General features: G+C 44.2%; 2 protein-coding genes and 1 non-coding gene across 16 annotated transcripts; 2 read left to right on the forward strand and 1 right to left on the reverse strand.

Annotated features, from left to right (window-relative positions):
- The first annotated feature begins 4,611 nt into the window (after positions 1-4,611).
- CCDC15 (coiled-coil domain containing 15) lies at positions 4,612-53,658 on the forward strand. 10 transcript variants are annotated; one of them, XM_019955060.2, is made up of 17 exons: positions 4,612-4,708; positions 5,257-5,445; positions 7,839-7,988; positions 8,823-9,014; positions 14,284-14,397; positions 17,034-17,156; positions 19,180-19,296; positions 19,551-19,964; positions 20,899-21,018; positions 23,604-23,678; positions 23,980-24,102; positions 24,572-24,694; positions 31,256-31,348; positions 31,647-31,750; positions 51,028-51,204; positions 51,691-51,839; positions 53,098-53,658. In XM_019955060.2, exons 2-17 carry the CDS (start codon positions 5,266-5,268, stop codon positions 53,217-53,219), a joined length of 2,376 nt encoding a protein of 791 aa, XP_019810619.2. In that variant the 5' UTR covers positions 4,612-4,708; positions 5,257-5,265; the 3' UTR covers positions 53,220-53,658. The 10 variants fall into 10 exon arrangements, 9 of the variants coding, with proteins under 9 accessions (XP_019810619.2, XP_019810618.2, XP_019810625.2 ...); XM_019955059.2 differs by having other exon boundaries at positions 4,637-4,895; XM_019955061.2 differs by lacking the exon at positions 4,612-4,708 and adding an exon at positions 4,892-5,002.
- A 582-nt stretch (positions 53,659-54,240) lies between these two features.
- SLC37A2 (solute carrier family 37 member 2) lies at positions 54,241-108,315 on the forward strand. Of its 5 annotated transcripts, none has more exons than XM_070782548.1 (19): positions 54,241-55,821; positions 96,212-96,293; positions 96,762-96,855; positions 96,971-97,049; positions 99,208-99,343; positions 99,723-99,799; positions 100,721-100,887; positions 101,413-101,450; positions 101,686-101,838; positions 102,165-102,255; positions 103,747-103,809; positions 104,082-104,167; positions 104,633-104,681; positions 104,852-104,925; positions 105,189-105,267; positions 105,388-105,485; positions 105,720-105,784; positions 105,997-106,053; positions 108,032-108,315. In XM_070782548.1, exons 2-18 carry the CDS (start codon positions 96,264-96,266, stop codon positions 106,022-106,024), a joined length of 1,407 nt encoding a protein of 468 aa, XP_070638649.1. In that variant the 5' UTR covers positions 54,241-55,821; positions 96,212-96,263; the 3' UTR covers positions 106,025-106,053; positions 108,032-108,315. The 5 variants fall into 5 exon arrangements, with proteins under 5 accessions (XP_070638649.1, XP_070638648.1, XP_019810836.1 ...); XM_070782547.1 differs by lacking the exon at positions 54,241-55,821 and adding an exon at positions 81,177-81,432; XM_019955277.2 differs by lacking the exon at positions 54,241-55,821 and adding an exon at positions 81,477-81,644.
- On the reverse strand, positions 87,879-87,951 carry TRNAE-CUC (transfer RNA glutamic acid (anticodon CUC)). The gene has a single exon. It is a non-coding gene; the product is annotated as a tRNA-Glu (tRNA).
- Positions 108,316-113,186: the final 4,871 nt, after the last annotated feature.

Consider the following 113,186-nt stretch of genomic DNA (forward strand, 5'->3'; position numbering starts at 1 on the left):
CTGGGCCCCCTACATTGGGAGCTGGGAATCTTAGCCACTGGACCACCAGGGAAGTCCCTCAACCACCTCTTATTTTTTCGGTGCATTTTGTTCTAACAAACCTTAGACCCACCACTGGACCCTACAAGGTCTTGATCCTGACAACTTTACCAGTTCCCTTATCTACTTAGTAGCTTCCCTCGTGGCTCCTTTGGTAAAGAATTTGCATGCAATGCAAGAGACCCGAGTTTGAACCCTGGATTGGGAAATTCCCCTGAAGAAGGGAATGGCAATCCACTCCAGTATTCCTGCCTGGAGAATTCTATGGACAGAGGAGCCTGACGGGCTACAGCCAATGGGATCGCAGAGTCAGACATGAGTGAGCGACTAAGCACACAAAACAAATATGGGAAAGGGTGACAAGTAGGTAAGATGATTTTTAATCACGCAGTCATGTCTGACTCTTTGCAATCCCATGGACTGTAGCCTTCTAGGCTCCTCTGTCCATCGGGATTCTCAGGCAAGAATACTGGAGCAGTTTGCCCTGCCCTCCTTCAGGGGATCTTCCCTACCCAGGGATTGAACCCAGGTCTCCCGCATTGCAAGCGGATTCTTTACCATCTGAGCCACCAGGGAAGTTTCAATTCCATGGTCAGTCATTTAATTACTCCTTTGCACTCATCTTTAACTCTCTTGCACCTTTCTTGCTTGTGAGTAATAGTTTAGTAAAACCTCAACCTTGGTTAAAATTAAAACCCCCACCTATGATTATGCCTGTAACCATGCAACTGAAGGAAAAGCCTCAAACATGCTGACTAGTCTCACTTTAAATTCATAATCATGAACCTCACATGGGTCCTTAATGCCGTCTGGCAACTGTACATGTTTCTAGTTCATACTTTTACTCTTCTGGACAACTATTTTATACCTTTTCAAATGTCCAGCATCTCTTTTTTTTCTATTTTATTCATTGATGAACTTGCTTTCTATTTGTAATAGTTATTACAAATAGTTTGTAACCAGTTACCTCAGTATCTAGCATCTTGAAACAACAAATATTATCTCAGTTTCTGGCTGGATACTCTAGCTCAGGGTCTCTTATGAGATTGCAGTCAAGTTGTTGGTCAAGACTACAGTCTATGAAGACTTGACTGGGGCTGGAGGATCCACTTCTGAGATCATTCACCAGGTTACTGGCAAGAGCCTTCAGTTCACTGCCACGTGGTCCTTTCTATATGACTTCTCATGACATAAATGGCTTCCCCCAGAGCAAACGTTGGGAACGAGTGAGAATCACAGCAAGAGTGAGAGATGGAGAGAATAAGAGTACATGGTGGAGAGAAACACAGCATTTTTTTATAACCTAATTTCTAGTGACATGTCATATACTGTTGGTCACATAGAACAATTCGACACAGTGTGTACAGTGTGAAAGGGGACTACACACGGTGTGAATACCAGGAGGTGAGGCTTATAAGAGTCAGCTAACAAAAATACTACTTTACAGAGGAAACAGAGCAATCAGAAAAGAACTTCCACAAGCTCCCACTGCCACATTAGCCAGTTACCAGTATATATTTTATTTCACTGCTAGTGTTACAATGAACTCTCTCTCCTGCTATCTAAGGCCAATCCCTCCAACTGTTCACTAGATCCATTCCCTCTTGTTCATTACATCCTGTTCCCTCTTACCCACTTAAGGACACAGATACAAAAATTCCCCCATCTCTCTCCTGCATTGTCAGTTTTCTTTTGTTTACTGGATAGTTAGCATCAACAGTACACATGGACTGCAATATTAAAGAAAAGAATCCTATGATCCTATCTTTCAGATACACATTTTCTCTGTGTCACTTTACAATTCAACTCATTGTAAGAGTTGTCTAAAATGGCTGTCTCCAATTTTTCCTCCCTCTCTAGGTCTACCCAACAGAGCCTTTTGATCTCAAGCTACCCCCAAAACACTGCTCTCATAAAAGTTATCTATGACCTCCATGTTGTTCAATCCAACAGTTAAATTTCAGTCATCATCTTATTTGACCTATCAGAATTTAACACAGGTCAAATTCCTCTTCAATAAAACATTTTCTTCAAGGTATTACACACTCCTGGTTTTCTTCCTAGGCTGACTGGCTGATCCCTCCAATCTCTTTGCATTCCCCTCTTCTTCCCAGCCTGTTTAATGTGAGGAAGCCCCAGGGCTCTGGTTCTCAGCCAGGCAGGGAGGCACTCACTCTGGAGCAATTGTACTTGTTGTTCTCTTTGCCTGGAACTTTTAGAAAGCTCTCCAGTGAAAATCGGCTTGTTCCACTAGTCCATGGAAATTTGTATTGGAGTCTTTGCTCAAAATTATTTCAGTGAAGCCTTCTCTGGTCATCCTATCTAAAATTCCATCTCCTCTACCCTCTGACACACTTTTTATCCTCGTCCTCAGCTTTATTGACTATGCCAAAGCCTTTGACTGTGTGGATCACAATAAACTGTGGAAAATTCTTCAAGAGATGGGAATACCAGACCACCTGATCTGCCTCTTGAGAAATTTGTATGCAGGTCAGGAAGCAACAGTTAGAACTGGACATGCAACAACAGACTGGTTCCAAATAGGAAAAGGAGTTCGTCAAGGCTGTATATTGTCACCCTGTTTATTTAACTTATATGCAGAGTACACCATGAGAAACGCTGGACTGCAAGAAACACAAACTGGAATCAAGATTGTCGGAAGAAATATCAATCACCTCAGATATGCAGATGACACCACCCTTATGGCAGAAAGTGAAGAGGAACTCAAAAGCCTCTTGATGAAAGTGAAAGTGGAGAGTGAAAAAGTTGGCTTAAAGCTCAACATTCAGAAAATGAAGATTATGGCATCCGGTCCCACCACTTCTTGGGAAATAGATGGGGAAACAGTGGAAACAGTGTCAGACTTTATTTTTCTGGGCTCCAAAATCACTGCAGATGGTGACTGCAGCCATGAAATTAAAAGACGCTTACTCCTTGGAAGGAAAGTTATGACCAATCTAGATAGCATATTCAAGAGCGGAGACATTACTTTGCCAACAAAGGTCCATCTAGTCAAGGCTATGGTTTTTCCTGTGGTCATGTATGGATGTGAGAGTTGGACTGTGAAGAAGGCTGAGCGCCAAAGAATTGATGCTTTTGAACTGTGGTGTTGGAGAAGACTCTGGAGAGTCCCTTGGACTGCAAGGAGATCCAACCAGTCCATTCTGAAGGAGATCAGCCCTGGGATTTCTTTGGAAGGAATGATGCTAAAGCTGAAACTCCAGTAATTTGGCCACCTGATGCGAAGAGTTGACTCATTGGAAAAGACTCTGATGCTGGGAGGGATTGGGGGCAGGAGGAGAAGGAGACAGCAGAGGATGAGATGGCTGGATGGCATCACTGACTCGATGGACCTGAGTCTGAGTGAACACCGGGAGTTGGTGATCGACAGGGAGGCCTGGCGTGCTGCGATTCATAGGGCTGCAAAGAGTCGGACACAACTGAGCGACTGATCTGATCTGATCTGATCTGATCTCAGCTTTTAATCTACAATGCTCATCACTCAGACACATTTGTTTACTTATTCATGAGTCTGTTTTGTTATTTCTCGTCACTTCCATGAACAAGGGATATTTATCTGTTTTGTTCACTACTATACATCTCCAGTGCCTAAAACAGTAGGTATATAAAAATCTCTCAATTATAAGTTACACGAAAGAATGAATGGGTGTCTCACAGGGATAATGAAGTGTCCCTGGGTTATACTAAAGCTTGGAGCAGACAGGGAGACCACTCAGGAGGCTACCATACTTATGCATAAGAACATGTATGAAATAGCACTACTAATGTAAGGAGGTGTACAAAGGATCAGCATGATTTACAAGTGGCTTGAAAGTGTTAGTTGCTGAGTCGTGTCCAACTCTTTGGGACCCCATAGGCCGCCAGGTTCCTCTGTCCATGGGACTTTCCAGGCAAGAATACTGGGGTGGGTGCCATTTCCTTCTCCAAGGGATCTTCCTGAAGGGATCGAAGCTTGGTCTCTTGCACTACAGGCAGATTCTTTATGGTCTGAGCTGCTGGCTTAGTTCATTCCTCAAGGAAGCCCTGCGAGGTCCGCCTTCGCCCATCCTTTTCCTGTGCTTCCTTCAATTAGGCCCCTGGCCAGCTCAGTTATGGGCTTCTCTGATGGCTCAATGGTAAAGAAGCCGCCTGCCAAGGAGGACACCCGGTCCGATCCCCCCTGTCGGGAAGATCCCCTGGAGAAGGAAATGTCAACCCACTCCAGTACTCTTGCCTAGGGAATCCCACGGACAGAGGAGCCTAGCGGGCTACAGTCCATGAGATCGCAAAAGAGTCAGACACGACTTAGCAACAACACGCTCAGTCAACCAGCTTTTCAGCCCGACGTACTCCTTTTCCGGAAGATGCCGGACGTTCCCGGCGCTGGGATATTCGAAGCACTGCCGGCAGACCTACATTTCTGATGGCCGGTTTCCCAGCCGCCGGGTGGACCCACCCAGGCCGCACCCATTCCACCAGCATTCACAAGTCCCGCCCCCTCAGCGAGACGAAGCGGAGGTGACGCACATCTGGAGCGCTAAACTCCGCCCCTCACGCTTTCCCAGTCCCTGGGAGATGACGCAAGCCCGGTAGAGGCGGCTACGAGGCCGCCGAGGGGTGGGGCGGGGCAGCGCGGCGCGGCCTTCTCCAAAGCGGCGGTTTACTGGCGGTAGTTACCTTAGTATCCACGTTAGCTTGAGTTGTGGCCAGCTGCGATCGATACTACTAGGCCGGTGCAGTCTCAGCCAGAGTGTGACCCCGAGGCCTGAGAAACAGGATTTTCTCTGGTCCGGGACTCCCCGGCGTTCAGCGCTGTCCCCATAACCGGATACCAATTATTTGAACTTCAGACCCAGGTTCCCACCCCGCACCCTCCCAGTCCCGTCGCCCTCCCGCTGCTACGCTCTTTTCTTCCTTTCCCATGTCGCTGCGCCACCAATGGCACAGTTTCCTTCTCAGTCAGGTTATTTGTCCCCCGCTCTCCTCCGTGTTGCTTTTCGAGGGCGATCTTGAAACATTTCCTGCCTTTATAACACTTCTTTTGTATCTTCCCTTTCCCCTTCTTTTCCCCCTTCCTTCCTTCGCCAGAATCTTTGTCAGACTAGGGTCTCCTGCAAGGCTTCACTCATTTTCAGAAGTCTGTGGCACAGCTGTTAGGGAATTGAGTTTTTAAGGCGGTCATTTGAAGATTTTGAGCTTTTCCTCTCTCCTAACCAGGAGTCATAGATGCCAAGAAGTATGGCCCCCCTCAAGAAGCCTCGAAATACCTCAAAGTTGCCCCTGGCTTTAAACCCCTTGAAGAGCAAGAATGTGTTGGCAGTGCTGGCTGAGAGGAACCAGACTATAGTACCCGTCGGGGCCTGGGTGGAGCCTGCCCCGCCAGATAGTTCAGAAGTCCCGGCAGCTGTGAGTGTCAGTTTGATGCCTATGTGGTGCGGTTTCTTCTCCCATCTTTCTTTTTGTTAGCCTTCCCTAATTCCTTGTGCTCGGATAAGCAGTCTGGGGTTGCCGTTTGTATTCCGTCATAAATAGTTATGTTTTTGCTTTACGGTTATTGAACGAATATGTAGTTGTTAATTAAATTATCATACAAAGATGTTTAGTTGTTTCTAAAATGTGGTACACTCTTAATCTTTGGTTTACGCTTGAAAGCCACAATTTGGAACCAGTCATGCACTTCAGGAAAATGTTTGGTAATCTCAAGGTGAGGGCAAAAGAAGGCAGACACACAATGGGAGTTAAGGAAAGAGGCGCCGGTGGCTTCAGTTTGTCTGGTCTTAAGTTAACTTGAGTCACTTGTCCAGACTTGATATATATATATATATATCTCCTTTGGAATTGTGTTACCTAATTGTTCATTGATACTTGTACATTCTACTCTCTGGTACATATGTTCTAGAATAGTTTATGGGACAGATTTCTTGGAACTCATATAATTTTAATTGGAATTTAAATTCACTTGATTTTGAGAATTTAGAGACTGTGAAATAATTTGAGGCACCCCTCAAAATTAGAATTTGGTATCACTGTGTTAGAAGTAGGGATAGACAGGAGGTATGATGGGTTTATTTAATTTGGAGATTCCTTATGACTTCACTTTCACTTTTTACTTTCATGCATTGGAGAAGGAAATGGTAACCCACTCCAGTGTTCTTGCCTGGAGAATCCCAGGGACGGGGGAGCCTGGTGGGCTGCCGTCTTTGGGGCCGCACAGGGTCGGACACGACTGAAGCGACTTAGCAGTATGGAAGAGAAACATAGTCTAGAAAAGAGCAATACAGTATAGGACATAAGTGTTGGAGTCAGAGAACGTTCTAGCTTTGCTACTTGCCAGCTGTAGGATCTTTGGCTGCTACTAAAGATGAATGTTTCCTCATCTTTCATGTAAGAGATAAGAATACCTAGTATTGGAGCTAGTTTTGAGGATTCAGTGATATGAGTTAAAGTGTTTATGCTAATAGATCCTTAATCATGGTGACTACTGTTATTTTCATTCTTTGCTATTCAGAGCACTTAAAGGAAGTAAACAATGATCAAGGACTCATGTAATAAAATGTTCCAGATTGTTTTGTAATTAAGCATTATATAAATATTGAGTATCTTTGTATTATAGGCTCCATTACAGTAGGGGAAACAAAGAAGAATGAAATTCATTTCCTATCCTCAAAGGATTCATAATCTAATAGGGAGTTAAGAATTATTGTACTCAATGTTAGTAAGAATGAGAGGTGGTGGGTGGTGGCGGTGGTGTAGTCGCTAAGTCATGTCTGACTCTTGGGACCCCATGGACTGTAGCCTGCCAGGCTCCTCTGTCCATGGAATTTTCCAGGCAAGAATACTGGAGTGGGTTGCCATTTGCTTCTCCAAGAATGAGAGGTACCAGATAGGTATTGGATGTTCTTGAAGACTGAGTAGGCCTTTTCTAGGTAGAGATGACAGGAAGGGCATGCTTGGTTAAAAATGCAGCATAATTCTCATTTTATAATAGCACATAGTGGGTGAGTGGTGAGCCACCTGGTATGTTAGTGTTAGTTTCTCAGTCATGCCAGACTCTTTGCGGCCCCATGGACTGTTAGCCCACCAAGCTCCTCTGTCCATGGAATTCTCCAGGCAAGAATGTTGGAGTGGGTAGCCACTCCCTTCTTCAGGGAATCTTCGAGATCCAGGGATTGAACCCAGGTCTGCATTGTAGGTGGATTCTCTACCATCTGAGCCACCAGGGAAGTTGAGCAGTCTGGTATATGTGGACTGTTTTACTCACTTTAGAAACTGAAACATAAGATAGGTTTGAATTGGTTCATTGAGAATTAGTGAAGAAACTTTTAGTTCTCAGTACATGAAAAATTAAGATTTGATTTTTGTGTTCACAGATTCTAAGTTTTAGTTTGTGATTTGGTTTAAGTTCTTGGTACTCACTTGAGCTTCCCTGGTGACTCAGATGGTAAAGAATCCACCTGCAATGCAGGAGACCTGGGTTCAGTCCCTGGTTTGGGAAGATCCTCTGGAGGAGGGCATGACAGCCTACTCCAGTGTTCTTGCCTGGATAATCCCCATGGACAAAGGACCCTGGTGGGCTATAGTCCATGGGGTTGCAAAGACTCAGACATGACATAGCGACTGAGCACAGCACAGCTATGTCTAGATTATCAGCTCTGAACTACTGTGACTTCTTTATTGTACAGGGAATTTTGGATTATAGAATGAATTATTTTTTCGGGATTGTATCCTGACCACTTTGTGTTTACAGTAGGCAAAACTAGTGGGACAGTACATTTATTTTCTATCTTTCATCTTTAAAGACTTCAGCATATATAATTGAAGAAGAACTGAAGGAGCAGCTAAGAAAGAAGCAAGAAGCTCTGAAGCGTTTTCAGAGACAAGTCAAAAGCCGAGTAAATCAGCAAATTAGGCTGAGGAAAAAGCAACAACTTCAGCGGTCTTATGAAGCTGTAAGTTCAAAAGTGAGCCTGAGTAAAGATTGGATGGAACATGTGTTTGTTATGGGAAATGCTATTAGGCAATAACAGAATCACCTTTTTTGAGCCCAGGCTTTGTATAATCTGATTAACTAGTGAGGGCAGTCGATTTGTAGGCAGAGAACCTGTTGTTTGTGTTTTCCTGTGTTGTTCTGACTACCTCTTTTGCTTTCACCAAATAGTAATAAATAATGTCAGAGTTTGGGCTGGGGTTTGAATTCTGGCTTTGCTCCCTACTAGCTATGTGACCTTTGGAGAAGGCAATGGCAACCCACTCCGGTACTCTTGCCTGGAAAATCCCATGGATGGAGGAGCCTGGTGGGCTGCAGTCCATGAGGTTGCTGGGACTGAGCGACTTCACTTTCACTTTTCACTTTCATGCACTGGAGAAGGAAATGGCAACCCACCCCAGTGTTCTTGCCTGGAGAATCGCAGGGACGGGGGATCCTGGTGGGCTGCCGTCTATGGGGTCGCACAGAGTCGGACACGACTGAAGCGACTTAGCAGCCACAGCAGCTATGTGACCTTGGGCCAAGTGCTTAAATTCTCTCAGCATGGTTTCTTTTTCTGTGAAGTGGGGATATAATACTTGTCCCACAGTGTTGTTTTGAGAATTAGATAATGTAGATTATTAGCACCCAGTAGGTACCTGGTAAATGTTAGTTTCTTTGCCAACTAAAATTTCCCATCCCTCTCACCAACCCTGGTTTTAAGACTTTTGGGCTGCTTGTAGATATTAGTTGATTATACTGGGCTGGGGGGAATCACTCTCAACTAGAGAATCTCATTCTTTCTTCTTTCGTCTAGGCAGAGAAAGAAGGCTCTATAGCCATGTACTCTTCAGATCCAGCACACTTAACTCCTAAAAGAACCAGCGTTTTTCCAAGCAATTTGAATGCTGCTATTGGAAGAGCCAGATTGCCTCCTCCCCAGATGCTTGAGGGTGGAATAGAAGACCGAGAGAATCAGAGTGAACTGTTCCAACAACAAGCCCAGGCTGTAAGTACATTTTCATTTTATTTATGTCTCTGGTTTCTTTCTTTTTTTAGATATATGACATACCTGGCCTATGATGTAGAGATTAGGTGTCAACATCAACTTGGATTTTTATCACGTCCCCCCCTTTTTTTACCTTTGTAAAGTGAAGATTAATGGGATGATGTTTATTTTTAATATATATTTAAAGTTATATAAGAGTCCTTTGGACAGCAAGAGGATCAAATCAGACAATCCTAAACGAAATCAACCCTGAATATTCAGTGGAAGGACTGATGCTGAAGCTCCACTACTTTGGCCACCTGATGTGAAGAGCCAACTCATTGGAAAAGACCCTGATGGTTGGGAAAGGTTGAGGGCAGGAAGAGAAGGGGGAGACAGAGGATGAGATGGTTGGATAGCATCACCGAGTCAATGGACATGAGTTTCAGCAAACTCCAGGAGATTGTGAAGGACAGGGAAGCCTGCATGCTATAGTCCGTGGGGTTGCAAAGAGTTGGACATGACTTAGTGACTGAACAACAGCAACAAAAATTTATATTTATTGATAGGACACTTATGATACCAAAGTATTCGAGTTCAAAACTTATGAAAAAAAGCTTTAAGTCAAAGAATGTAGATTTTCCAATTATACTTAAGTTGTTATGGGTAAGTGACTCTCAGTTTATAGCATATGGACAAAAGTGATTCCTAACCTCTATTCCACAAAGGTTCAGTACATATATGGGAATTTCACTGTTTTTGTTTCTTTTTTCTGTCCCTCAGTCTGATTATCACAATAAATTGATCTATAAGTCAAGTAATAATAAGTAAACTCTAAATTGACATACTCACAAATTTTTAATATAATTTTTCGCTGATTGACTTTGTATACCTAATATTTAAAAATTAATCGCCATGAGTAGCTCCATCCACTCAAGTCACTTGATGCCATCTAATCAGCACCCCCACCCTGCTGACTGTACCTTGGCTTTTGTTCACTTGGTCACATTCTTCACCTTCGTTGTGGGAATAATCTTTCATCTTATCATTTTATTTTATTTCATTTTATTTAGTTCTACAAGTTTATTGCTACCAACTCATCTCCCTCCACCCTCCTCATGCGTATGTGCTCAGTCATGTAACCCCATAGGCTGCAGCCCGCCAGACTCCTCTGTCCATGGACTTTTCCATGCAAGAATACTGGAGTGGGTTGGCATTTCCTTCTCCTATCTTATCCTTTTAAAATGTAATCCAAAGGGTTAGTAAGAGGAGAAAAAAAATGTAGAAAGTTATGATTATGTGAAAATAAAAGTTGTGTGATACTAACATGCTTGGTCATAAATATAAAGCTAATCTTTTTGTGCTGTTAGGATAAATAGAGAAAGCTTTATAAGTACATGTGTTTGAAATACTTTTTAAAAAGATTTTTTTCTCTTTCCCAGACTGTGACTTTTTGTTGTTATTGTTTGGCTTGTAGTGATCATTTTTTATTTTCTTTTAAATATTATGAACAATTTATCAAGCCAGTATTTATTGAGCCAGACACTGCATAAAGTACAAAGGATAAAACATTGACCAAGACAGACACAGCCCTTGCTTTCATGGTGCTGGTAGCTATAAATCTCATTGTAGTGAGGCTTGTACTTCATCTGTATAATACTTAAATAGGACACATCAGTCCACAGATATTTGAATATACTGTGTGTGTTAAGCATTGTGGGGATACTAATGATATGTGAAATAGGACCTTTCATGGGTTTACATTTCCAAGTAGAGATACAAAGCTGCTGTTGCTAAGTCGCTTCAGTCGTGTCTGACTCTGTGCGACCCCATAGATAGCAGCCCACCAGGCTCCCCGTCCCTGGGATTCTCCAGGCAGTAACACTGGAGTGGGTTGCCATTTCCTTCTCCAATGCGTGAAAGTGAAGTCGCTCAGTCGTGTCTCACTCTTAGCGAACCCATGGACTGCAGCCCACCAGACTCCTCCGTCCATTCGATTTTCCAGGCAAGAGTACTGGAGTGGGGTGCCATTGCCTTCTCTGAGATTCAAAGCTAACAGACTCCGAATCTGTTGGTTAATAATATGGAAATATTTGCTGCATTTGGTGATAAATCTGTGCAGTGGAAGTTCAAAAATGTTTTAATTCTAAAGAAATAGTTAGGGAAGAATTCTTGGAGGAGGTGGAATTGAGCTGTATATTTTGAACTGGTAAACTGAGTTGAATTGGTAAATTAAAAAGAATTTTAAGATAGGAACAGTAAAAAGTCTAGAATATAAAAGTTTTTATACCCTGTTTGTTTTTTTTTTTTCTTTTTGGGCTGGGCCTTGGGGCTTGTGGGATCTTCTTGTTCCCTGACCAGGGATCAAATCCATGCTGTTTGCTGTAGAAGCAAGGAGTCCTAACCATTAGACCACCAGGGAAGTCCCGACCCTGTTTTTTTCTTTAAAGAAGATGAGCTACTGAGGAATATTCAGTGACTTAAACTACTCTAAGCCTATAAACTTTTGCTTATGCAATCTGTGACAATAGAAGCTCAATTTTTTTTTTTAATCTTACTGTTTCTGTTGCACTTTCTATCCACTAGATGTCACTGAGAACTAGACAGTGAGACAGTGTCCAAAGCTAACCCCTTTGGGACAGCTTCAGGCGAACTGGGACAGCTGGTCACCCTGTCTCTACGTATGTTCACTCTTCTTTACTTACTTTTCTACTACTAACTGGTATTCTCATCATCACAGCTCCAAAACTTTGGCATACTTAAAACTCCTTTAGCCTCTTTGTATGCATGTTCATTTTACATAAATTATGTAAAATGAACATTTAACAAATAGGGGGATTTGTAAGCCCACAAACTTAGTAGCTTAAAATGACAACAACTTTTTCTCTCACAGTTGTGGAGACCAGAAGTCCAAAATCAGTTTCACTGAGCCAAAATCAAGGTGTCTGCAGGGATATGCTCCTTCCACAGATTCTAGGGAAAATTTGTTCTTTGACTCTTCAAGCTTTTGGTGTCTGCTGGCATTCCTTTGCTTGCGGCCACATCAAACCAATCTTTGGCTCCATCTTCATATCATCTTTTCTGTATGTCTAGTTTTCCTCTATCTGTTTTATAAAAACCACTTGTGATGGCTTTTAGTGTTGGTCTAGATAATCCAAGATTATCTCATCTCAGGATCCTCAACTTAATCACATGTGCAAAGGCCCTTTCTCCTTATAAAGTAACAATTACAAGTCTAAGGAATTAAGACCTGATACCTTTGTGTGCGTGCTAAGTCGCTTCAGTTGTGTCCAACTCTTTGGGACACCATGGACTATAGCCTGCCGGGCTCCTCTGTCTGTCGTATTCTCCAGGCAGAAATACTGGGTGGGTTGCCACACTCTTCTCCAGGGGGTCTTCCTGATCGAGGAATCAAACCCACATCTTTTGTACATCCTGCATTAGCAGATGGGTTCTTTTACCATTGATGCCACTTGGGAAGCCCCTTGATATCTTTGGGTGACTGTTACTCAGCATACTACATCCTAATAGCAGGTCATTGAAAGGGCTTTTGGGTTGATTTAATGACAGAGAAACTGAATGTTAGATATAGTCCAATTGCTGGACCAGCTGAAATATCCTGCTTAAGGGACTAAAGTCAGTCTGCGATTCTAATAGAGGTTGGACTTGATGGAAAATGAAGATTACATAACTCTTATTTTAAATCTGTCACACCAAGTATTTTGCATCCTTGGTCCCATTATACAGGGCAGTGATGTCTGCCATACCTGACAGTGAGTTAAAGCAGGCATGTTCTTGGCTCTATTTTTTCATAACTTCAACTGCAAATATACTGTGTCTTTTTGCATTGTAATTAACTCTATCTTGGGGAGTTGGTGATGGACAGGGAGGCCTGGCGTGCTGCAATTCACGGGGTCGCAAAGAGTTGGACACGACTGAGCGACTGAACTGGACTGACCCCTTTAGCTACTCTACTAACTAAATTTAGCTACTCTATGGTGAAGTCGCTCAGTTGTGTCCGACTCTTTGCGACCCCATGGACTGTAGCCCACCAGGCTTCTTAGTCCATGGAATTTTCCAGGCAAGAGTACTGGAGTGGGTTGCCATTTCCTTCTCCAGGGGATCCTCCCAACCCAGGGATTGAACCCGGGTCTCCCACACTGCAGGCAGATGCTTTATCATCTGAGCCACCAGGGAAGCCCAGCTACTCTACTCTACTCTAACTAAATTTAAAAGTCCTCCTTTTAATAGAATAGAGTATAATGTTTCAAGCTGGTTTCTCTGGCTAGAGGTATAGACTTTCTTAGAAGCAAGGTCAAAACAGAGGTAATATGCTGTAAGGAAACTGGACTGGTAACAAGAGAGAATTTTCATCTCTAGTCACTATTAGTAAATACCATAAAATATTTGTTATTTATATCTGTAAACCATAATCATTATTTCCCTTTAAGGAAGAAATGATGTCATTAAACTTTCACTGGATGGGTTGAAATTGGTCCTGGCTTTGCCATAATTTCACTGAATTGTATAAGGATACACTTTCCTGGATTTTCCTTAAAGGAACATTCTGTGCAAATATGTGAAATATAAAATAGGCAGTGCTTCTCTGAAAAAGAAATCAAAGTAGGTGCTTACTGAAACTGCTAGGTAGAAATACGGAATAAACACAAAATTAACATATTTGATATTAATATTTATTACTAATTGTTGTCTAGAGTACTTGAAACAAATTGGTTCTGTTGAGATGTTTGAGTTTGTGTTCTAAATTAATGTAGGAAGGCTTCCTGGAAGAAGAGACATTTAAGAAAAGACAAGTAAGTACAGTCTTCAAATGTTACAGGTGAAAAAGGAGCCCGTGTAAATAAGAAAAAACAATTTTAGGGAAGTAGGAATGATAAAAGTGATCAGGCATGCAAGGACCAGTTGAAGAAATAACTCTTTATTAAGAAGATAGATAAAAGGTAAAGAATATCTGCTGAAGCATTTCCAAATTCAGATCTTTAGGTTCTAATATTTTTGTGTACTTACTTAATATAAAGCATACATTATTAAAAAATGATTTGAGTAACAGCACTTAAATCAAGTTATGAAATGCAGTCTCTTAGAATAATAAAACAGTGTTGTAAAAGCTTATCAGCACATCAGAAAGTCTTCTTTGCAGGTAATCCTCTGGTCTCAGGTCTGGCATTTTTTAATAATAGGGGCCTGTTTTCCTGTTGGAACACTTAGTGAATCTGGTATTAAGACTGTAGCCTGTTTTTGTTTTCTTTTTTTCCCTTTTCCTTGGCAGCTTAGTCAAAGCATGAAACAAGCACGTCACCGGCTGGCATCATTTAAAACTGTGAATCAGAAAGATGCACCAGAGTTTCCAGATGATAGAAAGAAAAGCTTTCCCACCCAGGAGGTAACCTAAGTTCTCATTAGTTGTTTCTAAAAATACAGGTAAAAAATAGGATAAAGATTAATTTATACCTCAGCATTATTTAGAACTGAAAAATAATTGGAAATGACCTTAATTTTCCGATAGTAGGGAGTGGTCTACAAACATGATATATCCATATATAGCTGTTATCAAAAATATCATGCTTTCAAAGGATATTTGAAGCCTTGGGAAAGTGTTTGTGATATAAAGGTAAGTGGAAAAAGTAGGATATAAATTAGATATAGTATAAGCTCAATTTAAAAAATTCATCCGATAAATATTTATGGACTATCTGTAGTTTCCAGGCATTGTTCTAGAAGCAGAACTTAACAGCAATGAAAAGATCCCTCAAGGAGCTCCTGTGCTAGTAGGGAAGCATATTCTTAAACAAGCACATAAATACAGAATATTATTTCCAATGATAAGTGTAAGGCAAAATATCGAGATGGGGAGAGAATGCTATATGCATAGACAAAGACCTGAAAAGAAATGAACCAAGAGGTTCATGCTGATGATTTCTGGGTAGTGTTATTACAAGTGATTTTTTTTCTTTTTTTAATCATAGAAATTTTCTGTAATGTATATATTTTAAATTTTAATCAGGAAGGAAGAGGTCAATGGCATTTTTTTTAAAAAAGGAAATTCTCTTGGTTTTTTGGATTTTTTTTTTTCACCATACCAAACAGCATGAGGAACTTCCCTGACCAGGAATTGAACCTGTGCCTTCTGCAGGAGAAGCATGGAGTGTTAACCACTAGACCACCAGGGAAGTCCAGAAAGAAATTCTTTTGTTTCAAAATATAGAATAACTTTCTGGACGTCCTGGTATATATTTTTCCTGGTATATATTTTACCATAGTGAAAATAAAGACTGTGATTGCAGTGAGAAAAGCTATAGAATAAAGTTAGATCGAATTGGAACCTAAATATTAAGTTAGAGTTAAAAGAATATTTAAAGCCATGCTTATAAAATCACATTGTTTTGGTGTCTCCTTATTTCCATATTCACAAATTTGGATCCTAAACCAGTATATTTCCCTGTGTTTACTTAATTTTGGAAGTTTTGATAGGCAGCATCGATAAAATGGATTATTAATCAGTCTTTTTTTTACTCTTTTTTGGTACCTTTACCAGCTGTCTCTTGTTTAGTTCTCTCTCAGTTTTCCTACCTAATTGGTATTTTTTTTTTTTTACACTTTCCTAGATTACATATATGTTTATATTTTATTTTTGTAATTTTTTCCTTGAGTATCTCAGTGCAACCAGCAACCATCAAAGACATGCCTCTATGTTTGTAGTTAGTAGAATACTTCCTCTATAGTGATAATTAAGAAACTTATAGTTAAATATGGACTTCCCTGTAGCTCAGATGGTAAAGAATGTGCCTGTAATGCAAGAGACCTGGGTTTGATCACTGGGTCAGGAAGATCCCTGGAGAAGGAAAGTGGCAATCCACTGCAGTATTCTTGCCTGGAGAATCTCGTGGACAGAGGAGCCTGGCGGGCTACCGTCCATGTGGTCACAGACAGCTGGACACGGCCAAGTGACTGGCACACGTGGTGAAATGTGAAAAGCAAGTAGGCATGGGTGTGCCGAGTATTGCGTTCCACCTTGGATGCATTAAGTGTGCTTACCTCTAGGATTGCATTGTTGTGACTCAAGACACAGTTTCGTTTGTAACTAAATTCTTGCCTTGGTTTCTTGACAATTTTCATACCTCTTCCGCAGATTTGGCAGTACTGTAGTTTTGGTCCATAAGACCGACTTCCTGGTACTGCGAAAAGGAGATGGTTGGACCCAGTTTATTTAAACCAGAAAAAGAAGGATGACCAGATCCCAGAGACTGATACTTTATAACCTTTCAATTGGTGTTTTTCCAAAAAGAGTACTGTTCCTAGGTCTGACTGAAATAATTATCCAACAGAAGGGAGGAGGTTAAGTCTTTTATAACATCCTTGTATAAACCAGTTTTATACGTCAAAGGTGCCATTTAAGTGTAGTTCATTATGATAATGATGAACTCTGGTCTAGCTGCTTGCTTTCAAATAATGCATGTGCTATTTCAGATAAAGTACCACAAACAAATCTATGCCGTATAATTGACAGCGAAATTTTTCTTATCGAGTATGTAGTCTTTGCTTTAAATCTGAATAGTTCTACCCACTCAGTTGTGAGCAGGAGGAATCTGCTGGTCAGAAAGGAGAACAGCCTATAACCCAGTTGAGCTCTGGTTTCATTTGCTTGTTAGACTTATTTTTACTGACATTAGAATCTGGTTGGTTGTTATCGTTGTTCTAGATTTAGAGATACACGTGGAAGATAGGTTTGTTTGCCCACTGTTAGATCACCAAGACAAAATTATAAGCATTCTGAAGTTGTTACTGGCTAGGATAGGGCAAATTGCAAAGAAAGTTAAAGTATTCTACTATCTTATTTCACTCCTTACGTTTGTTATGTAAATGGTTTGTTTGTATACTTGAACTAGAACTCTATTCTGTATTAGATTACCATAAACTGGTAAGATTGTATCAGATATTTCACAAAAACTCAACTTAGTGTTATGAGCATATTGCTTTCTCTAGACCATTTGTATTTGTATTAGTTTTTCTTTTTTGCAGAAAGCACTTTGTAGGAAGCCATCATTTACCAGGATAAATATAGGCGTAAGAGGAGAACTGCCCTTGGAGGTCCATCAAGGTCTTTTAACTCCTGCAGATTACCAGAAATTTATGGATGATCAGGTAGGTAAATATAAAGAGTAGAGGGGAAAAAAGATGCCCTGTTATAACTAACCATACAAGATGGAATTAAGTACTGAGATTATAATATCCAATAATTTTTTTCTAATGGTTTTATTGAGCTATAATTCCCATACCACACAGTCTACCTACTTTAAAGTGTACTCTTCAGTGGTTTTTGGTATATTCACAGGATTGTGCAACCATCATGTGAAATCGCTTAGTCATGTCTGACTCTTTGCCATCCCATGGACTGTAACCTAACAGGCTTCTCTGTCCATGGGATTTTACAGGCAAGAGTACTGGAGTGGGTTGCCATGTGCAACCATCACCACAATCTAATTTAGAAGATTCTCATTATCCCTAAAAGAAACACTGTACCCATTAACTGTCACTCTCTAGTCCCTTCCTGTTTCTGTCCCCAGTACTAAACAACCACTAAGCTACTTTCTGTCTCTGTAGATTTGCTTATTCTGGGCATTTCATGTAAATGTATGTGTCATATAAATGGAATAGTATAAAATGGGGCTTTTGTGACTGACTTCTTTTACTTTGCTTAATGTATTCAGAGTTTATCCACCTTGTAGCATGTATCAGTACATCAGTATATTACACTTGGTATATCCATTCATCAGTTAATAGACATTTGGATTTTTTCCACTTAGCTTTTATGCATAATTGTGCTGTAAGCAGTTACATGTATTTGTGTGAACATTCATTTTTCTAGTTATGGAATTTCTGGGTCACATAGTAACTCTTTGCCTAATATTTTGAGGAACTGTCAAGCTGTTTTCCATTAGCAATATATGAGGTTTCCAGTTTCTCCACATCCTCTTCAATCGTTGTTGTTGCCCATCTTTTTATAGCCTCCTAAGTAGGTTTGGAGTGGCATTTCACCATACTTTTAATTTGTATTTTCCTGATGACTAATGATCTTGAGTATCTTTTCATGTGCTTATTGCCCATTTATTTATCTCTCTTGAAGAAAAATCTGTGTTCAGATGCAGTACCATTTTTAAGTTGGGTTGTCTTTTTATTATCAAGTTGTAAGAATTCTTTGGGCTTCCCTGTGGCTCAGCAATAAGGGATCCACCTGCAGTGCAGGAGACACAGCTTTGATCTCTGAGTTGGGAAGATCCTCTGGAGAAGGAAATGGCAACCCACTCCACTATTCTTGCCTGGGAAATCCCATGGACAGAGGAGCCTGGTGGGCTACAGTCCAGGGGGTTGCAAGTTACATGATTTGCAAGTATTTTCTCCCATTCTCTGGGTTGTTGTTTCATTTTTTTGTGTGTATGTGTGCGAGAAGCCTCTTTATTGGGGTCCCTTCCTTTATTGGTGTAAGAACAAAAGTTCCAAATTAACCATGTCACTGCTTTATTCTCATAATAGATTTTTTTATCCAATTCTTTTGAAATTTTAGACTCATTTGTAAATATATCTTTCTACATTAAAACTACTCCTCATCTCACAAAGACCCCACTTACCTTTGATTTCTATGGACACATTTTCAATTACTCATTTTATCCACTATACAAAAAAATCCCACCATTTTGTAAGCAGTTTAAAGGCCCTCAAACAACTCTCCACCAATTCATCAAAAGAAAATTACCAAAATACAAATCTTTTTAAAACAATAAAAAATTTCTGTTTCTAAAACCGTATTTACAAGACTGACATTCCATCAACATAACAATGAAATTGTATCAACATTGCCATCAATGTAAATATTCATTTCACTTTTTTAATGCTATCATTTTTTAGCACAAAATTTTTAGTTTTGGTGTCATCTAACTTACCTGTTTTTCTTTTGCTGCTTGTGCTATGGTGTAGGATCTATTAAACCATCGCTTAATTCTACGTGTTCTAAGAATTTTATAATTTTAGCTCTTATAATCCATTTGGAGTTTTTTTTTATATGTAGTGTGAGGAAGAATTCTAACTTAATTCTTTTACATGCATTCTTGTTTCTACCTGTAATAGATACATTTGTTTGTTTTTCCATTTTTGTTTGTATGTTCTTTAGGAACCTGAGGAATCTTCATCTGTTATGATAGACAAGAAAGGGAAAAAGCATTTGTCCTGGGGGGACCAGGAGGCTCTCTTTCCTGAAGACAAAGATATACCTTTCAGCAGAGTTCAGGTAAAGCAGAGGGAAGGGAGATGGTATAATAGAAATGAAAGTAATTATGATTTGGACTTGAGCTGTTGGTATTCTTGTGTCTGGTTTGGGATTGTAGATTCAGGTTCTGTTGAGCAAAGACTGTAATTTTGCATTTTATCTTAGTAATTTGTTTGACTACCATATCCTTTTAAGATTATTTTAGGAATCTCACAGAAAACCTGAGTGTTACTGCTACATGGCATTCTATATTCAATGTTCCTGTTCACTTTTAGAAAGTACAGTTCAAAACCCCACTATTTGATGTGATAGAAGAGGAAGAAGTAAAGCAGTTACATCAGGACGTTTTGCCAGAAGCCCAGGATTATCTTCCAGAAGCTCAGGGGGATTTGACGAGTGTCCTTGATGTTGAGTGGGAAGCCCAGCGCTGTGAGCCGAGACTCAGTACCCAGCATATCGACCTGGAAGGCCACACTGTTGAGCCCAAAGCCCAGGCCATTAAGACAAAAACTAAGAGTTGTATCCTGAAAGACCAGACTGTTGGACTAGAAGATGGGGATATTGCCTTGGAAGTGCAAGATTTTCCACTCCAAAATCAGACTTTTCTACCCACAGATCAGCACATTCTCCCCAAAGACCAGAATATTCAACCTGAATGTCAGGACCAGGATTTTCTACCCAGCGATCAGGTAAAATAAAATGGAAAGAAGATACAACAAAAAGAAATAAGCATGTTAAGGCTTGTAGTGGGATTTGCAAGAACTATTGCAGCTGATTTAGAGAGTCATAGTTGGGGAAGAAATAACTTGTCTGATTGATTTCTTACATGTCCAGCATTCTTATTAAGTGTTAAAATTCTTAGCAGCAGCATATTACCCCTGTCTGGACAATTTACTTTTTAAAAAAACTTTCTTCGTTAGATGAAGTATTTCTCGCAGCTTTTGTCTGTTTTGAGAGCTGAAAGATGGGAAAAAAGAGTAGACCACAAGTGTCCCAACAGTATTTTTAACCCAGGTCCCAAGGCCAGCCCTCCAGCAGAGATTGATTAGACTAAGAGGAAAAGAAAGGGATCAACAGGAAGTAAATTACTTAGGGCTGTGGCTAGGCTTATGTGGCATAGAGTATAGTGTATTAACTTATTCTCTTAAGATGATGGCCTCAGTTAACTTCTGAATTCTCACTGCAACCTAAAGTATTATTGATTACCTTGTGTTTCTTAACTGAACAACTGCTATTTATATTTGTTCTTTTTTAGAAAGCAGATTTGAAGCCAGCAGTATCAATGTTGATAGGTAGGAGTCAGGGAGAGGTGTTTCCTCTGGATATCTGTCAGGATCTTTTACACAGGCGTGAAGATGAGGCCTTCATCAGTGGCAAGGTAGAGCAGAAAAAGGAGAGAACATGAGGAATTGCATTATTTGGGCTTAGTTTGGAACTTTTCAAGATTGTTCTCAGAGAGATTTCAGGAAGTGTGGTTTGTGTTTTATTCCATATTGTTTCACATCATCTGGAGTTGAAAAAATTACTGTAAGGTTTCTAATAAAGCCTGGACTATTATTTCTATTATTTCATGTTACTCCCGTTGAACAATTGACAATTTATGTTTTTTTTTTTGTCTTTTAGAAGGTATGCTTCAAGGAGACATACTGTGATATGAATGAGAAAGGGAGAAAAGACTTTTCTCTGGCAAGTTATCAATATCTGCCTCCTAAACTTCAGTACCAGGCTTCCATCAGAGATCAGGTAGAGCTCAATCAAAAAGATATAGATGCGGGACTTCCCTGGCGGTCCAGTGGGCTTCTGTTGTGGCTCAGACTTTAAAGAGTCTGCCTGCAATGCGAGAGTTCTGGGTTCTGTCCCTGGGTTGGGAAGATCCCCTGGCAGAGGAAATAGCAACCCACTCCAGTGTTCTTGCCTGGAGAAACCCATGCACGCAGGAGCCTGGCGGGCTATAGTCCATGAGGTCACAGAGTCGGACACGACTGAGTGACAACACTATTCTAGTGGTAAAGACTCCGCACTTCCACTGCAGGGGGTGCAATTCAATCCTTGATTGAGGAACTAAGATCTCACATGCTCTGAGGTGTGCCCCTACTCCCCATCCTGCAAAAAAAAAAAAAAAGAGAGAGAGATAGATGGAAAAAAAGTAACTGGATTTTATACATTTCCAACAACTGGTAATGTGAAATATAGAATCAGACCCTTGTTGAGTGAACTGTATCAATCAAAGCAGTTCTGTCATTCAGAAGGCTGATAAATCATACTTGTATTCTTATTGTGGAATCAGACGATTTTAGTTTATTATTTTGGTGAGGCATTGTTCCCACAGGTATACTGCTCTTACATGAACAATGTAGGGGAATTAGCAGATTCTAAATTACTTAAATTTTGAGGAGGTTGTCAGACTGTTCTGTGAATGTTTCGGGATTAAAAAGTAAGATCTATAGACTTGGGTTAAAAGTTTAACATCCCTGTTCAAACTAAAATGTATCAGAATACCCTCATGTGGTACCATTTCTCTGGCCTTCTCACTGAAGCCCAGAGTGTTAAGGTTAGCATGTTGCCCTGGTTAGACGATTTGTTTTCTGTTTTTGTTGTTTCTTTTAAACGTATTTCTGAAGCAACTGTCATCTCTAATGCGAGAAGAAAGATGAATTGACTCTGGGGTGTCATCAGTATATTCAACCTAAAATGTAAGACCTGCCCCCCTCCCCCCAGAGAGCAGGTAGAGCAGAAGACAGTGGGAACTCTGTCTACTTTCTAAAAAAGTAACTGCAGATGGTGACTGTAGCCATGAAATTAAAAGACGCTTGCTCCTTGGGAGAAAAGTTAGGACCAACCTAGACAGCATATTAAAGAGCAGATATATTACTGGAAGAAAAGTTATGACCAACCTAGACAGCATATTAAAGAGCAGATATATTACTTTACCAGCAAAGGTCCGTCTAGTCAAAGCTATGTTTTTTCCAGTAGTCATGTATGGATGTGAGAGTTGGACTACAAAGAAAGCTGAGCACCCAAGAATTGATGCTTTTGAACTGTGGTGTTGGAGAAGACTTTTGAGAATCCTTGGACTACAAGGAGATCCAACCAGTCCATCCTAAAGGAAATCAGTCCTGAATATTCATTGGAAGGACTGCTGCTGAAGCTGAAACTCCAACACTTTGGCCACCTGATGCGAAGAGCTGACTCATTTGAAAAGACCCTGATGCTGGGCAAGATTGAAGGCAGGAGGAGAAGGAGATGACAGAGGATGAGATGGTTGAATGGCATCACCGACTCAATGGACATGAGTTTGAATAAACTCCAGGAGTTGGTGATGGACAGGGAGACCTGGCGTGCTGCAGACCATGGGGTTGCAAAGAGTTGGACATGACTGAGCGACTGAACTGAACTGAACTGAGATTACTTAAGATTTGGGCTAGAGCTTGTCAAGCTAGCTTGTATGTAGGCTGCATAGAATTAAAGCTTCTGGCATTAGGCTAAGAGTATGATGTCTTCAGTTATTTCAAAATGTGTCAGATCTAAAGAGAGTCCAGGTGACAAAGCATAAGTCTGTCATTTGGGCCAAATAAGAGGTAGATTTTACTTGTATAATATTGATTGGTTGTCAGTAAATAGTTCTTGGTAAACTCAAGTCCTTCAGTAAATTTGGCTTTGAACATTTAGTCTTCTATACATTGAAGGAATTCTACTCTTGGGCAGCTGAAGCAGTATACCAAAGCCAGACATCCAGTTTGCAGACCAATTATGATGAAGAACAAAACAAGCTGTTTGCCACTCAAAACTTCCCAGACTTCACCACTTCTGTTGTTTATGCATGGAATTATCGGGGACATTGAGTAGGCGTGCTTAAGGGAAGTAACACAAGCTTGTTTCCTGGCTTTACCTGAGAAAATGTTGGCAACTTTATAAAGATATTTTCTTGTTTCCTTATCGTATTCTAAATGTGTTGTTGAATAAAGAGTTACCCCATGCAAAAAAAGAAAAAGAAAAAGCCAGAATAATCTAGGATTTGCTTTCAAATACTCTAGGAATAATGTGGGAGAAAAGATATATGAAAAAACATGATGTTGCTAATTGCTGGGTGATGGGTATCTTTAGATTCCTTATACTATTTTTTTTTCTACTTTGATGTATGTTTGGAAATTTTATATTAAATACATGCATGCACACACCTGTTAAATTATCCTCTCCTAGTATCATTATTTTGGGTTGTCACTGAAGTATACAGTACTATTATTAAACTACTATTATTATTTAATAGGTTATTAAATAATAACCTATTATTTTTGCTCAATTAGTTTTGTATTTTGTTGTTCTTTTAGAGCAAGTGTATTATGCAACCCTCATGTTTCAAGAAATCGGAGCTTGGAAGAGGAATTGCTTCTGGAGTGTGGTTGGTATGTCTCACCCAGTGTTCAAGACCTAGCCTTTCCCAGAGAGTAAGTAGAACAGAATATAGTGGGGAGTAAGTTACAGTAGATTCCTTAGGTTTGAATTCCAGATTGGCAGGGCAAAGTCATAACTGCTTCGGGGGTTTAGTGTTAAGGTCAATAACAATGGGCAAAGGTATAATGCCCTCTTGTTCTGTGACTGTTCTGCCCTGTTGAGACTCGTTCTGGCCTCTTCACTGAAGCTTTCGCTAGGGCCCTGGCCTGATGCTGCTTCTTGGACAGTTGTTCAAGGTTTCTTTTCTTTTAGCACAGGAACTTCGGGCAGGCCTCACATAATGTGACAGATGAGAGATGGAGAGAGGAGCTATTTCTGGAGCACTGTGAATGTGTCGTTCATGAAATGCAGGATCCAGTTTCTGCCAGAGAGAAGGTAGAGCCTAGTATAGTGAAGAGTAAGCAGCAGAAAGTCAATTAGTGAGAGTTTGATATGGGCTTGCTAGAGCTATGCTGCCAGCAAGCGATGATAGTGTTATCTCTTATTAATAGTATTAGTAATGTTATTAGTATCAGTATGAATAACAGCTTAAATTCATTAAACATTTACCATAGCCACAATGGTTCTAGAACTTTGTATCCTTTGTCTCATTAAACTCTCAAAATAACCCTGGGAGATCGATGCCATTATTCCTTGTTTTACCAGTAGAGAAACTTAGGATTGCTTCGCAGATACAGTTAAGATCCGTAGCAGTGGCAAGAGTAGTGTCTGCTTTCATTCCCTAATGCATCAGACTCTTCTGACATGTTTAGATTACATCAGGGCTATCACTGCAGCCTAAAGTATTTTTACCAACATCATGTCACTGCTTATGCAATTTGGTGAATGCTTTTGTATCTTTTAGAGCTTATGCTCCATACAGCAACCATGTGTTGGAACAGCTGAAAGATGGCAGGAAGATTTGCTTCTGGATGGGCATCACCATCTTGCGCCCAAGCAGCAGAGAGAGGCTTCCAGCAGAAAACAGGTAGAGCAGACTGTGGAGCGTGAGCAGTGGAATTTAGATAGGGTCATAGGTACCTACTGAGCTGGGAACAGTAAGCCTGAGCAAAAAGCAGATTCTTGGTTTATTTCATGGTGTGTGAAACCTGTTTTGACCTAAGATTACTCCCTGAAGGCTAGGGTATTGTCAGAAACACTTGTTACCTATTGGAAAATTGTATTTTTTACATGTGTATTCTCTTATAAAACGTGTATTTTTGGTGTCTCTTCTTTTATGAGAAGGAAAGAAGTAAGTGGTTTCTGAAGGGTCGGGGTCAGGAGAATCTTGCACCCAACAGCCAGGACTAGATCCCCATCAGGAACCTGGTAGGGCATAAGGCAGATCACTAAGACATTTAGGCTGGAACTTGTTAGGGTTATGTTTTCCAAGAAAGTGTCACGGTACTGTGGCCTACTGAGATTTCCCTATGACTGAAGTCTAGTTTATTCCCATCAGAATTTTACACTGTCTGCATAATTTCTAACTCGTGTTTTTTTGTTATTTTAGAAACAGAGCCTTCAGGCAACTAGCATTGTTAGAATATATGAAAGAGATAAAGAGAAATTTTCCCTTGGTCCTTTTAAGAGAGCAGAAAGAAAAGGAGGAAGAAAGGCAGAAAGAAGCACTTGGGCTGAGCTTTTCAGACTGAACTGCAGCTTCTTTATTATTTTTGGTTTGGGTCTCTAAGGTTGGTCTAAGGGAAGGCTGTTGTGTTTTATTCTGCATCACCATTTCTATATTCTGCAAGCCCTTTCTACTTGCTGTCCTTTGCCTATTTTTTCCCTCTTTTTGAGGGTCTTCTCTTTTTTGCTTCTCATCCTTTAGATTTCAACTTTAACTTCTGCTCTGACCACCTTATCAAGATTAGGCCTCCTCCCCTTTTGTGTTTTTCCTCTGTCCCTGTATTCTGTTTGTTTCCTTCTCCATACACAAGACAGTTGGTAATTACTTATTTGCATGTTTTCCAGTAGTCTGTAAGCTTTATGAAGAGAAATAGCATACCTGTTTTGTTTACTGGAGTGTGGACAGCCTTTAGCATGGTGCCTAGTACCTGCTTGTCTCTTGCTAAATTTGTTTAGAAAGAATTGGTCAGTCAGTCAAACGTTTATTGAGCACCAGTTTGATGTTAGCCATTGTTTAGGTTTTAAATATTAAAGATATAGCTGTGAATAAGACTTAGCACTCAAATTTCAGACCGTCTGAAGAAGAGAGACTGATAAATAAGCGATAATTATGAAGCAGCGTAATTAGTGTTAGAGAATGGATAGGCCATTAACTGAGCAAGAAGAGGGGTACCTAATCCTGACTGTTTGATTCAGGGTGCCACTTTAATAGCCAGAACCTCTCCTTGTCCTTCTGTCACACCAGCCCTGAAAATCCTAGATCAGTCCTTTGACCTTTCAGACTCCCGAATAATCCAGGTTTATTGTAAAGAAAACCCTCTTTAATGGAATAGATACAATTATACACATTCATACTTAGGGTTTTACAGTCACAGCTAGATCCCCAGTGCTGCTTAGCGTTTTTCTTAGTTGCTACTTGTTAGCTCCCTCACACATGGCCCACACTGATAATTCCAAACCTTAAATACTCCATAAAGTTCTTTCTGCAACCCTGTACTCTCTGACTTTCATTAAAAAAGGGGCCATCATTCAATAACTCCCTTGACCATTTACTCTTTTGCCGTTCTTCCCTGTTTCTACTAATCTCAGGGGAAGAATTGTCCCTTTTTTTTTGGACTGTGTGGCACATGAGATCTTAGTTCCCTGACCAGGTATCGAACCCAGGCCCCCTGCATTGGGAGCGTGAAGTCTTATCCACTGTACCACCAGGAATGTCTCATCCCAGAGTTGTCTTTCTTTGGATCCATATTCTGGATTCACTTTCCATGTTTTCTTCTGGGTCCAATTTTGAACATTATATTCTTGTTAAAATCTTCTGAAGAACGTTCCTTTTTTTGTTCTGGCAGGCAGCTGACCTGGTTAAGTTCAGGCTCCAAGTTCTCTCTCATCTTCTGTGAACAGCAGCTCCAATGTTAGTTCAGTTCTCAGAGCCTTCTTTATACTGCATTAAGTCCATCCCAGGCAGCACAGCTCAGGGGTGATGCTGGGGTGTGTGCCATTTCATACACAAAATTAAGGAATCCGCTTTTCTAACTCACCCTTCTTTTTTTTTTTTTTTTAGTTAATTTTTATTGGTTTATAGCTGATTTAAATGTTGTATTAGTTTCAGGTGTAGAGCACAGTGACTCAATCATGCATGTACATATCTGCATGCTTTTTTAGATTCTTTTTCCCATTTAGGTTATTACAGAGTATTGAGTAGCATTCCAAACTCACCCCTCTTCAGGGTACCCCACCCATATACTCTGCAGATACTTAGAGCCACATTTCCTACAATTTATACTTAGAATCAGTGAGAGAGAGCTAGAGGCTCAGAATGGGCTTACTTCTTGGCCAGTGCTGGAAGTCCAATTTTTCTTAACCAAAAAAAATGTTTTTTCCTATACTTATTTTTGGCTGTACTGGGTCTTGGTTGCTGCACGCAGGCTCTCTGGAACTGAGGTGTGCTGGCTTCTCATTGCGGTGGCTTCTCTTGTGGCACACAGGCTCTAGGGGTTGAGACTCACGGGCTTAGCTGCTCCACAGCATGTGGAATCTTCCTGGACCAAGGATCAAACCTGTGTCTCCTGCATTGGCAGGCGGATTCTTAACCACTGGACCACTGGGGAAGTCCTTTCTTACTTTTATGAAAGCAGAAAAAATGATTTCATTTTTATTTCAGCAAAAAGTAAATACAAAGGATAAAAGACCCCAAATTACAGAGATAGCCACCATTAACCTTTTGCTACGTACTGTTTTTAGATTTTATCTGTAACAAACAAACTTTATTGAGGTATATAGTCAGTTCTCTTTACTCATAATAGTTATGTTCTATAAACTTGCCATAAATACTGCAACTGAATTTTAGTCAATACTGAACCATTGCTTAACTGTTTTGTGTGAATTTCTGTTTAGACACCTTATTAATATGTATTGTTGATCCATTAACATTGGACTCAGGGCCAACGGCACTATAGCTCATGGCTGAATGAAGCTTATCTAATAGATGTATTTTCTCCATAAGGCCCATCACAACCTTCTTATGCTAGAAACACTAGGTAGTACTTGAGCACAGTGCTTGAGGGGTGTTTTAAATAGCACAATAACAAAAAAAGCACAAAAATGCAAAAAGCTTTGGACTCAGTGTACATTTGAAAGGATACTGTTTACAGTATGAAGGCTGAAAGAAGAAGGCAGAGCATCACAGTGTTTGACCTTAGCTGACAACATGTCCATCTGATGACTCAGATTTTTCCCAGTACTGTTCATGTCTGGAGGCGACCACAAGCACTGCAAGCATTAATTCTATGATAAATACATCTTGGTGAATAGGCAAATTCACAAATAAGGAGTAGTCAAATAATGAAGCCTAGCTGCTTTGTATACCATACAGGTATACAACCCATTGAAAATGTACAATGCACTGTTTTTACTATATTCAGAATGTTGTGCAAACTTTGCCATAGTCACTTCTAGAATATTTAATCACTGCCCAGAAGTCACATACCCTTTAGCAACCCCTCATCCCCTTTTGCCCCTTACCTCCAACCCCAGCCCTAGGCAACCACTAGTCTACTTTTAAATCTCTCTAGATTTGCCTATTCTGGACACTTTATATAAAAGGGATCATAGAATGGCCTTTTATCACTGAGTTCTTTAACTTAGCATAATGTTTTCCAAGTTCATAGACCTTGTAGCATGTAGCAATGCTTCATTCCTGTTCGTTGGATAATATTCCATTGTATGCATGTAGCATATTTTATTTATCCATTCATCAGTTAATAGGCATTTGGATTGTTTCTACTGCTTGACTGTTAATAGTGAATAGTGCTGCTGTGAACATTCGTTTATATGTTTTTCTGTGATATGTGTTTCCATCTTCCTTGGGTGTATAAGTAGGAGGGGAATTGCTGAGACTTCTGGTATCCATATGCTTAACCTCGGGAGGAACTGCCAAACTGGTTTCCAAAGTGGCGCAGCGCTGTTCATCCTTACCCACAGTATTACGAGGTTTCTGTTTTTCCGCGTCCTCACTAACACTTGTAATTGTCTTTTGTCTTTTTAATTATAGCTCTCTTAATGGCTGTGCAATGATAGCTCATTGTGGTTTTGGTTTACATTTTCTTGATGATTAATGATGAGCATCTTTTCATGTGCTTATTGACCATATGTGTATTTTCTTTAGAAAACTATTAAATCCTCTGCCCAGTTTCTAATTGGATTATTTGTCTTTTGATTATTAACTTATGTGAGTTCTTAATATATTCTACACATAGTACCCTTATTTATTTTGTGATTTGCAAATGTTTTCTCCTGTCCTGTGGGTTGTCTTTTCACTTTGTCAGTGGTTTCTTTTGCAGCACAGAAATTTTTAATTTTGATGAAGTCCATATTATTTACTTTTTTGTGGCTTGTGCTTTTGATGTCATATCTAAGAAACCATCACCTAATACTCCTTTGTATTTCTCTAAGAATCTTACATCTCTTGCGTTCAGGTCTGTGATCCACTTTGCATTAATCTTCATATATGGTGTTGGGTAGGGGTCCAGTTTCACTCTTCTGCATGTGGGTATCCAGGGTGACCCAACAGCATTTGTTGAAAAGATTCTTCTTACCCACTGAATTCTCATCACTCATGTCAAAAATCAGTTGATTGTAAATATGAGTTTATTTCTGAACTGCCAGGTCTGTCCACTGATCTGTGGGTCTGTCCTTAGGCTAGTGCCACACCGTGTTGATTAGTGTAGCTTTGTAATAAGTTTTGAGTTGAAAAGAGTGAGTTCTCCAACTTTGTTCTCTGTTTCAAGATCATCTCAGCTATTCTGGGTAAAACTCAGCTAGTAAAGAATCCGGCTGCAATGCAATGCAATGGGTTCAATCCCTGGGTTGGAAAGATCCCCTAGAAAAGGGAAAGGCTACCCACTCTAGTATTCTGGCCTGGAGCATTCCATGGACTGTATAGTCTGTGGGGTTGCAAAGAGTCAGACACAACTGAGCGACTTTCACTCGTATGAATTTAAGGATTACCTTGTCAACTTCTACAGAGAAGTAAACGTAATTTTTTTTTAATGTGGACCATTTTTGAAGTCTTTATTGAGGGTTTTTTTTTTTTTCGATATTGCTTCTGTCTTATGCTTTGGTTTTTGTGCTGCAAGCCCTGTGAGATCTTAGCTCCCTGAACAGGGATCGAACCCCCCGTCTCCTGCATTGGAAGGTGAGTCTTCGGTGCTGCAGGAAGGCTTTGTCTGGTTGTGGTGTACAGGCTTTTCATTGCCGTGGCTTCTCCTGTTGCAGAGCCCAAGCTCTAGGTGTGCAGGCTTCGGTAGTTGTGACACACAGGCTCTAGAGCGTGGGCTGAGTAGCTGTGGCACGTGGGCTTAGTTGCCTGCGGCATGTGGAATATTCCTAGACCAAGGATCAAACTCATGTCTCCTGCTTTGGCAGGTGCAGTCTTAACTACTGGGCCAGCAGGGAAGTCTAGAAGGTAAAATATTAACCACTGGACTGCCAGGGAAGTCCCATCAACTTAAATGTTGATGCAGACTGCATTAAATCTGTTGACTCATTTGCCATCTTAACAGTATTAAGTCTTCTGATTCATGAACAAGAGATGTCTTTTCACTCAATTAGATCTTTTATTTCTTTTAACATGGTTTGTAGGTTTCAGTGTATAATTTATATTTCTTTTATTAAATTTATTCGTAAGGTGTGTTTTGATGGTATATTATATGGATTTTACCTTTAATTTCATTTTCAAATTGTTTGTTGCAAGTACATAAAAATGTAATTGATTTTTGCATACTGATCTTGTATCTTGCAACTTTGCTGACAGATAAATAACTTTTTTTTTTGATAAATAACTTTTAAGCTAAAAAGATCAAAGTAATTTAAAACTTGTATTTCTAAAAGTTAGAGATCATAATTTGAGCCACATAATGTGAAAGTAAGTATACTAAGTTATGTCAACAGGCTTTCCTAGTATTTTGGAAGAAAATAAGTTCTAGTTTCTTCCCTGCCATGACAGCTGATTGCTATAATCTTTTCTTTCAAGCTTTTATTCTCTAAATTCACACCATCAAGAATGTGTACAAATTGAAAATTATTATAGATATGAGATAGTAAGAGATCTAATTTTATATCCTATATTCGATCCCAAGCACACAGTCATAATAGAATTATTTCAAGTGACCATTGTAGAAGGCCTCTGTACATTTTTATTTGTCATGAATTCATCCATATCTTTGACCTGAGTCTTTTGTTTTTGTTTAATGCCTTTATTCTTTCTTAAAATTTTATTCTTTTATATATATATATTTTTTAACTTTTTAAATCTAGTTGAGCTCAAGATTGCAGGGGAAAGAATTAGTAGATAAAATTGTCAAAAATGTGCATAGGTCTCGCTTTTGGCAGTTTTGTCACTTTGTGTGACTGGACTTCCTAACAGGTTGGTGATGAGTATCAATCAGGATTGAACACTGAATTTCAAACTCCCCTGGCACTTCAGTCTGGAGTAAGTCAAGAGGAAGACAAGAAAGAGGTATGTAGTGGTAATGGCTTTTGGACATCAGTATATGTGAGATTGGAAGCAATTTGTTGTGTCCTAACATACTGAGCCGGAGAAGGCAATGGCACCCCACTCCAGTGCTCTTGCCTGGAAAATCCATGGACAGAGCAGCCTGGTGGGCTGTCGTCTCTGGGGTCGCACAGAGTCGGACACGACTGAAGCGACTTAGCGCAGCAGCAGCAGCAGCATACTGAGCTAGTAGTAAGGATATTTCCTTTCTTGGAAAGTCTCTGAGAGCAGAGTCTTAAACATTTTTACTTCTCTTCTTTAGCGTCAAAAGCAGTATCTGAGGTATAGACGACTTTTCATGGATATTGAAAGAGAACAAGTGAAAGAACAACAAAGGCAAAAAGAACATAAGAAGAAAATTGAAAAGTAAGTTCTTTGATCCTCAGTGTGAGCTGTGAATTACCAGTTAAGATCATTTTGGAAGCTAGATTTTAGAAAGAGTCAGGCAGTGGTTTTACCTTCTTATCCATAGTGGAAACAGCTATTTTTGATCTGGGTTGCAATATTAAAAGATGGTTAAGAGTTATATTTTTTAATAGGTTTATTTTTTTTGAAATAGTTTTAGATTCATGGCACAATTAAACAAAGTCCAGAAAGTTCCCATTTACTTCTTACCCTGCACATGGACTGCTTCCTCCACTGTCAATATCCTGTACCATAGTGGTGAACTTGTTACAACTCATAAACCTACACTGACACATCATAATCCTATTTTACACATGGACAAATAATACTCTAATATCTGGATATACTACAGTTTTGGAGAAGGCAATGGCAACCCACTCCAGTGCTCTTGCCTGGAAAATCCCATGAACAGAGGAGCCTGGAAGGCTGCAGTCCATGGCGTCGCTGAGGGTCAGACGACTGAGCGACTTCACTTTCACTTTTCACTTTCATGCATTGGAGAAGGAAATGGCAGCCCACTCCAGTGTTCTTGCCTGGAGAATCCCAGGGACAGGGGAGCCTGGTGGGCTGCCGTCTATGGGGTCGCACAGAGTCGGACGCGACTGAAGTGACTTAGCAGCAGCAGCAGCATACTACAGTTTATTTGTCCATTCACCTCCTGAAGCATATCTTGTTTTTTTCCCCCAAGATTTGGCAATTATAATAAAACTGCTTTAAACATCTATGTGTAGGTTTTGTGTGGGCATAAATTTTCAGCTCCTTCGGGTAAATAATGAGGAGTACATTTGCTAAATAATATGGTAAGAGGATGTTCATTTTTCTAAGGAACTACTGCACACCAGGATCAAGTGGAATTTATTTTAGAGATGCAAGGGTGGTTCACATCCACAGATCAATCAATGTGATACACCAAATTAACATACTGAATGATTAAGATCATGTGATTGTCTCAACAGATGCAGAAAAAGCACTTGGCAAAATTCAGCATTCATTCATGATAAAAGCTCTCAACAAAGCAAATATAGAGGACATGTATGTCCCTTGACATAATAAAGGCCATATGTGACAAGTCCATAGCTGACATCATACTCCATGGTGAAAAGCTGAAAGCTTTCCTTTAGGATCAGAATGCCTATTCTTGCCACTTCTATTCAACATAGTATAGGAAATCCTAGCCTGAGCAGTTAGGCAAGAGAAATAAATAAAAGACATTAAATCAGAAAGGAAGAATTAAAACTGTTACTTGAAAGAAGGCATCATTTACCAATATTAGGAATGAAAAAGAAGCCATTACTACAGAGCCTAGAAACATTAAATGTTAATAAGAAGACATTAGAAAATTTGAACACTTTGATGAAATAGACAAACTCTTCAAAAGAACAAAATGAATGCAAGAAAAAATAGAAATCTGACTAACCCCACAAAAAGAAATCACTTATGGAATGTAAACAAATTAAATCACTTTTTGAAAAAAATTTTACCAAAAAGAAAAACTCGATGTTTAGATCCAGGCTCAGATGTCTGCATTCAGTTCAGTTCAGTCGCTCAGTTGTGTCCGACGCTGCGACCCCGTGAATCGCAGCACACGAGGCCTCCTTGTCCATCACCACCTCCTGGAGTTTACTCAAACTCATGTCCATTGAGTCGGTGATGCCATCCAGCCATCTCATCCTCTGTTGTCCCCTTCTCCTCCTGCTCCCAATCCCTCCCAGCATCAGGGTCTTTTCCAATGAGTCAGCTCTTCGCATGAGGTGGCCAAAATATTGGAGTTTCAGCTTTAGCTTCAGTCCTTCCACAGAACACCCAGGACTGATCTCCTTTAGAATGGACTGGTTGGATCTCCTTGCTGTTCAAGGGATTCTCAAGAGTCTTCTCCAACACCACAGTTCAAAAGTATCAATTCTTCGGTGCTCAGCTTTCTTCACAGTCCAACTCTCACATCCATACATGACCACTGGAAAAACCATAGCCTTGACTAGATGGACCTTTGTTGGCAAAGTAATGTCTCTGCTTTTTAATATGCTGTCTAGGTTGATGTCTGCATTAGGGGATCCCAAATATTTAAGGGAAAAAATAACACCAGGGTTTATATAAGCTATTCTAGAGGATGGAAAATAGTGAATACTTCCCAAATAATTGTAGAGGCCAGCATAATCTTAGTACCAACCTGACAAGGACTTTATAAGAAAGCAACATTTATAGACTTAATTTCTCTTGTGAACATAAATTTTACTTGAAATTAAAATAAGAAGACCTAGTGACCTATTAGGGTCACTGCTTCACCTATTAGCCCCTGACCTTAGGGCTTCTGCCCAAGCATCTGCCTTCTTCCCCAGGACAGCTTCTTAACTACCCCTGAACTTCTCCCAAGCCATGGACCCAACGGAAGCAAAGCTTTTTGCAAGAACAATGATGATGAACACAATGATTAAATTAAGCATTCCAAGATGTTTAGGAATTGTCTTTCACTGGGGGAAATAAGTAATTTTTTTCTGTTCTTTCTGCATTTCAATTTTTTATTATTTATATGTTTGACTCTGGGAGCCTAAGCAGAAAGGGCCCCCTAGATTAATGTCTTGGGTGTTTTTTGCTATAAAGACTACAAAGACTCTGAAATTTTTATGTGGCAGTCCACTGGTGAGAATGGTTTTCCTGTGAGGTGTTTAGTAGTTCCTTTGGTATGTTTTTATTCTCACATTTTTTTCCCCTTTGAGACATGTTATAACACTGTTGTCCTAAAAGCGACTTGGCAAAAACTGCTACAGTAGAAAAGTGTATGTGTATGTGTGTTTTGGATTGGGATTAGAAGAGAGAGGCTTGGGAAAATCCTCGTGAATTTACCAAGGGTAGCCTTTAGGCAGACTTCTGTTTAAATAGTTCAGGGATCTTTTCTGTTCTTAATGTTCTTTGGGACTATAATTATTTAATTCCCTGGATAATAGTTTCAGAATCTAAGGACATTGGCTCTCAGGAAGTCCATTCTTATATCTAGGCCAGATTTGTCGTACTATAATTTAGTCATTTTGCCATAATTTTGATCTGATCTCCATCAAAAAGAAAAAAATCTGAATTCTGTGGTGCCCATATATAAGCATTTTACAGACTCATCAGGCAAAACACAGAATAGAAATTTTAGTTCATCTAATTGAAGCCAAGACATCTCTGCTGTGGGTAGTTTATGTCTACCTTAAATCTTCTTATGACATGCCTACCACATGGTGTAGTCAGTGGGGAATTCTTCTTTAGCTATTCTGCTGACCTTCTTTAAAAGCTTTTCTGCTTAAGGCTTTTGTTTTATTGCCATTTTCTCACTGGATAATCTTTTTCTTGTTGGATTTATACTCTTGACCCCAGAAGAAATATGAAGGTCTCTGTCTTACAGATGGTATCAGAACATTAAATCTGTTGTCAGTGACAGTTTGAAAATAATATAAAATTATTTTTTTGCTTTTTACTTGTTGAAGAAATGAAATGTATGCCCTTCTTTGCAAGGGAGTTATTTGTTTTAACTTAAAGACAAAACCACTTTAGCAGCATTCTAAAGTAAACATATACCTGCTTTCTACATAGGAGTTGATAGTAACCACTTTACCTCACCCAGTTGTTACGAGAATCAAATGATACGTCTTCATTTATTCATTTAGCAGCTATTTATTGAGCATATATTAATTGGTAGACATGATACTAGATTTAAAGCATACAAAATATGGAAGATATGATCCCATCCTTCAAGGATCTTAGTAGACAGATTCTACTGACTAATGGAGAGGCAAATAAATGAATAATTATAGTGCAATATGTTTAAGTATTACAACACAATATACCATGTGATTAAGAACCTGGGGAGATATGTGTTCAAGTCCTAGCTCTGCTGCCCACCAGCTTTGTGACTTTGGGAAAGTTACTATTAGCCCTAGTTTCTTCTCTATAAAACAGATATAAGAGGAATATACACCTCAGAAAGTTGCTGTGAGGATTAAGTGAGGTAACATGGCAAATGAACTTAGTGTAGAATCTGGCATGTGGTACATGCTCAATAAATGTTAGTTGCCAAATATTTAAGCACTAAGTTTTACATAAAATATTCCAGAGAATGGAAAACAGGAATACTTGCCAAATAATTATAGAAGCCAGTATAACCTTAAAATCAACCTGTCTTGGATATTAAAAGATAGCGATATTACAGACTAATTTCTTTAATCAACATAAATGTAGAAATATCAAGTAAAATATTAGTAAAATAAAATCTTTCTTCTAATGTCAGTAGAAGGAAAACATTATACAAGAAGGTATGAGAGCACAGAGACTGTTTTGAACTCAAAATTGGGGTCCCAGTATAGCAGTACAGGGAAGACTTCCTGGGCTGAGCTGTGAAGGGTCAGAAGAGTGTATGAGACGCAGCTGGAAGCGGTGCACCAGGAGTAGACAGGAACTCCAGGCAGAAGGGCCAACACTGTAAAAGCAGGAACACGAAGGAGCACGACACTTCTGAGTTGGATGTGATTGGAGCTAATAGAATGGCAAGAGGTAAGCCTTATAAAATGAGGAAAGATCATAAAGAACTTTGTATGTTATAAGAGGGAATTTGGATTTTATACTGAAAACAGGAGCCGCTTAGACACATTGTGAGGCATGGGTAAAATGGCTGAGACTAGATGTTAGGAGATAATTATCCTTTTTACTTTACAGATGAGAAAATGAGCCCCCGAGAGGTTAACTAAGTTGCCTACGATAAAGATCATACTTAACAGTGGCAGAACTGGGATTCAATCCAAAATTTATTCAGTTCCATCACCTAACTGCTTTGAAGTCTGTAACTTCAATAAGTTATAAGCCAGGGCCAGGGAGGCAGTGAGGAGGAGGCAGTTTTAAGAGCAAAAGACATAGAATTGGTAAGATACTGCTAGAGGAGAATTCAAAGATAAGTTCCAGGTTTATGGCTTAGGCCACCCTTAGCCTATTTACCTAATGAGCTGCTTTGAAACAGATTTTCCAGCAAGGAGGTAGAGGTGGAGAAGATAAGTTTAGTTTGGGGCAAATTGGATTTGAAGTGCCTAAAGGAAATTCAAGTAGAGCATCTAGTAGGAAATATTACGTTATTTTTAGTAATGATTTCAGAAATCACTAAGGAAGAATACTGTCAGAATCAAGAAAGAGAGAAAAAGGTTGAACAGGAAAACAGGATTGGCAGGCAGAGATTTAGACTGTGCTAGATTAGACATTAATCCTGTTGTACCGAAGAGGAAGATTTCTTTCATCTCCTTAAGAAGTTATTTTTCTAGCAGACACCTCTTTTAACCCCCGAAATAAAGCTACTTCTTATTCTTGAATGCAGAGTTCCCTTTATGTGACAGTGTTAGTGTTGGCAGATTTCTGTGATTGCTTAAGAAGTATGAATTCATAGAGCCAAAAAGTCTCCAATTCTAGTTCTAGATCTCTATCTATTACGAAATTTAACTTTGTAAAGGATTAGTGGCGTGACCTTATATGAAAGATGACTAACAAGATGTTGAGTTGTTGTAGTTCTAAGAATGTATTTTTACTGTACTTTACCTGTGATACTGCTTTTTCTTCAGGATGCTTTCCAAATGTAAATATTGCCATCTACTTGTTGTGCAGACACTCAGTGTAGCAAGTTGACAAATCAGTTTGCAGAGTTTTATATTCTTCCTCTCTTTGACTGAAAGTTTGACACTGGGTTGAGAACCACTGTAATTGTATTCACGTCAGTGCCCTGGGAAAAACCCATGTGTTAACATCTTGATTTCCAACCTAGTTAAGTTTCTATTGTGTATCAACTAAAAAGTGTATTTACGTAAGAAGCTTTAAAGACATTTGAGAGGTTTATAAAGTAATTGTTTTCATCAACTTTTTAAGTTGATTTTGCCATTTTTTATTGTTATGATCCTTTCTGCAACTACTGTGTGGCAGTAGTTCTTAACTTGAGAATCTAACCAAAGTTGTGGATCCTTTTCCCAGATAAATACCTTTGAGACACTCAACTGGAATGTCAAACTGGCAGCCAGTTAACTAGGTTTAAATCTCAGAGGAATGGTCTATGCTGGAGCTGGAGCTTAATGAGTTACAGATGATAGGGGTGGTCACAGAAGCAGATGGTATGCAAAAAGTCACCTAGGGAGAAGGCATAGAATAAGAAATGGACAATGCCTTCTTCTAGAGTAAGAAATAGACATGGTATATTTCTGTTTATGTACTATGACCTTTTCGAGGGCCACAAACTATTTTAACATCTAAGATATTTTGCTCCCTTGAATCAATTTTTGCTGCCGTGGGTATAATGTCACCCCTGTTGAGAATGTAAATGCTAGATGGATTAACCTGTAGGCCACCAATGACCTTAGAAAGAGCTGTTTTGTGGAGTGATTGATGGGTCTTAAAAGCCACATTGGAGGAGAGAGGAGATCAGAGAGGAAAAGGCTAGACTCTTAAGATGTTTGACTGTGAGGAGAGGACTAACTAGGGGGGAAGAAGGGGAAAGGGCTGATTCCATCACTGCTAGTAATTGTCCTGTTACCAACAATTTCGAGTAATTTTCCTGTTACCCACATTTGAGAAACAATGCTGACATGTTTCCTTAGCTCTTAGTTTATAGGTATAGAGAATAAATGGTATAGAGAATTATGTGTGTGTGCACTAAGTCACTTGAGTCGTGTCTGATTCTTTGTGACCCTATGGATTGTAGCCCGCCAGGCTCCTCTGTCCATGGGATTCTCCAGGCAAGAATACTGGAGTGGGTTGCCATGCCCTCTTCCAAGGGATCTTCCTGACCCAGGGATGGAACCAGCGTCTCATGTCTCCTGCGTTGGCAGTCGGGTTCTTTACCACTACTGCCACCTGGGAAGCCTATGGAGAATGATACCAGTAACTAAACCGTTCTGTTATTATTCACTTGGCTTCATTTAAGTTTCACTCTTGAAAACCTAAGGCTTCCCTGGTGGCTCAGTGGTAAAGAATTCGCCTGCCAATGCAGGAAACGAGGATTTGATCCCTGGGTGGGGAAGATGCCCTGGAGAAGGAGATGGCAACCCACTCTAGTATTCTTACCTGAGAAATCCCAGGGACAGAGGAGCCTGGTGGGCTACAGTCCACCAGGTTGCAAAACAGTCAGACACAACTAAACAACAGCAACAATTGAAAACCTCAGTTTGATTTCTCATCTGTAAAAAATCTTTTCACATTTGCATTTTTCACCAGCTCAGGAGTTACTGAACTAATCAAATATGAATGTCCTGAAAACATTTACTTTTTTAAACTGGCTCTCTTTGGGAAAAGATCTTTATGTAAATAGATCCTTGGCGAAGGGCACCTATGATCCTAGGCTCATATTTAAACTTTTATACTTTTTTAACCTCTTCCTTTTATTCTCTTACTTATATCACGCATTCTATTTTAAGAGAACAAATTGATGTATATTTTGAAGTTAATTGTGGGGAATTCCCTGGCCATCCAGTGGTTAGGGCTCGGCACATCTACTGTAGTGAGCATGTGTTCAATCCCTGGTCAGGGAAGTAAGATCTTGCATGCTGTGCAGCATGGCCAAAAAAAGAAAATTCAGATGTGAATAAGTATGTGTGCCGTGGCTCTTCTCCACATTACCTTTCTCATGTTCCTAGTACACTGCCTGGTATGCCTTTATATCTTGATCCTTACTAGGAATAAAACATCTCTCTACATAAGTTGGAGTATTGAGATTTCTTACTTCTTCCTTGTTCCAACTTTATATTGCATTTGAGTTTGATTGTGATCCCCTTCATGGATCACAGCCTTGTCATGGTGAAGGGGCTTATGTAATGCAGTGAAGCTATGAGCCATGCCATTACAGGGCCACCCGAGACAGACGGGTCATAGTGAAGAGTTCTGACAAAACGTGGTCCACTGGAGGAGGGAATGGCTAGTATTCTTGCTGCGAGAACCCCATAAACAGTATGAAAAGGCAAAAAGATATGACACTGGAAGATGAGCCCCCCAAGGCCAGAAGGTATCCAGTATGCTACTGGAGAAGAGCCAAGGACAATTACTAATAGCTCCAGAAAGAATGGAGCGACGGGGCCAAAGCAGAAACAGTGCTCAGTTACGGATGTGTTTGGTGGTGGCAGTAAAATCCAGTGTTGTAAAGAACGGTATTGCATAAGAACCTGGAATGTTAGGACCATCAATCAAGGTGAAGTGGACATAGTCAAGCAGGAGATGGCAAGAGTGAACATCGACATCTTGGAAATCAGTTAACTAAAATGGAGAGGAAAGGGCGAATTCAGGTGACCATTATATCTACTACTGTGGGCAAGAATCCATTAGAAGAAATGGAGTAGCCCTCATAGTCAACAAAAGAGTACAAAATGTAGGACTTGAGTGCAGTCCCCAAAACACCAGAATGACCTTGGTTCATTTATAGAGTAAACCATTCAGTATCACAGTAATCCAAGTCTATGCCCCAACCACTAATGCCAAAGAAGCTGAAGTTGACTGGGTTCTGTGAAGACCTACAACACCTTCTAGAACTAATACCAAACAAAGATGTCCTTTTCATCATAGGAGATTGGAATGCAAAGATAGGAAGTCAAGAGATACCTGGAGTAACAGGCAAGTTTGGCCTTGGAGTACAGAATGAAGCAGGACAAAGCCTAACAGTTTTGTCAAGAGAACACACTGGACATAGCAAACACCCTTTTCCATCAACACCAGAGATAACTCTGCACATAGACATCACCAGATGGTCTCCGTGTGGTCATGTTTGACTCTGTGGGACCCCATGGACTATATCCCGCCAGGTTCCTCTGTCCATGGAATTCTCCAGGCAGGAATACTGGAGTGGGTTGCCATGCTCTTCTCCAGGGAATCTTCCCAACCTAGGGATCATACCTGAGCCTCCTGCATTGTAGGCAGATTCTTTACCGTCTGAGCCACCAGGGGTTGCTATCCCAGATCATCAATATCAAAATCAAATTGATTATATTCTTTGCAGCCAAAGATGGAGATGCTCTATACAGTTAACAAAAAGAAGCCCTGGAGCAGACTGTGACTCGGATCATCAGTTTCTTATTGCAAAATTCAGGCTTAAATTGAAGAAAGTAGGAAAAACCACAAGGCCATTCAGATATGACCTAAACCAATCCCTTATGATTGTACAGTGGAGGATCAAATAGATTCAGGGGATAAGATCTGGTAGACAGTGCCTGAAGAACTATGGATGGAGGTTCATAACACTGTACAGGAGACCGTGACCAAAACCATTACCAAAAAAAGAAATGCACGAAGACAAAGCGGTTGTCTGAAGAGCTTTACAAATAGCTGAGGAAAGAAGAAACACGAAAGGCAGGGGAGAAAGGAAAAGATATACCCAACTGAATGCAGAATTCCAGAGAATAGCAAGGAGAGATAAGAAGTCCTTCTTAAATGAACAATGCAAAGAAATAGAAGAAAATAATAGAATGGGAAAAACTAGAGATCTCTTCAAGAAAATTGGAGGGATCAGGAGAAAACCTTATGTAAGGATGGGCACGACAGTGAGGACGGAAGCAACCTACCTAGCATCTTCCTAGACAATGATGCTGTTAAAGTGCTGTACTCAGTATGTCAGCAACTTTGGAAAACACAGCAGTGGCCACAGGACTGGAAGAGATCAGTTTTCATTCCAGTCCCAAAGAAGGGCAGTGCCAAAGAATGTTCAAATTACTGTACAGTTGTGCTCATGTTACATGCTACCAAGGTTATGGTCAAAATCCTTCAAGCTAGGCTTCAGCGGTAGGTGAACTGAGAACTTCCAGATATAAGCTGATTTAGAAAAGGCATAGGAATCAGAGATCAAATTGCCAGTATTCGTTGGAGAAGGCAAGGGAATTCCAGAGAAATTTGTACTGTTGCTTCTTGGGCTACACTAAAGCCTTTAACTGTGTGGATCACAACATACTGTGGAAAATTCTTAAAAAGATGGGACTACCAGACCTACCTGTCCCCTGAGAAACCTGTATATGGGTCAAGAAGCAGAAGTTAGAACTGGACATGAAACAACTGACCAGTTCAAAACTGGGAAAGGAATACAGCAAGACTGTATATCATCACCTTGCTTATTTAACTTCTGTGTGGAGTACATCACGTGTAATGCCAGGCTGGATGAATCGCAAGCTGGAATCAAGATTGCCAGGAGAAATATCAACAATCAGATATGGAGATGATACCACTCTAATGGCAGAAAGTGATGAGAAACTTCTTTCCTCTTTCCAGAAAGTGAAGGAAGCTCTTTAGAGCTTCTTAATGAGGGTGAAAAAGGAAAGTCAAAAAGTTGGCTTAACACGCATCATTTGAAAACCTAACATGACATTCGGTCCCATCACTTTATGGCAAATAGATGGGGAAAAAGGGGAAGCAGTGACAGATTTTATTTTCTTGTGCTCCAAAATCACTGCAGACAGTGACTGAAGCCATGGAATTAAAAGACACTTGCTCTTTGAAAGAAAAGCTACAACAAACCTGCTGCTGCTGCTGCTAAGTCGCTTCAGTCGTGTCCGACTCTGTGCGACCCCATAGACGGCAGCCCACCAGGCTCCCCAGTCCCTGGGATTCTCCAGGCAAGAACACTGGAGTGGGTTGCCATTGCCTTCTCCATTGTGTGAAAGTAAAAAGTGAAAGTGAAGTCACTCAGTCGCGTCCGACTCGTAGTGACCCCATGGGCTGCAGCCTACCAGGCTCCTCCATCCATGGGATTTTCAAGGTAAGAGTACTGGAGTGGCTTGCCATTGCCTTCTCCAACAATAAACCTAGGCAGTGTATTAAAAAGCAGAGATATCACTTTGCTGACAAAGGCCCGTATAGTCAAAACTATGCTTTTTCCAGTAGTCATGTACAGATGTGAGAGCTGGACCATAAAGAAGGCTGAGCGCTGAAGACTTGATGCTTTTGAACTCTGGTGTGGAGAAAACTCTTGAGTAGTGTTCATTGGACAGCAAGGAAATCAAACCTAAAGTCCAAACCTAAGGCCATCCTAAAGGAAATCAACCCTGAATATTCATTGGAAGGACTGATGCTGAAGCTAAAGCTCCAAAACTTTGGCCACCTTATGCAAAGAGCTGACTCACTGAAAAAGACCCTGATGCTGGGAAATAATTGAGGGCAGGAGAAGAAGGGGATGGCAGAGGATGAAGTGGTTAGATAGCATCACCAACTCAGTGGGAGACAGTGAAGGACAGGGGATCCTGGCATGCTGCAGTTCATGGGGTCCCAAAGAGTCAGACATGACTTAGTAACTAAACAACAACAACAACATACCATATAAGCTATTTTTATGTTCTAGACTGTTTGAGGAATACTCCTAGTAGACTTACAGCTCAAGAAAGAATGGTAAGTGTGCCGAACAGTTATAAGAAAATCCTTGTTTAGAGTGGACTTGTCACCTCTACTGGAGGTGACAGAATCTGCATGAACTTAGTCACACATCAAGTTTCTTGTACTTTTCCAGTGCCTGATCTTTGAGCCTTTGTAGGACAGCTTCCTGGTTTTTTAGTATATACCTGTATTAATCTAACAAAGGAAGCCCAGAATTCCCCTGGAGTAAACAGGCTGCTACAAATGGATGGAAGCCCAGAATTTTCAGCAGACCATGCTTTATTGAAGAGGTGTGTGAATTGACCTCATACTACTGTTCAGAAAATAGCAGCTCATTTGTTTCAAAGTCATTTTTAGCAACTGACATTATCAGCATACGTCTATAAGTTCGAGTCTTGAATTATATTGCTTTTTAAAAAATATTTACTTACTTGGCTGTGTCAGATCATAGTTGTGGCATGCAGGGTCTTTTGTTGAGGTGCACTGGTTCTCTCGTGGCACGGGTTCAGAAGTTGCAGTGCACAGGCTTAGTTGCTTGGTGGCATGTGGGATCTTAGTTTGCCAACCAGGGATTGACTCTGTGTTCTCTGCATTGCAAGGCAGATTCTTTACCACTGAACCATGAGGGAAGTCCCGAATAGTTACATTTCTTAACAAAAGCTCTTAAATTAGATTTTCTGGCAATTTTCTCATTGTGCAACTAGAAGGTGTTTTTTGCTCTCTGCTAGAAGGTGTTTTGTTTAAAATAAGTATAATTGATGTTCAGTAAACTACATTGGAAAAGACTCTGATGCTGGGAGGGATTGGGGGCAGGAGGAGAAGGGGACGACAGAGGATGAGATGGCTGGATGGCATCACCGACTCTATGGACGTGAGTCTGAGTGAACTCTGGGAGTTGGTGATGGACAGGGAGGCCTGGCGTGCTGCGATTCATGGGGTCGCAGAGAGTCGGACACGACTGAGCTACTGAACTGAACTGAACTGAAACTACACGTATGAAATTTCACACATACATAGACACACACATGAAATGACTGTCATAGTCAAGACAGTGAACATATCGATCACCCTCAAAAGTTGCTTCATGCCCTTGGTAGTACCTCTTACCTGCGCAGCCCCCTCTTCCTCAGGCAGCTACTTGTTTGCTTTGTGTCACTGTAGATTAGTTTGCATTTTCTGGAGTTCTGCAACATGTACTCTTGTGCCCAGCTCCTTTTATTTTAACTAAATTTTATTGGAGTGTAGTTGCGTTACAATGTTGTGTTAGTTTCTTGCTGTATATCAAAGTGAATCAGTCATACGTATGCATATATCCCCTCTTTTATGGCTTTCCCTCCCATTTAGGTCACCACAGAGCACTGAGCAGGGTTCCCTGTGCTCTACAGTAGGTTCTCATTAGTGATCTATTCAGTACACAGTAGTGTATATGTGTCGGTCCCAGTCTCCCAATTCATCCCATCCCCCTTGGTAGCCGTGAATTTGTTCTGTATATCTGTGACTGTATTTCTGCTTTGCACATAAGTTCATCTCTGTCATTTTTCTAGATTCCACATATAAGCAATATTATGCAATATTTGTTTTTTTCTTTCTGACTGACTTTGTGTGACAATCTCTAGATCCATCTATATCTCTGCAAATGGCACTATTCTGTTCCTTTTATGGTTGAGTAATATTTCATTGTATATATGTATCACATCTTCTTTATCCATTCCTCTGTCAATGGACATCTGAATTGCTTCCATGTCCTGACTATTTCCAATAAACATCAAGAGTGCATGCATCCTCTCCAATTATGATTTTCTCTGGATATATACCTAGAAGTGGGATTGGCCCAGTTCCTTTTTTAAAAAATCAGTCAATTTTATTTTGTGGGGGTTGCACTGGGTCATCATTGCTGTGCATGGGCTTCTCTAGTTGCGGAGAGCGGGGCCTACTCTCTAGTTGCGGCGTGCGGACTTCTCATTGCAGTGGCTTCTCTTGTTGGGGAGCACAGGCTGTCAGTGCAGGGGCTCAGTCGTAGCATCTCACAGGCTCTAGAGCATAGGCTCGTGGGTTTAGTTGCTCTGCTGCAGTTGGAATCTTCCTGGACCAGGGATTGAACCCCTGTCCCCTGCACTGGCAGGCAGACTCCTTCCTATCCACTGTACCACCAGGGAAGTCCTGGCCTACCTCCTTTTATTCAGAGTGATTATTTTGAAGATTTGTCTTTGTTGTGGTGGTATCAAGCGTTTATCCTTTTTCTTATAGATAGCATTCCATTGTTTGGATATACCACAATTTGTTTATACATTCAAAGGTTGATGGACATTTGGGTTGCTTCCAGTTTGGGGCTAATACAGATAAAGCTGCAGTGAACATTCATGTGCAAGTCTTTGGAAATATGTTACCTTTTCTCTTGGGTGAATACCTGAGAGTGGACCGGATCATCATGGTAGGTGTATATTTCAGTTTTTAAAGAAACTGTCCGATGGTTTTCTAGAGTAGTTGTACCACTTTATGTTGCCACCAGCAGTGTGAGAGAGTTCAAGTCCCCTTACATCATTGCCGACACTTAAGTGTGATCAGTCTTCTTCGTTTTAGCCATTTGAATAGGTGTGTAGTGGTACCCCATTGTGGTTTTAGTTTACATTTCGTAAATGACTGAAGAGATTGTACTTTCGGTGTCATAGTTAAATCATTGCCTAACTCAAGGTCACAAAAATTTGTTGTTGTTTTCTTCTAGAAAGATTATCATTGTAGGTTTTACATTTAAGTCTGTGATCTAGATTGAGTTCATTTCACATGTAGTGTGAAGTGGTTTTTTTGTATATGGATATCCTCTTGCTGAAGCTATTCTTTCTCCACTGCATACTTTAGTGCGTTTGTCAAAAATCAATTGTCCAACGAACAGTAAAAGAGAAGATTGATAACTTGGACTTCATCAAAATTAAAAACCATAAAGAAGGTGAAAAAAACAACTAAAGATGGGAGAAATTATTTGCAAATCATATATCTGATGAGAAACTTGTAGTCAGAATATATAAAAGAACTCTTACAACTCAGTAATAAAAAGATAACCCAATTAAAAAGTAGACAAAGGATTAAATAGACATTTCTCCTAAGGAAATAATATATAAATGGCTAATAAACATTTGAAAATATACTCAACAGCATCAGTGCTTCTAATGAATATTCAGGGTTGATTTCCTTTAGGATTGATTGATTTGATCTCCTTGCTGTCCAAGGGACTCTCAAGAGTCTTCTCCAGCACACAGTTCTAAGGCATCAGTTCTTCAGTGCTGAGCTTTTTTTATTGTCCAGCTCTTCCATCCATACATGACTACTGGAAAAACCATAGCTTTGACTGTATGGATCTTTGTAGGCAAAGTAATGTCTCTGCTTTTTAATATACTGTATAGGTTTGTCATTGCTTTTCTTACAAGGAGCAAGCATCTTTTAATTTCATGAGGATGTTGATCAAGTCTATATCTTTGCCATGTTTATGCCTGGTTTTTCTGTCAATAATTGAGAGAGGGTATTAAAAATCTCTGCCTTAACTGTGGATTTATTGTATCTTCTTTGCAGTTCTATAAGCCTTTGCTTCATGTATTTTGAAGCTCTTTTATTAGATACATAAATGTTTGGAATTGTTATGTCTTCTCAGTTAATTGACTCTATAATTATGAAATGACCTTTATCTCTGATAGTTTATTTGCTCTGAAATCTACATTGTCTGATATTAATATAGTTATTCCAAACTTTTAACTACTGCTAGCATATATTTCGCATTTCTTGTATTTTTAATCTGTTTCTTTCTATTTAAAGTGCATTTCTTGTCAGCAGTGTGTCGTTGAATCAAATCCTACGATTTTTATCAAATCTGACAATCTCTTCCTTTTAATTGGGTGTTTAGACTATTTACTTTTAACGTGATTATTGGTAGGGTTTGATATATTATCTTGCTGTTTGTCCCATTTCTTCTTAGTTCTCTTTTTTTCTCTTTTTGTACCTTTTTTGAATTACTTTTATGTTTTTATGATTCTAGTGCATCTCCGTTGTTGGCCTGTACACTATGACATTTTTGTTATTTTATTGGTTGTTCTAGAATTTATAGGGCTTCCCATGTGGCTCAGTGGTAAAGAATCCACCTGCTAGTGCATGCATGAGACTCAGATTCAATCCCATGGAGCAGGAAGTGGCAACTCACTCCATCTTGCCCAGGAAATTCCATGGACAGAGGAGCCTGGCAGGCTCCAACCCATGGGGTTGCAAAGAGCTGGACACAACTCAAGAGACTGAGCATGCACACACTAGGATTTATAGTTGTGTATCTCTTAACTTTTCACACTCTACCTTTAAATGATATTATACTACTTCACAAATAATGTAAAAATTTTAGTATAAGAATCTTAGAGTAGTGTACTTCCATTTCTCTCATCCAACCTTTATACTATTGTTATACATTTTACTTTTACATATAAAATACATTGTTATTTTTGTTAAAGAAGTCTGTTATTATTTAAAAGAGATTTAACTAATAAGAATCTTATATATATTACCTGAAGTATCATTTTGTTCTTGTCTGAAAGATAACCTTTAACATTTCCTGCAGTTGTGGGTATACAGGCATGCCTTGTTTTACTGTGTTGCGCCTCATTGTACTTTGTAGATACTGCATCTTTTTACAAATTGAAGGTATGTGGCAACCCTGTGTTGAGCTAGTCTGCTGATGCCAATTAGTTTTAAATTAAGGCATGTACATTGTGTTATCACACACTTAAAAGACAACAGTGTAAACAGAATTTTATATGCACTGGGAAACCAAAAACTTCATGTGACTTGCTTTATCTCAATCTTCCCTTTATTACAGTGGTCTAGAACCAAGCCTGTACTGTCTCTGTGTTATGCCCATACTGGGGATGAATTCTTTCAGGTTTTGTATGTCTGAAAACAACTTGATTTCATTTTTTTTCCCTTCATTTATTCATTTATTTATGTGACACGGTTTTTTCTTTTGATGGTAAAAACATATAATGTATAATTTACCATTGTAACCACGTTTAAGTGTACAGTTCAGTAGTGTTAATAAACAAATAAACATATCCGTATTGTTGTGAATATAGTATGAGGTGATAATCTCATTGAGATTTGCATTTGAATGAAGATTCGTGATGTTGAGCAACTTTTCTTAGGTTTGTTGGTCATTTATAGATCATCTTTGGAGAAATATCTCTTCCAGTCCTTTACCCATTTTTAATTGGATTCATTGCTTTTTTGTGTTCCTTTTAAATTTTTGGATTTTCTCGCTGTGGTTTATTTTGGATAATTTCTATCATTATGCTTTCAGATTTAGTTTTGCAGTGTTTAACCTGCTAGTAATCCCATCCAGTGTATTTTTTTTAATAAAGAATTTATTTTTATAGAGAAGTTAGGTTCATGGCAAAATTGAGAGGAAGGTAGAGCAATTGTTCATATGTACTATCCCTTGACATTCAGAGCCTCCCCCATTATCAACATCCCCCACCAGTGTGGTACAACTGTTAACACATGATAAGCCTGCATTGATACATCATTATCAACCAAAGTTTATAATTTACATTAGGGTTCACTCTTGGTGTTACACATTCATGGGTTTGGGCAAATGTATAGTGACTTGTATCCATCATTAAGTATCATAGAGAATAGTTTTACTACTCTAAAACTCCTTTATGCTCTGCCTGTTCACCTTCTTTCCCTCTCTCCAACCCCAGCTTCTGGCAACCACTGATCTCTCACTGTCTCCATTGTTTTCCTCTTTCCAGAATGTCATATGGTTGGAATCATATAATATGTAGCCTTTTGAGATTGGCTTCTTTCACTTAGTAATAGGCATTTACATTGAATGTCTCTTCATGTCTTGGTAGCTCATTTCTTTTTAATACTGAATAATATTTTGTTGTTTGAAAGTACAACAGTTTATTTATCCATTCATCTACTGAAGGACATCTTGGTTTCTTCCAGCATTTGGCAAATAAACTATTTAAAACATCCATGCGCAGGTTTTATGTGGGTGTAAGTTGTATAAATACCAAGGGTACTGCTGGATTGTATGGTGTTTGATTTTGTCAAATGCTTTCTGTACATCTTTTTATAGAATTGTGATTTTTCCTATATAGCTTTTGATATGATCTATTACATTAATTGATTTTTTTCATGTTGAACCAGCCTTTCATTATTGGCCTGAATTCCTTTTGATTGTGATATATGTGTACATTGTTAGATTTGACTTGCTAATATTTTGAGGATTTTTGCCTCTTGTTCATGAGAAATATTAGTAATACTTTCTAATATCTTTATCTGGTTTTGATTTTAGAGTAATGCTGACATCATAGAATGAGTTAAGCGTGCTTTCTGTTTCTGTCCACTGAAAGAGACTGAAGAGATTTGGTGTAATTTCTTCCTTAATTGTTTGGTGAGCCCATCTTGGTCTGGTGCTTTCTGTTTTGGAAGGTTACTAATTATTAATTCTATTTCTTTAATATACAGAATTATTCTCCAATGTATTTTTTATTTCAGAAATTGTAGTTTTCATCTTGATAAGTTGATCTCAGTCTTCTTTATGTCTAAACTTTTTGAATGTATAAGATCTATTAATAGTTGTTCTATCTTGTTTTCATTTCCTTCTATGCTAATTCTAATCACTGTCTATTCTAGGTTGATTTTGAGTGGTTGATTACTCTCTTCATTATTAATTGTATTTGTCTGCCTCTTTGCATGCCTGGTAATCTTTGATTAGACGTCCAACATTGAATTTACTTCATTGGTTGGTTACTGGTTATTTTTGTATTCTTATAAAATTTTTCTGAGCTTTGTTCAGGAATACAGAAGGAAATGGTAACCCACTCCAGGATTCTTGCCTGGAAAATGCCATGGACAGAGGAGCTTTGTGGGCTACAGTCCTTGGGGTCACAAAGAGTCAGACTAACACTTTTATTTAAGTTACTTTGGGGCCTTGCTTTTACAGTGTTGGTTGTGTCTGGAACAACCGTTACTCCCCACTACTGAGGTAAAGTCTTCCTGAAAACTCTACCCAGTGCCTGTACATTATGAGTGTTTCAAGGCTTAAGTGGTGGGAACAGTCTCCATTCTGTGCTGTGAGCACAGGACACTGTTCCCTGTCCCTCTTTAGGATGGCTCTGTCCTTGGTCTCAGATCGCGTCCTCACATACATGCTCAGTGCTCTGCTGTGTACTAGGAGACCCCCTAGATCTCTGGGGTTCTCTCTCTGAGCAGCTCTGGCCCCTGGATTTTCTGTCTTAAGTACTCCAGTTGCTTTTGTGTCCCTGTACTTTCAGCGTCATCTCCCCAACTCAGAAAGTCTCTCAGGCTCCACCTCAACTCTCCTGCCCTGTGCTGCTGCTGCCTGGAAACTTTGAAGGCAGTGAACTTGGACACTTGTAGGACTCACTTCATTTGTTTTCCATCTGTCAAGGATCACTGTCTTTCATCAATGAATATCCAGTGTCTAGAAAACCATCGTTTTGTTTGTTTGTTTGTTTTTGGTCTGGTTGGTTTCTGGGTTGATTTGTTGTTTTATTTATTTGGTTGTTTAAGGTGGTAGGGCAAATCCAGTCCCCATTAATCCATTTTAGCTAAAAGCCGAAGTCCTGTCTGCTTGTAATTTTAACCTCAGAAAGTTCTTGTGTTAGAATTCTTCCGGGAACACTCTTTTAGTAGTAACTATTGGTCATTTCCATTCAAGAGAATGAACAATGAGATAAACTTAAATCAGCCAGCAGGGGGTTTTGAGGCTTTTCTAGGGTTGTTAAACTGATTTCCTGATTCCCCTCTTTCTGGGAATTTCTTGAGGTATTTGGACCTAAAAGCTAATTCTAAATAATGACTTGAAATTCCTAACCATGTTATGATTTTATTCTCAGAATTAAGAAAAAGAAAGAGCAGCAACGTTATGCTGAAGAACAGAGGATATTAAGAATGAAATCCCATGAAGAGCCATGTTCAGGGGAGAAGATGAGTGAGATATTAGCCCAACTACAACTGGAGGAAATAAAAGGAGCCAGAGAAAAGCAACAGCAGAAAGAAAAAGAATACCAAAGGTACTTTGGAAAGTTCTGCATGAAGTTTTGGCCCTGGAGGAGACCTGTTAGGAAGTCGGGGTTCTCATTTTCCCTAAAGTGAATTGACTGTGTCTTCTTATGCTTTAGGAGGCACAGAACTTCATCACATTTCTTTTTTTTTTTTTTTATGTGGACCCTTTTTTAAAGTCATTGAATTTGTTACAATATTGTTTCTGTTTTGTGTTCTTTGGCTGTTTTGGCCATGAGGCTCCTGGGATCCTAGCTTCCCAACCAGGGATCAAACCCTCACCCTGTGCATCAGAAGGTAAACGGATTTCTTGGTCACCTAATACCTCTCTGGAATAGCACTGCGCTTTTCCTTGTACTGCCTCTTAGTACACAGAGGAAGGGTTGAGGCTCAGTGATAAGAAATAGTTTCACAGTTTGAGCTAGGAGTAAAATAAGGACTCATGTGCATTCTCTTCCTGGTGGTTCACTTTGCTTGGTCATACTGTATTTTTATAGATATGTAGAAGCTTTAAGAGCCCAGATCCAGGAGAAAATGCAACTATATAATATTACTTTACCTCCACTCTGCTGCTGTGGTCCTGATTTTTGGGATGCTCATCCAGATACCTGTGCCAACAATTGTATTTTCTATAAAAACCACAAAGGTAAGTATCTTTAAGGAATGGTTGGGGCCTGATGGCAGATAAAAAATAACAAGAGTAAAAGAAGTGATTGTAGTAGAAATTTAGCATTTATTGACTAAGTGCTTATTATATATCAAAGACTGTTATACCCCCCTTTACAAAACAACTCTGAGACAATAAAAATAATTATAGTGAGTTATATTTCTCTTTGAGATATGTTATCTTCTTATCTTCATTTATGCTGGGGAAATAGTCCTAGCCCATTGTACAGTAACGAGACTAGGGTTGCAGGTCCTCCTGTAAATGAAGAAGATTAGAGGTTTATAGCTATCTAAGTTAGGCCTCTGTCCAGTTGAATACCCTTTTATCCAGATTCTTGAATGTTATCTAACAAAGACTTATCATCTGTATATTATTTATAATGTGTGTATATGCACATTAGACTGCCAGGTCTGCTAGGGGTCACTGAGAAACATGAGGACCAATATAAACTCTGTTAGGAATACCAGCTAGAAGAAATGGAGTCATTTCCTGTTGTCACTAACATGTCTGTTTCCTGTCCATTCCTAAATGTATTGATTTACATAGTGTGGAGATTATAGAGGCTTCATACAAACACCGAAAATGGTGGTGGTGTTTGTATCCCTAATGTTCCATCTGCGATATGAGTTTCTTATCAGTCCTGTGAATTATGTTTTAAAAACACACATCTGATTGTGCCATTCCCGTATCATCAGATCTGTCGGACTTACCACTGAAGTACAAAATACGGTGCATAAACGGCATGTTTTCTCTCTGGCTCCAGGCCATACTCCAGCCATATCGAACCTGCTGTTGTCAGTACACACCACATAAAAAATGTATCCTTGTACCCCCACACACTCATTTCTTTGCCTAGAAGGCCTTCTTTCCTTTACTTCTATTAATCCTTCAAGACCATCTTAAATGTTACCGATTCTTTTTTTTGGAATGTTGCCACTTCTGGGAATCTTTTTCATCCTCTCCTAGTTTCTTTTTCGTTTTGAGCTTCATGCTGTGATGACATTTTGTATATGCCTCTGGTTTGGAAATAGTACACTATAATTTAATTTCTGTGTCCATCCTCTCATGATCTTTTCTGTAATCACAGAGTACTTGGCATGTGGTAAATACTCAATACTTATTCAATGGATTGTTAATGCCTTTAAGACTGGGCAGAGAAGCAGTACTAATAGGAAGAGGTTGGGAGAAATGTTTAGAATCCTACTTCATTGATCACTATGTTAATCTTTATTTGCAGCATATACCCGGGCACTGCATTCAGTCGTCAACTCCTGTGACATCCCTGAGGGGAACTCAGATCTTCGAGTTGCCATTCATAATTTTGCTTCTGCACATAGACGGACTTTGAAAAACCTGTAATAAGAATCTGAAATCAACCATCAGTATTTCAACCTACTTAAAATCTACCCCAAGAGATTATTTTAGGAAAAACTGTCAAAGTGTATAAGATATGTAACTTGGAAAGAAAGACTGTCCTACATAATTGGTATCTTTTTAATTAAATCATGACCATTATTTAACTCTGTGCTTAGGACCAAGATGGAAAACTGGCTTCCAGACTTGTATCATTACCGTAAACCATCTGGTACGTATTGTTTTAAAAATGATCACTCAGGCTGGTGAGTTTTCTCTCACTTTGCTCTGCTCTGCTCAGAAGATATTATTAGAAATCTTTGAGATTATCTGATTTATTATCTTTATATAACTGTACCACTTGAATCTTGATAAAATTGAAAATGTTTGGATGAAGGAGAAGAGAAGATAAAGAAATGAATTTCTGAACACCAGTGGCCATCTATATTGCTGTTATCTTTTCTAGTTGTGTGCAGCAGTTAGAGATGAGAACAATCTGAATTTGATGTACGTTTTTTCCTCAAAATTTTTTCTCTCGTGTTTTTATTACCTCTTTCCCCATTCAGTGACGATGAACAGAGGACTTTTTAATTGTATAATTTTTATAGCAAAAAAGGCAAATAAACCCTCTGCCTTTTGAGCATCTTTTATGTGAAATAATTGTGAGTGACATTTCAAAAAGTGAATCTGAAGTCAAAGAGAGTAAAGTCCTTTATTTTCCTATCTATAAAAAATCTGGTGAATGCCATACCTACAGAGCAGGTGAAATAAAAATTGCTATAGTTAGTATGAATTTGCTATTTCTTTACAGTGTTTCTTGACACAATATGAAAAGTTTTAATATTGTGAATTAAGGTGAGGTACTCACATTTTCTTTTTCCTACTTCTAATGGTCAGTGTTGAAAAAGCACTGAAATTATGTCTCAGAAAACACCTAAACATCTAGCCAGGTCATTGAAAATAAGTGTCAGAATTACTCGTGTGACAAGATTGACTGGTTATTTAATCAGATTAATTATCCAGTTCAGTCAAAATCCTTATGCAACTAAATCCTTGCTTTAGCCTTTCTGAGTTGTGTTTTTTAACACCTTTGTTGAGATATAATTCATATATCATTTGATTCACTGACTTGAAATGTACAATTCAGTGGTTTTTATTATACTCTGTGGTTGTACAGCTATTACCACTATCAAATTTTAGAACACTTGTCACTCTAAGGAGATGCCCAGGTGATCCAGCAATCCCACTGGGGGTATATATCCTAGATAATTGAAAGCAGAATCTTCAACAGATATGTTCATAGTGGCAAGAGGTGGAAGCAACCTAAATTTCCATCAACAGATGGGTGGGTAAACAAAATGTGGTACATACATACAATGGAATACTCTTCAACCCTAAAAAGGAAAGAAATCCTGTCATGTAGTGTAACCTGTATTAGCCTTAAGGACATTGTGCTAAGTGAAGTAAGCTAGGAACAAAAAGACAAATACTGTGTGATTCCACTCATACTAGGAACCTAGAATAATGAAATTCATGCGGACAGGAAGTAGTGATGGAGACTTCCCTGGTGGTCCAGTGGCTGGAATCCACCTTCCAATGCTTGAAACATGGCTTCGATCCCTGGTTGGGAACTAAGATCCCACATGCTGTAGGGCAGCCAAGGCCGTGGGCTGCACCTGCTGAGCCCTCGCATTCTAGAGCCTGTGCTCCTCAACAAGAGAAGTATGCACACCGCAACCAGAGAAAAAGCCCATGTGCTGCTATAAAGACGCAGCACGGCCAAAATTTAAAAAAGGAAAGCAGAGTAGTGGTTGCCGGGAGGAAATGGGAAGTTAGTAATGAGTAGAGTTTCAGTTTTGCAAGATGAAGAAGTTCCAGAGGTCTCTTTCACAACAGTGTGAATATAAATACACTTAAGATACACTACTGAAAGTATACTTAAAAACTGGTTGCAACTGTAAATTTTATAGTCTTTTTTTTTTAACAATAATCAAATTTTTTTAGTATAGAAAAGAAAAATCCCATACCCACTAACAGTTGTTCCTCATTCTCTCAGCCAATCACCAGCGCACTTTCTGTCTCTATAGATCTGCCTATTTTGAACTTGCCATATAAATGGAGTCATGTAATAAATAGTCTTTTGTGACTAGAGTCTTTCATTTAGTATCATGTTTTAAAGATTTCTCTATGTTGTAGCTTGTATCAGTAATTCATTGCTTTTTATTGCTGAATAATATTCCACTCTGGATATACTCTTTTATTTACCCAGTTGATGAACATTTGGGATGTTTCTACTAATTAGCTACTGTGAATAATGCTGCTATGAACATTTGTTTACAAGCTTTGCTGTATTTTTATTTCTCTTGGCTATATACCCTGAAGGGGATTTGCTGGGTCATATGGTAGCCTAACGTTGAACATTTTAAGGAACTGAAAACTTCTACAAAGCATCTGCATCATTTTACATTCACACCAATTGTGTATAAGGGTTCAGATTTTCTTCACATCCTCCAACTCTTATCCTTATCTATCTCTCTGATTATAGTCATCCTAAAGGGTATGAAGTGGTATCTCATTGTGATTTTGATTTTCCTGATGACTAACAATGGTGAGCATCTTTATTTTTCTGATGGCTGATGATGGTGAGCATCTTTTCACATGCTTATTAGCCCCTTGTCTATCTGTTTCGCAGAACTGTCTTTTCAAATCCTTTGCCATTTTTAATTGGGTTATTTATCTTTTGATAATTATTGAGTTCTGAGAGTTGTTAATATATTCTGCGTAAGGTCCCTTATTAGACTTATGGTTTGTAAATATTTCCTGTTCTGGGGATTGTTTTTTCACTTTTTTGATAGTTTCCTTTGCAGGACAAAATTTTTTAATTTTGTGGAAGTCCAATTCATCTACTTTTTCTCTTGTTGCTCTGGTCATTACCTAATCCAAGTTCAGGGCTTCCCCGGTAGCTCAGTGGGTAAAGAAGCTGCCTGCAGTGCTAGAGATATGGATTCAGTCCCTGGGTCTGGATGATCTCTTGGAGGAGGGAATGACAACCCGCCTTCAGTATTCTTGCCTGGAGTATCCCATGGACAGGAGCCTGGCGAGCTACAGTCCATACGGCCGAAAAATCAGACACAACTGAGTGACTGAGCACGTGTGCACACAATCCAAGTTCACAAAGATTTACTCCTGTGTGTTCTTTTAAGAGTTTTGTAGTTTTAGCTTTTACACTGAGGTCTATGATCTGTTTTGGGAATATTTATGTATAGAGTTAGATAGGCATCCAGCCTCATTCTTTTGTATGAGGATATCTAGTTGTCCCAGCATCATTTGTTCAAAAAACTATTATTCACCCCACTGAATTGATATGACACTGTTGTCAAAAATCAATGGACCATTAATATTAGGGTTTATTTCTGAAATCTCTTTTCTATTCCATAAATCTATGTATTTATACTTAAACCAAAGTAGTCTGTTTTGATTACTGTAGCAAGTTATGAAATTGAGAAGCATGAGGCTTCTATCTTTGTTCTTCTTTTTAAAGGTCATTTTGCTATACTGAGTCCCTTGCATTTTTATATGAAATTTTAAGATCACCTTCCTGCAAAAATTGAGGTTTTGATAAGGGTCACATTGAATCTATGAATCAGTTTGATTCATGAATGTGGGATGTCATTCCATTCATTTCTTCCAACAATGTTTTATAATTTTCAGAGCATATAATGTGTACTTTTCTGTTAAATTTATTTCAAAATATTTTGTTCTTTTTGATACTATTTTAAATGGAATTATCTCCTTAATTTTATTTTCTCATTGTGCATCATAAGTGTGTAGAAATACAGTTGAATTTTGTATATTATGATAGCTCAGTTGGTAAAGAATCCACCTGCAGTGCAGGAGGCACTGTTTTAATTCCTGGTTGGGAAGATCTGCTGGAGAAGGGATAGGCTACCCACTCCAGTATTCTTGGGCTTCCCTTGTGGCTCAGCTGGTAAAGAATCCGCCTGCATTGTCGAAGACCTGGGTTTGATCTCTGGGTTTGTTGGGAAGATCCCCTGGAGAAGGGAAAGGCTACCCACTCCAGTATTCTGGTCTAGAGAATTCCGGGGACTCTATAGTTCATGAGGTCACAAAGAGTCAGACATGACTGAGAACTTTCATTTTTCAGTCTTGTGTCTTATAACCTTTCTGAACTAATTTTTAATGTCTGTTGTTCCTGTTCTTCTCATCACATTATCTCTTGAATACATTGTGAAAGTGAAGTCGCTCAGTCGTGTCCGACTCTTTGCAACCCCATGGGCAGTAGTCTGCACCAGGCTCCTCCGTCCATGGAATACATTGTAGGAAGACTTATCTGCTTTTCCCTTTCTGGTGAAAAGGCTTTTCAAACCCATCGGTGACTTCCACATTGCTAAATTCAGTGGTCATTCTTAAAGTTTATCTTGACCTGCCATCATAATTAAACACAATTGATCACTCCATTTCTTATTGAAATATCTTATACCTGGCTTCCACAACCCCAAAGCTTTTAAGAGTATCCCAGGGCTCAGTCCCTGGACACCTTTACTATCTACACTTGCTCTTCGGGTGATCTGTTTTAGTCTCATGGGTCTCTTATCTATATACTGATAACTCCTACATTTATGTATCTGGCATAGATCTCTCTCTGAAAATCCAAACTTTTAACCTTAACTGCCTACTTAACATTTCCTCATCATTGGTTCCCCTCAATTTGCTCTTCATATAGTCTTCCCTGTATTGGTTAATTAGCAATTCCATGTGTCTAGTTACTAAGACCAAGAACCTTGAAGAAATCATTGAATTTCCCCACTCTGTCTCTTTCATCCTTCACTCCATCAGCAAATTGTGTCAGCTTTGCAAAATACATTTCCAGTTCACATTACTTCTGCTGTGAGATGCCTGGTCCATACCACCATCATCTATCTCATAGATTATCTTAAGAGTTCCTAAGTAATCTCTTCCCAGGTGGCTCAGTGGTAAAGAATCTGCCTACAATGAAAGAGATGCGAGTTCAGTCTTTGGCTGTTAAGATCCCCTGGAGAAGGAAATGGCAACCTACTCCAGTATACTTGCCTGAAAAATCCTATGGACAGAGGAGCCTGGTGGGTTACAGACCAAAGGGTCACAAAAGAGTCAAACATGACTTGGCAACTAAACAACAACAAAATAATCTCTGTTTGTACCTGTGTACTTTCTCAATACAGCAGCCAAACTTAACAATCCAAAACCAAACCTCATGACCCCCACTCTCTACACACAACACACACACACACACAGAGAGACAAAATCTGGTCCCACTTCTGAAACGTATATCTCCCACTGCTTTCCTCCTTGCTTGTTCTGCTGAGCTTCATTGACCTGGTATTTAGATGGACATTCCAGGGACTCTTGCTTCAAGTCTTCTTTATTAGCTCTTTCTCTGTCTGGAGACACTTCTCAGATAATTTTTTGGATCACTTTATTACCTTATCAAGTATATTTCAATTGGAGGACATTCTGTGTGTGTGTGTGTGTGTGTGTGTGTGTGTGTGTGTGTGTGTGTGTGTATGCGTGTATGCTCAGTCATCCAGTTGTGTCTGACTCTTGTGACTCCGTGGACTGTGTAGCCTGCCAAGCTCCTCTGTCCATGGAATTGTCTAGGCAAGAATATTGGAGTGGGTTGTCATTTTCTTCTCCAGAGGATCATCCTGACCCAGGGATTGAACCTGTGTCTCCTGCGTCTCCTGCATTGGCAGGCAGATTCTTTACCACTGTGCCACCTGGGAAGCCCCTGACCACCTGTTTTGAAATGTGACCTTCCTATCCACCTGCTCCCCTTAGGTCCCCCCTCCCCTTCCCCCGCTTTATTTTTCTTCATTATATTTACAGCTGTATGGTTTAGTCACTAAGTTGTATCTGACTCTTGTGACTCCATGGGCTGTAGCCAGCCAGGCTTCTCTGCCCGTGGGATTCTCCAGGCAAGAATGCTGGAGTGGGTTGCCACTTCCTCCTCCACAGCTGTGTGGCATACTGTATAGTTTACTTAATGTTTAGTTTCTTTACTAGATTGTATACTCCACGGACACGGATTTTTGTTCAATGCTGTATCTGGCACGTAACAAGCTCTCAGTAAATGTTAAATAAATACACAGACTTGAATTTTTTAAATTCCAAATGCGTCTACATGATTAGTAGTCTTACCTAATGTTTTTGATGTCCTTACAGAGATCATGTTACTTTGTTTTTCATTCTGTAATTATGACTAATTCAGGGCAAGTAATTTAATTTCTCTGGGCTACAGTTTTCTGTAAAGAGGGTTATACTAAGTGAACTTTAATCTCCCCTGTAGCTCTAACATTCTACAAATTCATTAATTATGTTTTACACCTTTGACCTCACTAATTCTCCATTTTCATTTGCTCTTCATGACGAGTCGTGGACTCGTACATTTTACTTGTAGATAGCACGGTAGTGTTAGACAAGTTCACTCTCTTCAACTCTGACTCCAATATTAATCTTGTCAGAGTAAATGCATGTTCAGTAGGGTCATAGTGGACTAGGACAGGAGGGTGTAGGACACTACAGGTGTGTGTCCGGCAAGGGGGGTTCAGTACCCCAGGCTCAGGTGTGCTGTTCCCCAGAGAGACCTGTATCAACTTAGAGAATTCGGGCCAAGAGACGGAATGTGTATGTGATAGAGGCAATTCCAGGATTATGGTAGTTGCAGAGGATGTTCATGTACTTGTTTTCATGCAATAACGATCAAAAAGCTGATGCGTGACATATTTTCCTAGGCAGTTCAACCTAAAACAGCTTTCTCAGATTGCTCTGATTTCGTGAACTCTGTGTCCTCTCCCTGGCATTGCTCCAGCGTATTACTGGAAGTTGTCCAGTATCACTTACCCTTACTTTCTTAGCCCTTTTGTGATGGGCAGGAATAAGATTGTCAACAACTTTATTGACTACCCACTCAGTGCAGAGGCTAGAAACTGCTGCTTTCTTTCATATCTTCCAACAATTTACGGTATAATAGGTAGCAGGTTACTTACTTAGATTCTGGTTTCTGGAAGCAGAAGATTTCCTTTAGTGTCCCTTTAAGAGTAGTGATCATAGTTTACTGTGTGTCCCATCTTGGGCATTCTCCCCTGCTTCTCAGGAAAGCACACTTGTGTGTGTGTGTGTGTGTGTGTGTGTGAGTCGCTCTGTAGGGTCCAACTCTTTGCATGCCAGACTCCTCTGTCCATGGAATTCTCTAGGCAAGAGTACTGGAGTGGGTTGCCATTTCCTTCTCCAGGGGATCTTCCCCACCCAGGGATCAAATATGGGTCTCCTACATTGCAAGCAGATTCTTTACCATCTGAGCCACCAGGGAAATACTGTGCAGAGCTTAGTCACTCAGTCATGACTGACTCTGCAACCTCATGGACACTAGCCCGCCAGGCACCTCTGTCCATGGAATTCTCCAGGCAAGAATGCTGTAGTGGGTTGCCATGCCTTCCTCCAGGGGATCTCCCCAACCCAGGGATCGAACCTAGTTCTCCCACAGTGCAAGCAGATTCTTTACCATCTGAGCCACCAGGGAAGCCCAAGAATACTGGAGTGGGTAGCCTATCCCTTCTCCAGGGGAACTTCCTGACCCAGGAATCGAACCAGGGTCTCCTTCACTGCAGGCGGATTCTTTACCAGCTGAGCTACCAGGGAAGCCTGGAAAATACTATAGAGGAAGATAAATGCAAATATTCTCCTGGCCCGCTATACCCGTTCTGCTCGGTAAAAGACTTTGAATATGTTGATTTTTATTTTTAAGCCTCTCTTAGGGTATAAGTGAATGGTTTGTGTCTAGTCTTGCTCTCAGTATTACTGACCACTATTATTGGGTGTGCTGATGGGGAGAAGTCAAATTGATTTCTTTTGATTAAGATTGATGAAGACAATTTCGTGTTATATGTGCTGCATGAGTCATCATCCTGTCCAGGCCCTAAGATGAGATCACCTTTGGTAAATGTTTCACTCAATTCTTGTCTTAGGTTCCTCCCCCTCCCTCAAAATATCTATGGCAATCATTAATGGATGAAACTATTACTTAACTGTCATCATCTGAACCCATTAATTCATCTTCCTGTCACTAAAAGCGAGAATAGACATTGTACCTCCTGATAACCTTCAATATGAAGCATTCAGTGCCTTCAATGAAGTATTTATTTCTGCCAAAAAAAGAAAAAGTTGAAACAATATAATCAAGACTTTAAACCTTTTTCATTTGGGTTCTGAAATTTAAGTTCTACTGCCCTAAGGAATCCACTATGTATAATAAATTAAGTTCTCTTCACTCTGTTCATGGAATTCTTCAGGCAAGAAGACTGGAGTGGGTAGCCATTCCCTTCTCTAGGAAAAGTGAAATCGCTCAGTCGTGTCTGACTCTTTGTGACCCCATAGACTATAGCCTACAGGCTCCTCCGTCCATGGGATTTTCCAGGCAGGGTTACGGACTGGGTTGCCATTTCCTTCTCCAGGGGAATCTTTCCGACCCAGGGATCGAACCCGGGTCTCCCACATTGCAGGCACATGCTTTACCGTCTGAGCTACCAGTGTGTGTGTAAGTTGCTCAGTTGTGTCCAACTCTGCGACCCCATGGACTATACAGTCCATAGAATTATCTAGGCCAGAATACTGGAGTGGGTAGCCTTTCCCTTCTCCAGGAGATCTTCTCAACCCAGGGATCGAACCCAGGTCTCCTGCACTGCAGACGGATTCTTTACCAGCTGAGCCACCAGGGAATCCTTCACCTGAAACAAAGGCCTCCTAAAACTGAGTTTTCTGGCGGAGTTTATGATTAACCCCTTTATCTAAAACGTTATTACCTTTCTTGTCCTGCCTCTAGTCCCCTAGGGGAACTGGATACAACTGAAGAGTATCAAAGAAAAGGGGATTGAAACTGTGGACGGTGGTGCCCTCCTGGGCACAAAAGTCCCTCTGTGTCCCCCATTTCTTATAGAAAAAGGTTTTCATCTGCTAAAACTTCCCTGAGTTCTAATGAGCTCAATCAGTTGCTAATTAGGGAAGTGAGAGAGCGCAGAATCAAAGGAAAAGCAGTCAACCAGTTCAGCAATAAGAGTCCTAGTTCCTCCAGGAATCCTGACATGTATTTTTGAGTTGTTCTGCTGGGGCTTAGAACCCCCCACCCACCCAGGTGGAGGATGGTAACTAAATGCTGAACATGAGCACACAGACCCCGGACTGGTTGGAACGAGACGATTGATGATAAAGATTCCTGAAATATCACCCTGTTACCACCTCATCACCAACCAATCAGAAGAAAGTCCATGAGCTGATCACGCCCCCTGCAACCTCCACCCCTAAGGTTGTCTTGAAAATCATTCCCTGAAATCCACTGGGGAATTCAGGTCTTTTGAGTACCAGCTACCCTGCACTCTTTGCTTGGCACCTTACAAATAAATGCTGTCATTTCCTTCGTGACGCCCCAGTGTTTGTGAATGGGCTCTGCTCCCCGGCGGGCAAATAAGACCCAAGTTCACTTTAGTTACACACTTAGAATGGCACGAGCTGTGTACCTTCCTTGAGAGAATTGAGAAAACAGTCTCAAATCATTTTCTGTGTTTTCTAGTTTAGATGAAAAGAATATGTAAAGAGGAAAACGGTGAGAATTCCCTTTATAGGAGATAGGGAGAGAGAGGGAAATGAATTCTACCATGAGAAAGCAGATATCCAGAGGAGACACCACTCTGTAGGAAAATTGACCCAATTTCTTCAACAAGTTAATGGCTTGAATTTGAAAAATGGGAAGGTAGCTCTACATCAAGACAGATTCACAGAGATTACAACCCTCAAATATAATGTATGGACCTTGCTTAGATCCTGATGTAAAACAAAATAAGAGTCTGAAAAAGGTATGTGTGAAGCAATTTTGAATAGTCTAAGCTATTCATTTTGTTAAGATAACAGTAGTAGTATATAAGAAAATACCTATACAGGAATGGATACTGAAATATACAGGGATGAAATAAAATTATGTTTGAGATTTGCTTTGGAATAATTCAGCAAAATGGGACAAAAGATATAGATGAAGTGCAGCAACACTTTGATAATAGTGAATCTAAGGGGCAGGTATGTGAAAGTGAAGTCACTCAGTCATGTCCGACTCTTTGCAACCCATGGACTGTAGCCTACCAGGCTCCTCCGTCTATGGAATTTTCCAGGCAAGTGTACTGGAGTGGGTTGCCATTTCCTTCTCCAGGGGAATCTTCCTGACCCAGGGATCGAACCCAGGTCTCCCGCATTGCAGACAGACGCTTTACCATCTGAGCCACCAGGGAAACCCATGGGGCCGGTATATTGAGGTTTTATTATGCTATTCACTCTATTTTTGTATAATTTTTAAAAAGTAATTTAAAAAACTTGGGGCTAAAATAAACTTGTTAGCCTTATAAAATGTCCTTCCCTTTCCCCTTCCCCTTCCACTGCCCTCCCCAATAATAGGAAGTTTAGGTAGGGAAGTAATATCCCTTAGTTGCATGACTTTAAAAATTAATTATTATAGTTGTGTGACTTATGACATGATCATTATTTTCAGGTGGTGATTAGAACCTAGAGGCTGAAGCATTTTGTGGTCTTTTTTTTTTAAGATTTTTTTTTATGTGGACCCTTTTTAAGTCTTTATTGAATTTGTTACAATATTGCTTCTGTTTTATGTTTTGGTTTCTTGGCCGCAAGGCATGTGGGCTCTTAGCTTCCTGACCAGGGATTGAACCCCCTGCATTGGAAGGCAAAGTCTTAACCACAGGACTGCCAGGGAATTCCCATTTTGTGGTCTTTCTATAAGAAAGACTGGGCAGTCAGTCACTTGGTTTTATTATTTGGTAAATTCCCAGGCATATAAAAGTTGGGAAAATCAGGGATGAAAGACCATGGAAAATAGGGTTGTTGTTGTTCAGTTGATAAGTCGTGTCTCACTCTTTGTGACCCCGTGGACTGTAGCATGCCAGGCTCCTCTGTCCTCCACCACCTCCCAGAATTTGTTCTAATTCATGTCCATTGAGTCAGTGATGCTATCTAACCATCTCATCCTCTGATGAAACCCTTCTTCTTCTGCCCTCAATCTTTCCCAGCATCAAGGTCTTTTCCAGTGAGTCAGCTCTTCACATCAGGTGACCAAAGTATTAGAGTTTCAGCTTCAGCATCAGTCCTTCCAATGAATATTCAGGACTGATTTCCTTCAGGATTGATTGGTTTGATGTCCTTGCAAGTCCAAGGGAACTCTCAAGAGTCTTCTCCAACACCACAGTTCAAAAGCATCAATTTTTCAGTGCTCAGTCTTCTTTATGGTCCAACTGTCACGTCTGTACATGACTACTGGGAAAACCGTGGCTTTGACTAGACGGACCTTTGTCAGCAAAGTGAAAATAGGGTAGAAATTTTTAAAATTACAAAAGGAAATAGGGTAGAAATAACAAAAAGAACAAAATGGTAATTTAGTAAAAGAAGCTTTGAAATCTTAGGGTAAAATGGGACTAAGAATATTTATGTGCTGTAAATCAGAGATGGGAAAAGTCATTTAGATTTCTATCCTGCCTCTGAATAGGATCTGCTAGAGATTGTAACACTGGTTTTTGTTGTCAGATTTCTTTCTTGCTCTGTCTTCATAGCCCCTACTTCTGTGGGATAGTTTGGGCTGTGGTTAAGGTCACAGTCACAGGTTCAATTCTTGTACCACATTATCAGCTGTGTGACCTTAAGCAAGTTACTTGAGTTCTCTGGGCCTCCATTTCATCATCTGCAAAATGGGAATAATAATAGTACTTACTTCATAGAGTTGTGAGAATTCAATGGGATAGTTCAGGCATTTCATTTGACTTTTCGTATTAATGCCGAAGAGAAAAGATTTTCTAAGTCTCAGGGTTATGATGACATTTACCTTTATTTGAAGTGAAATGAAAGTCGCTCAGTTGTGTCCAACTCTTTGCGACCCCATGGATATACAGTCCATGGGATTCTCCAGGCCAGAATAACTGGAGTGGGTAGCTGTTCCCATCCCCAAGGGCTCTTACCACTCCAGGGACTGAACTCAAGTCTCCCATATTGCAGGCGGATTCTGTACCAGCTGAGCCACCAGGGAAGCTTTTGGGTATTTGATTGTATTCATTGTTCCATCCTCCTGTGAGCTTCAGTTCAGTTCAGTTCAGCTCAGTCGCTCAGTCGTGTCTGACTCTTTGCGACCCCATGAATCGCAGCACTCCAGGCCTCCGTGTCCATCACCAACTGCCGGAGTTCACTCAGACTCACGTCCATAGAGTCAGTGATGCCATCCAGCCAATAAAGCCAATTTTTTTTTTTTTTTTTTTGGAGGTGGAGAATCAAGGAAAGAGAGTTTGCCCAGTTGCCAAATGGATGGGTGTGCCGTTTAAGTTGTAAATTAGCACACCTTGTTTATTGCAACCAAAGGATGAGATGATGCCTACCTTAAAATCCTTCCAAGCTTAGAACTGCAGGTACCTCCTCTCACAGGATTTGGCCACCTTATCACACTGGCAAGACTGAGTTGCGGTTCAGCTGGAGGAGGAACATGTCTTACCCTGTTTCCCCAGATGGATTGTGTGTTTTCTCTAAGGAGTTCAAAGCAATTGCCATTGAGCTGACTAACAACACATCTCTTCCTGTCACTATTGAGACTTTATAGCCTACACATAAAACCTGACTGTCACACAGCTCAGTCTCTAAGGGTTCAGCCTCATGAGTCTTTTTTCACGTAAGTTAACTGTTTGTTCTTTTCTTACCAGTAACTTGGGTCAGGGATGGTAGACAAGGGCCTTTCTGCCTGTGACCCCTGCTCTGTAAAAAGACAAAAAACACGGGAAAGGAGTTTGGGGGAGAATGGATACGTGTGTATGTGTGGCTGAGACCCTTTGCTGTCCACCTGAAACTATCACAACATTGTTAATCGGCTATACTCCAGTATAAAATAAAAAAATATTAAAGGAAGAAAACGATGGCAATACAACTAGAAAATTTTTCTAAAACAAAAGAAATTTAAAGGACAGATGTACTCTATTTAGGGACTTCCCAGGTGGCGCTAGTGGTAAAGAACCCGCCTGCTAATGCAGGGGACATAAGAGACTTGGGTTCGATCCCTGGGTTGGGAAGATCTGAAGGAGGAAATGGCAACCCAAACCAGTATTCTTGCCTGGATAATCCCATGGACAGAGGAGCCTAGTGGGCTACAGGTTATAGGGTTGCAAAGAATTGGACATGACTGAAGTGATTTAGCATCCACACAGGCAGACTATATTTAAAATAGATAACCAACAAGGATTTACTGTATTGCACAAAGAACTCTGCTCAATGTTCTGTAAAAATGTAAATGGGAAAAGAATTAGAAAAAGAATAAATATATGTATATGATTGGGGGCAGGAGTAGGAGGGGACGACAGAGGATGAGATGGCATCACTGACTCGATGGTCGTGAGTCTGAGTGAACTCCTGGAGTTGGTGATGGACAGGGAGGCCTGGCGTGCTGCGATTCATGGGGTCGCAAAGAGTCGGACACGACTGAGTGACTGAACTGAACTGAACTGAACTGAATCACTTTTCTGTAAACCTGAGAGTAATACAACATTGTAAATCAATTGCGTGCTTAGTCACTCAGTCGTATCCGACTCTTTGCTGTAGTCCAATATAAAATAAAAATTAATAAAAAATAATTTAAAATAACAAACAGCAACAACAACAGAAAAAAACAAACAGCTGAGACTGGGAGGGGGGACCACACAGAAGGCAAGAAACAGGTTGAGACTGAGATAGAAGACGAAGGGGAAAGACGGTTTGAAGTAGAATGTGATTGCAATTTGAGCCAACACAATTGGAAGTATGGTTTAGCTAGACATGGGTTTCTGAAAACTGTGGAGGTATTTGTTGTTAGTCTAGGAGACTAATATAGTCTAAGTGGCTTATACTGTAGCGTTTGCAGTAAGTAATGGTAAGTCTATAGTAAGTCTAGACTTATTGACTCTCGCCGGAAAATCCATTTATGAAGAACACAGATAAACAATAATAGCTGGAGACTTAGTTAATGCTCTGCTAACCTTACCTTAAGTCCTATTACATTTTCTGAACTCCTTACCTACCTCTTCCTCTTTACCATTGTCAAAATGGAAATGTATGGGTTAAAAGTCATTAATGAAACTAATTTGACCCCAGGAGTAACGCAATTAGATCCATCCATACAACGACATCCCTGGCCTATGGAGGCAGCATGATGTAGGGAATTTGACTAAGCTGTGGTGTAGTTCTATCTGACATACAGGAAATACACACTGATCCTCATTTCAAGATACAGTGCTTTGAACTGATAAGCCACTTATCCCAGTTACATCATGCCTCACACTCCTGGTCTTGCCAGGAGTCTTTCATCAGCTGAGCAGTGGGACTGTAAGCCTTGCCAGGTCAGATATACAGGGAGATTCCCTGATACTGTTTCCAAACTGGGAATTGCTGCTACATGAATCTCACAGGATTGACTCTGGCCTTTCCTTGGGACCCAAGGGTGCTGGGTGCTGACTCATAACATTTGGGTCAGGAGAGCCCCTTAGGATTACTAGTCATTTTGTTTATTCTTCCAGTTCTCAGGCTTAAAATTTTACTCACCCTTAAAGCCAAGTGTTACTACCATAGGCATGCTTAATTTCGTATGACTTTTTGAGACCCGGTGGACTATAGCCTGCCAGGCTCCTCTTTCCATGGGATAGTTCAGGTAAGAATACTGGAGTGGGTTGCCATTTCTTTCTCCAGGGGATCTTCCTTACCCAGGGATTGAACCCTTGTCTCCTGCATTGCCAGTGGATTCTGTACCTGCTGAGCCATCAGGGAAGCCTATTACTACCACCTGCTCTATGAAAACATGTCTGTTTTCTTTCAGTTCAGTTCAGTTCATTTCAGTCGCTCAGTTGTGTCTGACTCTTTGCGACCCCATGGACTGCAGCACACTAGGCCTCCCTGTCCATCACCAACTCCTGGAGCTTGATCAAACTCATGTCCATCGAGTCAGTGATGCCATGCAACCATCTCGTCCTCTGTCATCCACTTCTTCTCCTGCCTTCAATCTTTCCCAGCATCAGGGTCTTTTCCAGTGAGTCAGTTCTTCGCATCAGGTGGCCAAAGTATTGAAGGTTCAGCTTCAGCATCAGTCCTTCCAGTGAACACTCAGGATTGATTTCCTTTAGGATGGACTGGTTGGATCTCCTTGCAGTTCAAGGGACTCGCAAGAGTCTTCTCCAACACCACAGTTCAAAAGCATCAATTCTTCAGTGCTCAGCTTTCTTTATAGCCCAACTCTCACATCCATACATGACTACTGGAAAAACCATAGCTTTGACTAGATGGACCTTTGTTGGCAAAGTAACGTCTCTGCTTTTTAATATGCTGTCTAGGCTGGTCATAACTTTTCTTCCAAGGAGCAAGCGTCTTTTAATTTCATGGCTGCAGTCACCATCTGCAGTGATTTTGGAGCCCCCCAAAATAGTCTGTCACTGTTTCCATTGTTTCCCCATCTATTTGCCATGAAGTGATGGGACCAGATGCCATGATCTTAATTTTCTGAATATTTAAGCCAACTTTTTCACTCTCCTCTTTAACTTTCTTCAAGAGGCTCTTCAGTTCTTCTTCACTTTCTGCCATAATGGTTTTGTCATCTGCATGTCTGAGGTTATTGATATTTCTCCAGGCAATCTTGATTCCAGCTTGTGCTTCATCCAGTTCAGCATTTCTCATGATATACACTGCATATAAGTTAAATAAGCAGGGTGACAATATACAACTTTGATGTACTCCTTTCCCGACTTGGAACCAGTCTGTTGTTCTATGTCCAGTTTTAACTGTTGCTTCTTGATCTGCATACAGATTTCTCAGGAGGCAGGTCAGGTGGACTGGTATTCCCATCTCTTTTAGAATTTCCCACAGTTTATTGTGATCCACACAGTCAAAGGCTTTGGCATAGTCAATAAAGCAGAAGTAGATGTTTTTCTGGAACTCTCTTGCTTTTTTTGTGTGATCCAACGGATGTCAGCAATTTGATCTCTGGTTCCTCTACCTTTTCTAAATCCAACTTGAACATCTGGAAGTTCACAGTCCACGTACTGTTGAAGCCTGGCTTGGAGAATTTTGAGCATTACTTTGCTAGCATATCAGATAAGTACAATTATGTGGTAGTTTGAGCATTCTTTGGCATTGCCTTTCTTTGGGATTGGAATGAAAACTGACCTTTTCCAGTCCTGTGGTCACTGCTGAGTTTTCCAAATTTGCTGACATATTGAGTGCAACACTTTCACAGCATCATCTTTCAGGATTTGAAATTGCTCAACTGGTATTCCATCACCTCCACTAACTTTGTTCGTAGCGATGCTTCCTAAAGCCCACTTGACTTCATATTCCAGGATGTCTGGCTCTAGGTGAGTGATCACACCATCGTCATTATCTGGGACATGAAGGTCTTTTTTGTATAGTTCTTCCGTGTATTCTTGCCACCTCTTCTTAATCTCTTCTGTTTCTGTTAGGTCCTTTATTTCTGTCCTTTATTGTACCCATCTTTGTATGAAATGTTCCCTTGGTATTTCTAAGTTTCTTGAAGAGATCTCTAGTCTTTCCCATTCTATGGTTTTCCTCTATAATTCGAAGCAAGTATTCCTCCTGTCCAATTATGGATGTGTGCCTGCTAAGTCACTTCAGTCATATCCTATTCTTTGCGGCCCTATGGACTGTAGCCTTCCAGTCTCCTCTTTCCATGGGTTTCTCAAGGCAAGAATATTGGAGTGGGTTGCCATGCCCTCCTCCAGGGGATCTTCCCAACCCAGGGACTGAACCCACGTCACTTATGTCCCCTGCATAGGAGGCGTGTTCTTGACCACTAGCGCCACCTGGGATGCCCAGTCATAGCACAGAACTTGTAATTTTATGTAGCACATATTGTTGTGCCTTATACGGTAATTGTTTATATACATTAAAAGACAATTTTCAGGAAAAAGTAAACTTATGCCTCTTATACAGATAATAAAATGAGCATGTTGATACTAAAATGAGCATGTGTTAAAGACTGAAAGTCCAAGGGAAATAAGCAGATGTAGTTCCAAGAAAAAGTAAATGAAAACAAAAAACACCTCATATTTATATGAATAAAAGAATGTTGTGAAATTTCAAATGGAGACAAACCTGATTTCTTTCTAAATAGTTATTTAAAATTTGCAGAACTGTAAATTAACTATAGGCTAAAATCAGATAACCTGGAAGGGAGTCCTTTAAACCATATATAATTTTCCACTGAAGCATAACATTTTTTTCTACAGCCTCCTATGCTTTGATCAAAAATAGCCCTAAAGCAAGACTATTCTTGATCATAACCTAAAGCTGGTCTTATTGGATTGTGTCTAATTATTTATATAGGTACAGTAAGAGTGTTAGTTCACGATCCAGGTATCCTTAAGACTGCTTTGTTGGAAGTTTTTATAAGGAATTTCATATTTGACTTTTAGAATATTTGTTAATTAACCAGACTGAATATTCATTCATAGTTCATCTGTTTTCAACCTGATTGTATTTTTAAATGTTGAGGCTTCTGTGTCTGTGTGTCTTCTGGGCTTCCCATGTAACTTTATTAGCTGAGCCACCAGAGAAGCCTAAGACTTGCAGGACTTTCCAAGGTAACACAAAGACTGAAAGAAACTGATGAATTGTCTGTTTCACTTTTTTTCTTTTTCCCAGAGATGTGTGGGCATATCCGCCCCCCACAACCAGCTGAAGCTCTGTCATTCTAAACTACAAAGACCTACACAAAGTCATTAGTAGGAAAGTGGGGGAAAAGGTTAGAAACAGGGCTCAATCAATAGAAGTTGCTAGAGCACATTTTAGCATATGGTGAGAGCATTTAGATGATATTTGATTCTGAAAAGGGGAAGAATCAAACCAAATTTTGGGGTTTAAAATAAGAGTTTCTCTGGGATTTCCCTGGAGGTCCAGTGCTTAAGACTTCAAGATTCCAATACACAGGCTGTGGGTTCAAACCCTGGTTGGGGCAAGAAGATTCCACATGCCGCAAGGTGCAGCCAAAAGATGAAAGTAACCTAAGAGCTTCTCAGAAGCACGAGGGTTAGGACTGTCCCAGGAATTTCAATCTCAAACACAATTCCTGCCTGTCCTTTACATATTTTACAAGGAATGCCAACAGTGTGCAAGGAAATAGGGATCTGACTCCCGTAGGAAAGAGTTTTTTGGAGAAACTGTAGGATGAAGGTATTTCTGGGCCAAAGGCGATACAAAGAGAGTTTGTCCAAATGTGGGGCCTGCCTTTGCTGCCATGGGCACCTAAAGGTAGCAAGAACATCTCTAGTTTTTATTGTATGAGACTAGTTTGTTTATCCAGGCTTCCTTTAATCTTACTAGTAAACTTTTCCCTAAAAGACCTTCCAATTCTTGTCTGCAAAAAGCATCATAGTTCTTTGAAGTCACATGCTTCTGATTTCTAAATCCAACTTCCAATTTTCCTTTGTCCAACCTGTTCTCCCTGTTTCATTCCTCTTCTTTCACAATGATGCAGTAAAACTGTATTCCCAAGTATAGATTTAAGAGAGTAGCGGTGGAAGGCAGGAAGGCATCCCACAGTCACCCCAGGGGCTGAGAACAAAGGAATCTGATCTCCATATATTCGGAGTGGCCTGGGGAACAGTTTATATCTTCTCTTTCCACCACCATCATCATGTGATTCAGTACATGCCTTTTTTCTTCTATAAGCTTAAATTTTCTTGTCTTTGGAATGGGGAGGAGTATAATCTCCTAGCTGTGAAGTGGTACAAACAAAAGTGTTAGGTAAAAACAGAGCTGGAACCATTTGGAATCAAGGGAATAATGCTGAAATCATGAATAAGGAAAGTTAAATGTTAACTTGAATTAGCATGGACAGCTGACCTTGACACTCCACAGCATATTCTCAAAAGAAAAGATTTATATTAAAAGGTAAATTCATGCGACTTCCCTGGTGGTCCAGTGGCTAAGACTCCACGCTCCCAGTGCAGGGGCCCAGGTTCAACCCCTGGCCAGGGAACTGAGATCCCCCATGCTACAGCTAAAGATCCTGTGTGCTTACAGCTAAGACCTAACATAGCCAAATAAGTATATAAATATATATATAGTTTTTTAAAAAGGTAGTCATACCATCCCATTTCTAGAATTAGCAAACTGAGAACTACTAGAAAGAATTTAAAAGTTGACAGAGTTGCTTTTTTTTTTCATATTTTACAAAACTTTCTATAAAGTAATTATATATGGATTTCCCTTGTGGGGTTGGGAAAGAATCCACCTGCAGTGCTGGAGACCTGGGTTCGATTCCTGGGTTGGGAAGATCCCCTGGAGAACGGAAAGGCTACCCACTCCAGTATTCTGGCCTGGAGAATTCCAAGGACTTTATAGTCCAAGGGGTCGCAAAGAGTCGGACATGACTGAGCAACTTTCACTTTCATGTGTATATATATATATATATATACACACACACACACACACACACACACACACACACACATAGGAAATTGCAAAAATAGTTCAGGGAGGAAATTTTCCTTGTTTCCCCCAATGGTTCCTTTTAATATAACTATAGCTCAATATCAAAAGCAGAAACCTGGCATTAGTACAGTATGTATTGTAAGATGGTACAGATAAACCCAAACAAACTTTTGGGCCAACCCAGTATATATGGTTCTATGTTGCTGTTTCCACATGCGCTGATTCATGTAAACACCACTATCGTCAAGACACGAAACTCTTCCATCACCACAGAGACCTCCCCCTCATGTTACTCCTAGAGAGTTACCTTCCTACCCCCCTACACGATCCCTAAGCCCTGGTCACTATTCATCTCCTTACTACCTCTATAATTTTGTCATTTCAAGAATGTTATTTAAATGGAACCATACCGTATGTGGGGGCTTTCCTGGTGGTTCAGACAGTAAAGAATCCACATTTAATACAGGAGACCTGGGTTCAGTCTCTGGGTGGGGAAGTTCCCTTGGAGAAGGGAATGGCAACCCACTCCAGGATTCTTGCCCAGAGAATTTCATGGACAGAGGAGCCTGGTGGGCTAAAAGTCCACAGGGTGCCAAAGAATCAGACACGACTGAGCAACTACCACTTCCACTTGGTTTGCATAGGCTACCCTTTTCTTGAGCCTTTACTTAAATAGCCAGCTTTTCTTGGTGTTTTTTTTCTTTTTCCTTTCCTTCTCTTTTTCTGCCTGTGCTGTTGTACTTCTGGACTGCAGGCTTCTCCAGTACCCAGTCCAGAATAAAAGGAAACCTGGACAAATCACTGCTCTGTCTTATCCCAGATCTCGAGGTTCCTAGCTAATCTTGCTTCTTCTCTCTACTTGTTCAGAGTTTTCTTATGGTGCTGTGTGTTTAATGCCCAGGGGTTTTAGCGCTTAGCAATGAGCGTGGCTTCCTCCTGGTAGTTCAGTCGGTAAAGAATCTGCCTGCAATGCAGGAGACTTGGGTTCGATTCCTGGGTTGGGAAGATCCTCTGGAGAAGGAAATGGCAACCCACTCCAGTACTCTTGCCTAGAGAATCCCATGGACAGAAGAGCCTGGCAGGCTATAGTCCATGGGGTCGCAAAAGTCAGACACGACTTGGTGACTAAATCACCACCACCACCAAGTAGAATGGGGAGCAGTGGGTCTATTCCATCTGATCCAAAAACCAGATGCCCACCAGGCCTTAAAAATAGCCATTTCTCCTCTAAGAACATAAATCTGATCACCTCTCAATCCTTTTTGAAAACCTTTTCTTTACATCCAGCTGTCCAAAGAACAAGATCCCAGCCCCTTAACACTGACATTTAAGGTTATTTCACCACAATGGACTGTGGTTGTAACCTCTGGAACACCTCACTCTGCAAGCGTGCTCTCCAGCTAACAGAATTGTTTATGCACCATTTTTTGAACAGACCACGTTTTTTCCTGCTTTGTCATTTTGCACACACTGGTGTCCAGGCACTCTGCAGGTCCCAGTTTTTTGTTCTTCTCCACTTGGCCCACACCCAGCTATAGTTCACATCTGCTTCTCATATGAGGTACCGTGAATGCCCTGAGCTCTTCCAGTTATTTGATCCCTTGTCAGTGCCACCTTAGGAGTATGTTCATTCTTAGGAGTATGAACATACCTGTATACGTGGTAGCTCTTCTCCTAGAGCTTCCCTCGTGGCTCAATGGCAAAGAATCTGCCTGCCATCACAGGAAACCTGGCTTTGATCCCTGGGTGGAGCAGATTTCCTGGAGGAGGAAATGGCAACCCACTCTAGTATTCTTGCCTGGAGATTTCCATGGACAGAGGAGCCTGGCAGGTTACAGTCCATGGGTCGCAAACAAGTTGGACTTAACTTAGCAACTAAACAACAACAACTTCTCCTAGGACTCTGAGGTGGAATTACATCTCTACACATCTCTGTCCCATTCAACTGTGACTTTGAGATTAGGGCCATGCCTCTCTTGCTCATCAGTATATCCTCAGCACAGAGCCCCATGCCTGGCGCATAGCTGCCATTCAAAAAGTGTTGATTAAATGAATAAAGGAATGAATTGTTACTTTTAGATACTAGAGCAACGGAAAGTTGTCCTCAGCTTGTGTGAGCAGACTCCGGGAGGCTGCCTTTTATATATTCCTTTTTTATTTTCTCCCTTGAACAAAGTGACTTTGGGAGGCCATAATACTTTTTAAATTATTTATTTAGTTAGTTGTTTTTTGCTGTGCCGGGTCTTCATTGCTGCACACAGGCTTTCTCTAGCTGCATCACACGGAAGCTGCTTTTTGTCACGGTGCACGGCCTTCTCACTGTGTTGGAGTCTCTTGTTGCGGAGCACAGGCTCCAGAGCATGGGCTCAGTAATCGTGGTACACAGGTTTAGTTGCCTCACGGCACGTGGACTCTTCCTGGACTAGGGATCGAACCCATGTTCCCTTAGTTGGCAGGCAGATTCTCATCTACTGGACCACCAGGGAAGTCCTGAGAGACCATAATAATTTAACCACTTCCCCAGTCTGCCCCCGCCCTCCTGCAGTCTGTCTCCTTATATATATCTGCGGCCACCGGTTGATGGCGTGAGAGCAGGGCTTCCGCCTTGTTTCACTCTTGCTGCTGCTGCTGCTGCTGCTAAGTCGCTTCAGTCATGTCCGACTCTGTGACCCCAAAGACGGCAGCCCACCAGGCTCCCCCGTCCCTGGGATTCTCCAGAGAAGAGGACTGGAGTGGGCTGCCACTGCCTTCTCCGTGTTTCACTCTTAGTGGTCTCAAAAGCCCATTCTTAAGGCCATTGAGTCTTGAGTAGACTTAAGCCCCTCCCTTTCACCAGTCTTACCAATGCTGGGGCTTTCTTTGCCAAGAGCTTCCAAACTATTGTCTTTTATTTGTTTATGTTTTGGATTTATTTCTTTTAATTTTTTAATGTAAATTTTTTTTAATTGGAGAATAATTGCTTTACAATATTGCGTTGGTTTCTGCCATATATCAACATGAATCAGCCATAGGTATGCATATGTCCCCTCCCTCTTGAACCTCCCTCCCACCCCTCTAGGTTGTCATAGAGCACCAGATCTGAGCTCCCTGTGTCGTACAGCAGCTTTCCACTGGCTGTCTAATTTTATACATGGGAATGTGTGTGTTTCAGTGCTGCTCTCTCAGCTTGTCCCACTTCCCCACCGTGTCTGCAAGCCTGTGCTCTGTGTCTGTGTCTCCCTTGCTGCCCTGCAGATCGTCCCATCAGTGCCGTCTTTCTAGATTCCATGTGTGCTGAGTTGCTTCAGTCGTGTCCGACTCTTTGTGACCCTATAGACTCTGGCCCACTAGGCTCCTCTGTCCCTGGGATTCTCCAGGCAAGAATGTTGGACTGGGTTGCCATGCCCTTCTCTAGGGGATCTTCCTGACCCAGGGATCAAAACTGTATCTCTTGCAATTGGCAGGCGGGTTCCTCACCACTAGCACCACCTGGGAAGCTCATATATGCATTAATATATGATGTTTTTCTCTTTCTGACTTACTTCACCCTGTATAATAGGTTCTAGGTCCATCTACCCCATTAGAACTGACTCAAATGTGTTCCTCTTTATGGCTGAGTAATATTTCATTGTGTATATGTACACAACTTCTTTATCCATTCATCTGTCAATGGACATCCATGTCTTAGCAATATAGTGCTACAAAGAACATTGGGGTACATGTGTCTTTTTCAGTTATGGTTTCCTCAGAACATATGCCCAGTAGTGGGATTGTTAGGTCATATGGTAGTTTTATTCCTAGTGTGTTTTTTTTTTTTTTTCGTACTCCATAGTATTATCCATAGAGGCTATATCAATTTGCATTCCCACCAACAGTGCAAGAAAGTTCCCCAAACATTGTCTTTTATTGAGAAACAAAACCTTTTTGGATACACGGCCACCTTGTTCATCTATTTTTTTTTTTTGTATTGGCTGGAAGAAGTTTAAAAGATTTGGGCACCTTTCATTTTCATGACACTTGACTCAACCCATAAATCCATTCTTGTTACCCCCCAATTATTCTACGTGTGTTATCACAATGCTTACAGTAACTCAGTGAGTGAAGTTGTATACACTCACAGACATACACACATGCCTATACATTCATACCTATACACACACTCACAGGATATTAAAGACTTTTCAGGTGAATCTATTCTGTTATATCCACCAAAACTTTTTTTTTTTAATTGGAGGCTAATTACTTTACAATATTGTGGTGGTTTTTGCCATACATTCACATGAATCAGCCATGGGTGCACATGCGTTCCCCATCCTGACCCTTCCTCCCACCTCCCTCCCCATCCCATCCCTCAGGGTCATCCCAGTGCACCAGCCCTGAGCACCCTGCCTCATGCATCAAACCTGGACTGGCGATCTATCTCACATATTATAATATGCATGTTTCAGTGCTATTGTCTCAAATCATCCCACCCTCGCCTTCTTCCCCAGAATCCAATAGTCTGTTCTTTACATCTGTGTCTCTTTTGCTGTCTCGCATATAGGGTTATCGTTACCATCTTTCTAAATTCCATATATATGCATTAATATATTGTATTGGTGTTTTTCTTTCTGACTTACTTCACTCTGTATAATAGGCTCCAGTTTCATCCACCTCATAGAACTGATTAAAATGCATTCTTTTTAATAGCTGAGTAATATTCCATTGTGTATATATACCACAGCTTTCTTATCCATTCGTCTGCTGATGGACATCTAGGTTGCTTCCATGTCCTGACTATTGTAAACAGTGCTGCAATGAACATTGGGGTACACATGTCTCTTTCAATTCTGGTTTCCTCGGTGTGTATGCCCAGCAGTGGGATTGCTGGGTCGTGTGGCAGTTCTATTTCCAGTTTTTTAAGGAATCTCCACACTGTTCTCCATAGTGGCTGTACTAGTTTGCATTCTCACCAACAGTGTAAGAGGGTTCCTTTTTCTCCACACCCTCTCCAGCATTTATTGTTTGTAGACTTTTTGATAGCAGCCATTCTGACCAGCGTGAGATGGTACCTCATTGTCCACCGACACTTTTTAAGGACTCTGATCCTCTGGTGCCTGTATTTTTTCCACATGTGTAATGGCCATTGGTTTCTAAAAGTTGTAGTCAGTATCTGTTCCTAACGCTAAATATAAGCTTATGCAAATATAATAATTGTTCCACCAAACTTATTTAATATGGCCATACACTTTTTATATGCATAATTTTAAATTCTTACAGCTCCCCTGCAAGACAGATGTTATTATCCACATTTTACAGAGGAGAGAACTGAGGTTCAGAGAAGCAGCTGAGACAGAGGTGGCTCTGCTGCAAAGCCCGTGCTCTTTTCACTACACTTGGCCTCTCAGTAAAAAGGCCTAAGTGAAATAGAATCTTTAGGGACTTCCCCTGTGGCCCATGGTTAAGAACGTGTGTTTCCACCTCAGGGGGTGTAGATTTGATCCCTGGTGGGGAAACCAAGATCCTACATGGGCGTGGCCAAACGAAAAAGAAAACGAATTTTTAAGATGTTTAATAATCTCTATTTCTCCTAATATCTCAACTCCTACCCCATTAATCAAGACCCTGGGCTTTGATTCTATCACAAAAATTGTGCTAGTCTCTGTTTAGTGAGACAGAAGTGGGAGGGGAAAAATGTGTTTGAATAATGATGCTTGTGTGTGTGCAGGGAAACACGAAGGTTCTGCCGCCTGATGCTTTCCCTCATGGTCTGTTCTCACAGACTTTCTCAAGAATTCAGGTCCCTGGGTCCCTCTGAAGTACCAGAAAGGACACTTGTTGCCCTATCTGAAGGATCCAAACAAATAACTGACCACCCAAAAAGCTCTGTGGATGGCCAAAGAAACTTGCTAGCAATAGGAACTGGTGATTGATGGACAAAAAGGCCATGAACTGCCAGCACCAGGGAAATGGCTACCCACTCCAGTATTCTTGCTTGGAGAATCCCACGGACAGAGGAGCCCGGTGGGCTACAGTCCATGGGCTTGCAAAGACGCAACTGAGCGTCTTTCACTCACTCGATACTAAACTATAAGTGAACATTTTAAAAAAAATTCTTATTTTGTATTGGGGTGTAGCTGATTAACAATGTCGTGATAGTTTTAGGTGAACATCAAAGGGACTCAGCCATAACATATAGCTGTATCCATTCTCCCCCAGACTCCTTCCCATCCAGCCTGCCCCATAACCTTAAGCAGAGTGCCCTGTGCTATATAGTAGGTCCTTGTTGGTTATCCATTTTAAATAGAGTGTCATGGTGAGCGTTTTTGACCAGTTATAGGTCTATCGGTGGGACCTCCTGATGTTCCAGTGGTTAAAACTTGTGCTCCCAGTGTAAGGGGCATGGGTTTGATCCCTGGTCAAGGGTCTAAGACCTCATATGCCAGAAATTTAAAAATTAAAAAATATTCCTTTAGATACTACTACGCACACCCGGCCGGGTTTGAGCAGGTAGCGTATGAGGGGGGCCAGATAACAGGAAGGTGAACCAAGGGTAGGACACTTGTGTACGTGAGTGAAAGGAATATCCTCTTTCATCGCCCCCCTAAGCAAGAAAGCAAGAAGACGACTGTCAGCTCCCCCACGGGAGCAAGGGAGGAACACTTTTCAGTGTGTCCCCACTACCATCCTGGCCCCTTGAACAGGGACCTAAGGTTGAATTCCCAAGAAGGAACTAGGACAAGGCAAAGACTGTCTCAGGACTGGGTCTGCCCCCAACAGCTCGGGAGCCATACCACCTATAGGGGATGGTCTCTGTGCCTCTCTGAGGGTTCCAGCCACAGACGAGCATGATCTCCCGAGGGACAAAAACACATCTTCTCTGGAGGGGCATGTAAAATGAGTGGTAATGAGTCTTATTCCTTGGTTTCTCTCTTTCTCCAATGGAAAGCTAGCGATTCCACACAGCTGAGGTCTGGATAACACCCCTGGAGGCCTGTGTGTGTGCTAAGTCGCTTCAGTCATGTCCAGCTCTTTGCAACACCATGGACTGTAGCCCGCCAAGCTCCTCTGTCCATGGGATTCTCCAGGCATGAATACTGGAATGGGTTGCCAAGCCCTCCTCCAGGGGATTTTCCCGACCCAGGGATTAAACCCAGGTCTCCAATGTCTCCTGCATTGGGAGGCAGTTTCTTTACCACTAGTGCCACCTGGGAAGCCCCCTGGAGGCCTGGTGTTCAGTTCTTTCCTTCCCCTGCTCACATCCATGTACTCCTCCTGTGTAGCCTCAAGTGAGCTCAGCTGCTTCCTTGGCTCCTTTATATCCAACTTTATCCTTCCTTCTAGTCCCTGGGACACAAGCAGCTGTCTTCCTGGTGATATCAGCTCATTATTCCAGTGTCTTTTCCACCCTTAATCTGCCTTCTATCAGGCCCAATGTCTTTTGGGTGTTACTGACCTCAGAGCTGTCCATTATGCATTCTGGGGAAGCAGGTGTCTCCTGGGGTTGTCCCAGGCAAACCAGCATATGTGGTTAGCCTTCCCAGATGGATCATGCCCGCCTCACTGACTTGTAAGAATGAATGGAATAAATGTACATCTGGGCACTGTGTATGGTGTAATTTAAGGGCTGAGTTAGCTACTGGTAGCTGAGCTCTTCCTCAGGTGTCTCAGCTCCATACCTTACACACCCAAGCCAGCTCCTCCTTCCTGTTCCCTCTCTCCTTTCATTTCTAGTCCCCCACCTCCTGTGCTCTGCTTGTTGGCATCTCCATCTCTGCGGCTAGATACTGGCCCCCAAACTTCCTGGTGTTAAGGGAGGGTTTTACAACTCTGTTTACCTCTTTTTGCCTGATTCCGGGACTGGTAGGGGCCAAGCCCACTCTCCTGGGTCTGATCCTGTTTGGTATAGCCCTTACCGGCAAGTCTCTGACCTTGAACTTTGGGCCTGGGCACTCCTAGGAGTCAGGGGCAGGGTGGGGTTAGAGCTGAAATCTATTTGCACAGGGACGTTCCTAGTTTACGCCTAATAACAATTTTATTCTCCAGGCCACGCTTCCCTTTCCACTCGGCGATAGTTCACCCTTGGTTTCACAGCCAACGATCTCACAATAACTCCTTTTTTATAGGTGGAAACATGCCCTGGAACTCTTCAGGCTAGATGTGTGCAGAATTCTGTGCCTCCGAGGGGCCCTCCACTGTTGCATGGCCGCGACCCTGTCCCCGTGGGGAGTAGAGTGGTGGCGGGGAGGATCGGAGGGTCCTGTCTGGCTCAGCGCACAGGCTGGAATCTGAATGGGACAGCAAGTCCCTGCTGGGACCTGGGAAGTATGTTTGGGGCCAGGGGGCGCTCGCACTCAGATCGCGGTCCTGTCCGGGGGCCGCGGGGTGTCAGTCCTGGCCCTCCAGCCGGCCTCAGTTTCCCCGGCAGTGTCTGGGTCACTAGTAACCAGGGTAGGAAGGCGCGGCAGGAGCCTCTGCGGGCAGACAGAAGGTCGCTCAGAGCCGGCTGCATGTGTGATCGCAGCTTTCGGTTCCCTCAGGGAAGTGAGCCGGCAAGTTCTGGCTGAAGGAGGAGCCCACAGAGGCGCGGAGGGCCGCGGGTCCACGGCCCGAGGCGAAGCACGGGAAATTCGCGTGCGAGCGGACGGACCAGAAGATGGGCAGGCCGCGTGCGCTCAGCACAGCGCCCGGCGGCCCCGAGGGCGGTCAGGTGCAAGGGGGCGGGGGCTAAAGGCCACGGGTTGCGGGGTCGGGGCGGGCCGGCCGGCGGGGCATTTAAACCCCGGGGATTGTCAGATCGGGACGCGTGCCCAGCTCCGCGTCCTGCTCCGCTCCGCCTTTGCTTCGGGTACCGCCGGGCAAGATGCGGTCCTCTCTGGCGCCCGGCATCTGGTTCCTCCGCGCCTTCTCCAGGGACAGCAAGTGAGCGGGGCTGGGGCGTGGGGGCACGGGGAGCGCCGGGCCCCGCGGCCTCGCTACTGATACCCGACTCCGGGAGTCCCAGGGCGCTTGTTGGGGTGAGGGTGGGGGGTTCTGGTAGCATCTGGCCGGCGGTCGGCGGGGAGGTGAGGTGGCACGTGCTCACTCCGCCTCTCCCGAACCCCTCCCTGGGACGCTGTCCAGGAGCGTCTCAGCCTTGTCCTTTCGCATCCTCACCTCCGCGCACACACACTACCCGCTGGGAGAGACCCGATTCAGAGCGCCTCCTTTATCACCCGGGGGACCCCCGGTTTGTAGACTAGGGAACCGAGGTCAGGGCGTGGCAGCTGCTGCTACGAGAAAGTGGCCGTTGGAGTTGCCGAGTGTCCCATTTGGTCTCTTTTAGCCCTCGGATAGCTCCAAGACCAGAACCTAGTGGTCCTGGGAGCTTGCCTTGAGCGGCTCCAGGCCCTGAGGGACACCCCCGGGGAGGGCACACCTCTCAGATCAGGGCCAGCTGCTCCTCAACTGGCTGGTCACCCCGGCAGCCAGCCAGCGACTTCCTCCTGCACAAGGAGGCTTGGTGGGCTGGAGAGTTTTCAACCCACTCTTCATCAGAGGCCACACAACGGAACACTTTGCTTGGTCTGCACCGTGTCTTTCTTTCGTTCTGTTTCACTTTGTGTTAGTTGCCATCACTTGCAAATGATAAAACTTAACGTTAATAGCCAGACTCCTCCTTCCTCTGATCTAGCAATATCAGGCCTAAATTCTCAAATTTTATCATTAGGAGTATTATCATCACCCTTTAGATGGGGTGCAAGCTCTTAGTAGGACCCAGCCTTGTTTTAAAACAAAATCCTTCACCCCAAACCCCCTCAGTCCTGGGCAAATCAGGATGGTCACCCAAGGCACTTTCCAATTAGTGACAGTCCTCCTTGGGGACCTTCCTCATCACTGCCAGCCTTCCTCACTCATTTGTTTATTTGGTATTTTTCAGAAAAAGGTCAGATGACTCTTGTAAGGATATGAAAATGAACATGTGTTTAAAAGATTTTATTTCACTGGTGATGAGAGTGCCAGAAAATGGTATAATTGGCACAAAAGAAAATCCAGGGAGGGGAGAATGGGGAGTTACTGTTTAATGGGTACAGAGTTTCAGTTTAGGAAGATGAGAAGGTTCTGGAGATGAATGGTGAGGGTTTCACAAGAATGTGAAGGTACAAAATGCCACTGAACTGGACACTTAAAAATAGTTAAATTTTATGTTACAGATGTTTTACCACAATTTTAAAAAGAATACAAAGAAGATGCCCATTTAAGTCAGGAATATTGAGGCAAAACTGGTTGAGAGAGAAGGTTATTGAAACTCTATCAGTTCATGGACATATTTTATATGACTTATTTGTTACTTGGGCTTCCCTGGTAGCTTGGACGGTAAAGCGTCTGCCTACAATGTGGGAGACCCGGGGTCAATCCCTGGGTTGGGAAGATCCCCTGGAGAAGGAAATGGCAACCCACTCCAGTATTCATGCCTGGAAAATCCCATGGACCGAGGAGCCTGGTGGGCTACAGTCCATGGGGTCGCAAAGAGTCGGACACGACTGAGCGACTTCTCTTCACTTCTTCTTCATTTGTTACTTACTGTTTGATGAAATTCAAGGTCAGGGACAGGCATGAATCAGATAACTTGGAGGGGAGGGCTGTCCTCCTGGCAATGCACAGTTTTCCAGAGAAGCACACACACATTTTTTTTTCCCTCTCCTACACTTTTCTCTGCTAAGATAAAAAATAGTCTCAAAGAATGATTATTTTTGGTCACAAAATAAGGTTGGTCGTGTTAGGTTTGATCTGATTATCTATATACATAATTTACTGTGTTAAGTTCACTTGGCTGGAAGTTTTCATAAGGGTTCTGAGACTGGACTTTTAAAAGCCTTCTATTATTTACTGTTCTGAGATTAGGAAGCCAAGCCAAGAAATTGTCTCCACTAGGTTTTACCTGATGTACCTATACATTTATTAATAGACAAATTCCCCTCTTCTTGAGGTCCCCAAAATATCCTAAGGTTCCTGGGCCTGCCAGGAAGTGAAGTCCTGATTTGCCTGTAAGGGAAGACAGTAAGCCAGTTTTCTTGGGAGGGTTTTGCATTGGCTGTCAATCTTAATTCCTTAAGAGTGGCATCAATATCTGATTAGATGAGTATCATTGTCAAATACAATATTCCAGGCAAGACCTTGGTTGCAAAACCAAGTTTTCTAATTGTTGTTGTTCTGTCACTCAGTCATGTCTGACTCTTTGCAAGCACATGCACTGTAGTCCCCCAGGCTCTTCTGTCCAGTGGGATTTCCCAGGCAAGAACACTGGAGTGGATTGCCATTTCCTTCTCCAGAGGATCCTCCTGACCCAGAGATCAAACCCACGCCTCCTGCATAGGCAGGTAGATTCTTTACTGTGGAGACAGAGACACCTGGTAAACCCGTTCTCAAATACGTCCTGATAAAATAAAGAGGACAGATTCTTACTGAACTTTTGCAAATAACTGTATTTTATAAAAAACAAGGAGACAATGAAAGTTTCTAAATTCTGGGGAGTCAGGTAGAGAGAATAAAATATTTACAACATTTCATTTCAGTTTACAAAAACAGAATCTCCTAAATTGTTATGAGTTACAGGCATATTAAGAAGAAAGAAAAAAGAGCTTTCTTATATATTCAGAACACTGAACGCTATAATGTCACTGACATTCCGAATGTCAGTGACAATTACCCTCATCAGTCCATTCAGTTCTAAGTGATTAATTCTTGTTCTGCTGAATCTTGGGTCAGCAACCTCATAAACCTGTCAGCATTTTTACCTAAGTTTTGGAAGTCCTGACTCAGTCCACAAGTATGTTCTTAAAGATATCTGAATGATATCACCAGGAGTCTGTACCCACGAGTGTGTACCTGGTCCACTGATTTCGTGAGACAGTGCTCGGTTGTTAAAGATAAAACCTTCGGCTTGTAGATGATTGCAGAGCCTTTAGGGAGCATCCAGAATAGAACAGAAACTATCTGTAAGGGTCAGAGATCTGAAAAGGTATGGATTAATTTATTAATGATAATTTTCAAAAGTGAATGATCTGATGAGAAGTCATGACAAGAAAAATGCAGCTAACAGTGAAGTCTGGTTGTTCCTGAGGTATGTAACACACACAAAGCCAACCCAGAAAATATTAGACAGTGTCTAAAAACATACTTAAGGTTAATTTCAAAGAAGATGGTGAACACAATATCCGATTTTTAAGAATGGATAATTTTTATAGAGGAAAAATATCTCAAGATTTTTTATATCTCAGTATATATATTTTTATGTATTTAGAGATATGTAGAAGTCTCAAGACATAATTTTCATAATATACCAATGGAATACCAAGAATGTCAACTTAGATTTAGTAAGTCCAAGTGACTCAGTGGTAAAGAATCTGCCTGCTAATGCAGGAGACATGGGTCTGATCCCTGGGTTGGGAAGATCCCCTGGAGGAGCAAATGGCAACGCACTCCAATATTCTTGCTTGGAGAATTCCATGTACAGAGGAGCCTGGCTGGCTACAGTCCATGAGGTTGCAAAGAGTCGGGCACAACTGTGCATGAACATACACCAGCAAGTCCTAAACATCTATGTTTTAATAAAGCTCTGTAGGGAAGTCTGATGTACCTCCCCAGTTGAAAGCCACTGACCTAGAAGATGCTAGACTCAAAATAAAGAAGTAAAGTTGCAGCTTGGATAAGATTAGCTGAAGTCATGACTGGTAACAATACTGTCATCATTAGGCAAAGCACACCAGGATACTGATCCATAGAGACAGATCATGGACCAAGAGGGTACTGAGAAGTCTATGGAAATTTCTCATGCAGCAAACCATTTCTGAGATACTTATATAAATAATCATATTCTACTTCTCTTTTTTCTCTTAATAAACAAAAATACATCTCATTACTGTATATACAAAGTTGTACCTCTCTGCCACTTATTGTTCCTAGTAGAGTCTTATTCATATATATTAACTATACTTTTTAACCAAAGGAACTTGTATTTCAGAGGAAATGAAGGGGCAGAGAGACTGGGTTATTGGAAGTTGCCTGTCCCACACCAGCATTTTAGAAGAGCTCAGAAACACACATAACGTTCTACAGCTGCACATGTCACTGAGACACTTCTTAAAGTGTGAATCCAACCATGTCTCCCAGGTTTAAGACAGATCTGAATTGAAATCCGCTCACCACTGTGTCCTTTTGTATAGTTAACTTCTCTGAGCACTACCCCCCAGCTGCCCCAGCATCAGTAAAAGTCAGGTGGGTTCTTGGGGGCAAAAGTGATCCATGAATGTTCTTGACCTCCCGTGGCTGATGGAGAGCCCACGGCAAGTGTTCCTTCACTTCTTTCTTGACGTGTGTAGGTTTGGACTCCTAACAAATACCCAACATCTTTGTAGTTCTTACTGTAGACACATGATTGTTTTGAACTCTCAGGCTTACAAAGTTGATTAAGACACAGTCCTACTTTCTCGGAATTAAGGATTAAGCTAGAGGGAGGGCGTGTCCTCTCATTATCAAACTGGCTGCTTCCACACGTTCCCAGGGAGGACTTTTAAACAGAAGAGAAGAAAGCAGGCGTTCTGGAGTGGGATCTTGGCGGGTGGGCTCCCCCTGAGCTTCGGCTTTGCTGTCTGTACAGCAAGGATATTTGTAACATCTGCCTCATTCCATAGTTGTAAGGATTAAGGATTGTCGCAAGGTGAAGCAGGTAAAATGCTTAGATGAGTGCCAGGCTCACAGTAAGCACTGACTAAACATTAATTATTGACTATTATTCTACTTGCTCTTCCTACCACTCTGTACCAGGCATTGTGTTTGTGGTTCACTGCAAGATCTTTGTTTGTTTCCCGGCCTAATTCCCCATTATAAGGATATAACGAGGCACAGAGAAGTTATGTAACTTGTCCAGCACCACATAGCTAGTCAATGATTGAGCTGAATTTGAATCCAGGTTAGATGGACTCCCATGTCCCTGGTCTTTTCCTTCTGATTAGAGGGTGGGAGGGGAAAAGAAAACAGAGGCGTTTTGCTTGAGACAGATCACTAAATTTCTGAGGCTTCAGGTTCTTGTCTTTGAAATGGAAATAACAATGTACCTCTAGCCCAGGGCTTTGGTGAAATTAAGTGAGAAGACATTGAAAGCACTTAGCCTGGTGTCTGGAGCACACTTAGTCCTTGGGAATGGCTTGGTGCTTGTCAGTTTCTGGAGGTGGGATTCATCTTCATTAGAAAGGAAAGGTAGCATTTGACTTGCTGGATCGGGAGGTATTCTGAGCAGAGGCCGTGGAGTGGCAGTCAGGGCAGGGAGGTCACAGCCTGTCCCTTCAGCACTGGTCACCTGCTGGCGGGAGCCTGGGGGTCTGAAGGCGTGGCCTCTGGATAGGAGGCTGAGAGGCAGGTGGCATGAGCTGTGCTGGCAGAAGGCAGAGACTCGGAGGAGTTTCTGCCCAGGAAGATGGTACCCCCCCCTCCTACTCCAGTCAGACCCCTGCTGTGTCCTCGCCCAGTGCTGGACCTGCTCTAGCCGGTGCCAGCCTCTGAGTGGGCCTGTCTGGGGGCAGATGGCAATGTGGGCATCTTGCCAGAGAGATGACTATGGCTGCTGCACATGGGGCTGGGCCCGTTTTCCTGGGACCTGTGGCCCGTGGGAGGAGGAGCAGGAGCCGGATGAGCAGGAACGGGATGAGGCACCGGACGGGCAGGAAAGCAGGAGTTGCGAACTCCCTCATGGCAGTCCTCCCCCACATTCCGGTCCTCCCACGGGAGCTGGAGAGGCGAGGCAGGTGGTACTTGCAGCAGGAACCAGTGGATCTGTGTGCCAGAGTGTGCTGAGGGCCTGCTGCCAGGTCCATTGCAGCTCACAGTACTTATGGACATCTCCTGTAACGTTCAGTCCCTCAGTCGTGTCCAGCTCCTTGCAACCCCGTGGACTGCAGCGCGCCAGGCTTCCCTGTCCTTCACTCTCTCCCTGGAGTCTGCTCAAATTCATGTCCATTGAGTTGATGATGCCATCCAACCATATTATTCTCTGCCGCCCCCTCTATGATAGGAATTCGCGATCTTATTTATTTATTTGGCTGTGCCCAGTCTTGGTTGGGGCATTCGAGGTCTTTAGCTGTGGCATGCGAACTCTTAGCTGTGGCCTATGGGATCTAGTTCCCTGACCAGGGATCAAACCCGGGGCCTCTGCATTGAGAGTGCAGAGTCTTAGCCACTGGACCACCAGGAAGTCCCTTAGTATCTCATTTAAAGGAAGATCAAAGTGAGACTGAGAGGTGAAATGTTCTCTGCATTAATCCCCAGGGCCACCTTGATGACAGTTAACAGTCTTGTTTAAAAGAAGCTCAAGCAGAGGCTGAGAGGTGAGACAGCTGGCCCAGGGTCGCAGTCACAGGACCAGAAGTTAAGACCCAGCCTCTTGTTGGTCTAACGAACTTTTCCCTGTTCTGCTGTAGCTTCAGACCAGGGGTCCCAGATGCTGCCAAAGCAGCTTTCTCTTGTCTTATTTTCCTGGTACCCATTAAGGATGAGCTGTGATGGTGAGAGGCAGCTCTGAGAAGGAATGAGAGATCCTGGCAGAGGACCTGGAGGGCTGAGCCTGTCCCCTGTCCCCACTCCTGCATCCCCCACCCCCACCCCGGTCTTCAGGCTGATCCCCAGAGAGCATGTGACCCTGCTCGCTCCCCTCCCCCACCCACCCATGATTGCTGTCTTCTCCCCCAGCTGTTCTGCTTCCTCTTCCTCTCTGCTGTTTCCCCTTTAGGGAGCAGACTGATGAGCACTTCCTTGGCTCTGGGTGGGGCAGTCTGCCCCAGGGGCCCGGCTAATCTAGAAGGCAGCAGGGGTTTGGGAATGGTTTGTTTGGATGGCCGAGGCCTTATGTCTTCCAGTCGGCAGTACCACTTGAGCACTGAAGTTGGGGTTGAGCAGTTCCCAAGTGACACCAAACTGGGGCCAGACACCAAGGGTGGAGTCGGTGAAGCCCACAACCCCACCCCCCATCTCACAGCCCCGAGTTGGTCTGTGGGGTAGGGGCGAGGTGGACAGCTTTGCTGCTCCCGTTTTGGCCTCTGGCTCATGCCTCACCTCCTGGATCCTTCATGCCTGGAAGGAGGCAGAGAAGAGGGTGAGCCAGGGGCCAGGCCTCTGGAGACTCTCCAGAGGAGGGCCCCCATCCTGATGCCCTGGCAGGACCACAGCCCTGCCACCATCAGTGCCTTCCCCTGGTGCTGTTTGCATAGCCTCTCTGCAGAAGAGAGACCAGCTTCCTGCCCACTTCTCCCAAACCCTGCCAGCTCTCACACACTCCCAGAGGTTTTCCAGGTACCCACACGACACCTCATGCTGTAGCTGAAAGCCAGGTCTTTTCATTCTGTCTGAACACTCGGGGTTCCCCTGCTTAGATTCCTTCTCAAAACAAAGCAGTCTAGCAATCTAGCCTATAGTTTCCACTCTCCTAAAAAAGATGATGATGTATTCATTCCTTCTAGAAAGTCCTGGGCTGCTTGTGCTACTAGCCAATGATTCCCTTCTCCGGAAGGACCTTGGGACCGAGCCCAGAGTCCCCTCGATCCCTCTGAGCAAGTGTCTGAGTCCCAGCTGGAGGAAAGGGCAGCACCTGGAGGATCCGTTAGTCAGGCTGCGCTCAGCTCCAGGAGGGCTTTGTTCCTCAGAGGCCGTCACAGACCTGGCCCGTCCCGTATGGCCTGTCTCCATCCCTCCTGTCAGTGGAAAGCCCGGCTCGGGGGCTCTGCCCTGTGCGGTCTGTTCAGCCTGGCCTTTCCCTACCAGGCTGTGTCTCAGTGGTAGTGGAGGACTCGGGAGGAAGCGCAGTGATGGAAAGTCACCGTTGCCCTGGTTCTTACCATCCCCAGCCCTCTCTCCCTTTCAGATCTGCTGAGTCCCAGAACTGGCACATCCAAGGACAGGCCACCAAGTTCATTTCCTCAGGGCAAGTGCCCCAGCCCAGTCTCTCACGTGGCCAACCCGAATGGCCCTATCCATCTACTAGCTGCCCCAGACTCCGTTGAAGGGCTGGGCTGAGGCAGGAAGTGATAGGAGTGGGTCAATGAGGGAGCTCAAGTCCCCCTTGACCTGGGGCCTGAAATGGCAATGGGAACTGTCTGTAGTGTGGCTGCAAAGCCAGGAGGGGGATGCAAGGACCGGGAGATGACCCGGTAGACGCTGGACGAAAGGGGCCTTCCGCCACTGTCTCCTAAGGTCCCTCTCCTGGGCTCTTTCTTATTTTCTATTGTTGCGCTGGTGGTGGTAGCAGGTCCTTGGGGTTTTGTTTGTTATCGGTCACTGCTTTGACAGACACTGTTCTTTGTCCCTACCTCAGAAGCATTTCTAGTGCAAAGTCTTAACGAGGTCCATAAAGCTATTAGCGTGCTCATTTGAAAGAGTAAGTTGGACTGTCAGCTAATAGTTAAGAGATAGCCAGTCCACCTCTCTATCTGACTTGGTTACTCAGTAACCAGTGCTGGGCAAGGGGAGGTGAGACTCTCGGAAGTGACATTTCTCACTAACACAGACTTGGAGGGTCCTGGGATAGGCGCCCAGCCTGGAACAGTCTGTAGGCCTTGCCGAGCAGGTTCCAGGGTCCCTGGCTCGCTTGTCCAGCCTGCCCAGCCCCTGGGTTGCCTTCCCTCCCCTCTGCAGCTGCCCTGGGGCCAGCTGGGTAAGGCCAGGCTCTGTGAGTGTTTTCCGCCTGCCCCCCTTTCTGGGGCCCCTTGGTTCTGAAAGAAGGGCTCGTGAGCAGAAGTGAAACTTGAGGCTTCCACAGGCGTCAGGAGCCCGTCAGCTATCTTCAGTGAGCTACTGTGAGGTTGCTGGCCTCAGCCCAGCCCTGCACTCCACCCATGTCCCCAGTCCCCTTTGAACTGTGGCACCTTGGCCTTTTTCTTTAAGAGATGTCAAAGCGGAAAGTGAACTGGACCAAGGAGCGGCCCGGCTCCGAGCACGCTCTGCCCAGCTAGCCGAGCCCCTCTGGGCTCCTCCTGCCACCGTGCTGGAGTCCAGGCAAGGAGTCCCAGAGGAGGCCAGTGCCCAGCCTGGCGTCACACAGCACTCTGAGGACCTTGTGCCCCACAGCCTCCCTCCCTCTGACGCTCCTGCTCTCTTGGGTGTCAGGTTCTCTACAGAGGGATGGGGTCAGAGCTGGGAGAAAGGTCAGCAGGCCTCTGGGCAGGGCTGGAATCTGGCCGATCGGCATGTCTATGGACCTCTGCTAAGCCTCTCCATCTACTCCCAAGGGAGTGCAGGGGCGGGCCCAGCAGACCAACCTGTGCTCTGTCCCCTTGCAGGCTCCCCTGTGGGCACTCGTAGCCTCAGGCGTCTGCAAAGACGCCTCCAGCCCAGGTCTGCATACTGGGCTGGTGGGGAGGAGTGGACTAGCCAGCATCCAGACCCCTACCTTACAGGCACATCCAGGGCCTGGAGCCCCCACTACTCAGAGCAGCTTGGTGCCCACCCCCACCCTGCTCACCTCCCGCCCGCTCCAGTTTTCCTTCCTCAAAACCTGAAATCATCGTCGCTGTCATTTTTAAGTGTGGACTGCGTGTCAGAAACCTGTAAGAGGTATGCATCATCTCATCAACCCATCATCACCCTGTGAGAGAGGTGATAAACTGTACTTTCAGTGACACACAGGTGTGAGGAATGAGAGCAGGTTTCACCTGATTCCTGAGTCCAGGGCACCACCAAGGGTCTCCCCGGGGGTGGCCGTGTGCCTGGGGAGTGGCTGGCAGGATGGACGAGGCAGAGGAAGCCAGCCCTGCCTTCTGCGAGGAAGCCGTCTGGAGTTTTCCCAACTCACCAGCAGGGCAGAGCCCTGGGTCCCTACCTGGCTGGTGCCCAGAACTCTGTGACCTAGAAAATCCCATCCCACTTCAGTGACATCCCGTCACCCCAAGAGACAGTCCAATCTTGCCCAGGGCCCTCCGTGACCTGTCCCTTTCCTCCTTCCCAGCGCCCTCACCTGCCGTGCTTGGCTCAGCCCCACCTTCCAGACACCCTGGACTACACCCTGAACCATACAGAGTTCCCCAAACAGGTAGTGATATTCACGCCTCCACGCTTCAGCACACGCACTTCCCCTCTCTCTGGCCCTGCTCCCGCCCCAGCCCTGGTGGACCTGGCTGCTGCCTGCTAGTTTGTGAAGACTATACTGAGACCTCACCCCCAGGATTCTTTCTTTCTTTCTTTTTTAAAAAAATTTTATTGGAGTATAGTTGCTTTACAATATTGTATCAGTTTCTGCTGTATGACAAAGTGAGTCAGCTATATATATATATATATATATCCTCTCTTTTTTGCATTTCCTTTCCGGTTAGGTCACCACAGAACACTGAGTAGAGTTCCTTGTGCTCTACAGTAGGTTCTCTTTAGTTATCTATTTTATACTTAGGGCTTCCCAGGTAGCACTGGTGGTAAAGAACCCACTTGCCAGTGTAGGAGATGCAAGAGACCTGGGTTTGATCCCTGTGTCTGGAAGATCCCCTGGGGGAGGGCATGGCAACCCACTCCAGTATTCTTGCCCGGAGAATCCCCATGGACAGAGGAGCCTGGCGGGCTACAGTGCATGGGGTTGCAAAAGAGTTGAACTTGAGTGATGCGAATTAGCACAGCCATCAGTAGTGTATACACATCAATCCAAATCTGATTCATCCCACCCTCTGCTTCCCCTCTGGTATCCATACTTTTGTTCTCTAAGTCTGTGTTCCTTTGCAAATACCCTTTTTCTAGCTTCTACATATACAGGTTGATAGACGATGTTTGTTTTTCTCTTTCTGGCTTCCTTCACCCTGCATGACAGTCTCAGGTCCGTTCACGGATTCCTCTCCTGCCCCTGCCCCCACGCAGCCGGTCTGGGCTTCTGCTCCGGAGTCTCGCGGGGCTGGCCGCCCTCTTTTGTAGCACAGTCACACTGGTCCTGCTGTCGCCCTGCTGCCCCGCGAGCCCCGGCGGGCAGAGGTCTCTCTTACGGTTGGTTTCCCCAGGTCCCTAGCTCAGGGCCCGGCACGTGGTGGGATGCGCATGGGGGTGGGGTGGTCCTGGCTCCATCTCAGGGAGACGGAGATGTCAGCAGCGGGCCAGGATGTGCTTGCTGTTCTGTCACAGCTTCCCCCACCCGAGGGAGGGGATGCCAGGTGGGGGGCAGATAAGGAAGAGCACCGGGGGCCACAGGCCGGAGAAAGTCCAGGGCAGCGCTCGGAGGTGCCTCCCAGGTGGGCGGGTGCCGGCCCTTGGGGCAGAAGCCGTGTGCCGGCCCTTGGGGCAGAAGCCGTGTGGTGGGGAGCGCAGGGGCGTGGGGGTGGGGAGGAGAAGGGTGGCTGCCAGCGGGGCTGTGCCTTTTGACCCCTCACTGACTCCGACCGGCTCCTGAGGGCTCCTCGTGGCTGAGGGCAGCCTGGGCCTCACGGCCAGGCTTGTCAAGGGAGGACTGTCAGTGCCGGGGCCTCAGCGGGGCCCCGGGGATCTTTGAGGCCCAGCGCGCGTGCTCAGTCACTCAGTCCTGCCTGACTCTTTACAACTCTATGGACTGTACCTGCCAGGCTCCTCTGTCCATGGGATTTCCCTTTGTCCATGGGACTTCCCAGGCAAGAATACTTCCCTAGGGTGTCTTCCCCACCCGGGGGTCGAACCTACGTCTCCTGAGCCTCCTGCATTGGCAGGCAGATTCTTTACCATGGCACCATCTGGGAAGCCAAGGAGATCTGATTTGTCACCAGGGTCACTGCATCCATGTAGCAGCGAAAAGAGACTTGGCTGAGCCCAGGGGTGGAGGTCTTAAGGGTAGCACAGCAGAGACCTGGGGACCAGGGTGAGAGTTACATTGTATTCACCTGTGTTTGACTTAGATGTGGTTGATGCTGTTCTCCCTGTACATCTGATGAGGAAACCAGAGGCAAAAACTTAAAGAACTTGCATTTGGTTGCACAATTAATTAGAGGCTTCCCAGGTGGCTCAGTGGTAAAGAATCCACCTGCCAATACAGGGGACACAGGTTGGATCCCTGGATTGGGAAGATCACCTAGAGCAGGAAATGGCAACCCACTCCAGTATTCTTGCCTGGAAAATTCCATGGACAGAGGAGTCATGGAGTTGCAGAGTCAGACATGACTGAGTGCACAAGCACGCGCACGCACACACACACACACACACACACGCACGCACATCTACAAAACTTGAAGCTTTTTTCCAGATAGGACACTGGTGAGTGTTAATCTGCAGGGCTGTGGTTTTCTTCCATCCTTTGCTTTCTGAAGAAGCCCAGTTGGGCACAGTCTCCAAATCCTTCCACCCCCTCCCCCCACCCGCTGCCAGATTCTGAAAGTCCCTGATCCAGGAGTCATGAGCCATTTACCAGTTGGAAAACATTGCTACCACCAAGCTTGTCTATGTGGGTCACTGTGGCAGTCCCTGGGAATAACCCCAGATTCCCTGGAGAATCCCTTGTGACTCCCTGCCCCCGTGCACCCCGTGTCTGGAAGTAGGAGCCAGACAGACCACACAGTAGAGGAGCCGGAAAGCCAGGCTAAAGAGTTGGAGCTTCATTCTTCCCCCAAGCTTTAAGCTTTTTATTTTGTACAGAGTTTCGTACTTAATGGAATGGAGAGCCACTGAGAAATGTTCAGCCTGGTGACGGCAGGGTACATGTACCTTCATTCTCTTCAGAAGATGAACTACGAGGCAGTGGAGAGATGGAGATAGACCAGAAGTCCAGGGGCGAAGTGAGAAGGGTCCTGGCAGCCCAACTTGAGTTCAGCCTCTGATGTAACACCCGTCATTTCACAAACTCGAGCCTTCATAACATGCTTGTGGGGAAGTGATTTGGGGTTTGGAGGCAGATCGCTAGAGAGGGCAGACCGAGCCTCCAGTGTCCTGGCTCTTTGATTCAAGGAGCCCAGGGATAGAATGGGGTTTCCAGGCCCCCTCCCCTCCTTCCCCACCTTCTCCAGGGGATCTTTAAGAAGGCAAGGCTCTGGCCTTCCTCCTGGGCTGGAGTCCACGCTGAACTCTCTTTTTCCATGTACTTCCTGGCTCCTGGATGCTGAGTCGGCTCAGCTGATGCTCTGCTGGGGAAGCAGTGACTCAGGAGGACACGGTGGCCCTCCCCCAGATCCTCAGGAGAAGTGGGGAGTGGGGCGGTCAGTGGAAACTTCAGTGGTTCCTGGCTGACCTGTGTTTTCCACCTCAGATCAGTGCATGGGATGAGAAGCGAGGGTGGGAGAGGGCTGTGTGATGCGTGAGCCACAATGGAAAGAGTGACCCTTCTGTCTGGAGGAATGGACTAGAATAGAGCCAGGCAGAGGACCTGGGTCCTGTCAACTGGCTTTTCCTCTGCTGCCACATTTCCCTCTATGTTTTGGACTCTGCTCCTACTGGACTGTAGCAGGCACCATTTCTGCAGCGTTCTAGGCTTCTCTGGTGGCTCAGACGGTAAAGAATCTGCCTGCAACGCAGGAGACCTGAGTTTGGTCCCTGGGTGGGGAAGATCCCCTGGAGAAGGGAATGGCTACCCATTTCAGTATTCATACCTGGAGAATCTCACAGACAGAGGAGCCTGGAGGGCTACAGTCCATGGGGTGGCAAAGAGTCAGACACAACTGAGCAACCAACTAGGCTTATGAGGAGTAGTTGACCTCTCTTTAAAGATAGACCCTTTCTGGAAGTTTGGAATCAACATGTACTCAACATGTAATCAACAAACACTGATGTATTTTAAATGGGTGATGTATATGTATGTCTTAGTCCCTTCGCTGTTCACTGGAAACTACCTCAACATTGTTAATCGACTCTACCCCAATACAAAATGTTTCTGGTGTTAAAAATAATAAAAATTTTAAAAGTAAAATAAAATGGATAACCAGCAAGGACCTACTGTATAGACAGAGAACTCTGCTCAGTGTTATGTCGCAGGCTGGACAGGAGGGGAGTGTGGGGGAGAAGGGATACACGTGTATGTATGGCTGAGCCCCTTGCTGTTCACCTGGAACTATCACCACCTTGTTCATCAGCTCTGCCCCAATAAAAAGCAAAAAGTTTTTTAAACAAAGAGACACTTGGCATGCATCCTTCTCCTCCTGGCTTCCACTGTTTCTGGTATTTAAACACAGTCCTGTCTCCCTGCGCCCCCATCTCTCTCACACACATGCACACAGAGGCACCCTGATCTTAGGGAGGACAGGGAGAAGTAGAGGCGATGGGCAGTGACAAGAGCCACAGAGGGCACTTTGGTGCCGTCTAGGACGCCGCTGTTGGCCCAGCTCTGTTGGGAGGCCTCTGCCCTCGGGAGCAGGAACTCTGAGCACTCTGGCCTCTGGGCACCTGTCCCTCCCCTCCCCTTGGCCTCTGCCCCAAGCTTGTGTCTGGAGGGGAGCGTTGGTGGTGCTGCCAGAACGAGCACAGGTGGACTGCTTCCTGGACACAGTGGAGACGGTAGGCCTGGACTCTCTGCTAACCCAGATGCCCACCTTCCCCTGCAGGTACCGAGCCTTCATCCTGCTCATCACCTTCTTAATCTACACCTGCTATCACATGTCCCGGAAGCCCATCAGTGTCGTCAAGGTGAGTCTGGCCCGGGGGTAAGGAAGAATGCAGGACTGCTGGGCTCAGCAGAAATACGGAAATACTTCAGTAGCACAGCCCGGAGCTCAGTGGAGCACCGTCCTTGTCCCTTGTCTTGGTCACCAAGTCTGTCTCTTCCCCCTTGGCTGACTCCCACTTTCAGCAGTTCTTTTTCCCAGGAGAGTTTCCTGGGTTTCTTCACCAAGAGAGTGGTGTCGGGGAACTGGGGGTGGAACCAGAGAGCAGGCACCTTGGGTCCCCTGGGTGCTGCTCATAGACACCCCTTGCCCTTCACCAAGGCTCTGCCATGGCCCCTTGCCAGACCGGGTGTCAGAGGAAGACGCAGGGAGTCCAGTGGGGACGGGCAGTGGCCTGCTGTGGTGGGGGAGGTTACTGGCTCCCTTGCGGGCTGGGTTGACTCTGGAGCCACCAGCTAACCCCTGACCTGCACACCCGTTGCCTCTCCAGAGCCGTCTGCACCACAACTGCTCAGAGGTAATCCAGCCCGTCAACAGCACCCACAGTCTCAACGACACCACGTGGTGCAACTGGGCCCCCTTTGGTAAGAGCGGGGCGAGCCACTCCTCCCCATGCCTGCTCCCCATCCAGGCCCGGGAAGGGCTTCTTGCAGGGGGCATCCAGATAGCCAGCTTTCTGTCTCCCCTGTCTGCCTTCAGATAAGAGCAACTACAAGGAGTTACTGGGGGCCGTGGACAACGCCTTCCTCGTGGCCTATGCCATCGGCATGTTTATCAGGTAAGAGGCAGAGCCCATGTTGGCCTGTAGGGTGGTTCAGGCTGCTGTCTTCTCTACACCAACCTGGGGCCATGGGGTCAGAGACAAAGTTGTTGGAAATGAGACAAGCCTTCCACACATCCCGTCACCCGTAGCTGGCGTGTTGCCACCATCACCCAGCCTGCTCCTTCACCTGGCTGACTCCCTCTTTTAGTAACTTTCCTGCAAAGACCTTCCTGGATCTTCTTTTGAGTTTATTCACTCAGATGGCATGTCAACGGTGTGGCTGGAATATGGTCTGTCCTGGACAGGGATCCTTCACGGATAACCCGAAAGCTGAAAGCCCAGCACGGCTTTTATGTAGCAAGCATGATGTTTGTTCCCAGGAGGTGAGGGTGGCTGAGGCTGGGTACTACCTCTAGAGAGCTCACAGCCTACTGGAGTGACCGATGCTTCAGCAGCTATGTTATAAACAGTGTGGTGGCTCTGAGACAGAGGTGGCTACGTACGGAGCTCCAAGGAGTCGCTTAGTCTGAGCTGGGATTAGAAAAGAGGGGTCAGGAAAGGCTTCTTGGAGAAGATGACACTTGAACTGATGAAGAGAAATTGGACTTGACTCATTTGAAAAGACCCTGATGCTGGGAAGGATTGAAGGCGGGAGGAGAAGGGGACGACAGAGGATGAAATGGTTGCATGGCATCACCAACTCAATGGACAGGAGTTGGAGCAAACTCCGGGAGTTGGTGATGGACAGGGAGGCCTGGCATGCTGTAGTCCATGGGGTCACAAAGAGTCGGACACGACTGAGCGACTGAACTGAACTGAATAGAGACAAGAGTCTTTCCCAGTGGCTCAGTGGGTAAAGAATCCACCTGCAAGGCGAGAGACACAGGAGACTCAGGTTTGATCCCTGGGTGGGGCGATTTTCTCGAAGAGGAAATGGCAACCCTCTCCCATATTCTTGTCTAAAAAATTCCTTGGACAGAGGAGCCTGGAGGGCTACAGTCCACAGGGTGGCAGAAAGTTAGACATGACTGAGCACACTCGCACAATGGAGTCATGGCTTGGTGAAATAAGGCAGGTGTAATTTGAAGCAGCATGACTGCACAGAGGGCAGGGGGTGGAGTGGGGGACTCCTAACAGGTTTACCAACATGTAAAATGCAGAAGACGGGGCTGAAGAACGAGGTCATTGTGTACTAGGCTGTGGGCACAGGAGAGCCACTGAGTGGGTGGCTCAGTGGGTGTCATGTTCAGATCCACATGTCAGACAGATACTGAGAGGCTGACGGAGGTGGACTTGAGGGAGAGAAGGGCTGATTGGCTTTTCTGGTAACTCAGATGGTAAAGAATCTGCCTGCAATGCGGAAGATGCCCTGGAGAAGTGAATGGCAACCCACTCCAGTATTCTTGCCCATGGGCAAAGGAGCCCAACTGGGCTATAGTCCATGGGGTCACAAAGAGTTGGACATGACGGAGTGACTGACAGTTCACTTCAGGGCTGACTAGCAGGTCACACTAAGGAACAGATTTGATAGTAGCTCCACCTGGGCTTGGAGGAAAGCTTGAGTTAGAATGGTATTATTAATAATAGAGATGGAGAGAAATGACGCGCTGGAGAGAAATAAGAGGAGCAGCAGGCAGGTCTTGGAGGTTGCTTGTGGAGGGTGGGCCGCAGGGACAGGAGACTGAGGTAGCTCGCTTCCGGCTTGAGTGGCCAAATGTGGGGATGCCATCGAGTCCACTGAGGGGCGCAGACATGGGGCAGGGTCTGGGAGGGGGGCAGAGGAGTCCAGTCTTTGGAGTTGTTGATTAGCAGCTATTTGGGAGGCAACGCAGTCAGGATGTCCAGAAGCAATGTGGATATGATCCTGGGAGAAAGTTCAGGGCTGTAGACACACAGCTGGGCTGTGTACATGTACATACATGACAGGTAAAACCATAAACGTGATGCAAGAGAGAATGCATGAGATGGACTGGTCAGCCAAGGGGGAAGAAGAAGGTCACGGGGATGTTACAGAGGCCACTTTGCCGGGCACGTTGCGAGGCGTGTCGTCAAACAAAGCAGAGGGGCCTAGTGGCAACACAGAGGTCCCTGGTGGGGCCCTGGGGGAGCCAGGAGGCGGAGGGCAGGGGTGCGAGGTAGCCGAGATTAACCACGAATCCAACTCTCTCTGCAGCGGCATCTTTGGGGAGCGGCTCCCCCTCCGGTACTACCTCACAGCCGGAATGCTGCTCAGCGGCCTTTTCACCTCACTCTTTGGCCTGGGGTATTTCTGGAACATCCACGTGCTCTGGTACTTTGTGCTGGTGCAGGTACGAGCCTCCTCCGTCTTGCACTCGGGGCTCTGTTCCTGCACAGAAAGATCACAGAGGCTGTGAGTCCTTCCCAGCCGCTCCAGGTCACAGCAGATCCCGACCCAGGCTCCTTTATCACAGTGCGGGGTCCCCTGCCCACAGCCAGGGCGGCCTCGCCAGCTCAGGGAGTCTGCACTGAGCGTCAGCCTGAGGTCTGTGGAGGTGCCTGTGAGGCCCAGTCTCTGCTGTAGGGACCTGGGGTCAGAGGGGCATCAGCTGGTGGGTGTGTGCACGCGTGTGAAGGAACGGGGAGCATAGTGTGGATTCTGGAGGGCTCCCCATCCCAGGGGCTGCACCACACAGTCCAGGGGTCTCTGTCCCCCCACTTTCCCTGCAGATCTTCAATGGACTCGTGCAGACCACGGGCTGGCCTGCCGTGGTGAGCTGCGTGGGCAACTGGTTCGGGAAGGGCAAGTGAGTGTGACCAGGGAGGCGGGTGGGCATTGCCTGGGGGTGCTGGGCTGGTGTGGGGGCAGGAGGTCCCTTGTGGCCTCTGATACGATTTTAGGATCAAAGATTAGAAATAAGCCTCCGTCCTGCTGACTCGCACAGGCTGGGATATAAATGTTTTAGTGACTAAAAGCAGTGACTTTTTTCATTGCTGAGGTTTTAATCCTTAAAACCTGCCATCTTCGTTATGCCTTCTCCTCATAATAGATGAATTTCCATTTTGCATGAAAACAAAAATGAAGCCTATAAAACTCTGTGTGTGTATATATATAAATGCATATACTCATATATTTTAATACATATATATGTATATGTCTTATATATTTATTTATTTTTCCCTTGAACTGGCTTTTGTGCAAAAAAAAAAAAAAAAGTTTCTTTTGGGCAGAGTTTCTCAGCCCTGGCGCTGTTAATTAACACTGTGGGCTACATCTGGGGCTGTGTAATTCTTTGCTGGGGGGGCCGTCCTACACGTTGTAGTGTTTAGCAGCCTCTACCTGCTAGACACCACCAGCACACTCTGGGCTGGATCACCAGAACTCTCCAGACAGTGTCCATGTCCCCTGGGGGCAGTCACCCTTAGCTGAGGCTTTCAGAGTCACAGCCTCAGGGCAAGAGAAGAAAGGGTGGGGCTGCGGCCCTGGGACGGAGGGCAGGGAGGGCTTGCTCAGGGAGCTGGCTGGGCAGCAGGACACCACAGGCCTGGCTGTCGCTCACTTGATGCCAGCCAGCCCTGCCCCTCCTCCCCGACTGGGGTCTTTGGGCACGGAGGCTACAGGCAGCCAGCTGTTCGCACTTGGCCGGGGCGGTGTCTGAGAGCCCAGGGCTTCTCTTCTTACGCTTCCTGCTCTTGCCTCCCTGCCCCCCTCCCCACCTCCCCTCCAGGCGGGGGCTCATCATGGGCATCTGGAACTCCCACACGTCCGTGGGCAACATCCTGGGCTCCCTGCTGGCTGGCGTGTGGGTGGATCAGCAGTGGGGCCTGTCCTTCGTGGTGCCCGGCGTCATCACCGCCATCATGGGCATCATCACTTTCTTCTTCCTCATCGAATGTGAGTGGACCCCTCTCCCCCCATCCCCACAGGGCCAGAGCGAAGCTTCCCAGTTAGGTTCTGGGAGAAGGAGGCTGGTCCCGTGGGGGTCGCAGGGTTGGAGGCCCAGGCGTGTGACTCAGAGGACGACCTCTCTGGGCCTCGATTTCTCGCATGGGACACCTGCTTTCCTGGGCCGTGGAGAGTGTCTGTGAGACGCATGTCAGGATGCCCGGCAAACGCTGGCTCCTCTGACCCTGAGGCTGGAGAAATGGGTTGGACGGCACCCTCTCCATGCTTGCTGCTTTTTTTCCGGCTCCCTGACAGATGGCCCCTGGAGTCATGGCCATGGTCACTTGTAAGCAAGAGAACGAAAGTCCACGAGGCTCCCATGGTTAGGAGACCCAGGCCTCAAAGGTGGTCTCTGGAGCCCTGGCTCCCTTGTGCTGGAAAGTCCACAGGCCCCCTTGGGGGTGTGGGGCTCACATGCCATGCAGGGTGAGGGCCTGGTCTGCTGGCAAGCTTCTTAGAAGGTTTTCCTTTCAGACCCAGAAGACGTGGACTGCTCCCCGCCTCAGCACCACGTGAGTGTGGCCCCCAGCCCCACTTCACCAGGGGGCTGGTCCCAGAGAGGCCTGGGGAGTTGAGGAGGGGCCTGTGTGTCCAAAGCTGGGCCCACGGGTGGCTCCCTGGCAGGTTGTGAGTCCGGTTCAGGAGGGGGTGCATACCTCATGCTGCTCATCTCACGTGGGCTGTCCCTCTAGCTGGTGGGGGAGTGGTATGTGGACGTGCCCCCAGTAAGGGCTCTTCTCTGCTCAGGGTAATCCAGAAGAGAGCCAAGATCAGCCTGAGGACCCCGCGAATGGACCCAGCTGTAACAAAGAGAGCAGCCTGGAATCAGCTGTCACCTGCTCCAAGGAAGCAAGTGCTCAGCCTTCCGCCATCAGCTTCTTCGGGGCCCTGCGCATCCCGGTGAGTCGTCTGTGGACCAGAAGGAAGAGAGAGGCTCTCTAGATTTTTCTGCTGGGTCTCAGGAGATGGGGACGCTCAGGGTGATCCATGGTTTTTGGAGTTTCTTTACGTGCAGTGCTTAGGGCGGGGGCCCTCCTGGGGAGGGTCATGTGGCCCGACGTTACCCTAGCATTCAGGCAGCAGGCATGTTGCCGTACCTGAGACTGGAGGTGTTCTAGAGGCTGCTCCGTGTGGTGGGCGGTGGAAAGTGCTGGCACAGGGCTTGGTGGCCGCAGGCCCCAGGCTGTCCTGCCCACCTTCCCACCTGCCCTCTGCTGTGCTCCCAGGGCGTGGTCGAGTTCTCCTTGTGTCTGCTCTTCGCCAAGCTGGTCAGTTACACCTTCCTCTACTGGCTGCCCCTGTACATTTCCAATGTGGGTGAGTACACGGGGAGGAAGAGGGGAGAGAGGAAGGGGGGGGCCTCCAAGGAAGAAACCCACCATGAGGTGCTTATGACTCCACGAATAGGCAGGATTTCTGCTGATCCTCTCCAAGCACAGAAGGAAGATTTTTTCTTTCATGGGAAGCTAAGTTTTGCAGAAACCCTCCTAGTCCCTGACTGATTCCAGCCACTTTTCCTCACTTGGCACTCAGTCGGGGTTAGGAACTCAAATCCTCTCTAACGTCTACTCCGGCCTCAAGTGTAGGCGAAACCCCACTTCAGGCCCATTGGCTGGCTCATAGATGGGTGGGATTGGAGGGTCCTGGAGAAACGGTCTGCCTTCTGAATGCCTCCAGGAGTCTCTCAAGCCTCCCCCAGCCCAAGGAAGAGGGCCTGGCAAGCTGCCCCCGCTGCTGGTAGCCTGGTGGGAAACACTGTTCTCTTCCCAGGGGCTGCCGGGATACTTGGGTCATTGATGCCCAGTGCCCAGGTCTGCTGGGCTGCCCACCTTGTGGACTTCCTGTCCCCTGCCTCTGTCTCTGCCCAAGGATGGACAGACATATGAGGAGAGGTCACTTCTGTGGTTAGAAAAGGATGTTTATGTCCTCTTGTCCTGGGTCTCTGGTTTTCCCCAGGTGGGGCTGCTCTATCAAGGAGCAGCTCTGCCCCCAGAGCCCAGAGCCCCAGAGCCCTGCCAGGGTCAAGGACCTCTCAGCAGGGACACCGGCCTCCCTCCAGGGCCCTGGGGGAACAAGCTGCCGTCCACACGGTACACTTGGGCCACAGGATGCCGTTTGGATGAGTCAGGGCCAAATCTCAAGCTGTAACCTGCCACCTCCCACCCTCACCCTGTCTGCAACTGAGGGGCCTCCCCCAAAGACAGGGCTAGAGGCCAGGGCGGCCCTGTGGACACTGACTCTTTGTTCTGTGGCCTTGATGCTGGCTACAGACCGTGAGTCAACCTTGAGGGCTGGGCTGCCAGTCACACTGCTGGGCATCCCTCCTTCTAATCCCAGGGCAAGGTCAGGGGCCTGAGGTGCCCATTTTCCCAGTGAGCCTCCTTCCTGGCTCCGTTTATCAGTAGGGAACTCAGAAGGAGGTGACAAGCTCCTGTGCGGGCGTGCTGCTCTGTCAGGGGCGGGCAGGCATGTGGCTGGACGGGCTGAGGCTCAGACCAGGCTCAGCGCTGGGGTGCCCCCCGGTGGGACAGGGTCCTTGGGGCCAGATCCGTGTGCTCTCGGAGATCAAGGCCATCCGACAGGGGAAGAAGGTAGTACAGGCCTGGTGGCCAGAAAGGGTGTCCCGTCCCAAACTGCTGCAGACTCACCTGTGACCTTGGCCAGTCGCTTCCCCCCAGACCCCCCACTCCTTCTGAAGAAGGGGGCAGTGATCCCGGGTCGGGAGTCTGCAGGGACGCTTCCAGCAGTGGCCCTCCACGCTGTCTGCCCTGAGTCCCCAGGTCTGAGCACGTGCTTCGTTTTCCACAGTTCACTTCACTGCCAAGGAGGCTGGGGACCTCTCCACGCTGTTCGATGTTGGTGGCATCATAGGTAAGGCCACGCCCTGCCATGCCTCTCAGCTGGATCCACCTCTTCTCTTGTTGGGTTGCAGACGAGAGGGACAGGTTCCAGCGAGACGTGACCTAGGCAGATGGCAAGGGAAAAGGTGGCATCCTGCCCAGGTGGCCCTCCCGTGAGCCATGGGTACTGGGACGGTTGCAGAGGGAGACACTCTGCTGGCCCGGGGTGCCCCGAGTGGACTGCTGGGGCAGCGCTCGGGGGTCCCCCGTGCCTGGGGCGGCAGTGTGCACATTGTATTCCAGGCGGCATTCTGGCGGGGCTCGTCTCTGACTACATCAATGGCAGGGCCACCACCTGCTGCGTCATGCTGATCTTGGCTGCCCCCATGGTGCGTAGAACCTCAAGGCTGAGGGCCGGGAGCTGTGTGCACGCCCGGGCATCACACACACACACCCGTCTCTTTGCGTGTGTGCAGCCCTGTGCACGGCCAGGGGAGGAGAAGCCAGGATCAGCACAGGGAAAGGGATCCAGACTGAGAATTTTGGAAAAGGACTAGTGGCTCTTTGACCTCAGTTGGAGCGGGGGATGTCAGCTGCTAAACTTCCTGACCAAGGAAAGAATAAGAGGCTGAGGTTTGATAGGAGAGGAGACTTCTGGAGCAAAGGAAAACGATGGATTACTGCATGTTAGACCCTGCCTCCCTGGGACACTTGAGGACCAAGAGGCCAGGGTATGAGAGGAAAGAAGGGAAAGCGGGCTTCTGGGGTTTCCAGTCTTCTGGGCTCCAAGCTAATGGAGGCGGCCCATGGAGAAGCCAGCTTGTGACCCTGCCCCCCTACTTCTCCTCTCTCAGATGTTCCTGTACAACCATGTTGGCCAGAGAGGAATCGGCATCTCCATAGGTAGGGAGCTGGCACTGCCCTGGGGACCACACGAGGCTGGCTTGGGGGCACAGTGGGCAGCCTGGGGAAGTGGAGGTTCTCAGCCTGGAGCCTGGGGGACTCACCTGCTTTGGGGCGGAGGATGATGGTGGCTTCTCCTCTCTAACTGGCCGTCTCCATCACCACCTCAGTCATGCTGCTTATCTGTGGAGCCCTGGTCAACGGCCCTTACGCGCTTATCACCACTGCTGTCTCAGCTGACCTGGTAAGCAGGGCCACCTCGGGGCCTGGCCAGGGGCTCTATCTCCAGGCTCATCTTCCCCACGTCTTTCCCCTTCCCCCAGCCTGCAGAGACGAGATCCTCAAAGTCCTTCAGAGTCCGCCCTGGTTCCCTGTTTCTTCCCAACTCCAAGCCCTCATCGCTCCCTTTCCCCGACCCAGCCCCTTTCTCAGTCGCAGTCCTGCTCAGGGCGCTGCCTCTTAGTTTGGCCCCCACACCCACCCACCCTGACTCTGCTGTCTCTCCAGGGGACGCACAAGAGCCTGAAGGGCAACGCCAAGGCGCTGTCCACTGTGACAGCCATCATCGATGGCACTGGATCCATAGGTCTGTAACTTTCACCCTGGGCTCTCCCAACAGACCCCCGAGCCTGGTCTTGGGCAGAGTTTTAGGATGGAGGGCACAGCCCCTGCTCTGGGCCCTTCTCTGACACTGTGCTCCGCACAGGTGCGGCTCTAGGGCCTCTGTTGGCCGGGCTCATATCCCCCACGGGCTGGAACAACGTCTTCTACATGCTCATCGCTGCCGACGTCCTGGCCTGCTTGGTAAGAGTTTGGGGGCACACAGATGGGTAGGGGGAGGGGTCCCCTCCTGCAGGCCTGGAAGCTGGGGCTCCAAAGTGTCCAGACGATGAGGACCGCTTCCTTTGCATGAAGCACTCTGCCTCCCATGGGTGACCCCTGCAGAATGGCACTGTGAACAGCCAGCCCAGTGGTCACCTAGTGTTAGGGACTGGCCACATGCTCCATGCTTGCGTCTCCCTCCCCTCCTCCCCACAGCTCCTCTGCCGGCTGGTGTACAAAGAGATCCTGGCCTGGAAGTCATCCCTGAGCAAAGACAGAGGGTAAGTCCTGCGGAGGGAGCGCTGGAGCCCTGTCCACCCAGCCTCACTCCTCCTGGGAGTGAAATCCATCGCTCGGGGGCTCTGCACAGTCTGAGCCCAACTCCAGCCCAGACCTCAGGGACGTGGCCCGCGGACCCCGAACGTGCCCGTGAGCCCCGGCCCGGCCCCCAGCTCCACTAACCCGTCGTCTATTGTCCCATGTGTCTCCATAGCTCTAATGTGGCCCTAACCCACGCGTGATAGTCTTTTCCTCAAGTCCCATGACTTTTGTGAGTATTTCCTTCAAGTCTGTGACTACTGTGCTCTTAAGAGTGCATGCAAAGCCTCTCTCTCCTCCAGTGTGATTTTTCTGATTTTCCTGACTTTTCTGACTTTCGCTTTTTCCTTGGGGGCCAGTTCCAAAGATTCGGACTCTGGGTGGAATATGGTGCTTGGGAAGTATTTCCTCAGAGGCCAGAGCCGCTGGGAAGGTCAGCAGCCTCTCCTTACCGAGAGTGACAGGGTTTGGGACGGACCCCACCCCCCAGGACAGAGGAGATGGCATCTGGGGAAATAGTTTTTCCTCTGAACTCAGACACTGAGCTGTCTGCACCTCCCAGAGTTCAGAAGCCGAGGGCGTCTGGCCTGTCTGACTGGGGTATGCAGGAAAAAAGCGAGTGCCAAGTGAAGCCTCTGGAACAAAACCCCAAGCTGACCTGAGGCGTGGTCTGCCTGTCGCCCAGCGGTGGTGGGTGCAGAGGTGGCTCAGACAGGCTCGCGGCTGAGGCTGGGCGTGAGAGGCTGGGCCGTGCAGCTGGTGCTGAGGCTGGGAATGTTCTCTCGCAGCCTTTCTGGCTTTCCTTAGGAAGCTCTTGCTCGTGAGAAGCAGCCCGAGTGATGGACCGGGTCTGGATGGTAAATGTGAGGAAGAACCCGCTGGGGGCCTGGGAACCAGCGCCATATCTGGGGAGGCACTTCCCTTTAAGGAAGGTGTCATCCCGGCTCAGGGAGAGCAACCCGCAGGGCAGGAGGCGTTAGCGGGGCCTCTGTCCTGCCCTGCCCTGGAGGGGGAGCAGAGGATGGCACCTCAAGACCAATGCTGCTTCCACCTGCTGCCCCCCGCCCCCCAGACCAGGCCTGCGGGGACCTGGGGAGGAGAGGGACGGAGGCAGGAGGGGAGGAGAATGATGCATAGTGAGCATCTGCTCTGGGCGTTGACTTGAGTCTGTCTAGCTGTACTGGCGTCCCTCTCAGCAGCCCCGAGAGGTAGAGGCGAGAGGACAGAGGCTCAGAGCTCACGGAACACACCTTAGGCCTTTAGCTCGTCCCAGCAGAGCCCGCCTTCGGACCTAGGTGTGCGGGTTCACTGCCATCTGCATCGTCAATGGGTCTTTCTGTGAGGCAGGCCTGTGTCGGGGGCGCGGAGGCACAGAGCCAGGGCTCGGCACCAGAAACCCTGGACAATCCTGACTTCTCTGCTCGCCTGCTTCTGTCGAACCTTGGCACCTTCTCCGAATGTCCGCGTCCTTGTGTGTCCAATGGGGGTGCTCATTCCTAAATACCTGATTGGGTTGGTTTCAGGCTGAGACACGCTGGGATAAAATATGACATGGCTTTGCAAAGCCATCAGACGTGGTACAAACATTGTGAAGTTTTTTGAAACATGATTCTGGCTTGGTGCTCCCTGCTGAAGAGGGGACGGGGAGCCCTAATGACAATGAACAGGAGGAAAAGCAATTATTGGGTTGGCCAAAAAGTTCATTCGGGGTGTTTCCATACATTGTTATCAGTTCAGTTCAGTCACTCAGTCATGTCCGACTCTTTGTGACCCCATGGACTGCAGCACCCCAAGCTTCCCTGTCCATCACCAACTCCTGGAATTTGCTCCAACTCCTGTCCATTGAGTCAGTGATGCCATCCGATCATCTCATCCTCTGTTATTCCCTTCTCCTCCTGCCTTCAATCTTACCCAGCACTAGGGTCTTTTCTAATGAGTTAGTTCTTTGCATCAGATGGCCAAAGTACTGGAGCTTCAGCATTCTTCCAGTGAATGTTCAGGACTGATATCCTTTAGGATTGACCAGTTTGATCTCCTTCATATGATGTTATGGGGAAACCCGAATGAACTTTTTGGCCAGGCCAGTATTAAGGGACCCAGTATTAAGGCAAGGGGACTTGCCTTCCCTGTTCCCACTGTTGGGATGGGAGCCAACACTTGTTAACCAGTGTCTCACCTTCTCTTCCACTGCCTCTGTCCTCTTCATGCAGGTATAGAGAAATGTGAGGCCCCTGATCAGAGCAGAAACACGGAGGGACCTTGCTGGGTCCCAAGGTGCCCCCCCACACAGATGGCTGAGGCAAAAAGCCCCTTGACCCAGCACCAGCCAGCCCAGCCCGTGAGGCTTCCAAGGGCTAGGAGACGCTCCACGGGAAAGGACCGCCAAGTTCAAGGACATGGAAAACTCAAGGGCCTTGTTGGAGAATGGAGGGAACGCAGAGTGCTCACCATACTGAGAAGGCATCTTGAGACCAAAACAAAACGCTCAGGCAGCTCCGCGCCATCAATGGATCAGTTTATTACAGGGTCACTTAACGGATGGAGTAGGCTGGACAGCGATCTGGGAGCACCCCCGTGCCGCCCAGGGGCCATGGGAATGATTCTATGGCTAACCTGGGGGACGGGGAGGCAGGACATGCCTTCCTAAGTGAAAATTTATGAACACGTAACCAGTCTTGTGGGTGCTGGGAACATGTCAGAGAAGATTTCCATCATTGTTTAGGGACTAACAGAGCATAGAGGCTACCTGGTCCTAATGGTTATTAAACAGTATCTATTAACTTCCAAAGCCCTTGATAACAGGGCAATGATTCAGCATACCGTACAGTCCTGAGCAGGCCCAGCGGAAGGAGAGGAGAGACTGTGAGGATCCCTGATGGTGTCAGTTCCGCTGACAGTGATCCAGGCCTGAACTCTGGAGACCGCAGGCCGGAGGGATTGCGGCTGAGGGCTGTCAGCGTTTTGGTACAAGGAGGGGTCTGCTCAGACTCTTTCTTGTCCAGATTCCAAGATGGATAGCCGAGGTTCAGTGAGGCCAAGGCCTGGAAAGAGTGTGTCTCTCCTTCTCATGTTAAACTTGAACCCGTGTAATCAGCCTCTGCCTGAAAGTGTTATTTCAGAGCCACCGACCTCTCTCGGTCCCTTATGTCCACAAGCCTGTTTTCTCCGTGTGTTTCCCCACACTGGCACCCCTGTTTCTACCCTCCATTTGATCCTGTTTCCAACTCCTGACCCACTTTGATTAAAACATTATTGCTGTATGCTCCAGGGACCAGGGAGAGGCAGGGCAGCGTGGGGGTGTCACTCCCAGGCGTGGCCAGCTCCTGAGTGTGAGGGCACCTTGCCTCCCTCTTGTCCCAGCCCTCTGTGTCCCCAAGGCAGATGGCTTATCAGGGCAGTGCTGTGGGGGAAGTGTGTAGGGCGGTGGGGTGGGGGGGGCATGACCCAAAGTCCCAGTATGTTATTAAATATTTTGATAATGAAATACCAGTGGTTACTGAGTGTTCACTGTTGGCCACCCTGAACCCTTGGGTCTGCCAGGCAAGCTCTTGGCATCTCTGTCTGCCCTCTGACACTGCCCATCAGCCCCTGTGCCAACGTCTGTTGCCAGCTGCTCCTGTGCTCATTGGGGATCATGTGGGCTATTGGCACAGCATCCCAGGACCTCGGAGCAGTGTGCTGGGTGCTCCAAACTGGGGTGCTCATGGCAGCTGTGCCTAGAGGAGGCAGTTCAGTCAGTTCGGTTATGCAGTCATGTCTGACTCTTTGTGACCCCGTGGACTGCAGCACGCCAGGCTTCCCTGTCCATCACCAACTCCCAGAGCTTGCTCAAACTCAGGTCCATTGAATCAGTGATGCCATCCAACCATGTCATCCTCTGTCATCCCCTTCTCTTCCCACCTTCAATCTTTTCCAGCATCAGGGTCTTTTCCAATGAGTCAGTTCTTTGCATCAAGTGGCCAAAGTATAGGAACTTCAGCTTCAGCATCAGTCCTTCCAATGAATATTCAGGACTGATTTCCTTTAGGATGGACTGGTGTGATCTCCTTGCAGTCCAAGGGACTCTCAAGAGTCTTCTCCAACACTACAATTCAAAAGCATCAATTCTTCGGTGCTCAGCTTTCTTTATGGTCCAACTCTCACATTCATACATGATTACCAGAAAAACCATAGCTTTGACTAGACGGACCTTTGTTGGCAAAGTAATGTCTCTGCTTTTGAATATGCTGTCTAGGTTGGTCATAACTTTTCTTCCAGGGAGTAAGCGTCTTTTAATTTCTGGCTACAGTCACCACCTGCAGTGATTTTGGAGCCCAAGAAAATAAAGTCTCTCACTGTTTCCATTGTTTCCTCATCTATTTGGCATGAAGTGATGGGACTGGATGCCATGATCTTAGTTTTTTGAATGTTGAGTTTTAAGCCATTTTTTCACTCTCCTCTTTCACTTTTATCAAGAGGTTCTTTAGTTCCTCTTCACTTTCTGTGATAAGGGTGGTGTCATCTGCATATCTGAGGTTAATGATAGTTCTCCCAGTAATCTTGATTCCAGCTTGTGCTTCATTCAGCCTGGCATTTCGAATGATGACTCTGCATGTAAGTTAAATAAGCAGAGTGACAATATAAAGCTTTTGTGTACTCCTTTCCTCAGCAGTGGGGATACTGATAACCCAAGGGTATGCCTGGAGGCTAGTTCATTCTTTGGATACAAATCTTTTGATACATACTGAGACAGGTTGTATACACACCAGTGGTGACAGATCAGATCAGATCAGTCGCTCAGTCATGTCTGACTCTTTGTGACCCCATGAATCGCAGCACGCCAGGCCTCCCTGTCCATCACCAACTCCCGGAGTTCACTCAGACTCACGTCCATCGAGTCAGTGATGCCATCCAGCCATCTCATCCTCTGTTGTCCCCTTCTCCTCCTGCCCCGAATCCCTCCCAGCATCAGAGTCTTTTCCAATGAGTCAACTCTTTGCATGAGGTGGCCAAAGTACTCGAGTTTCAGCTTTAGCATCATTCCTTCCAAAGAAATCCCAGGGCTGATCTCCTTCAGAATGTTTTTCTGGAACTCTCTTGAGTTCCAGAAAATAGTGGTGGACAAATAGTAAGTCTCAAACTATTAAGACTCACTCCGGCTTGAAAAGCAGGAGCCAGTTGAAGTGTCTTTTTTTCTTGGGGATGATCTTGTTCCCTCAGGACCATCCCCAAGAAAAAGAAATGCAAAAAAGCAAAATGGCTGTCTGAGGAGGCCTTACAAATAGGTGCGAAAAGAAGAGAAGCAAAAAGCAAAGGAGAAAAGGAAAGATATACCCATTTGAATGCACAGCTCCAAAGAATAGCAAGGAAAGATAAGAAAGTCTTCCTCAGTGATCAGTGCAAAGAAATAGAGGAAAACAATAGAATAGGAAAGACTAGAGATCTCTTCAAGAAAATTAGAGATACCAAGGGAAGATTTCATGCAAAGATGGGCTCAAAAAAGGACATAAATGGTAGGGACCTAACAGAAGCAGAGGATATTAAGAAGAGGTGGCAAGAATACACAGAACTGTACAAAAAAGATCTTCACGACACATATAATCATGATGGTGTGATCACTGACCTAGAGCCAGACATCCTGGAATGTGAAGTCAAGTGGGCTTTAGGAAGCATCACTACAAACAAAGCTAGTGAAGGTGATGGAATTCCAGTTGAGCTATTTCGAATCCTAAACGATGATGCTGTGAAAGTGCTGACTCAATATGCCAGCAAATTTGGAAAACTCAGCAGTAGCCACAGGACTGGAAAAGGTCAGTTTTCATTTCAATCCCTAAGAAAGGCAATGCCAAAGAATGCTCAAACTACTGCACAATTGCACTCATCTCACACGCTAGTAAAGTAATGCTCAAAATTCTCCAAGCCAGGCTTCAGCAGTACATGAACTGTGAATTTCCAGATGTTCAAGCTGGTTTTAGAAGGCAGAGGAACCAGAGATCAAATTGCCAACATCCACTGGATCATGGAAAAAGCAAGAGAGTTCCAGAAAAACATCTATTTCTGCTTTATTGACTATGCCAAAGCCTTTGACTGGGTGAATCACAATAAACTGTGGAAAATTCTGAAAGAGATGGAAATACCAACCACCTGACCTGCCTCTTGAGAAATCTGTATGCAGGTCAGGAAGCAACAGTTAGAACTGGACATGAAACAGACTGGTTCCAAATAGGAAAAGGAGTACATCAAGGCTATATATTGTCACCATGCTTATTTAACTTACATCCAGAGTACATCATGAGAAATGCTGGGCTGGATGAAGCACAAGCTGGAATCAAGATTGACAGGAGAAATATCAATAACCTCAGATATGCAGATGACACTACCCTTATGGCAGAAAGTGAAGAAGAACTAAAGAGCCTCTTGATAAAAGTGAAAGAGGAGAGTGAAAAAGTTGGCTTAAAGCTCAACATTCAAAAAACTAAGATCATGGCATCCGGTCCCATCACTTCATGGCAAATAGATGGAGAAACAGTGGAAACAGTGGCAGACTTTATTTTGGGGGGCTCCAAAATCACTGGAGACGGTGACCGCAGCCATGAAATGAAAAGACGCTTACTCTTTGGAAGAAAAGTTATGACCAACCTAGACAGCATATTCAAAAGCAGAGACATTACTTTGCCAACAAAGGTCCATCTAGTCAAGGCTCTGGTTTTTCCAGTGGTCATGTACAGATGTGAGAGTTGGACTATAAAGAAAGCTGAGTGCCGAAAAATTGATGCTTTTGAGCTGTGGGGTTGGAGAAGACTCTTGAGAGTCCCTTGGACTGCAAGGAGATCCAACCATTCCATCCTAAAGGAAATCAACCCTGAGTGTTCACTGGAAAGACTGAGGTTGAAGCTGAAACTTGAATACTTTGGCCACCTGATACGAAGAGCTGACTCATTGGAAAAGACTCTGATGCTGGGCAAGATTGAAGGCAGGAGGAGAAGGGGACAACTGAGGATGAAATAGTTGGATAGCATCACTGACTCAATGGACATGAGTTTGAGTAAACTCCTGGAGTTGGTGATGGACAGGGAGGCCTGGTGTGCTGCAGTCCATGGGGTGGCAAAGAGTCGGACATGACTGAGTGACTGAACTGAACTGAACTGAGTTGAGATGTCTTAATCCTCAGGCCCCCAGGGCAGAGCTGCAATTTAGGTTCTAGAAGGCATCTTTCAGCACCAGGTTTAGGAACTTCCCTGGTGGCCCAGTGGTTAAGAACCCACCTTGCAGTGTCACAAGGAATCCACAGGTTTGATTCCTGGTCAGGGGACTAGGATCCCACATGCAGTGGAGCAACTGAGCCCGTGTGTTGGAGCCCCGTGTGCTACAAGTAGAGAGTCGGTG

This window comes from Bos indicus, chromosome 29 (assembly GCF_029378745.1).
Source record: "Bos indicus isolate NIAB-ARS_2022 breed Sahiwal x Tharparkar chromosome 29, NIAB-ARS_B.indTharparkar_mat_pri_1.0, whole genome shotgun sequence".
In the NCBI taxonomy this organism is placed as follows: Eukaryota; Metazoa; Chordata; class Mammalia; order Artiodactyla; family Bovidae; genus Bos; species Bos indicus.

What these genes read in the sequence shown, in the direction of transcription:
- SLC37A2 (XM_019955277.2), top strand. Translation starts at nt 81,586, where the DNA reads ATGCGGTCCTCTCTGGCGCCCGGCATCTGGTTCCTCCGCGCCTTCTCC. An exon ending in CGATGTTGGTGGCATCATAG is followed by an intron (nt 103,810 to 104,081) that starts GTAAGGCCACGC and finishes ATTGTATTCCAG; the next exon opens with GCGGCATTCTGGCGGGGCTC. An exon ending in TGATCTTGGCTGCCCCCATG is followed by an intron (nt 104,168 to 104,632) that starts GTGCGTAGAACC and finishes CTCCTCTCTCAG; the next exon opens with ATGTTCCTGTACAACCATGT.
- CCDC15 (XM_019955060.2), top strand. Translation starts at nt 5,266, where the DNA reads ATGCCAAGAAGTATGGCCCCCCTCAAGAAGCCTCGAAATACCTCAAAG. An exon ending in TACCTTTCAGCAGAGTTCAG is followed by an intron (nt 19,297 to 19,550) that starts GTAAAGCAGAGG and finishes GTTCACTTTTAG; the next exon opens with AAAGTACAGTTCAAAACCCC. An exon ending in AGGCTTCCAGCAGAAAACAG is followed by an intron (nt 24,695 to 31,255) that starts GTAGAGCAGACT and finishes ACTTCCTAACAG; the next exon opens with GTTGGTGATGAGTATCAATC.